This window comes from Phascolarctos cinereus, unplaced genomic scaffold (assembly GCF_003287225.1).
Source record: "Phascolarctos cinereus isolate Bilbo 61053 unplaced genomic scaffold, phaCin_HiC Scaffold_2;HRSCAF=192, whole genome shotgun sequence".
Classification (NCBI taxonomy): Eukaryota; Metazoa; Chordata; class Mammalia; order Diprotodontia; family Phascolarctidae; genus Phascolarctos; species Phascolarctos cinereus.
Window position 1 is genome coordinate 256891845 of NW_027555625.1, and position 144179 is coordinate 257036023.

Consider the following 144179-nt stretch of genomic DNA (forward strand, 5'->3'; position numbering starts at 1 on the left):
CCACTCCAGGCCTGCCAGTTGGCACTTAGATTGATTGACAGTCTTCAAGCCTCAATGTGTACGTCTAGTCAGTGGGCACAGTAATGTTTCACAAACACAAGGTGTCCCTGTCTCACTAAACACTAGAGACAATCAGAAGCTATGGATTTTGCAGCCTAAGTTGAGGAGGGAGATGAAAACTGGGGAGTGACCAAGGTGGGGAACCATGAAAGCACAGAGTATGGCTAGGTAACAGTTCACATGAAGAATACCAGGGAGTTGTGGTGGGCTTCAGGCTCCACATGAGCAGCAGCGTGTGATAGGAACCCAAAACACCAATCCCATCTTAACCTACATTCACTAAAATGTGGCATCTAAAATGGAGAAGGTTATAGTCCTACTCTACTCTTCCCTGGACAGACCACACCTGGTATATGCAGCTGTGGGCTCCATATTTTAGGAAACCAGTGGGCAAGCTGGAGCATATCTAAGGGTGGGGAGAAAGGTACATAGGATAGTGAATGGATGAGCACTCCTTGAAAGCAGGGACTATCTCATTTTTTTGTATTCCCAGCACCTTGCACAGTTTCTGACACTTACTCTGTACTTTTAAAATGCTTATTGGTTTTTGAGGGACAAGCTACATGATGACCAGGTGAAAAAATTAGGGATGCTTGTCATGGAGGAGAGATTTACCAGGAACATGATAGATGTTTCTAAGAACTTGGAAAATGAATTAGAACGTTAGAATTGTTCTACTTAGCCCTGGAGGGCAGGCCTAGTAGGAGCAAGTGAAAGTTACAGAAATATAGATTTCAACTCAATAAAAAGAAAAACTTCCTTATAATTAGAACTGTCCAAAAGCAGAACGGCCTGCCTCAGGAGGTGGTGAGTTCCCCATCGCTAGATGCGATGTTTTAAAGGGGATATCCTTTCCAATTCTGAGAGGAACAAGAGGTGTTTGTCTGCCACCATGTTGTGTGGTGAGTGGAGTCAGAAAGGAGTACAAAACCCAGACTAGGTATGAGCTGGAATCTTGGCACCTCAAACTATTGTCTACCTGGTCCTCTTGCCTCTTTTGGGAAAATTGACCCAAAAAGGCTAAGGTGATACCAGCTATCAGGACCAGCCTTAAATAGAAGTAACATAGGGGACCACCCACCCATGTGGTTTAAGATAAAAGGAAGGTCCTTTTCCAAAAAAAAAATCTCCTCTAAAGTCCTGCCACATGACCCTTCTTCCTATCTGACCCAGTGTTCCCACAATGAATATCTTCTTAGATATAGACCAAAAAAGAAAAGTCCCTAGAGCTATTATCTCCAGGACATCCCTGTTAAAATGCATAAGTGTTACTTCAGGTCAGCCCCTTAGTCCTCTCCTCTGTCACATATTGATTTATCAGTTTGTCCATTGGCCCCTGAATAAATGGAACATAGGATGAGGAAGGTCCAGTGGGAAGGAGGGATGGGGCAGAGAGTTAAACAGGGACAAGCTCTGGGTGGCCAGAAAGAAGTTCAAGAGGTAGCTTACAGGTCTCAGCCAGAGAGCAATAGAAGAGAGTGACAAGTGTCCTGTCGAAGCAAAGGTGCTGGAAATAAACTCTTCAGGTCTCCAACCCCCAATTTCCTGTCATGCTTGGAATCTGTCCCACATAATCGAACCTTTGAATATATGCTACAAGTATTATTAGAGCCAGAAGGCCCCACAGAAATCCCCTCATTTTATGGAGGAAGAAAGCGAAGCCAAGAAAAATAAAGTATACTCAACGTCACACAGCAAGTTAGCAGCAGAGCCAGGGTTCCAACCTAGCTCTCCTAATTCCCAGAATGACCCTTTATCTCATGTTCTATGCCCAGTAACTTTTAATTCCCAATCCCACTGGCCTGTCCCAGGATAATCCCTGCAAATCCTTCCTCAGATTGGCCACAGCTGGGTGGCAGCAGCCCAAAATTGATGTTTTCTCATTGAAGTCCTTCTAGGAGACTGGGGCTAGTGCCATAGGGCATGAAGGAATTGGGCTGGGTGCTGTGGGAAGCAAACCTCCTCCAGCATGGTCTTTCCTGGGATCTGAACTCATAACCTTCAACTTCCCAAGGAAAACTTGAGAATTGAGAACTACTTGCCTGGAATAGACAGCCATGGCCTTGAGCTTGTTTCCTCTCAGTCTCTTGCCCATACTCAGACCGTGGACTTCTTTACTCTTGGTAACTATTTGCCTGTTGCTGTGGGTTTCCTCCTGTGAAAGCAAGGTTCACAGGCATTGGTATATAGATATGTCCTGGGGTCCTGGTTTATTCATTCATTCAACAAACATTTATTAAATACCTAATATTATAAGGCATTAAGCTAAGTTGTGAGGATACAAAGAGATAGGAAATAGGATCTGTTTTCAAGAAGCTTGCAATCTAATAGAGAAGAAAGATATGCACATAGTAACTATAATATGAAGGGAAACATAAGTGCATGAGAAAAGTTGAAAGAAAACATCCTGAGTTATTTGAGAAAGGAGAAATCACTTTATTTGAGAAAGAACAGGAAGAAACAGAGAAAGCATTCTGGAGAGGGTGGCACCTGCGTTGAGCCTTGAAGGAAAGAAATGATTTTAACAGATGATGAAAGGAATAACAACATCACATTGTGGGCATGGAGGATGCAATGAGCCAAGGCATGGTGATGGGAAAGGGAAGGCTCAGGACAAAGGAGAAGAATAAACTAATTTTTCTGGAAAATGAAGTTCCTGAAGGGTAGTTACATCAAATAAGTGTCTGGATAAGTCACAGGGACCCAGATTGTATAGATTCTCGAATTCCAGACTTAGAAGTTTCTCTTTTATGGGGAGGCAGTGAAAGTTTTTGAAAAGAGGTCTAGAACTGTTAGAAAGATTCCATGAGTAGTGGTAGGGAAGAAGGATTGGAGGAAAAATAGAATGAAAACAGGAATACCCATGAGGCAGCTATTACGATAGTCTAGGCAAGAAAAAAGGCCTGATGGAGGTGGGAATTGACAAGAGGGTACTTCCTAACAATTAGAGGCACTTTGGAACTTATTAGATATATTGCTTCGGAAATTGTTTTATGGTCATTGAGATCATTTCTAACTCTGAAATGCTGAGATGCTGAGACCTGGGAGATACTGAGGAAGTGGAATCAGCAAAATTCTCCTCAGAGCAAACTAAAAGCAAGTTGGTATCAGGAAGTAGAAGGATCATTATCAAATTAATCAATTTATGGTTAGAATCCTAGAATCTTCATGCCAGAAGGGACCCCAGAAGTCATCCACTGAAATCCAGTCCCCTCCTTTTTCAGAGAAACTGAGGCTCTGAGAGGGAAGTGATTTACTCAAGGTTCTAAAAGCTCTTAATAGCAGATCCAAGACCAGAACTCACCCCTCCTGACTTTCAATTCAGCACTCTTTCTGCCCATGCTACACTGCCTCTCTGGGCTGAGAATCAGAAGGCTTGGTTGGGTTTGAGGCCTGACTCTGGCACTAAATCCTTATGTGACGTAGCAAAAACCCCCGACCACTTACCACTCCTTGATAGGAGTCTGATATTCCTGTGAGGTGTTTTATTTAAAGGGGAAGCTCATTAAGCAAAATAAAACCTTAATGACAAAAAGAAAGAAAGCTTCGGGGAAGAGGATGAAGGAATTGTTTACATAATGTTGAATGTCAGAGCTAAAGACACCTTAGAGATCATCTGGCCCACCCTTTAATTTTACATATGGAGAAACTGAGGCACAGGGAGAAGTGATTTGCTTCATAAAGCAATTTAATGGTGAAATCAAAACTGGGAGCCCATTATCATTACATCTGGCACTCTAATTCTGTATTCTCTGCACAGTAGGCACCTGATAAATTCAAGCTGCCTGAGAGAAACTCCCTCCCTCCCTCATATCCCTTCTCTGGATGACCCTTTTGACTGAATTATACTATTTCTATTAAGCACACTTCAGGCAGAACAGGTTTCAAAAATCCATTTTTCTGTGGTGGTGCTAGACCTAGCAGGCAGCCACAATTCATGAAACATTAAAGGTGGGTGAGGGAAGCATCATTAATTTCTCTGACATTGCAGGCTCTGGCTCCTACCTTTGGAGGAAGCAATGTTGGTCACACTTCACTAAATAGAATCCTTTCTTTCACCATTCATTTCTCTCACATTTCAGGATATGAGGGAGTTCTAAGTCCTTCTTCTATTATTATTTCAGAAGAAATCCCACAGGGTTGCCAGACGAATGAGATGACAGATGCATTCCTTGTCAAGAGTGACATTGGGCTCATGCAGTCTTATGTGATAGATGTTTGAGGAATTTGAATATTCCTCCCTCTTGTTGGGGAAGAGCTCCTAAAGAAATGTTTCCCAAAAAATCACTTATTTAACTTGTGGGTGAGCCAGATAATAGACAGCAAGCCAAAATGGTCTTCTGACTGTTCCTTCCATACAAGATTCCATCTCTCTGTGTTCTCCCAGATCATCCCCCATGCCTGTAATGCACGCCCACTTTACCTCTACTTCTTAGAAATCCTAGCTTCCTTCCCAGTGTACTTTAAGTTCCACCTCCTACACGAGGACTTTCCTGATTCCCACCCCCACAGACATACACAAAGCTGATAGCACCTTCTCCCGAAATTACCTTGTATTTTTATCTTGTATATATTCTGTCTGCTTGTATGATGTAAACATGTTGTCTCCCCCCTAAAATGTGAGCTCTTTGAGGGTAAAGGATTTTTGTTTTTGTCTTTGTATCCCCAGTGCCTGACATTTCCTGGTACATAGTCAGTCCTTAATAAATGTTTTTTGATCATTGATTAATTGATGTATTACGGAGCTCCCTCCTGTGCCAGAGTTGTATCATGTATTATGGGAGAGATAAGAAAAACAACTCAGTCTCTTATAAAGCATATAGTCTGGCTGGCAGGACTAGGTTGACACACATGGAATTGAATTATCTTTGTGCCAGAAGTGACCTTAACTGGAATCTCAGGACTGGAAGGGACCTCCAAGACCAGCTAGTCCAATACATCCCCAAAGCACAACAATGTCTCTGACAAGTGATCATCCAGCATGTGCTCAAAGCTCTCAGAGATGGCACTTATTGTGAGGGGGAACATTCCACTTTTTTTTTAATACTATCAATCTTTTCTTTTTTTAATAGTATTTTATTTTTTCCAATTACACATAAAGACAATTTTCAAAATTCATTTTTTTAAAGATTTTTCTTCCTCCCCCTGCTCCCCAAGATGGCAAGCAATCTGATATAGGCTATACATGTGCAATAACATAAAACACATTTCCATATTAGTCATGTTGTAAAAGAAAAAATAGAACAAAAGAAAACAAACATAAAAAACACAAACAAGTAAAAATAACATGCTTTGATCTACATTCAGACTCCATCAGTTTTCCCTAGATGTGGTTAGCATTTTACCTTATGAGGCTTTTGTAAATTGCCTTAGATCATTGTATTGCTGAGAAGAGCTAAGTCAATCACAGTTGATCATTGCACAGTGTTGCTGTTACTGTGTACAGCGTTCTCCTGGTTCTGCTCACTTCACGCAGCATCAGTCCATACAAGTCTTTCCAGGTTTTTCTGAATCTGCCTGCTCATCATTTCTTATAGCACAATAGTATTCCATTACATTCATATACCACAATGTGTTCAGCCATTCCTCAGTTGATGGGCATCCCCTCCGTTTCCAATTCTTTGCTGCCACAAAAAGAGCTGCTGTAAATATTTTTGCACATGTGGGTCTTTTTCCCTTTTATATGATCTCTTTGGGATATAAACCTAGTAGTGATATTGCTGGATCAAAAGGTCATCGTTTGTCACAGTTATGTCACAGTTCAATTGCCATTTGGAGATAGTTCCAAATTGCTCTCCAGAATGGTTAGATCAGTTCACAACTTCATCAACAGTGCAGTAGGGTCCCAAGTTTCCCACACCTTCTCCAACATTTATCATTTTCCTCTTCTGTCATATTAGCCAGTCTGACGGGTATGAGGGGGGTACCTCAGAGTTACTTTAATTTGCGATTCTCTAATCAATAGTGATTTTGAGCATTTTTATATGACTATCGGTAGCTTTGATTTCTTCCTCTGAAAGCTGCCGGCTCATATTCTTTGGCCATTTATCAATTAAGGAATGACATATTCTTATAAATTTGACTCAGTTCTCTACATATTTGAGAAATGAGGCCTTTATCAGAGACACTTGCTGTAAAGATTGTTTCCCAGCTTTCTGTTTCCTTCTAATACTTTGGTTTTATTTGTGCAAAAACTAAAAAGCTTAATATAATGAAAAGTATCCATTTTACATTTTGTAATGCTCTCTGTCTTTTATTTGGTCATAAATTCTTCCCTTCTCCATAGATCTGACAGGTAAACTACTCCTTGCTCTCCTAATCTGCTTGTGGTATAACCCTTTATATATAAATTAGGCACATTCCACTTTGGAATAACTCTAATTGTTGTATTTTTGCTGTGTCTTCAACCTCCCATTTAGTTACTCCAAGTTCTGGCCAATCCCGTTTCCGCATGACAGGTTTTCAAACACATAATGATGGCTATCATTTCCCACTATCCCTGAATCCCTCCTGCCCCAAGTCTTCTCTGCGCCAGAGGAACTCACCTAGTTCTTTCAACATGAGGTGATGTTGAGGTATTGCAGCAGCCTTGTCGCCCCCCTCTGGGCACACTCCAGTTTCTCAGTACCCTTCATGTAGCACCTTGACGCTACACACAGTACCAGCGCAAGCCGTGCCAGTGCCTGGAGAAGCTGCTACATTAAAATGTAGCGCTCAGATCATCCAGATCAACCCCTCGTTTTACAGATGAAGAATCAGGGTCCCAGGGAGAAGGAACAACCATTAGCAAACAATAAGATGAAGACCATTAACATAAAGTCAAGTAAGAAATTCATTTGTGTATATGCCATATCCCACCCCACCCCCATCCCCAGTATACCCAGCATATTTTAAACTCCTTGAGAGGAAGGATTATGTTGGTTTTCACACCTTTGTATCCCCAGCACAGGGCACAAAGTGCCAGAATTTTGGTCCAGAAAATCTAGCCTCAAATCCCCTTTCTGATCCTTACTAGCTGTGTGATTATGGGCAAATCATTTAATGTCTCTGAGCCTGAGAATCCTCATCTGTAAAATGGGAAGACTACTACCTTCACAAGGTCATCTTGGGGCTCAAACGGGATGATAAAGAAGGCCCCAAAAGTCTTAGTGCTGTGCTTAAGGTAAAGCTCAAACAAGCTTTAACAATCTAAAACTGCACTAAGACCTTCGGGACACCCTGTATATATAAATCATTGTGCAAACTTTAATGCTGTCCAGAAATGTCTATTATTATTATTATTACTATTATTATCCCTGCATGTAGTAGATGCTTAGTAAATGTTTGTTAAAATGAATAGTATTTTGTTTTACATTCCAACATGCTTGTCGTATAATGCTGTATATCATAGTTATGTTTTTGTGATGTCCTCCTATTAGACTGTAAGATTTTACCTGAATAGACACTTGGCTAAATTTTACATTTCCTCTGGCCCATAGCATAGGTCTCTGCACATAGTAGGTGGAAGACTTGTGGACTCTCCTGGATTTAGTTAGGAGAGACAGTTAGGGAGAGACTTGGGTGTGAATCCCACCTCTGATACTAGCTATATGACCTTAGACACATCACAACCACTCTGAGCTATAAAATAAGAGGTTGGACTAGAAGGCTTTGAAAGTTCTTTTCAGCTCTCAATCTATGATCTTTAATGAGATAATAGCAATAAGAACTGGGCTTATGATCTCACTGATACAGAGAATTCCCAGAGAAGGAAACTCCCTCCACCACTACAGGCTGATGTCTTCTCTGAGAACTGAGAGTCTCAAGAGAACTGAGAGGTTAGGAGATTTACCCAGGGTCACACAGCCCAGATATATCAGAGGTAGAAACTGAACCCAGGGCTTCTTGGTTCCCTATGAGTCTTATTCTCTATCCACTATACCAACCTGCCTTTCATAAATGACATAATAATATATGTAAATCCTCTTGCATATGTCAAGGTGCTATGTAAATGGCAGCTATAATAATTAATTGTGGCCACAGCTTGGCTCTTAAATATGGCCACAGAATGAGCTTTGACATTAGCCTCAGATTAAACCTTAATTCTATTCACCTTTCTCAGAAATGCTATTGGTCACAAGGGCCAGGAGGCCAGAGAGTATGGATGACTCCACAGAACCTTTCCTCACCACTGGAGACACAGTTCAAGATGCTCATCTTACAGCACACTTTAGCAGCATTGCTGTCTTGTGAAAACAAGACGGTTGTTCCCTGAACATTTCCTCTAGAAATCTGGCCACTATTGGCCAATTCTTGGCTAATTAATTCACTTCCTCATCATTTCACTAAAGGAGATTGTATTCTCTAGAGGTCTTCTATCATGGAGGTGAAGGACAGGTTCTGGAAAAACATTGAGTATAAGACCATTCCTGGTACTTCAGTATTCTGAGAGCATGGGGGAAAGGGGAGGAGGCACATAGTGAAGGAAGAATTTGACTTGATTGGTCAGAAAATATTCCAGCAACAGAGGCATTGTTCTCAACCTCTCATCTCTCTCTCCACTATGTCATCTGTCTCCCTCTCTTGTTATCTTCCATTTCCTCTTCTACTTCTCCCCTCTCCCTTTTCAGCTCTCTATATTGCCTCTTTCTTTCCCCTCCTTACATCTCTCCCTTTATTTTCCTCACTGTTTTCCTTTCCTTTCTTTCTCTTTTTCCTTTCTTTTTTAATCTTCTCTCTTCTCCCTATTTTTCTTCCTTCCTTTGCCTATGTCATTTAAGCTCATAATCTATTGCTTTCTTTGGTTTTCATTCTTTTATATATTGCCTTTCTTCTAACTCTTTCTCTTGTTCTATTCAAAAAACATTTAAGTGACTGATATGTGCTGGATGCTAGAGATACAGGGACAAAATACAATAATCTCTGCTTTGTCAAGGGGTTTACATTCTATTAGGATGATGGTCTCCAACCTTTTTTGATCATCCACCCATATAATTAATACATTTTGGGGTACCTTCTGTGCATATTAACTTATTTATAAATCACATGCATGTACCACAGTGCTAATAATTATATACATTATAAAACTTACACAAAAACAGAAATTTTAAAAAGGTGAGATAATGGTAAAAAAAAAAATTGGTCCTTGTGTCAATGGGAAACTACTAGAGTTTATTGAGTGGTGAAATGGCATTGTAAATCTTGCCCTTTGGAAATTCACTTTGTCAGCTAGGTAGAGGATGGATTGGAAAAAAAGAATGATTTGCATCAAGGAGACCAATTAGGAGACTATTGCCCTAGTCCAGGAGAGAGGTGATAAAGGCCTGAACTAGGGTGGTGGCTAAAAGAGTAGAGAGAAGAGAACAGAAATCAGATTGCAAGGACCATGAAAGTGTGTGAAAAGTGAAGAAATATAGATATTAAGTATAGACAATCTTTCTAGAAGTTTGATAAAGAAAGGAAGAAAAGATACAAAACAATAGCTTGAGGAGAGGTCAGGGTCATGTAAAATTTTGTCTCTGTGGTTGTGGTTGTGGTTGTTTTTAAATGATGGAGTGGGCTTACGTGTATTTGTAGAGGTGGGGGTAAGGACGTCACAGATAAGGTGATATCGAATCGGAGGAAAAGAGGAATGATCCAGGGGTCAAGCTCCTGGTGAAGAAGGTAAGGGATAAGATTGGTGAGGGTTAGGATTGGTGAAAAGAATCAGTTCAACAGAAACTGGAAAAAAGAATGAGAGAATAGAGGATGATAAAGCAGGGTTTTGAAGTATGGAATAGGGAAAATGTGGGAGCTTGACAGACAGCTTCTATTTTCTTAGTAAATTAGGTGAGGTACTTTGCTGAGAAGGAGGGGGAAGGACATGGTGTGGGAGGTTTAAGAGAAGATGAGAAAGTTTGGAATAGCCACAGCAGAAAATGTGGCAGAGGGTCAATCAGGGAGGAATTGAAGCATTGCCAAGCAGCAGCAAAGACCTAGTTTAGATTCAATAACAATTTTGTAGTTAACCCAGTGGGCACAGTTATGTGATTTCTTTCCAACAGCATTTCCAACAGCATATAAAAAGGAATGGAGATAGTAGATGGTGGGTAGAATCCATAGTTAGTATGCGATAAAGTGTGACTGACAATAGGAGGTCAGGGATTCAAGTGTAATTAACAGTGAATGGTTGAATTGGTCAACTATAAAGTCAAACCTGGAAAAGAAGATAAAGAGAAGGAAGGAAAAGGAAGGTGAAAGGAAGGAAAAGGAAGGGAAAGGAAAGGAAGAGAAGGGCAGGAAGGGAAGGGAGGCCAAAACATGAGTGATAAACTGAGTGAACAGGGCTGGGATGGGTGGAGGGATAGGAGGTCACAGTGAGGACAATAGAAAAGTTGGGGAGAAGGAGACAGAGAGAGAGAAAGAGAGAGAGAGAGAGAGGAAGGGAGGAAATTATGATTATAGAGGATTTCAGAGTATGCAATCATGAAGTCGTGGATGATAATGAGATCTGGGTTATGTGCACACCTGTAAATCTCTGAAATACAGTGAAAGTGTCAAGTACGCAAGATGAGGAGGTTGGCAAACTGGCAGGCCAGAGTCTTTAAGGCATTACCAACTTGTATATTGAAGTCCCCAAATACAAGGTCAGGAGTGTGGATCGAGAGAGACTGGAGCTACGTATTGCTCTCCTTCAGGAGGAAGGAAATTGTCCTAGGGCTGGTAGATTAGAGCAACAAGTATATTTCATTCCCTGAAATTCTACCATCCCTTTTAGAGAAAATTTTGCCTTCTCCAAAGTGATCTTTTAGAATGAAAATCCTGCCAGGCAGCTATTTATTCAAGCACATTGGCTTCTTTCTCCTCAGGCTTTAGAGTCTCAGTTTTGCTAAAGGCTGGTGCTAGAGGTACATAATCTCTGATTAAAGCTCTCTGATGAGAGCCATTGTTTAAAAAATAAAAATAAAAGTAAGTCTCCTTCAAGTACCAAATTAGGAATTAGATGAAAGGACAGATTTTCATATTTCACTTTGATGAAATAGCAAAAGCAAAATCAAGAGACAGAATAGGACTAACTACATTAAATATGTCAGTAACTAAGACTGTGAAACACACAAAGAAGTTGTGTTCCCTTTCCTTAAGAAGCTTGGGGAAACAATTCAGCAATGAAGCAATTTGTGTTGTAACAAATAATTAAATAATATGAGGTACTTTACAAACCTTTATGTGTTTTATAAATATTATCTATTATGATGAATGAAATTAATCATAATAGTGAATTAATTAAAATTAATCCAAAGTTATTTGAAAGTCTTAAAGCAATATATTAATGTTAGCTCTTATTATTAATGAAAATTATTTAAGACTATTATAATAGCTGGGCAAAATCGCACTACCTGTAATCCCAGCTATCACATAAGCTAAGGCTGGAGAATCTCTTGAGCTCAGGAGTTCTGAGCTGCAGTGGGCCAATCCCGACTAAGTTAAGCATCAGTATGGTGAGCTCCCAGGCTCAGGGGAGCCACTCAGTTGACAAAATGAGTCATTTGATCCAGTTCTATGCTGATCAGTAGTCACATTGGGCTGTAAAAGCCCCTGCACTTCCAACCTGGGCAAGATAGGGAGACTCAATATTTAAATATATAAATGAATAAATAAGTGAATGAATGAATAGTTAGATAAATGAATGAATGAGTGAATTAATGAAGAAAATAAATAGAATAAGCTATTAATTGTGTGGCCCACATCAAGGGGCTCAGAAAGGATATAACCATTCAATAAATAACCAGTTCACACAGGCAAATTCCTGTGGGAGAATCTGTGGGTAAGAAGAAGAGATAGGCCCTTTCTTTAGGAAGGTTGCAGCTTATAGTAGGTGGTATGGGGGTAGTAAGATATGTGCATAAATACCTATAATACAAGGCAGAATATGATAAGCATTTACAAGAGATATGCAAGGTGCTATGGGAGCCTGTAGAAGGGAGAGGTTGTATCCAGATGATGGGATTAGAAAAGCCTTCCTAGAGGGGGTGGTATTTAAATTGAGCTTTGAAAACTAAATAGAGTTTCAATAAGAAGAGAACTGGGGGAGTGAGGTGATAGTAGCACATTTCAGGTCAAAGACTCATAGGATCACAGATTTAAAGCTAGAAGGGATATTAGATGCCATAGAATTCAATCTCTCATTTTATAAATGAGGAAACAGGTCTGTATTCAGACATCATCATTTCTTTTTCTGGAGGTGGATAGCATTTTTCATCATGTGTCCTTTGGGATTGTCTTGGATCATTATATTGCTGAAAGTAACTAAGTCATTTATAGTTGATCATCATACAATATTTTTGTCACTGTGTAAAATGTTCTCCTGGTTCTCCTCACTTCACTCTGTATCAATTTATATAAGACTTTCTAGATTTTTCTGAAATCATCCTGCTTATTATTTCTTATAGACTTAGTACTTTTATTGCTGCGTCAAAGGGTATGCAGTTTTACACCCCTTTGAATATAGTTCCAAATTGTTCTCTATAAAGGTTGTACCAGTTCACAACTCTACCAACAGTGCATTAATGTACCTATTTTTCTATATCCCCTCCGGGATTTATCATTTCTCTTTTTTTCACGTTAGCCAATCTGATGGTGTGAAGTGGTACTTCAGAGTTATTTTAATTTACATTTCTCTAATCAATAGTGATTTAGAGCATTTTTTCATATGACTATAGATTACTTTGATTTCTTCATCTGAAAATTGCCTGTTCATATCCTTTGACCATTTATCAATTGCAGAATGACTCATATTCTCATAAATTTGACTCAGTTCTCTATATATTTAAGAGATGAGGACTTTATTAGAGAAACTTGCTGTAAATTTTTTTCCCAGTTTCCCCACTTTCCTCCTAATTTTGGCTCCATTGGTTTTGTTTGTTAAAAAAAAACACTTTTTAATTTTGTGTAATCAAAATTATCCATTTTACTTCCTGAGATCCTCTCTAGCTCTTCTTTGGTGATAACCTCTTCCCTTATCCATAAATCTGTCAGGAAAAATTTTCCACGCTCTCCTGATTTGTTCATGCTATCACCTTTGATGGCTAAATCATTTCCCCATTTTGACTTTATGCTGGTATATGGTGTGAGATGTTGGTCTGTGCCTAGTTTCTGCCAAACCACTTTCCAGTTTTCCCAGAAGTTTTTGTCAAATGGTGAGTGCTTGCCCCAAAAGCTTGGATCTTCGGTTTTATCAAACACTAGATTGCTATGGTCATTTCCTACCGCGTATTGTGTACCTAATCTATTCCACTGATCTGCCACTCTATTTCTTAACCAGTACTAGATGTTTTGATGATTACCACTTTGTAATATAGTTTAAAATTTGGTACTGTTAGGCCACCTTTCTTCACATTTTTTCATTGATTCCCTTGATATTCTTGACCTTTTGTTCTTCCAAATGAAATTTCTTATATTATTTTTTCTAGCTGTATAAATTAATTCTTTGGTAGTTTAATTAGTATGGCACTAAATAAGTAAATTAGTTTCAGCAGAATTGTCATTTTTTTTTATTATATTGATATGGCTTAGCCTACCCATGAGCAATTAGTATTTCTCTATTTGTTAAAATCTGTCTTTATTCTTGTGAAAAGTGTTTTGTAATTGTGTTCATATAGTCCCTGAGTTTGTCTTGGAATGTAGACTCTCAAATATTTCATATTATCTGCAGTTATTTGAAATGGAATTCCTCTTTCTAGCTTTTGCTGATGGGTTTGTTGGTAGGATTGTATACATCTACTGGGAGATGAATAATGAGTCTAGAAAAATAAGCTGAAACTCAAGAATGGAGGGGCTTGAATGCTAGGCTAAGGAATTTAGACTTGATTTGTTTAGATTCTAAAGAGTAAGGTTTGGGTGACATAACGAAAGTGGTGAATCTTTAAGAATGTATCTTTTGTGGTTATATACCTATACCAAAGTGGAATGGAAAGTGATGAATGCTAGTGATATTTCAAGGTAAAATCAACAGGTATCATGGATGACACCAATGGGACTAGCCTCTGGGGGAGAGGAGGTACAGGAGGGAGGAGGTATTGACAGAAACAGGGAAATTAATTGGAAGAACAGGTCTAGGGAGATAAGGGATGGCTTTGGTATTGGGCATATTGAGCTTAATTTAAGATGCCAGTTAAGCATCCAGACAAAGACACCCAGCAGTATTTAGAAGTGAAAGTCTAGAGATTAGAGATTAAGATATCGATCTAGGAGTCATCTAAATATAGTTGTGTAGAGAAGGAATAGAAATGGTTTTTATAAGGAAGAAGAGAAGGAAATGGAACTAGCAAAGGAGATAGAATGAATGGATCAGGAAGTAGGAACCTTTGTCACAAGAGCCAAGAAGCTGATGGTTACTAGTCAAAGGCTGAAAAGCAATGAGGGAGAATGGATATTGAGAAGAAACTTTGAATTTAGAGATGAGCAGATTAGGCACCTTTGAGACAGCAGTTCCATTGGTGTGGAAGGTTGCAGTCTAAATTACAAAAGACTGAAAAGTGAGTGGGTGGTGAGACAATGGAAGCATGTAATGTAGACAACTTTTTAGAAATTTGGTAGTAGAAGAGAGAATAGGGAGAGAAGAATTATTTTTTTTCAGTGCCAGAAAGTCTATTCCCCATTGAACATAGTATATATTTTGTGATAAATCAAGTTGCCTGATACAGTGAAGTTTTTTTTCTTTTTTTCTCCTTGATAATTAATTTATTTATTTTTAGTTTTCAACATTCACTTCCATAAGATCTTGACTTTTAAATTTTCTCTCTCTCCCACTCCTTTCCTCCCCCAAGATGGCACATACCTGACATAGGATCTATTTATACATTCATATTAAGTATATTTTCCCATTAGTCATGATGTAAAGAACAATTAGAACTAATAGGAGGAACCATGAGAATGAAGCAATAAAACAAAAGAACAAAGGAAAAGGAGAGCAAATAGTACACTTCCATTGCATTCAGACTCCATAGTTCTTTCTCTAGATGTGGATAGCAATTTCCATTGTGAGTGTTTTGGAGTTGTCTTAGATTCTTGCATTGCTGTGAAAAGCCTATCAAAGTCAGTCATTGCACAATATGGCTGTTACTGTATACAATGTTCTCCTGTTTTTGCTGATTTCACTCAGCATCAGTCCATGTAGGTCTTTCCAGGTTTTTTTGAAGACTGCCTGCTCAACATTTCTTATAGCACAATAGTATTCCATTACATTCATATACTACAACTTGTTCTGCCATTCCTCAGTTGATGGGCATCCCCTTAATTTCCAATTCTTTGCCACCACAAAAAGAGCTGCTATAAATATTTTTGTCCATGTGGCTCCTTTTTCCTTTTAATGATCTCTTTGGGATACAGACCTAGAAGTGGTATTTCTGGGTCAAAGGGTATGTACAATTTTATAGACCTTTGAGCAGAGTTCCAAACTGCTCTCCAAAGTGGTTGGATCATTTCACAACTCCACCAATAATGCATTAGTGTTCCAATTTTCCCCAATATTTATCTTCTCCAATATTTATCATTATCCTGTTTTGTCATGCTAGTCAATATGATAGATGTGATGTGGTACCTCAGAGTCATTTTTATTTGCATTTCTCTAATCAATAGTGATTTAGAAAATTTTTTCATATGATATAGATAGCTTTAGTGAGAGAGAAGAATTTAAAGAGCAGAAGATTCCAAGGAATGTTGGAGGGTTTTTGGATAAGGAAGACCTAAAAATGTTTGTGGGCCAAGGGGAAGAAGGTAAGGAGGAGTAATAAATTAAAAATTGAGGAGATGGAAGATTTACAGAGTAAGATCCTGGGAGAGAACAAGGGAATGTAGGATTGAAGTCAAAGTTAGAAAGGTCAGCTCTGGAAAAGAGAATTCTAATTCAGAGAGCCTGAGTTTGAATCCCATCTCTGCCAAATTATCCCTTGAGCAACCTTGGGCAAATAACATCCCCTCTCTGGTCCTCTGGTTCTCATCTATAAAATGAGGTTGGACCTAGATGAACTAAAGCCCTTCCATCACTAAATGCTTCCATCCTTTGAGCACTGCTTTATTTCCCCCTTCTGTGTGTGGATGAAGGTATAGAAATATTTGAAGGAAGGAAGATGAAGGAGCTCAGCTTTCCCAGTGAAATGGAAGATGAGGTCATCTTCCAAAGTAAGAAGGGATGGGGTTGGGTGCTGAAGCTGAGTGGAAAAGGTTGGAACAGCTACTCAGAGAAATCTGATGGGGGAGATAAGAGAGGCACTGGGGTGCCTGAGGGGAGTCACAAATAAGACTTTCCTAACTTTGTTCATCCTGGGAGTAGGGACTAAGTGATTGGGTGGGATTTTGGCAGAGCATTAGAAATTGATTTCTATCCTGCACTGTCTTCTAATTGCTTCATAATTAGGAACCCTGTCTCACAATGGAGATAGTGAATTCCCTCAGGAAAGGGACTGTATTTTCTGCTTCATTTGGTTTCCTCACAGTATCATGAGTGTAGAGATAGACACACAAGAGGCACTCAGTAAGTACACATTAAATTGAATTTTGAAATGACAGGTTTCATAGCCCTTTAACCCCTAATTTCTCCTTGCTGATTTAAAAGACCCAGCTGCTGTGGAAACCCCAGCTGAATTGTTGGATAATAAATTCCTGTCTGTATGACTTACTTTACATTAAATATGCTTTGGGGATCGATTAATTTTTCAAACACTTTTTTAAAAATTAAGTTGAGGAACTTCTAGGAGCTGAGATGGTGGAGTAAGCAGAAAATCATCATAACTCTCCCCTATTCAACTCTAAACAACCATAAAATAGCACCCCAAAACAAATCCTGGAATATCAGAACCAGAAAAAAGATGGGGTGAAACAATCTTTGAGCCTGAGAACTCTCTAAGGTCTGCAGGAAAGATCTGTCTCACTTGGGTAAAAGGGAAGCACAGTCCAGGACAGGAAGTATGCCAGCAAGCCAGTAGCAAGCCCCATCTCAGCAAATCAGTGGTAGATCCTGATCCCCAGTGCTGTGGAGAAGGCAAACACCAACACCAGGATCTCCCATGTGCCTCAGCATAGCTAGAAGACCAGGCAGACTTCAGCTCTGAGAACTGCCACATGCTTAAGCGTAACCCTGGGAAAACAGGCAACCTCCAGTGGCCAGACCTCTATGTGCTTCAGTGTATACCCAGGAAAACACAGAAACACCCCACCAGCCTCAGCACACCCCAGATATCAGCACTAGGACCCTGGCTCACTACCAGGTAAGCTGACACACCCCTATGGCCTCCAGCAGCACCAGCTACCCCCTGCCCCAACCCCTCAGCACAGCACCAGACATGAGGGTCTTCTGTGGGCCTCAGGGCAACATCAGTGTAGCACCAGGTAAACCGCCAGGGCTTGGAAAAAGAAAACAACTGTTTAAAAAGTACAATAGGCCAAATGGAAAAGGAGATACAAAAATCCACTGAAGAAACAACTCCTTAAAAAGTAGAATTGGCCAAATAGAAAAGAAAGTACAAAAGCTAATTGAGGAAAACAACTCTTTAAAAGTTAGAATTGGCTAACAACTCTATTAGACATCAAAAATCAATCAAACAAATTCAAAAGAATTAAAAAATAGAAGAAAATATAAAATATCTCATGGGAAAAGCAACTGATTTGGAAAACATATCTGAGACAATATTAGAATCATTGAACTACCTGAAAGCCATAATCAAAAGGAGGACCTAGACAGCATCTTTCAGGAAATTATCAAGGAAAATTGCCCTGATATCCTAGAACCAGAGGGCAAAATAGACATTGAAAGAATCCATCTATCTCCTCTGGAAAGAGATCCCAAAATAAAAACTCCAAGGAACGTTATAGTCAAATTTAAGAATTATCAGGTCAAGGAAAAATACTGCAAGTGGTCAGAAAGAGACAATTCATATATTGGGAGCCACAATCAGGATTACAGGGAACTGAGCAGCTGCAATGTTAAAGGATCAGAGATCATGGAACATGATATTCTGGAAGGCAATGGAACTAGGACAACAACCAAAAATCACTTACCTGGCAAAATTAAGCATAATACATCAAGGAGGGGAAATGGCTATTCAATGAAATAGAAGGATTTCATGCTTTTATAATGAGAAGACCAGAATTAAACTAAAAATTTTATCTCCAATATCAATACCTAAGAGAAGCATAAACAGATAAAAAGGGGGGAGGAAACATAAGGGATTCAATAGAACTAAACTGTTTACAACCCTACGTGGGAAGATGATATTTGTCATTCTTAAAAATTGTATCACTATTAGTACAACTAGAAGGAATATACACAGAGGGTACAGTTATAAGGTGAATGTGAGGGAATGATATAAAAAATTAATTAAGGGATGAGAAAGAGGAGTACATAGGGTATGGAAGGAAGGGAGAGGCAAATTAGGGTAAATTATTTCACATGAAGAGGCATGAAAAACCTATACAGTGGAGGGGAAGATGGGAGGGTGGGCGATGGGCATTGCTTGAACCTTACTCTTATCAGTTTTAGCTCAAAGAGAGAATAATATACACAAACAGTTGAATATAGAAATCTATCTTCTGGGGGGGGGGGGGAACTGACAGAAGGGAGGGCAGATTAGGGAAAGTGGTAGACACAAGCAAAACACTGTCAAATAGGGAAAGGGTGAAAGGAGAGAGAGCCCAAAAAACAGAAAAATAGAATGTAGGGAAATAGACAGTAATCATAACTGTGAATGTGAATGGGATGAACTCTCCCACAAAATGGAAGCAGACAGCAGAGTGAATCAAAAAATAGAATCCAACAATATGTTGTTTACAAGAAACACACATGAAGCAGAGAGACATGCACAGAATGAAGGTAAGGGGGCTAGAGCAAACTGTATTGTGCTTCAACTGAAGTATAAGAAAAGCAGGGGTAGCAATCCTGATCTCAGACAAAGTAAAATCAAAACTAGACCTAATTAAAAGAGATAAAGAAAGGTACCATAGATAATGAAACAATATCAATATTAAATATATATGCACCAAGTAGCATAGCATGCAAATTCTTAAAGGAGAAGCCAAGTGAGTTATAAGCATTATGAAATATAAAATAGTTAATTTTTATTATATGAAAATAAAAAGCTTTTGTACAAACAAAACCAATGAAAACAAGATTAGAAGGAAAGCAGAAAGCTGGGAAGCAATCTTTATAGCAAATATCTCTGATAAAGGCCTCATTTCTCAAATATATAGAGAACTGGGTCAAATCTATAAGAATACAAGCCATTCCCTAATTGATAAATGGTCAAAGGATATGAACAGGCAGTTTGCAGATAAAGAAATCAAAGCTATTTATAGGCATATGAAGAAGTGCTTCAAACCATTTTTGATCAAAGTAATGCAAATTAAAACAACTCCGAGGTACCATCTAACACCTATTAGATTGGTTAATATGACAAAAAAGGAAAATGGTAAATGTTGGAGAGGATGTGGGAAAATTGGGACACTGATGCACTACTGGTGGAGTTGTGAACTGATCCAACCATTCTGGAGAGCAACTTGGAACTATGCCCAAAGGGCTATGAAACTGTGCATACTCTTTGATCTACCAATTCCACTGCTAGGTCTGTATCCCAAAGAGACCATAAAAAAGGATAAAGTGCCTACATGTGCAAAAATATTTATAACAGCTCTTTCCATGGTAGCAAAATATTGGAAATTGAGGTTATGCCCATCAATTAAGGAATGGCTGAACAAGCTGTGGTATATGAATGTAATGGAATATTATTGTGCAATAAGAAATGATGAACAGGCAGATTTCAGAAAAAACATGGATAGACTTGTATGAACTGATGCAAAGTGAAATGAGCAGAACCAGGAAAACACTGTACAGTATCAGCAACATTGACTATGAGTGACTCAGCTCTTCTCAGCAACACAGTGATACAAGACAAGTACAAAGGACTCACGAAGGAAAATGCTATCCACATCCAGATAAAGAACTGATGGACTCTGAATGCTGATCAAAACATATCTTTTCACTTATTTTATTCTTTTTCATGTTTTTTTCCCTTTTAATATGTTTCTTCTTTCACAACTGTGACTAATATGGAAATATGTTTTACATCATAGTACATGTATTACCTACATCAAATTGCCTACCATTTTCAGAAGAGGGGAGGGGAGAGAGGGAAGGAGGGAGAGTGAATAATTTGGAACTCAAAATCTTGTAAAAAAATGAATACTAAAAATTATCTTGACATGTAATTGGGAAAATAATAAAATACTATTTTAAAAAAGTCAAATTGAGGCAGTGAGTGAGCTTCCAGAGTTTGTCATTATTGAGGGTGAGTGAGATGGCATTTACCTCTATAATCAATTAGTGTCTCCCAATTATAGTTGTAAGGTAAGGAAGAACCCATGAGGATTTTATTTCTTGGCCACTGTTTCTTCAAAGTTAGGCACAACCAAGGGGCTAGGAGTCACTGGTGCAGGGGGTGCCAGTCCTGTGTTCACAGTGACTTCCCTCAAGCATTTCCTATCTCTTTTTTACAAGTTTGAGTGCCTTTTTTCAACTGACTTTTATATCTGCTTACAAGATTGAATGCAAAATGGCAGGCACATAGTTCAAGTTTGAGAGATTTTGGATGAATGTCTCCTGCAAGGGCAGGACAAACAGTCACCCTCTTATTTTTCCCTCCAAAGCAGAGTGAGCCTTTTCCATGCAAAAATATCTCACCTCCTCCACACACACATACATGTATCCCTCTACTTCCACCTTCAATTTCACCCCCACAGCAAATAACAGCCAGTGCAATAGTGAATATTGGCATTTAATGTGACCCTAGAGTGGCCTCTTAATGGATTCTCCAGTTTCAAGATTCTAGTGACAGGGAAGAGGTTGTGGAGATAAATTAATCTGGTATGTTTTATTGGTTTTCTCTAAGGCTTGTTTATCAAGTATATCCTGGGAAAATGGGACCATGGTTTGGAAATAAACTGGCTTTAGCTGAGCTATTACCATTTCTCCCATGAGGATATCTACTAAATTTATAGGACATAAAGTGATAGATTAGAAGGGACCATAAGAGATCATAGAGTCTAGCTATCCCTCCTCGTTTTATCAATGACAATGAGACTCCAAGGTACAAGCCAGGCCCTAAAGCTTCTTTTTCTCTTGTTTTTTTTTTTCTTTTTCCTGCAGGGTACAAGTAGAGTTCTATGTCAATGAGAATACCTTCAAAGAGAGACTCAAGCTGTTCTTCATAAAAAACCAAAGATCCAGTAAGTGACACAACTGGCATGGATAGGGAGTGTGGGGGCCAGAGTATCTGGAAATACAAACTCTGAATGAGGAAAAAGGGGAGATACAAAGGAATGAGAATGATGACTCCACCAGCAGCACACACACACACACACACACACACACACACACGTGTGTGTGTGCATGCACATACCACCCACCCACCTTTACCCACTGAAAAATATTAACACATATTCATCTAACTCTCTAGATAAGAAAAGAGCAGAAAGGGAAAGGTGGGAAGGGAATGAGAGATGAAAAGGTTAGTGGGGAAAAAAAGAGGAAAGGATAGGAAAGAAATATATCTAAACTCATTTCCACAAACATTAATTGCCTACTACGTACAAAGTGCTGGACTAGGTGATAGGTACCCAAAAACAAAAATGAAAAATAGACTCTGTCCTGAAAGAGTTTTTATTTTACTGGGGAATAGAACATGCAAACAGATTAGTAAGTGAATTTAAGGTAGTTTGAGGAGGAAGAGAGAGTTAACAGCTAGAGAAATCAGGAAAGACTTCCTGAAGGAGGTGATATCAATGAGTTAATCTTCAAAGGAAGCTAATGATTCTAAGATGTGGAAATGAGTACTGCATTCCAAGCACAGGTGTCTAAACACAGAGGTGAGAGATAGAATGCTATGTTTTAGAAAGAATTAGACCACCTTGGCTGGAATGTAGTGTGTGAAAGGAAATAATGGAAAATACATCTGGAAAGAAGGATTGGAACCAGATTTTGAAAGATTTTAAATATCTAGCTGAATTTATATTTTATTCTAGAGATAAGGAACTAATAGAGATTTTTGAGTAGCACAGTCATATGGTCACATTTATACTTTAGGAAGAGAATGTTGACAGTTGTGTAGGTCATGAGTTTAAGAAATGAAAGACCAGAAGCAAAGAAACCAAATCATAGACTATTACAATAATCTAAGCTGGAGACGCTGAAAGCCTGAACAAAGATGGTAGGCATGTGAATGGAGAGGAAGGCAGAGATGTAAGATATGTAGGAAGGTTGACTTGACAAGCTTTGGCAACTGACTGGAAACAGAGAACTCCAAGGTTTTAAAGGTAGGTAACTAGAAGAATGGTGGTACAGACAGAAAAAGAACAATGAGATGATGAAAGGACTAGAAAATACAGAATATGAATACCAGTTTGTAGTTGAAAAAGCACTGTTTCTGGAGTGAGAGGACCTGGGCTCAGAACCCCAGGCCTACTGGGGATTCCAAACTGACATCCAAAGAGGATGTCAGTTTTCTCATCTGTAAAACAAGATGGTTGGACTAGATAACCTCTGATGCCCCTTCCAGGTCTAAATCTATGTGAGATCTGTGAGGAGGAAAGGGCCATAGGATAAATGGTCTTCAAGACCAATTACTGCCCCTCCCCCCCTGCACTTACTTTATAAGGTGAAGAAACCGAAGCCCAGAAAGCCAAAGTGATTCAAATTCTGACTCCAAATCCATTTTTATTAAACCACCTAGGCTTCTTGTTGTTGTTGTTGTTAAATCCCAGCTCAGATTTGAAAGACCAAACAGTTTCTAATTACTTGATTCTTAAAACCACTGACCCTGCCATTCCCTCAAGCTAGATAGGAGCAGTTAGGTGGATTAGTGGATTTGGAGTCAGGAAGAGTCAAGCTGAAATCCTGCCTCAGACATTTACTAACTGCATAACACAGAGTTACCTCTCTGCGCCTAAGTTTCTCCATCTGTAAAATGAGAATAATAATAATAATGATAATAATAATAATAATAATAGCACTTACCTCACAGGGTTGTTGTGAGGGTCAAATGAGTTAACATATGTAACTTTGTAAAACTTAAAGTACTATATAAATGCTAGCTATTATTATGAGTTATCATACTGTATTTCTTCTCTCCTTCACAGACTAACTTCTAGAAAGAGTTATCTAAACTCAGGTGCCTCCATTTCCTTGTCTCCCATTCATTTCCTAATCCCTTGCAATCTGGCTTCTTACTCTATTTGATGAGAAATTCTTGACTCTAAAGTTGCCAATGTTCTCAAGGGGTAAAGTCAATGGTCTTTTCTTGGTCATATCCTCCTTGACCTTTCTGCAGCTTTTGACACGTTAATCATCCCTCCTTTTGGATATTTTATCCTTCCTTGTCTTTCCAGCTTCCTATTGGTTCTCCTACCTATCCAACCTTTCCTTTTCAGTCTTTTTTTGCTAGGCCATTATAATTATAATCCTCTTGCCGGCTACATGCGAGCATCCCCCTTTGGTGATATCAACTTCTATAGATTCAATCATCACCTCTATATAAACTATATAGATTCCCAAATCTATATATCTAGAACCCTAATTTTTCTCCTGAATTCCAGCCCCCCATTATCACATTACTGCCTGCTGGGTGTCTCCACCTGGTTGTCCCTGGATAGGCATCTCAAACACATTCTATTCTCCCAAAAGACTCATTCCTCCTATTAACTTCTTTATTTCCATTGAGGGCATCATCATCCTTCCAAAAACCCAGGTTTTCAATCTTGAATTCATCCTTAACCTTTCTCTCTATTGCTACCACTATATCCAGCTGGAGTTTCAAGTCTTGTTAATTCACAGGAGATGCAACTTGATTTAATGTAAATGGCTAAGTGTAGCCATGGGACACAGCTCTAAGCCTCCATCTTGTCTGTGATGGGCAGGAGCCACTATGGTTGAAAACTGTTTGCACTGACTTTCTTTGATCATTCCACTCTAGGACTTTTCCAATGGTGTTTACCTTAAAGTATAAGCAAGTACACTGTCAAATTAGGTAGACTTTCCCCTAAATAAATAAAGTTTTTAGTATGTTAAGGAAAATCAAAATCATCTGTGCAAGAAGGCATCCAACCACATATGCTTTTAATGGATAAATATCTGAACACCCAAACAATGAAATATCACATATGGAAGAGATGGAGCTTAGTACTTATCTAGGCCATTCCCATAATTTTACATGTAACAAAAGTAAAGCCCAGGGAGAGTAAGTGACTTGCCTAAAGTCACGCAGCAAAGCAGCAGAAGAGCCAGAACTACAACCCAATTAACCTATTTGCAGAATGACAATGACTTAGACAAAAGTTCATTAAGGGAAGGTTTCCAAAATCTTATTGAAGGATTTGTGGTTCTATGCCTTACACTGCCTACCCCTGCCACATCGGACAGCATTTCCCGGAACCAGAACTATGTTGTGAACATGATTGATCAGCTACTAATGTTTGTTCCAACTGTAAAAAGCCTCATTACTGTGTGATCCATAGAACTAATTAATAGCACCTTATTAAGATGCATGGGCTATGTGTTTTAACCAATGTGCCATAGCCTTAATTAATCACTGCATCAATATTCCCTGCCTCTTAGTAAGGGTTATAGAATATTTACAAAGCACAATGTAGACACTCTGTAAACAGGGCTTGTCTTTGTTGTTGTTAATGAAGTCTCTCAATAATAGCCAAACAACCAATTCAAAAGGCCTTTTATAAACAATAAATGAAACAGCCCTGCCCTCTGCTGGTTAGTGTTGGGCAGGTCAAAATACTTACTTGGAAATCTATTTTAAAGAGAAAGAAAAAGGAAGGAAGGAAGGAAGGAAGGAAGGAAGGAAGGAAGGAAGGAAGGAAGGAAGGAAGGAAGGAAGGAAGGAAGGAAGGAAGGAAGGAAGGAAGGAAGGAAGGAAGGAAGGAAGGAAGGAAGGAAGGAAGGAAGGGTCAAAATACTTAGAAATCTATTTTCAAGAAGAAAGAAAAAGGAAGGAAGGAAGAGAGGGAGGGAGGGAGGGAGAATCTTTGCAACAACTATGGATAGTTGGGGGCAGAGCTAAGACGGTGGAGTAAAAGCAATGACTTGCTTGAGCTCTCCCCTAAACACCTCCAAATACCTGTAAAAAACGGCTCTAAACAAATTCTAGAGCAGCAGAACCCACAAAAAGACAGAGTGAAACAAATTTCCAGCCCAACACAACCTGGATGGTTGATTAGAAAGGTCTATTGTGATGGGCTGGGAGAGGAGCACAATTCAGCATGGGGACACAGGCAAAGACTAGGCCTTAGCAAACCTGGAGCTGGCCTCAGGGGACTGAATCAGGGACAGCTGTGGTGGTTTCCAGACTTCTCAACCCACAAGTTCCAAAGGCAACTTAGAAGGTCAGTAGGAAAGGTCTGCTGACCATGGTGAGAAAAGAGCTCAATCCCAGCCCCAGTCCCAGCACAACCCCAGGGTAGCAGCTGCTTCCAGAGCTCTCAGCCCACAGATGGGGGAAGAATCGAGTGGCTGATCAGAGGGGTTTGCAAGGATCTCTTTGCTGGTGCGGAGGCAGGAATCCCTTGCTTTGCCTATGCTAGGATCTGAGTCACAGTTCTGGTGGTGGTCCTGGGGCAAGGAGGAGTGCTGGCATGGTGAAGTTTGTAGTGGTGGTGCAGAGAGAATTCTCCTCACAGTTCCAAGGCAGAAAAAGAGTGCTTGTGGTCACTCAGAGACCAGAGTACAGGCCAGGAACATCTCGCCCTGGATCCTACCACCTAGGAAGAACTGAAAATGTATAGGTCCCTAGAAGTATCTCTGAAAACATCTGCACAAAACCCCCAAAACTTGGGCCAGTACATTCCCCACACTGGAAGCAGACCCGTACCTTAACAAAGAGTTTAAAACTCAAGTAACTGGCTGGGAGCATGAGCCAACAAAGGCACAAAAAAAGTCAGACCACAAAATCTTTTGTTTGGTGACATAGAAGATCAAACTATACAACCAGAAGAAGACAACAAAGTCAAAGCTCCTACATCCAAAGCCTCCAAGAAAAATATGAATCAGTCCCAGGCCTTGGAAGAGCTCAAAAGGGATCTTGAGAAGCAAGTAAGGGAAGTAGAGGAAAACTGGGAAGAGAAATGAGAGTGATGCAAGAAAATCATGAAAAACAAGTCAACAGCTTGCTAAAGGAGACCCAAAAAAATACTGAAGAAAATAACACCTTAAAAAATAGCCTAACCCAAATGGCAAAAGAGGTCCAAAAAGCCAATGAGGAGGAGAATGTCTTCAAAAGCAGAATTGGCCAAATAGAAAAGGGAGTCCAAAAGCTCACTGAATAAAATACTTCCTTAAAAATTAGAATGGAACAAATGGAAGCTAGTGAGTTCATGAGGAATCAAGACATTGTTAAAAAAAAAAAGAATGAACAAATAGAAGACAATGTAAAATTTCTCATTGGAAAAATAACTGACCTGGAAAATAGATCCAGGAGAGAGAACTTAAAAATTATTGGACCATCTGAAAGCCATGATCAAAAAAAGAGCCTAGACATCATCTTTCAAGAAATTATCAAGGAAAACTGCCCTGATATTCTAGAACCCCAGAAGGTAAAATAGAAATGTAAAGAATGCACCAATCACCTCCTGAAAGAAATCCTCACAGGAAAACTCCTAGGAATATTGCAGCCAAATTCCATGGTTCCCAGGTCAAGAAGAAAATATTGCAAGCAGCCAGAAAGAAACAATTCAAGTGTTGTGGAAACACAATCAGGATAGCACAAAATTTAGCAGCTTCTACATTAGGGACTGCAGGGTTTAGAATATAATATTCCAGAGGTCAAAGGAGATAGTATTGCAGCCAAGAATCACCTACCCAGCAAAACTGAGTATAATCCTTCAGGGGAGGAAAATGGACCTTCAGTGATATAAAGGACTTTCAAGCATTCTTGATGAAAAGACCAGAGATGAATAGAAAATTTGACTTTCAAATACAAGACTCAAGAGAAGCATGAAGAGGTAAACAGGAAAGAGAAATCATAAGGGACTTATTAAGGTTGAACTGTTTGCATTCCTGCATGGAAAGATGATATTTGTAACTCATGAGACCTTTGTCAGTATTAGGGTAGTTGGAGGGAAAAAATTATATGGATAGATAGATAGATAGATAGATAGATAGATAGATAGATAGATAGATAGATAGACAGAGGGCACAGGGTGAGTTGAAGATGAAGGGGTGATATCTGGAGAATAAAATTAAGGGATGAGAGAGGATTATACTGGGAGAAAGAGAAAGAGAGAGGTAGAATGGGGTAAATTATCTCACATACAACAGACAAGAAAAGGCTTTCACAGTGGAGGGGAAATGGGGGAAGGTAAGAGGAAATGATTGAATCTTATTCTCATTGGATTTGGCTTAAGGAGGGAATAACATACACACTCAATTGGGTATGGAAATCTATCTTACCCTACGGGAAAATAGGAGGGAAGGGGATAAGAGAACAGGGAGATGATAAAGGGGGAAGCAGATTGGAGGAGGGGGTAATCAGAAGCAAACACTTCTGAGGAGGGACAGTGTTGAAAGAGATAATAGAATAAACAGGGGGGTTGGATAGGATGAAGGGAAATATAGTTAGCTTTTTACAACATGACTACTATGGAAGTATTTTGCATGACTACACATGTATAAACTGTATTGAGTTGCTTGCCTTCTCAATGAGGGTGGGTGGAAAGGGAGGAAGGGAGAAAATTTGGAACCCAAAGTTTTTAAAAACAAATGTTAAAAATTGTTTTCACATGCAACTGGGAAATAAGATATGCAGGCAATGGGGTATAGAAATGTATCCTGCCCTACAGGAAAATAAAAGGGGAAGGGGATGAGAGAAGGGCAGGGGTGGGGAGATAGAAGGGAGGGCAGATTAGAAGAAGGGCTATTCAGAATGCATGCCATCTTGGGGTAGGAGGAGGGATGAGATGGGAAGAAAATCTGGAACTCAAAATCTTGTTGAAGTGAATATTGAAAGCTAAACATAAATAAATTAATTAAAACAAAAAAACCAAATATGGTTAGTTAAGCAAAACAAATTCTGTCATTGGCCATATCCAAAAAGGTATATATTTCACATCCTGAATACATCAGTTCCATCCAAGGGTGAGTAGAATGCTTCACCATTGAACCTCTGGAATCATGGATAGTCATGCAGTCCTACCACCTGCTTTTTAAGCAGTTAAGGGTAGAATCATAGACATTTGAGCAAATGATTACAGCATTTAGAACTTGAAGAGACTGTGGAGATCCTCTCATTATAATATTCTCATTTTACCTATTAGGAAATAAGAGACATAGGACTAGAGCAGGGATAATCTTATTGTACTTTCTTCTCTGGTGGACCACCTCTGGGATGTTGTGCTAAACTCTGGGTCCCACATTTTAAGGAAGTGGACTGATAAATTGAACAGCATATAGGAGATAGTGAGGGTAGTGAAGGACCTTAAGCTCGTGACAAATGAGGACTGATAGAAGTTGGGATAGTTTGCCTGAGAGAGAACATTTCACAGGGATATGGTAGCTGTCTTCAAATATTCTAAGGGTTCCCATTTAAATGGGGAAGGAGGATCAGACCTGTCTAAATTAGTGTCAGAGGAAAAACTAGGAGCAATGCATGAAAGTTGCTGAGCAGCAACCTTGGATTTGGCATAAAGAAAAGCTTCCTAACAATTAGAGCTGTCAAAAAAATGGAAGACGCTGCCTGGGCACTTATTGGATCCTCCCTCCGTGGACATTTGGAAGCAAAAGTTAAATAACCACCGAACGCCTATGTTATAAAGGGAGTAGCAAGGCAGCTCAATGGTAAATCGTTGAACCTGGAGTCTGGAAAATCTAGCCTTAGCCATTTACTAGCTGTATGACTCTGGGCAAGCCACTTAACCACTGTTTGCCTCAGTTCCCTTATCTATAAAGTGGAAGCCCTCACTCCCAGAGTGAGATAATATTTTTAAAGCGCTGTGCACACCTTAACATGCTATATAGATGCTGACTATTGGAGGGAATTCTTGCTCGGGTAGGAGTTGGACTGGATGATTCCCGAGGTCCCTCACAACTCTTGAGATCACATAATCATAGACTTAGAATTGGAAGAGACTTTATAGAGGTCATCTAGTCCGACACCCTTATTTTACAGATGGGGAAACTGAGGCCCACAGAAATGAATTATCTTGTCCAAGATTACACAGGGTTGAGGTGTAGAGAGGAGAATTGTCTTGCTCATCAATCAATCAACAAGCATTTATTAAATGTCTATTATGTGCTTAGTACTGTTCTAGGCACTGGTCTCTTCTATTTTGGAGATACCTGTCACTGCCTCTGCTGAATAACACATAATGCCTGAGTGAGGCCTAATACCTGACATTATCTGACAGAGGTCCCACCACTATTAGTGGTTTCTTTTCTGAGTCAAAAAATAAGAGGAGTGTTTTAGAAAAGGGAACTGGCTCCAGCTTTTTCTCTGAAAGGTTCATATAAGGAAGAACTTCCTAACAAAGCCTTTACAAAATGAACTGAGGGAATGAGCTCCCTGTCCCTAGAAGTGTTCAAGCAGAAGATGGACAACCTTGTCAAGGATACTGCCGATATAACTCCTGCATGGAGTGACACATACAAGTAGTAAGTCAGTGACAGAACTAGGACTTGAATCCAGGACACCAGACTCCAAATCCAGTATCTTTCCACTGAACCAGGTTGCCTTGATTCTTAGGAGAAAGGAGATGTGAGTTTATGTCCTGGCTTTGTGACTGACTTGGTCATCTTGATCAAGTTTCTAAAATATCTTTCAATACTGAAATTCTAAGAGTCACCAATACCCATCTCTGAAAAATGAAGGGTTAAATCTGAACAAACTTTTAGCTCTGACATAATCTATGCTTTGTTCTAAGATCCCTTTCAGCTCTATGGTTGCTATATTTTTTTAGTAGACTGCTCCTTAGACACTTAAACTCATCAGAAGTGCCTTTGTGGGGACACGATCATTCACGGCCTCTGCTGCTGTCCCTTGAGTGAGATGCCAAGGGTCATTTTGGGATAGACCACACGTGTATTCTGGTTGCCAAAAAGTGTTTTTCTCTGTTCGGGCAGGGCCTGGCTATGCTGCCCTGATCCCCAGGATGCATCAGGCCAATCTACCCTAGTTTGAAGCCAGGGACATGGTCAAACACTCTCAGCTCCCTCTGGGGACTTGCCATGGTCTGTCAGCCTGAGATTCATAGGACCATAGATTTAGAACTGGAAGGGACCTCAGAGGACATCAAGTCCAATCCCTGCATTTTACAGGTGAGGAACTGCAAGACCAGAGAGGCCATGTAACTTGTCCAGGCCCACTAACAAGTATCTGTGGAGGGACCCAAACCCAGGGCCTCCTGACTCCAAATGTGGCACACTATGTACTCTATCCTTCTGTAATTCACTAAAGCCTAGCATCTAAGTCCCCACTGTCACTCCCCACCCCTCACTGCAGCTGTTCAAGGAGGAAACTGTTTTAGCCCTTCTGTGCTTCTCAGAGGAAGGAAGGAAAAATTCATTTCCAGTATGTGTGTGTTGGAGGGAGAGAGAGAGGGGAGGGATAGGTATTGCGAAGAAGGCACTCTTCTAGTTCTCAGTAAGGGCAGAGCCGACAGCTTTCCCAGTGAACAGATTTGGTCTTAGAATTAGCATAGAAATGTTTGTTCCAAGTCAAAAGCCAAGGCTACTCCCTAGAGCCTTCAGGGACACCTGTCAGAGGCTGCACTCAAAAACCTGGAGGCCTGACATAGCATCTTGGAAACTGCCCAGCCTTTCTTTAATTAATCTTAGAATTCTAGAACCAGGACAGCCCACAAAGACCATTCACAAACCTCCCATCAGTTCTGTGGCATCCCTCACAGGATCACCCAGTCCCTGCTTGAATACTCCTTGTGAGTGAGCGCTCACTCCCTTAGGGGGCAGCCTGGATCATTTGGTAGCAGCTTTGTTTGTTAGGATGTTCTTCCTTGTATCAGCATTTCTTGAAAGCTCCTCCTTGAGCAGAAGGAAGCTCAGGAGGGAACACAGACAAGCAGGGTAGAATGGTGTGGAGGGGGGACGTTAGGGTACAAGGCTAAATTCAATATACACTTTAAAGAAAACAAACTGTATCTAATAGATCACAGTTCCACCTACAATTCACTTGTATTTGTACATTGAAATATTCATATTTGTGGGTATTTATTAAATTTATATAAGGCAGCTAGGTAACAGTGGATAGCGTGCTGGGCCTGGAGTCAGGAAGACTCATCTTTGTGAGTTCAAATCTGGCCTCAGACAGACTACCTGCGTGACCCTGGGCAAATCACTTAACCCTGTTTGCCTCAGATCCTCATCTTAAAATGAGCTGGAGAAGGAAATGACAAACCATTCCAGTATCTTTGCCAAGAAAACTTCAAAGGGTGTCATGAAAAATCGGACGGCACTGAAATGACTAACAACAACAAATTAAATTCAAAATGAAAGAAGAAAAATAGTTAAATGATACTAAAAAGAAGAAAAATTCTTCTCGGAGCAGTCTAATGTTATTTCTAAAACATTCCTCACATTTTCTGCCTTAGGAGATCAAAATAAAAGCTAGTAGCAGTGGAGCCTCCACCAACAAATCCCAAGCATCCTGCCTCCCTCTGCTTGGACATTAGGTAGCCCTCAGCAAAGCCAATGCCAGATGAGGCTCTGGAGTAAAAAGAAGGGGGTGTGCCAAGACTGCTTAGAATCATTTGCATCCTGTGTCAGACCCAGGAAGATGAGCAGGCTGGAAAATAATTGATAATAATACTAGCTAGCAGTTTCATAGCACTTTAAGATTTGCAAAGCACTTTTACATATATTTTTATATGTCCAATATATTGTCTCACTCGATCCTCATTAACAACTCTAGAAGTCAGGTGCTATCATTATCCCCATTCTACAGGGAAAAGTGGGTCACCTGGGGACGTAGTAAAACACTCACAACTCCCTCCAAGTACCTACCTAAACATCTGCCGGCCTGAGATTCATTAGACCTGGAAGGGACCTCAGAGGCCATCAAGTGCAGTCCCTTCACTTTGTAGGTGAGGGTAAAGCCCAGGGACTGCAAGTGAGTTGCCCTGGGTCACCTAGTTAGGAAGGGTCTGAAGAAGAATTTGAACTTGGGTCTTTCTGACTCTGAATCCAGCACTCTACCCATTGTGCTATTGAGCTGCCCTAAAGGGAGAGGAAGGACCAGTGGTGATGCCTCACACAGCTCTGATCTATAAACTGGAGAAAGTGAATTTGCTCCCACTGAAGTCATTGTCAGCCCTGGAGAATTCGAGCTGGTGCTGGAACCCGGAGCCTTGGTCTGAAACCACGCATGTATGTCTGCTGACACCACTTTCATTCCTCCCTAATATGCTTCTTTCCTCTTGCAGGCCTGAGGATCAGGTTGTTCAACTTTTCTCTAAAGCTGCTCACCTGTCTCTTGTACATTGTACGAGTCCTTCTCGATGACCCAGTCCAGGGGATTGGATGGTGAGTTGTCGAGGCGACCATCTTGGTCTGCAAGAGATTCTCATTTGTGTAATGAGGATCCATTCTGGAAATTCCCTGGTTTGTAGTGAGGATCTATTCATTTGTGACAAGGATCTATTATGGATCCCCTCAGGGGGATCTGTTAACTTTGTGATCATAGGATCATACATTTAGGGATAGTAGGGACCTTAGAAGTCATCAGGTCGAACTCCTTCATTTTACAGATGAGGAAATAGAGGTCCAAAAAGATAAAATTGATTGCCTAGGATCACAATTATATTAACAGTATCTGAGGGGGGATTCAAACCAAGCACTCTCTGCATGACACCCTAACTACTTCTCTAATAATGGTTTGCTATGGAGATACACTAGTTTATAAAATAGATAGATAGATAGATCAGTAGATCAATAGACAGACATATATGTGTATATAAATACAATTTATGAATTAGGATTGGAACTGATATATACACATATGTATATGTATATATCCACATATATGTATATATGTGTTGATAAACAGAGAGATATACATATATGTATGTATAATTATAATTGATGAATTGGGGTTAAAAATATATATGTGTGTCTACATATATGTATATGTGTGAATAGATAAGCAGATAGATACACATATACATTTTTTATAAAAACACAATTCTAAATAAATATATGTGTGTGTGTGTGTGTATCAGTTCCAATTCCAACTCACCAAATATATATATATGGGTATTGTATGTATATATGCATATATGTGATCAAAGTATCTGGTGGGTCTGAGTGGTTTGTGGTTGGGGTGGTGACTTCCTAGGACACTATAACTTTATTAGTTGTTTCTCTTCTCCCATTCCTTCCCTCACTTCTGATTTTGAAGTCCAATATCTCAGCCCTCCTTCCAGCAGCCAGACTTCAGACTGACCTGTCAGGTGCTGTACCTCAGAGTGACACTCATCTCCTTTCTGCAGATGCTCTCAGACACTGTTTTTTTGCAGCTACAGCTGCTGACAGTGATTCCTCAAGGATTAGATTTGGGAGGAACATTGTGTCATCTCCCAAAGCTGCACAGAAGTGCACATTCTAGAGCCAACTCATCAATTAATTTGACCTTGGGCAAGTCACTCAACCTTTTTGGATTCAGTGTTCTCACCAGTAAATGGACATAATAAAATCTACTTGTACCTACCCTCAAAGAATTTTGCAAAGGCAAAATATTGTGTGCTGCTAGAACTTTGAAAAGTTCAAACCAGGGGGCAGCTAAGTGTCACAGTAGATAGAGCATTGGCCTTGGAGTCGGGAAAACCTGAGTTCAAATCCAGCCTCAGACCAAACACTTGACACTTACTAGCTGTGTGACCCTGGGCAAGTCACTTAACCCCAATTGCCTAAAAAAAATTTTTTTTAAAAGTTCAAACCACTCTAGAATTTTATTTTTTTGCTGTTTTCTTTTAGGGGAGACAGGATGGTATAGTGGATAGAAAGTTGGTCTGGGAGCCAGGAGACCCGGGTTTGAGTCCCACCTCTCACACATATTGACTGTGAGACCCAGGATAAATCAGTGTTCTAGGTCTAAACCACTCTTTACAACTGTAAGTTGCAGTACTTGTACTGGTAGCAATTTCCTCACCAGATATTTGCCTATACTAGTTAAATCCCATGTCTAGTCCCTCACACTACATTTTTAGAATAGCACTTTGATTGAGTTGCCTAAATCCAAATATTTGTTGGGGAAGGGAGGAGGGAAAGAATTGCTTCTAATGAGGGTCTGCTCTCAGTCTGCCCCTGGAAGGGCTATATATCACAGTCACAAAAAAATGCTAATGGCTCCCTATTGCCTGCGATGCCCTCCCTACTCACCTCTGCTGGCTTCCTACCTTCTGAGCTCTTAAATGAGCCCTTTTTTGAGCCTCTCCCCAGTCCCAGGGGCCTCATGCAGAAAATCACCTTTGTATTCACTTTGTTTCTATTTTGTATCTAATTTTGTTGTATCTAATTATGTTGTATCTAATTAATTATTTTGTTTCCCTGGATAAAATGTAAGCAGCTTGAGGCTGGGTATTATTTTGTTCTAGTCTGTCTCCTGGCAGCTCGGCCTGGTGGTCTAGTAGGTGCTTAATAATTATGGCTTGATAGATTCCCCCTGTAGGTCAAGGGTGCATGCTTTCATCTGCCTGGAAGCCCATGGGTCTTTGGGCCAGAAATCTTCTTGGAGGGGAAGGTGGTAGAGGTTGGAGAAAAAAAGGGAGCAGAAGTCACAGCCTAGAAAAAAAGATGGGTAATGGGATCTATTATTGCTCTAGATCTGAAAGGGACCTCAGATGCCATCTGGTCAAACCCCTTCATTTTACAGATGAGGAAACTGAGGATCAAAGAAGCTAAGTAAGCAAAAGGGGTGGGGGGGACTTGAACCTAGATCTTCTGACTCCTGAGCAAGTATCTATGACATCTTTGCAGGTTTCTCCAAGGGTGGTACTGGTGTGATGGAATATGTGTGGGACAGAGACCACCCACTCAAAATCAAAACAAAGACTTAGATACCTTGAAAGCAGAAAGGAGTTTATTGCTTTCTCATGAGAAAGGGTACTGCCCCTGGTCGCCATTGCCAGCCAGGAGAATACAAGTTGGGAGGCACACCCTCCCACTCTCTTACCCCTTTCTCCTTTGACTGGGTACTCAGGGCGTACATTGTAAACACTAATACCCAATAGAAGCAAACATGCCCATGTTTGGACTAGATGCATATGTGTACTAGGAAGTAGGAGCGACCAGGCAACCGAGCTCCCCCACCCATGCTGACATGGTGCTGGAGAAATAGAAACTTATCAGGGGAAATGGAAACTTAACTCAAGGCTTTCTGAAGGAACAAAACTTAGGTCTGTGGGAGCTGCACTGCAGGCCCATCTCTCACACTCAGGCAGAGTGTAGGAGAGAGATAGGAGCATAGCAGGGAGGTAAGAGTGTAGCAGGAAGATACTAATGAGGGAACTTCACTGTGAGCCATCCCTCACAGAATAGGAGTTGGAATAACTGAATTTGAGTCCTTCTCAGCTACTGACCCACTGTGTGACCTTAGGCCAACCTCTTCCTCTCTCTAAGCCTGTTTCCTTATCAATAAAATATTGATCTCTGAGTTCCCTTCCAGATTTTAAAAAATATTTTAAATCTAATTCTATGAATGTATGATCATAAAAGATTTAATAATAATGGGATTCCATGAAATTTTCAGTGAAGAAAGATTATAGTTAAATGCAAACATTTTATGTTTAAATAATTTTATTATAAATTTAATTACTGCCAAAAATATTAATAAAAATAATAAAAAAGAAAATGTGAAACCACAAACTCTAAATAATTTATTTTGTTGTAAACATGTAAAATTTACAAAATAATCTGTTTTTGCATCTCTATGATGGCTTTTTCTTCTGAGTTTGTATATTTTGCCAGGGCTTTTTTATTTTTGTGAAATAATTATAATATAGTTAGCATTTATATAGAGCTTTGCTGTTTGCAAAGCATGTTACACATATTATCTACTTTGATACCCAAAAGAACCCTATGAGATTGGTGTTATTATCCTCATTTTATAGACAAGGAAACTGAGGCTGGGAGAGGTTAAGTGACTCACTCAGGGTCATACAGCTAGTAAGTGGCTGAAACAAGATTTGAATTCAAGTTTTCTTGCCTCCAAGTCCAGCATTCTATCCACTGTAACTCCTTTGTCACCTTCTCCTTTGAATGTTTTGGACTCCGCATAAGTTTCTTCACTACATCTAAGTTTTTTCCATATTTGTTTGCATACCTCAACACAGAATTTTTTTTACCTCCTAAATACTCTTAACAAATGATTTTGATCTAGTTTGCTTCATTTTAATGGTCTCTCTCTTTTCTTACATGGCTTTCCACAGCTGGGGCTGCCCCAAGCAGAACTACACCATATTCAACCAGTCATCACCAGAGATCAATTGGTAAGTGGATGATTAGGCTTAAAATAACAATCCCATCCCTCCCTCCACCCCTGAAGAAAAGGGTGGAGGATGTCAAGCAATGAGCTTGTGTGTTAGAGAAGGTTGCCCAAATTGGAACCTAAGATTCCCTAATTATCACCAACTCTCTTGATGGGGAATGTGAAATTCTTCTAAATAAATGAACTAATTAATGTGGCAATTCAGTTTACTTTGCTTGATTACAAAGGATTTGTTTTGTTTTGTTTTTCCAATGGAGAGAGGTAAGAGACAAAAATAACAAATGCTTCTTAACTGAAAAAATATAAAATAAAATTTCAAAAATTCGCAATAAATAAATTGATCAAGTAAGCAATTAACTCATATTCAAGGCTTTGTGATTTTTTTTTTCAGTGTGGGTTCTCTCACTGATGCAGATCATATCTCTCTGTGCCTTAGCTCATGTTCTTCCAGTATTGCTATGGCCAAAAAAAAAGCCTCATCCTCAGTGATAAATGTAAACTCTTTCAGAGCTAGGACTAGATCGTCTTTTGTCTTAACATCCACCAGTACCTTGTTTTCAATAAATGTTTGATGTCTGATTGGTTGATGACCCTCTCCCAACCTTAATTAGGCTGACCTTCAGACAGCTGCTGTACATTCTGTTGGCAGCCCCATACTCAAACCCTTCCAGCTCAATAGGACCTTAGAACCTGCAGGAGCTTGCACCCTTCTGTAACAGCTTTTGGGAAGCCAGCTTCACCTCTGACATACAACAATATATCAAAGCCAACTTTAATAGAATAATTAATTTAACTTGTGCTGCCTTATTATTAATGTTCCCCCTTTTTCCATCAAGATCTTTTACCACCAAACATAGGAATGGAAATTATGCAGGGATTTTATTCCTTGGGCCCTTGGAAACGCTGTACTATGTGTTCTTCAAGCACATAGCTGAACCAACAACCTCAGGTTACATCAGACCCTCTGAAGGCTTGGTGAGATTACATGAAGTATAAATTCCACAGTTAATTCCCAGTTTAAAATATACATATATATATATATATATATATATATATATATATATATATATATATATATATATATATATATATATATATATATATATATATATATATATATATATGTGTGTGTGTGTGTGTGTGCGTGTGTATATATATATACACACGCACACACACATATATGTATGTATATACACATATATATGTATGTACATACACACACACATATACATATATATATGTATATGTGTGTGTATGTACATACATATATGTATGTATATACACATATATATGTATGTACATACACACACACACATATACATATATATATATATATATACATACACATACACACACACACACACATATACATATATATATATATATATACATACACATACACACACACACACACACATATATATACATATACGGCTTCATTCGGAAAGAGTTCCCAAACTTTAGAAATTCAGGAATGCTCCTAATTAAGTTTCATGAGGAGAAAATTTCATCTCAGAAACAAGTGGGCAGAACATGTGAGTTAATAACAATACATATAAAGGGGTATGTCTACGTAGGTATTCTTGGAATCCCTAGGTGATGATTCCACTAGGACTGCTATTCCTGGGATGCTGATGCTTTGGCTTCAGTGCTTTCAGGCCCAAATTTGTTAGCTAAGCAGTACTTGGAGAAGGGCTGGGTGCACAGGGATTAATGGGATGACCGATCCCAGCTCCAGAGGATAAAGCACGCCTCCCACCTCCTAGCAGAGAGACAGTGAATTAGAGGGGGAGCATCAGACGTACATTTTTAGCCTGGTTCAATAAAACACAAATGTGTTCTACTTGATTGTACTTATTTGTTATGAAGGAGGACTTTGGTGCCAGGGATCAGGGAAGAGAACTGGGGGTAAAGTGGGAGGGAGTAATAATGGAAGAAAAAAAAGAAAAGGAGGAAAAGAGCATCATCAAAACATTTCTTAAAATGCACAGAAGAGATCAGAAGGAAGTTTAAGAGGAGGTACAGAGAAGCAAGGCAACGCTGGTACTACCATGTTAAATTTAATATATAAAATCATATGTAGTTTATGAAATAAGTTGTATTGGTTGATTCAAGGTTTCACATGAAGTCCTCTTTTCTAACCTCATTTCTACATGGAAATGTAAATATTTTCTAGTCTGTAATTTTAAAATGCTGATTTTAAAAAAAAAGTAGGTACACAGTGTCACGGTTAGTTGCAAAACAGCTGAGGAGAAAGAGAAAGGGGGGGCATTCCACCAGCTCGAACAAAGCACTCCAAGCTGGAGCCTTCCAAGATCAAGGCTGAGTATCAGAGAGCCAAGCCCTCCAAGTTCACAAGCAGAGGCAAGCCAGCAGGAGCTTTATACCTCTACACCCACATTACTTCTCTCTCTCCCTCAGTCTTGTCCATTCCTCAGTTTACACTTGGTAGTACACACCTGCCTCTTCTGTCATTTCTGCCCAACCAACTTGTCTAGGCCATGCTGTCTTTGAAGCCATAAGAGAAATGTTCCCATTAATATGGCCATTGGATGACTGATTTAGAACTGAAAGGACCTTGGATGTTATCAAGTTCAACCCCCTGGTTTTATAAATGAAGAAATGGAAATCCATACAGTTTAAGAAGCCTGTTTAAGATCACACTGAGAGTAAGTGATAAAGATGGGGTTTGAACCCCATTCTCTAACTCTAAAGGTCTTTCCACTTAACACTCTGCTACTGGGCAAAACATCAGCCAGATAGGGAAGGTGGCACATGTTATCAGACTTGATCAATGAGTGAACTGATTTTGCAGAACTGTTTTGCTCTTTCCTCCTCTCCCCTCCCCTCCCCTTCTCTTTCTCTGTCTCTTTTTCTTTCTTCTCTCTCTCTCTCTCTCTCTCTCTCTCTCTCTCTCTCTCTCTCTCTCTCTCTCTCTCAATCTTTGTTGCAAGAGATTTACTGGGGAGGGATATATTCAGAAATGGGCAGCTTGGTGGCTCAGTGTATAGAGTACTGGGCCTAGAGTCAGGAAGGCCTTAGTTCAAACATTTACTACCTGTTAATAACTACCACTGCATGTAAAATGAGAGGACTCTGAGGTCCTACTCAGTTTTTATATCGATAATACTAGGATCCTATCTATCTGTGAACTATCACTCCGATGCTCAAGGGCCATATTTCAACCAACATGCTGCCTATATGTGTATTTTTAAATTCTCTAACATAATATCTATAGAAGAAGGAGAAAAGATGCCCAGAAATTAAATGAAAGGTTATTGCAACTTCCATAAGACCAGGAATTAATGGTCTCAGAGACTGCAATTCAGTGACTCAACTTTTCCATTTCCCATCGAGAAACCCCTTGTTCTCTGGCATAATGCAGCCTTTCTATCCTTGAACAGATTAATCCTGATAGCCAGCTCTCTCTGACAGCCCACTTCACTGGATAAATGAGGGAGGTAATTATCTGCCAAGAGGTTAGAGATTTTAAAATGTTCAAGGCTACTCTGCCAGATCTGAACACTTGCCCTATTCTGCTGGCTGCAGGCCTCGTGAGGAGTTTATTTTGTTTTGTTTTTAAGTTGGGCTTGCTTTAGATTTCACTTTGCCATCCATGGCTCTGCTGTCAAACCTATCAAATATTTCTCAGCTCAGGCCTCATAGACCTCGGTCATCAGACTTTCCTTCCTTGTCAGCCTTCCCTCCAGGAAACATCAAATTGCCCTTTACTGCTACTTGCCCATCTTCCTGGGGTTACAGAAGGCTACCAACATAGAAAAGCTCCTGAACACACTGCCCTGCAAGGTTGGACAGTCCTGAGGGTCAGAGATGATCTGTTCCAACCCATTATCACTGAGCAGAAACTGGAATCAACCCAAAAAAAAACACTTATTAAGCACCTACTATGTGCAAGTTTCTGAGAATGTGGAGACAAAAATGAAACTATCTCTGACTGAAAGAGCTTATCTTCTACTGGAATTCCCTCAACATGAGCAAAAAACTCACTACACCCTGAGAGAGCTCATTCCAACTTTTGGTCAATTAGGAAACTTGGGATTGTTGGGAAGTTTTCCATTGTATTAAGCAAAATCTTCCTCTGGAAAGATTGACCCAATGTATTCAATACTGATCTTCCTGGGAAACTCTTCCTTCCTGGATAGTGCAAAGGTAATCTGCCATAAGGAGTGGAAATATACTCTGAAGTTATAAAATCTTAATTGATGACGCTTGATAGTGTGTGGCAGACCACAGAGATAATGATTCTGGAAACTTGCACATTACAGGTGCTTAATAAATGTTTGTTGAGTTGAATACAAATGAGTGAATGAAAAAGCATTTATTGTAGTGCTTACAATGTGCAAAGCATTGAGGATACAAATAAAAGTGTAAGACAGTCCTTGTTCTCAAGGAGCTCTCATTCTTTTTTTTTTTTTTGATTTTTGATTTATTTTAAATTTTTTTCTTCTTTTTCTAATTTATTAATTTATTTATTTTTAGTTTTTAACATTCACTTCCATAAGATTTTGAGTTCCAAATTTTCTCCCCATCTTGTCCCTCCCCTCACTCCAAGACAGCATGCATTCTGAATACCCCTTCCCCTAATCTGCCCTCCCTTCTATCTCCCACCACTCCCCTTCTCTTATCTCCTTCCCCTTTTATTTTCCTGTAGGGCAGGATACATTTCTATACACCGTTGCCTGTATGTCTTAATTTCCCAGTTGCATGTGAAAACAATTTTTAACATTTGTTTTTAAAACTTTGGATTCCAAATTTTCTCCCTTCCTCCCTTTCCACCCACCCTCATTGAGAAGGCAAGCAACTCAATACAGGTTATACATGTGTAGTCATGCAAAACACTTCCATAGTAGTCATGTTGTGAAAAACTAACTATATTTTCCTTCATCCTATCCCACCCCCCTGTTTATTCCATTCTCTCTTTTGACCTTGTCCCTCCTCAGAAGTGTTTGCTTCTGATTACCTCCTGCCTCAAGCTGCCCTCCCCTCTATCTCGCCCTGCTTTCTTATCCCCGTACCCCTTATTTTCCTGTAGGTTAAAATAGATTTCCATACCCAATTGAGTGCATATGTTATTCCCTCCTTAAGCCAAATCCAATGAGAATAAGATTCACTCATTCCTTCTCACCTTCCCCCACTTCCCCTCCACTATAAAAGCCTTTTCTTGTCTGTTGTATGTGAGATAATTTACCTCATTCTACCTCTCCCTTTTTCCTTCTCCCAGTATAATCCTCTCTCATCCCTTAATTTTATTATCCAGATATCACCCCTTCATCTTCAACTCACTCTCTGCCCTCTATCTATCTGTCTATCTATCTATCTATCTATCTATACATACATACATACATACATACATACATACATACATACATACATTTTTCCCTCCAACTACCCTAATACTGACAAAGGTCTCATGAGCTAGAAATATCATCTTTCCATGCAGAAAAGTAAACAGTTCAACCTTAACAAGTCACTTATGATTTCTCTTTCCTGTTTACCTTTTCATGCTTCTCTTGAGTCTTGTATTTGAAAGTCAAATTTTCTATTCATCTCTGGTCTTTTCAACAAGAATGCTTGAAAGTCCTCTATTCACTGAATGTCAATTTCTCTCCCTGAAGGATTATACTCAGTTTTGCTGGGTAGGTGATTCTTGGCTGTAATCCTATCTTCTTTGCCCTCCAGAATATTATATTGCAAGCCCTCTGATCCCTTAATGTAGAAGCTGCTAAGTCTTGTGTTATCCTGATTGTGTTTCCACAATACTTGAATTGTTTCTTTCTGGCTGCTTGCAATATTTTCTCCTTGACCTGGGAACCACGGAATTTGGCTGCAATATTCCTAGGAGTTTTCCTGTGAGGATTTCTTTCAGGAGGTGATTGGTGCATTCTTTACATTTCTATTTTACCTTCTGGGGTTCTAGAATATCAGGGCAGTTTTCCTTGATAATTTCTTGAAAGATGATGTCTAGGCTCTTTTTTTGATCATGGCTTTAAGATAGTCCAATAATTTTTAAATTCTCTCTCCTGGATCTATTTTCCAGGTCAGTTATTTTTCCAATGAGAAATTTCACATTGTCTTCTATTTTTTTTGGTTTTGTTTTACAATGTCTGGATTCCTCAATAAAGTCACTAGCTTCCATTTGCTCCATTCTAATTTTTAGGGAAGTATTTTCTTCAGTGAGCTTTTGGGACTCACTTTTCCACTTGGCCAATTCTGCTTTTGAAGGCATTCTTCTCCTCATTGGTTTTTTGGACCTCTTTTGCCATTTGGGTTAGGCTATTTTTTAAGGTGTTATTTTCTTCAGTATTTTTTTGAGTCTCCTTTAGCCAAGCTGTTGTCTTGTTTTTTAATGATTTTCTTGCATCACTCTCATTTCTCTTCCCAGTTTTCCTCTACTTCTCTTACTTGCTTCTCAAAATCCTTTTTGAGCTCTTCCATGGACTGGAACTGATTCATATTTTTCTTGGAGGCTTTGGATATAGGAGCTTTGACTTTGTTGTCTTCTTCTGGTTGTATATTTTGATTTTCTATGTCATCAAAGAAAGATTCCATGATCTGACTTTTTTTGTTCCTTTGTTGGCACATACTCCCAGGCAATTACTTGAGTTTTAAACTCTTTGTTAAGGTAGGGATCTGCTTCCAGTGTGGGGAATGTGCTGTCCCAAGCTTTGGGGAGTTTTGTGCAGTGTTTTCAGAGATACTTCTAGAGACCTGCAAATTTTCAGTTTTTCCAAGGTGGTAGGATCAAGTGAGAGGTATTTATTCCTTTCCTGGCCTGTACTCTGGTCTCTGAGTGACCACAAGCACTCTTTTCTGCCTTGGAACTGTGAGGAGGATTTTCTCTTTACCACCACTTCAAGCTTCACCAGAACTGTGACCCAGATCCAAGCATGGGCAAAGCAGGAGAATTCTGCCTCAGTGCCCGTAGAGAAATCCCTACAATCCCCCTTTGATCAGCCACTAGATTCCCCCTTCATCTGTGGGCTGAGAGCTCAGGAAGCAGCTGCCACCCCAGGGCTACCCTAGGACTGGGGCTGGAACCAAGCTTCTCTATCACCACAGTCACAGACTTTTCCTACTGACCTTCTAAGTTGTCTTTGGTGTTTGTGATTTGAGAAGTCTGGAAACCACTACAGCTGCCCCTGATTCAGTCCCCTGAGGCCTGCTCAAGGTTCGCTGAGGCCTGGTCTTTTGGGCCACACAGAACCACGTTCCTCTCCCAGCCCAGTGCAATAGACCTTTCAAATCAACCATCCTGGTTGTCTTGGGCTGGAAATTTGTTTCATTCTGTCTTTTTGTGGGTTCTGCTGCTCTAGAATTTGTTTAGAGTGATTTTTTTACATGTATTTGGAGGGCTTTGGAGGAGAGCTCAAGCAAGTTGTTGCTTTTATTCTGCCATCTTGGCTCTGCCCTGAGGAGCTCTCATTCTAACAGGGAGACAATATTCCTAGGTTTTAGCTGCTAGTCAGATGGAAAGGTGTTATACTCCTTAGTGCAGTGACAAAGTGATGGTAATGAATCATCTTTAATGTCATTTTCCAAAAATGATTTCAGTTTCTGATATTGAACCATTTGACAGTGCTACAGATTTTTCTGGCGAGAACTGTCTCCTCTGGGTCTTCAGGAGCTAGGGGTCTAGTAACTGAAGAAGCAGGTGCCAGGCCATATCTCCATGAGGGTTGCTTCCCAGGAGGGTGGCTTTCCAGGGCTGGGCTGAAAGCAGAACCAGAGGTCCTGGAGTACCAGTACTCCTAAGCTCTTGAACTTACCTGCCTGTCTATGGCAGATGATCAGCAATTGGTGTTGGTGGTTGCAAGAAAGGTAAAATAAAAAGAATACAATAATATTTGGATTTTTACCTGTCTTACAGTTGTTTTTTAATTCCCTCTCTCTCCAGGGCCCCAATCTTGTGGGTAGAGAGAAACATGACTCTCTGGGCACTTCAGGTGAGTGATTATAATTTGACAGGTAATTCAGAAGTCATCTGCAAAGGTTCTTTGCCTAAGATTTCAGGAAGTTCCTCTAGATAATTTCTCTGAACTTGCCAAGTTGAAGAATACCCATAGAAACTAGTGTTGCTTTTGATGACACCCTATTTCTGTACAGACACTCAAAAAGTTTTTGATATTATAGTAATGATTAATTTATGAGGTAGCAGGAAAACCCATCCCCAAACTCCAAATATCTCCTAATAATGTTCCATGGTACCTAAAATTCTTTGGGCATATGAAGACCTTTCAATCTCACAGTGTCTCCTATTAAACTTGCTATAACTAATCTGGCCCTAGGACTCCATCAATACCTGCCTTTTCCAGTAGGAAGGACCAGGCATGGAGTATCTGCTCTGTCACATACCACTTTCTTCTGTATCCCTTCCTCCACCTTCCATTTATTTCCCAGGAGCTGGTAATCAAATCAACATTTCTTTTGCTACTGTGAAGAGTGTGGCACTCAAATTTTCTATGCATCTTAGTTGTAGGATACCCAGGCAGAAGCTATTTTCCCTGCCCATTACTCCTTGGGGCTCCCTCCTAACTGTCTCATTAGCCCCATCCCCTTGATATTCCTATCCCACTCTTTCTCAGCTTTTCATTGTACCCTCTGGAATTCCTGCTCTATTATTAACAAATTGTCCTTTATATTAAACTTGTATGCCCTCCTTCCTTCCCCCATACTTTGAATATATTTTATATTTATAGTTACAAGTATATTTGGTTTTTTCCCACCAATAGACTGTAAGCTTCCAGAAGGCAGGAATTGTTTTGGTTTTTCTTTGTAAATATCTACCCTCTATGCATACACACAAACACCGCCTAGCACACTGCCCAGTGGTTAATAAATGCTTATTGAACGGAATGGAATGGAATTAAAGTGCAAACATCCCCAAAAAGGATGACACCTTAAGCCCCTATCAAGTAATAGCCCTGGTTTAGTTAGGGCTGTGCAAAAGACACAGAGGATAAGAGAGAGAACAATCCTAAGGCAAGGTCATCCAAGAGCCTCAGGAAGGACTCAGAAGGGTAAAAGGCAGAGCAACAAAGGGAAACTTCCCTGACTTTAGAACTTGGCCTAGGATCATGCTATTGTGTCACTACCTCTTTTGGGGGATTTCTGGGTCAAGAGCTACCCCCCAGATATTCTGGCCTATGTTCTTTTCCTTCCCTGAGCCCTGTCCCTCTTCTTCCAAGTTTTGGCTAGTGAAGTAACCCTGGAAAAATCCCTTGGTTCCACCACAGTTTTTCTTCATGTTCTCCAAGAGGTTCAATGTCTATCCTTCATTCTTTTCTAGGTCATTATAGCATTAATAGGTTTTCTTGAGACAATGCTCCTCATCTATCTCAGCTACAAGGTAAGCTCTCTTCTGATCTCCTTGGAAGTCTAGAAGAGGGAGGAGTAGTCCAATACTACTTGTTTATGTCCTTCCTTCTCTCCCTGGATTGTGTTTCTTTTTTTTCCCTTTCCCAGAAGGAAAGTAGGAATGTAGTCCAGCAATTGGAGAAGAAATGTCCTTTGACAAAGAACATAGGACCTACTGGTCACATTGGAACACTTGAAAGAAACTCTGAACTTCACAGCCATAGCTAATGCTTATACAATACATTACAGTACCTAACTTTTAGAGCAGGAAGGGTTCTCAGAGGTCATCAAATGCAACTCCCTCATTTTACAGATGAGGAAACTGAGTTTGAAATAGTTAAAGTGACTTGTCCATGGTCACACAGCTGCACAGAGGAAGAATTTGAACTCAGGTTTCACTGACTGAAAGTATAGTCAGTGCCCTATCCACTTCACTGCCTCTCCCTTATTTTTGTTTTTACTTTTTAACATTTTGTGTTCTTGGAGTTCCAATTTCTTTGCATTCCATGTTATTATCTTGATTCTTTCTCTCTCTTGGGGAGGGAAAATGATGTTCGTACTGAGGATGATTTGTTGATTTCTAATGTCCTAATTCCCCAGGCCGGACCCAGCCACAAAGTCAGCTTCCTAAGTCAGATTTCTGAAAACCCTGAGCTCTCCTTAAGGCTACTGCTCTTGTTTACATGCTAAAGCCTGGTGAGAAGAAATATGCACAGAGGTTCATTTCCTGACAATTCCAACAGAAGATATTTTGAAAAAAAAACTTAAACTAGGCTCCCTTTAATAATCTGAAAGATTTTTTTCCCCATGTTTATTTAAAACCAAAATTCTCTACCTAAGAACAAGCCTATAGGATGCTTTAGGATAAATAGTATTTCTACTGTATTATCTTTTTCCCTTCTCCCGTCTCTCTTTCCTTCCCTCTCTCCTCTTTCTTTTTGCCCTCCCCTGTTCCTTTCTCCATCTCTTTGCACCTTTTTTCTCTCTTTCCCCTCTATTCTCTTTCTCCTATTCTCTTCCTTCCCACTTCTTTCTCCCTTCCTTTTTAGAGAAGAACCAAGGTCACAGTCTAATCTATGAACAGGAATGTCTGAGGGACTAGTTCCCAAACAGATGCCCTGTGCTCATGGTCTTTGGGGAGATCCTTTGATCCTTTGTTCTGTCATTCCAGACTCCTGGCTCTAAACCAGGAGATGCTGGCCTTTCTCCCTGTCATTAAGCTGTCCCTGAAGTGAGCTTGGGGATTTGGGCCAATCCCCATCCTGGTTCCTGGCTCTGCACAAATGTCCCTTCTTTCACATAGAAGTGGGAGCCAGGGATCCTCAGGAAAGGCTGATGATAATCTATTTATTCAGAAGTGGAAATCAACTCCAGGGTTAACAGCTGCCAATTAAAAGACCCCACTCAAAACAGAAGATGTCGTAGGGAGGAAAGTGCAGCTAAGTGTATGCCTCTTCCTCTTTTGCCTCTGCCAAGATGGTCACTAATGACAAGACTGGCCCTGACAGAAGACTATAGAAAGCTACTCCATTCTTTCCTTGGAGTTAATAATAATCCATTGGGCACCAGGAGAAGGGAAGGGTTAAGAAATGGAATTTGGTTTGGTTTTACTGTTTCTACCATCTCTATAATGACTATGTTAATACAATTATATGTGTTAAATAGTAATTTCTCCAAGTCCCTCCCTCTTCCTTCTATTCTCCCAGTTTCTCTCACCCCTTATTTCTCCCACTTCAGTGAATCTCTTCCCTTTCTTCCTTCCCTCTCCCTCTTTCTGTCTTCCTCTCCCTCATTATGAGTCTATTTCTCTCTTTTACCCCTTCCCAAGCTCTTTTATCATCTCTTCCCCACTATTCCTGCTTCTCTCTCCCCCTTATCTTTCTCCTTTCTTTCTCCCTCACCCATCCTCATGTCTTTCTCCCTTTCATCTTCTTCCATTGTCTATTACCTTTCTCTCTGTCTTCATTTCTTCTTCTCCATATCTCTCTCCTCACATCTCTCTCTTTTTTCCTTATTTTATTCCCATCTTCCCTTCTCTTCTCCTCCTCTTATATCCCCCTCTTGTCTCCAGACTGCTCCATCTTCTCTCCTTTTACCATCCCTCTCAATGCCCACCTTTCCTTCCCCATGCTTCACTCCCTACTTTTTCTCTCTTCATCTTTCCCTCACTCCCTCTCTGGAATTTTCTCTAAGCTATTTTGCTATTTTGCTCCACAGGGAAACATTTGGGAACAGATCTTCCGGGTTTCTTTCATCTTGGAAATGATCAACACAGTACCATTTATCATCACGGTAAATAAGCATTAGATCACCCATTCTATAGAGGAGGGATTACTGATCTAGGTATCCATCTTCTGGGGAATTATCCCCAGAGAGCTTCATCCCAAATGCTGCTGTCTACTGTTCCTTAGATTTTCTGGCCTCCCCTGCGGAATTTATTCATCCCAGTTTTTCTGAACTGCTGGCTGGCTAAGTATGCCTTGGAGAACATGATTGTAAGTAACTAGAAACTGAATGGATTGTGGGTTTGGGTTATAGCAAACCTGGTAGCCCATCTGTCTCCCTTCTACTGTTAGCATAGATTGTTCTGTGTGTGTGTGTGTGTGTGTGTGTGTGTGTGTGTGTGATTTTTTTCTCCCCCAAAGATATCTTTGGGCAAAGCTAAGCATATGCCATGAAGTCTCAGCTATCCACAGTATAGCTTATTTGCATCAAATCTTACTTTGACTAATATTGCTATCTATTCAACATATAATCAAGTCCTTTGTTGGGTCTTACTTTACTCCAGCCCAGTAAAAACTGGTAGGGAAGGCCTTTAAGCTGAAACACTTAATTGCCTCCCAGGGGAACTGTAAAAGCCAGTCAGTTTAGAGAGGCCCCCTCCGCTATATGTTGGTGTTTTGCAGTCAGCAAGGCAATGCTATCCACCTCTGACAGGGAGTTCAGAATCCACAGAGACTTCTCAATTGGAAGGGGCTGGCAGGACAGGAACAAAAATGATAAATCTCCTCAGTACCTCCTGAGTCGGGTTCTCACATGTCCAGAACACACTTCCTTCTGATCTCTACCTATTAGAACTTCTGTTTCCTTCAAAACCATGTGCAGGTACCACTTTCTACAGGAAGTCTTTTGATTCTTAGTTGCCAGTACCTTTTCCATAAAAGAAATTCATATTGTGTTTTACATATAGTTATTTATGTATATATTGTCTCCCCCGATATATTGAAAATTATCTGAAAGGAGGGGCCTTTCATTTCTGCCTTTGCATCTAGCTTTTTGCCTGACACATTGCAAGCACTTGATAAATTCTTGCTGGTTGATTGATAAATAGAAGTCTAGAGTCCAGAAAAAAAGGAAGTCAGTACTGCTGTCCTCTGCCTGAGTCATATCCTATCTAAAATATTGTGTTCAGTTCTGGGCACATTTTATGAGGAAAATTAAGTCCAGAAGAAGATAACCAAGATAGGGCCAGAGTGAGAGAGGGGAGGGGGAGAAAGAGAAGACTCAAAACTTTATCAAAGGAGAATCAATGATTGAAGCTGTGTGCATTTAAACTAGTGAGGAAAAGAATTTGGGGGAGCGTGATAACTGGCTTCTAGTCTTTGAAAGGCTATCATGGGCTTTTCCTAATTGCATCCAGAGGACAGCAGTAGGACCAGTTGGTAGGAATTACAGGGAGGTAGAAATCTGCTCTCTATAAGTAAGAACTTTCTAATTAATTGAGTTATCCAGAAATGAGACATGCTACCTCATTACATAGTGATCTCCCTGTCACTGGAAGTGTTCAAGGAGGCTACAGAGAAGATTCTTACACTGTGCTGGTAGTTACATCAAATGAACTCTGAGCTTCCTTTCAACACTGACATGATATGACTCTAGGTTAAGTAACTAAACGACAATTCCCAGTATTTATTTAGTTTACAAAGCATTTTACATGATTGTCTCATTTGAGCAAGCTAACTGATTAGTTTGAGGCCTCGTTTCAAATCACAGGCATAACTAAGCAATGAAACCCCCATGGATGGACACCCAACCAACAAAAGCGATTCTGCTGCTACCTCCTCCTCCCTCCCCTAGAGGCCATGGGAAAGATGTGGAGTGTAATGGCTGATTAAACCACAGAAACAGAAGCTGTGTCTGCCCTCCCTAACTGGTCTGTGGGTGAGGAAAGTGAATTCCATTAAACAGACAATCGTTTCATAAACAACAGATGATCCCTAAGCTCTCTTCCAGCTAGAGCAGTCTGTGAATCTGAATTCAGTAGAACGATTGGATATTTTAAAATGACTAACTGAACCCATTCAAATAACCAGTTATTTGTGAAACAGAAAGTTGAATGCAGTCAGTCAGCTTGCTAATCAATGGTTCATAGCCCTAGCCAGTTATTAGTAATCATTTGTTTTTGAAGTAGCCAGTTGTTGTGTTCCAACTTTATGTGTCTGAATGTGCGTCTTTCTCTGAAAGCCTGTTTGTGCCATTGTGTAGCTTCCTTTGGGTTGGTGGGGTCATGGGGATCTTAAAGAATTGCGGGTCTGCCTATACCTGTATGATTCTCTGCATGTGTGTGTATGTGTGTGGCTGAGGGTGTGAGTGCCATCCTATCTGGAATACCCTTGTCATAGATCCAAATCCTCCCCATTTTAGGGTCCGGTTCAAGGATATCCTTCTCCAAGAAGCCTTTAACAGTCCCTGTGGTCCTGTAGCACGTGTTGCACGTCCTGTGCTTTGGGGGCACCTAATTAGGTTAGATCAGTCCAGCACTTAATTCCACTCTGCTTTATTTATATTGTTATCTAAGTGGCTTGTCGCTAAGTCTCGTCCATCAAACCAAACAGTGAATTCCCCAAGGACAGAGACAGTGCTCTTCTCCCTACTCTCTACCCACAGTTCCTGACTGTGTGCTAGGCACACTGCACTCAATACATGCAAGTTAAACCAGACTGAGCTAGGCCATGTTCCTTTTTTCTACCTCGTTCTCATGGCAGCAATATCTTTCTACAGAATGACTTCCACAGGGCCATCCTACGGACCCAATCTGCCATGTTTAACCAAGTGCTGATCCTCTTCTGTACACTCTTGTGCCTTCTTTTTACTGGGTAAGTATCTTCTGAGGTTTGAGCCCTGGTTGAATCCTTTGCAGCTCTGAGGCCTCCTATTACTCACCTGTGGGTTTGTGAATTGTCCTAGACCAGGGGTGGGGACCTGTGGCATCAAGGCCCACCCCTGTACCTTCTATCTACATGAAAACCTCTTCTGGGGGGCAGCTAGGTGGCGCAGTGGATAGAGCACCAGTCCTGAAGTTCAAATCTGACCTCAGACCAAACACTCAACACTTACTAGCTGTGTGACCCTGGCCAAGTCACTTAACCCCAAATGCCTGTTTAAAAAAAAAAACCTTCTGTGTATCAGGTGCAAAGTATTAGATTGGAGAAGATGGAAGGGGAGAAGGGAGGAAATTCCTAAGCTGTTGACATTAGAGTCTGATACATCAATGATCGATTTTAGATCATTAGATCGATTTAGACTGAGATAGCATAGTATTTTAGAATCCTACTTGCTAGCTGTATGACCTTAGGCAAATCATTTAGCCTCTCTGGGCTCAGTTTCCTCATCTGTAAAATTAAGGGGCAAGGGGAAGGAGGCAGAAAAGGCTAATGGCAAGGAGTATAGAGCATACATCCAGCCATTTACAGTACCCTCAGTTTCCGTTTTCACAGACCATGAATCTTTCTTACCGTATCTGACATAAGCAAGATCACAGTAGTCACAGGATATAGAGTTGGATTGGACCTCAGATATTATTTAGTCTACTCCTTCCCTATTTTGTAGATGAAAAAACTGGGACCCAGTTTGGGGCAAGCATGAGAGGAAGTTACATGCCCAAGATTCCTGAGATAATAAGAGTTAGATTCATGATTCAAACTCATGCTGTCTGACTGCCAATCCATGTTCTTTACCTTTAGCTACTTTCTCCAAACCTTTTCTGTTTTCAAGCCCAGTTCAGACTGGTCGCTTACTAGGCTTAATTCTTATTGCACCTTTTAACTGGAAAGAGATAGCTGTACCACTCTCCTAAACAGATCTGATTTGTTTAAGAGTAACAGCCAAGAAATCCTTTTCAGGTAGCAGGAAAAATGCTTTAGTTATAAACAGTGTATATGAACTGCATATGTGTTCATTATAAAAGACTCTGATCTTTTCCTTCAAGTGCTTAAAAGTTTCTGAAAAGCACAGAGCTCTGTTCTTCCTGACCTCTGTTAGCCTTGTACCTCTAAAATTAACATGAACTGATGCATTTTTCCAGTGGTTTCCTTTGCTTACAGTATGCTTCTCACTACTTGTGTGACCTTGGACAAGTCATTTAACATCTCAGGTATTTAGTTTCCTCATCTGTAAAAAGAGGTAGCTGGACAACATGACTTCCAGATTTCATTCCAGCTCTAAATGCCATGGTCTCTATAAGTATTCTTTGGAACCCAGAGGGCAGGCAGGGACTTGTTCAGGGTGATTCCTACCGGTGGTCAGATGCAAGAATTCATCCCTTGGTTCCACTATCTTCCTAAGTCTATTTTTCATCCTCTATTTAATCCTTATAGGACCTGTGGTATTCAGCACCTAGAGAGAGCGGGAGACAACCTCTCTCTCCTCAAGTCTTTTTATTTCTGCATTGTCACCTTCTCCACTGTGGGCTACGGAGATGTAACCCCCAAAATCTGGCCCTCTCAGCTCCTGGTGGTCATCATGATCTGCGTGGCCCTCGTTGTCCTTCCACTCCAGGTAAGTTCCCCACCCTTTAATCAAATCAACAAACATTTATTAAGCACCTGCTATGGTGCAATGGCTAAAGTGCTGGGCCTAAGTCAGGAAGACGCATCTTCCCGAGTTCAAATCTGGCCTCAGACACTTACTAGCTGTGTGACCCTGGGCAAGTCACTTAACTCTGTTTGCCTCAATTTCCTCATCTGTAAAATGAGCTGAAGAAGGAAATGGTAAACCACTCCAGTATCTTTGCCAAGAAAACCCCCAATGGGGTCATGAGAGTCGGAAACAACTGAAAAATGACTGAACAACCAGAACAAAAATTATGCCAGGCACTGTACTAACCTTTAAGGACACAAAGAAAGACAAAAAACAGTCCCTTCTCTCAAGGATTTCACAGTCTAATAGGGGAAACAACAATTGAAGAACAACTAGGTACAAACAAGCCATATTCAGGATAAATTGGATATAATGAAGGAAAAACACTAATAGTAAGGGGGAACAGGATAAGTTCACTTTGGAAAGTGGAATTCTAGCTGTGATGTCAAGGAAGCCAGTGAAACGAGGAGACAGAAATGAAAAGGAAGAAAATCCCAGGCATAAGGGACAGCCCATGAACATGCTTGGATTTGAGACATGGAATGTCTTGAACAAGAAACAAGGAGGCCAGTGTCACTGGATTACAGAGTACGTGAAGAACAGCAAAGTGTAAGAAGACTGGAAAGGTAAGGGAGGGAGGAAGGTTATGAAGAGCTTTAAAAGTCAAACAGATGGTTATACATTTGATCCTGGAGGTAATAAGGAACCATTAGAGTTTATTGAATGGGAGGGGAAAGTTGGGAGGGGATAACATAGTCAGACCTATGCTTTTAGAAAGATCAATTTGACAACTGAGTGGAAGATAGGTTGGAGTGGGGAAAGACTTGAGGCAGGGAGACCAGCCATCAGGATATTGCAAGTGTCCAAGAATGAGATGAGGAGGACGTACAGCAGGCTGGTGACAGTGTCAGACTGGCAGCAAATGTCACAGAGAAGAGGATGTGTATGAGAGAGGTTGTGGAGGTGGAATGGACTAGACTTGTAAACAGAATGAATGGGGGGGGGTGAGGCATCAAGGATGAAACCAGCCTGGGTGATGGGAAGATGGTGGTGCCCTCCACAGCAACAGGAAAGTTAGGAAGAGGGAAGGGCTTGAAGAAGAAAGACCACGAGTTCAGTTTTGAACGTGATGAGTTTAAGATGTCTACTAAACACACTTTATCCATAGGCTAGCTAGCATGAAAGAGCACTGAACTTGGAGTCAGACTTCATCACGGACATCATGATAATCTGCAGGACCAGAAACATAGAACTAGGTTGAGTCCCAGCTCTATCAATTGCTAGTTATGTGACCTTGGGCAACCCACTTCAAGTCTCTGTGCCTCAATTTCTTCTTCTGCAAAATGAGGAGTTTGGACCATATGTTCTATAAGGTCTCTCCCAACTCTAACATTCTGTGATTCTCTGACTGAGTCAATCAGGAGACTTGGTTTTTCATCTTGGCTCTGCCATTTAATCCTTGTACAAGCTTGGACCCTTTATCTCTCTCAGCCTTGCTTTCCTTATCTTTAAAATGGGGATAGTAATACCTGGCCTGCCCTCCTCCTGACTTCCCTGGCTTTCTCCAATTTCTAGCTAAAATCCCAGCTTTTACAGGAAGCCTTTCTCAATCTCTCTTAATTATAGTGTTGTTCATTCCTTAATTATCTCCAATATAGCCTATACATAGACTGTACATAATCATTTTCATGTTGTCTCCTCCCCTAGACTGAGCTTCTTGAGAGTAGGGACTGTCTTTTGCCTTTCTTTGTATCCTAGCATTCAGCACAATGCCTGGCACATAGTAGATAATTAATAAATGTTTGTTGACTGACTGACTGCCTTCACACTATCTTAAGATAATCAGTTGAAACTATGAAATGCTACATTAATATGATGGATGGAACACACCTTCTCTAGGCTTAGACTTCAGCTAAGGCTTTCTCCAAATGAAACTGTTATCTCAGTATATCATATTAACAGAATAGCAGAATCTCAGAATTGGAAGGAAACTCACAGTAACCTAGTCCAACCAATAATTGGCCCAAAGTCCTTTCTACAATTTCTCCAATAAGTGGTCATCCATTCGAATTCTTATTCCCTCTCCCTTTTTTAGTACACTGTATGTTTTAGGCAGCTGCTTGTGGTAAATGAAAATTAAAGACCTAATTGGTCTTCTTACCAAATTTCATGTGTGTCCTCTTCATTCTTCCCCCAACACTTGTCCTCACACTATTCTTTCCTCAATTCAATTCAGTTCAATAAACATTGAATAAGCACCAATGTGCAAAGCATTGGGTTAGACGACAAGGCTACGAAAACAAAAGTGAAATATCCCAGCTATGTGTCTGCTTCTTGAGGGCAGGGGACAACTGGGCCACAGGCATGAAGATGGAAGATGTAGTGTCAGGTTTGAGGAACAGCTGGTGCGGACGGAAGATAGAATCCATGAAAGTGTGTAACATAAAGTAAGTTAGGAAAGGTTGGTTTAGGAAATGTTGGTGGGAGCCAAATAGAAGAGGCCTTAACGGCCTGAATGAGTTTATAATTTATTCTAGAGGCAATAGGAAACCACTTAAGGTTTTTAAGCGGAGTAGTGACCTGTATCTTAAAAATACTGATTTGGCTGCTGTATGGAGGATGGATTGGAGTAGGGACAGCCTGGGAACCAAAGGCCAACTAGAAGATTATCGCTATTGTCCAGTTATGAAACAAGAAGGGCCTCAACTAGGGCAGTAGCTGTCTAAGTGAACAAAAAAAAAATGACAGATTTGAGAGTTGTGGAGGTAAGGGTGAGACCAATTTCAGTCAACAAGCAGTTATTTAGTACCTACTGTATACCACCCACTGCATTAGCCAATAAGGATACAAAGACAGAATCACAATTCCTTTCCACAAAAAGTTTATGTTCTCCTGACATTTGCTCATTCTCTACCTATTAAATCCTATCACTGTCCAAGACCCAATCCAAGCACCAGCCTCCCCAATTCAGCCTTGTACATTAAGCATCAGGTCTTTCTGGCATTCAGACCACTTCATTTCCTTGTAGTTTGAGGAGCTTGTCTACCTCTGGATGGAGCGACAAAAGTCGGGGGGTAATTACAGCCGCCACCGAGCCCAGACAGAGAAACATGTTGTCCTTTGTGTCAGCTCGCTCAAGATTGACCTTCTCATGGACTTCCTGAATGAGTTCTATGCTCACCCTCGGCTCCAGGTAATGGCCGGCCTTGTGCAGGGCCTTTGTCTGTGTCCTGGGCAGGATTGGAGACAGGTTGGTGTAGCTCCTGGGGACCTGAAGGGGACCATCACAAGGGTCCTACAGACTCGGGATGAGAACACGGCTGCTCTCTATCCTACCTTGCTCCAGTTCTAATAGCATGAGACCCTATGGCCTCTGTTAGGGCCTCAGTTTCTGTATCCACCCAATGAATATAATGCCATAATTTTCCCACTTAACTTCACCTAAGGCAGAGAGATGGCTGTAAGTATCAAGTACCTATGTAACCTTGGGCAAGTCACCTAACTCTCTCTGTGGGCCCTCATTTTTTCAACTGTTAAAAATGAGGAATTGGACAAGTTGGGCTCTAAGTTCTGTTCCAGTTTTCAGTCTATGATCCTACAATGGTGCATTTTCCAAAGCTCTCTAAGAATACAAAGTCATGCCATTATTTACATATTGCTCCCTCTGCATGAATAAAGGACCCAGATGGATTTCCTGTTGCAGGACTATTATGTGGTGATCCTTTGCCCAACGGAGATGGACATTCAGGTGCGCCGGGTTCTCCAGATCCCTCTATGGTCTCAGAGGGTGATCTATCTCCAGGGCTCAGCTCTAAAGGATCAAGACCTCATGAGAGCCAAGTGAGTACAGAAGCAGGTCTGTGGGAAGAAAGGAAGTCTCTTGGAGTGGGGGCAAGAAGACATTTGCCTCCTCCTACTTTCTAACGCCAGAAGAAAGAGACAAATTAAAATGGGTTAATTTAGGGCTTTTTAACCATTGAAGGCCAGGTATATTCATTTCACCCTCGATGATCTGTGCTAGCTAAAGGTAAAAACAGCACAGATAATCCCAAAGGTGTCTTTTTTTTTAGCTTGATAAATGTTCTGCTGTGTTTTGGCGGCACTTTTTTTTTCTTTCTAATGGTGAGAATGTGGGGAAAAAAATAATATTAATTCCCTACTCATTAACTAACAAGAAGGTTGAGGCACATGGCCTACTTGGGAGCTAGAAAGAAGCCAAAAGAAACCAAAAATTTCTCATGGGTAGTCCATACATAGGTAACCTAAAATTGGCTTTATCTTATAGTCCTTGCCATTTCCTGGGCATACACGAAGGTCTTAATTTACCATACATAAGCATCCTCTTCTACACAGGCTCTATAGGACATCAAAAGTGCACTGTTAGTCATGACCATGAGTGATCTCATTATAATCCCAGTCTCTGCAAGGCACATTTCTCATGAGAGAACTCTCTTTTAGGAGAAATGAATGATTCATAAATGAAATCTACTGTGGCCAGCTGAGTGAGATACGTAAAGTAAGCAGAGGAAAATTAAACAATAAACAGACCATATTTCTGGCTTCTGTTGAAAATCTAATGGGCGGATCAATCAGTGAGAGCTACATCAGTATGTTTTCTTTTTAGGGGTCAGCCACAGACTGCCAACTGGCCATGGCCAACCATTAAACTGGACTTCAGCCATAGTGACCTCCTAATTATAAGCACAGACTGGCCCCCTAACCCTAGTGACAGATTAATCTTTAACTCTGGTCACAGACTAAGCCAGACCCCATTCAACTATCTCATAAATGCTTTAATCAGCAGGTGAACTAGATGAGAGTGCAAATAATTCAAAGTACGTACTTGCCCTCAAAAAGGCAGCTAAGCAGCACAGTGGTTACAGTGCCAGGCCTGGAGTCCAGAAGACTCATCTTCATGAGAGTTCGAATCTGGCCTCAGACACATACCAGCTGTGTGACTGGGCAAGTCACTTAACATTATTTGTCTCAGTTTCCTCATCTGTAAAATGAGTTGGAGAAGGAAATGACAAACTACTCCAGTACCTTTGCCAAGAAAACCCAAAAAAGGGGACACACAGAATTGGAAATGACTAAACAACAGCAGCTTCCTCTCACAGAGACAGAACTTAGTGTGTGAGTTAGTTCAAACAATTCAATCTCAATCCTAGGTTACTAGGATAAGTCTAAAGTGTTGTCTAGGGCCTTCAGAAAAGCAAAAACCCCTGAAGAGGGAAATTGAGTTGTTTTGACTATTTGTAAACTAGCTAGTTCTTTGAATTTTAAGTTGTCTGTCATGTAAAACAAAGCCTCTCTATATTTGATATGTTGTTAGCCAAGTATTTGCATGAGGGCTAAGGGATTCTTCTCTTTTATCTCTGCAAAAAACAAAACATGAGCTAAATATTTTCCAGGGAAACGCTGGTTAGGGGCAAGATCAGCCAAACTGGGATTGTTGGATTGTTGGAAGATTGTTGGAAATTGTTGGAATGTAGGATGGTTGAAAATCCCCCCAATGTTGTACCAGGTCCAAGCAAACCCAGAGATTTGATTCTGGGCCACAAGTTACATACGTTAGATGGAATTAAAGCAGTAAAAACATGGGAAAGTGGAAAAAGGATGCTCTGCCTTTGTAACATACTTGAGTGATTACCCTGAAAGTAAATGGAGGCTAAGAGAAAGGACTTCTATGCCTCTGAATAATGAAGTGACATTGTTCTTGAAGGAGAGAAAAACATTATGCTATGAATTTATGCTCTTTGTTAACATAACCAACAGGTATGTAGCTGGCAATTAGCAGTTCTTAAATTATTTAGTAGAGACACCTCCTCTGAGAAGTCTTCCCTTCCCATTCCTCACTTTGAAAAGGTCACTTGGTCTACTCCAGTATTTCATTTCTCCCACACTACAGCAGAATGTTTGCCTTAACACATCTCTAATTCAGGCATGTACATCCTGAAGGCAGGGCAGTGCAATGGAAAGGGAGCCGTGAGGTTTTGGAATGGATGGTGACTTGTTGGGAATATTACAGAGAAGATTCCTTTTTAAGTATGGGTTGGATGAGGTCCCTCCCATCAAACTCTGAAATTCTGTGATTCTGTAGACCCATTACTCCCACCAACTCACTGCATGACTTTAGGCAAGTTACTTACCTAAAGGACCCTCTCTAGGCCTCAGTTTCACCCCACAAAACAAGAGTTGGATGATATCTAAAGTCTTTTGAAGCCAGACATGCTATGTTCTGCAAGTCTGTTATAGCCCACAAGGAGCTTTCTTCTATCTGTGAGCTTGTAATATGCTTACAATCTATACTATATGTTATGTTCTGCATTGTCTCATTTTATCATTCTTCCACATGTGTGAACTCTGTTTCCCCAACCAGACTGTCAGCTCCTTGAAGGCAGGGACTATGTCTTCTCCTTGTTCTCCCACTAGCCTATTACAGGGCCAGATACAAGGTAGTTGCTTGGGGGGTGCCTGATGACTTGAGGTGCCATGGATTGAAAGCTAATAGATCATTTTTTCCAGGATGGACAATGGTGAGGCCTGCTTCATCCTCAGCAGCAGGAATGAGGTAGACCGAACAGCAGCGGTAAGCACCCCAATTCCATGGTAGCTGGCATCAACAATGCTTCCTGGAAATAGGGCTGGGCTGGGCTGGGCTTAGGCAAGGCTGGATGTGCTCTCTAGGAGGGGACACAGGTGGTTGGGAAGTTAAACAGCATTCTCTCCCCTAGGACCACCAGACCATCCTGAGAGCCTGGGCGGTGAAGGATTTTGCTCCCAATTGTCCCCTCTATGTTCAGATTTTGAAACCAGAGAATAAGTTTCATGTCAAATTTGCTGGTAAGTTTTGGTTTCTAGTTGAAAGGTTGAATGTATCAGTCAGTTAATAAATGTTCATTAAGCACCTATGCTGGGCACTATGCTAAACACTGGGGAACAGATAATCGCTGCCCTCAAGAAGTTCACAGTCTAATGGGAGAGACAGCATACAAACAATAATGTACAAACAAGCTTCATACAGGATAAATTGTGTGTGTCATCATGAATGTCCTGGAGCATCTCTGTTAAGAAAGAGGTGTCAACACTCACATGGCAGTCTAGTGCCATGGCAATGGAGAAAGTGTGGATTAGGACTTAGAAGACCAGAGCTCTCGCCCTAGCTTCGCCACTAATTTGCCATGTGACTTTGGTTAATTCCCTTCTCCTCTCTGGGCCTTAGTTTCCTTCTGTATAAAGCTAGGACTACAACACCTTGGCTCATCCCACCTGAAAAGGTTGTTATGAGGTTCACAGAGAAAATAGATGAAAGTGTTTTTTAAAGGCAGAATTCACTGTGCAAATCCCTTGAGTTGGGGCTTTAAGCAATCAATTGTGTAAATACAAATTGGGAAAAGTTTATGTGGGGAAAAAAAAGCCCAGATACTTCAGTGGATTATGTGATCAGTAGGAATCAATAGTCAAGAAATCTAATGGGATTCTCAATATTTCAGCCCAGATAGATTCTGTAAGCCCTCCATCTATTGTCACAGATTGCTATCTCTTTACAATTTGAGTAGAAGGTCTTAGGGAATGGCTGTGGCTGAAAAATCCATCATTCTTCAGTGAACCTGGAGATGAACCCCTTTGCACATAGCCCAAGCTCATCAGTCAATCTACAAACAAGTCTTAAATGCTTTCTATGTGCCAAGCACCATACTAAGTGCTGGTGATACAAAGAAAGGCAAAAAACATGGACCCTGCACTCAAGGAGCTTCTACCCTAGTGGAGATGACATAAACACGGATAGGGACACACAAAATACATGCAGAATAGAAATAAGATAACCTTAGAAGGGAAGTCAAGAATAGCTGGGGGGCCAGCTGGGAATGGACTTCTGCAAAAGGAGACATCTGAGGCACAATAGAAAATCTTGCAGTCTCTCACTGGGCCTGTACATAAAGTCTTTCCAGCTTGGAAGAACATAACACAGCTTACCCTCTGCTAGTATATCCTTCAAGAACCCAGGTCACCTCCATGCCACAATGTGATGATGAAGGTGATGATGGTGATGATGATAGCATTTAGATGCCTCATAAGTAAAATGGGGTTAGGGTACTTTCACTACCTCTCACCTGGGTTGTTGTGAGTAAAGTACTTTGTACACCTGAAAGTACTCTAGAAATGATAGCTTTGATTGGGTTAGGGCATCTCTAAAGTGCTGGTCTTGGGGTCCCATGCCCTGAAACTGCAGTTATGAGATACCATTTTGTGTAGGTATGTTGGTCCTTTAGTGACTAGCATTTTGGGGACAGGACAAAGATAGACTCTTGTGGCATAGTGCATGGAGTATTGTGCCTGGAGTGGGGAAGACTTATCTTCCTGAGTTAAAATCTGGCCTCAGATACTTACTAGCTACGTGACTCTGGGCAAGTCACTTGATTCTGTTTGCCTCAGTTCCTCTTCTGCAAAATCAGCTGGAGAATAAAATGGCAAACTACTCCAGTATCTTTGCCAAGAAAAACTCAAATGGGGTCATGAAGAGTCAGACATGACTGAAACAACTGAACAACAACAAAGTGAGGTCCTGGTTAGAGAAAGGAGAAAAGTAAAAGTCTTGTTTGTCTTTGAAAAGATATCTGTTCCATCAACTGTAGGATGGTTAAACAATAGTGGTACATGAAAGTGATGGGATATTACTGTACTGTAAGAAATGAGGAATATGAAGAGTTCAAAGAAGTATGGGAAGGCATATGGATTGATGCAAATTAAAGTAAGAAGACACAGGGAAACAGTAAACACAATGACTACAATAACACAAATAGAAACAACAACAGCTGAACACTGTATAATGATTATGATCAATCTTGATCCAAAAACAGAAAGGAGAAAATACTCCTCCTTTTCTTTGCAGATATGAGAAGCTGTGGATGTAGAACATTGCAAATACTATCAAACATGATTGACATATTGGTTAGTTTTGTGGAACTGCTTTTTTTTCTTTCTTTTTCTATGCTTTGCTACAGGGATAACTTTCCGAGCATGGGAATGAGAGACATATTTAGGAGTGAAAGTGATCTAAAAACAAGACATCAATAAAAATTAAAAACAAAAGCAAGAGCCATCATGGGATTCAGATGAATATTTCTTCTTTTAAAAATACTTATTGATGTATTTTGTTTTTACATCACTTCCAGTTCTGAATATATACCTCCCTTTCCTCTACCCAGCAAGTCATCTCTTTCAACAAAAAGAAAAAAGAAAAAAAGCAATCCATAAAAACAAACCAACATGTCAATTGTGTCTGACAGTATACAAAATATTCCACACCCATAGTCAGCCACTTCTTCAAGAAATGGAAGGAGATGCATTTTTTCAATATTTTTCCAGGGCCAAATTTGACCATTCTACTTATATATGATTCAGTTTGGTTCTTCATATTTATCTTGATGATCAACATAGTTGGTGTTTAATAAAATACTTGAATGATTGGATTATTTGATGTACATGTTGCTTTTCTGGTCCTGCTTACTTCATTCTGTATCAGTTCAATAAGTCTTAGAAAGAAACTGAGCAACAATGGGAATGCTCACAGAATGAGTCAATCATAAAGCTGCAAATAAAATACAAGTGTCCAATTATGCAACCCAGTTTCCATCCAAGCTGTGTGAGGAAGGGTTACTGTCCATGCTGAATAAAAGCGAACCATGCTCACTAACATTTAATTCAACATACTTATTTTAACTGTCCACTTTGTTTAGGGACTTGAGCTAGGTATCAGGAAAGACACAAAATTTATTGAGCTAGGACATCATTTCCTGCCCTTATGGAGCTTATAGTCTAGTAAGAACAGAAGGCATGCAGAAATATCAATAATATATTTAATACACGATAAGCGCATTAGAAAGGACAAGTGCTATGTGAATTCCTTGAGGGGAAATTATTACTATTTTGAGATTTTTATTGGGCACATAATAATTACTCTGAGATTTCTATACCCTAAAGGGAAATACTCAATTATAGGTATACAAATCTGTATATTTGTTCAAATGCGTATTTCTAAGAGGGCAAAGAGATAACAGAACTAGCTAGTAGTTGTCATCTTAGATTCCTGGAACCATACAACTAAAGCATCTTAGAGTCACAGAACATAGAATGTCAGCACTGGAAGGGATCTTAGATATTAGAATTTTGGAGCTAAAGAGGACTTTAGAGATCATCTAGTTCCAATTCCCTTATTTTACTGCTAGGAGAACTTAGGCCCAGAGAGTAGAGGTGGTTTTGTCCACTATCACATCCTTCCAACTGAGAGTGGTTTGTTAAGGAAGCATTCAAATTGCTTGTCTTCCCCATGGTGTAGATAGTTCAAGAAAGTCTCTACTTTCCTCTCCCCTCCTTCATCACCATATACTAATTTGTCTAATAGAATCATAGAATTTCATAGTATATTAAAGGACCATTGACATTGTATAGTCCAACTCCTTCATTTTGTAGATGAGGAAAATGAGGTACAAAGCTTAAGTGACTTATCCATGATCACATGGCTCACTAATGAACTTACGATCTTATTAGAGAGACTAGACACACTCCCACAAGTCTTCTGAGGGCACTTTAGAGAGGTTAAAGGCCTTGGCCCTGAAGATAAAAAGCCAAAAGCTGTTCCTCCATTAATCCCAAACATGCCCTGGCCTCTCAGAAGAAAAAGCAACTTAGAATAGAGGACTAGGAGTGAGGAGGACCTGCATTCAAATCTCATCTCAAACAATTAATAGCTATGTGACTCTTTGCAAGTCATTTAACCTCCCAGTTCCTTGTCTGCAAAATCAGAGTTAGACTCAATGGTCTCTTTATTTCTAGCTACAAGTTATTTCCAAAGAGTTCCCCTAGTAGGAAAATGGCCCATTTAAAAAGTGGCTACATCCAGTCAGCAGTGCTCCAAGGGAAGATGTTGGCCCAATCAATATTTGGTCCTCTTTATGAAAGGAAAGAAAACAAAGTTTTGGGGTGTGAAGAGTACAGGGGGAGAAACAAAAGGCAAGAAAAAGGAAGGTATAATGGAAAAATAATATGGGTTGCCTCCTGGAATATGGGTATCTCCCTACCCCTGGAGGTATATGTGTCAGATAACCATTTGTCCAAGATACTATGGTTATATACATCGGTAGATACTAAAAGATACTGTAGATGTAGCCATAGAAGGGTGTATTGCAGCAGATAGGATATTGGACAAGATGATTTAGAAGGACTTCTCTTGTTTGGAGAGTCTGAGATTCAATATCTGGATGAGATGTTCTTCCAGCAGGTGGGGCAAGGCCTTTTCTGCTGACCATTTCCCCCTCTCTGACACAGACCATGTGGTGTGTGAAGAAGAGTGTAAATATGCCATGCTGGCCTTAAATTGCATCTGCCCAGCCACCTCCACGCTCATCACCCTGCTGGTCCACACCTCCCGGGGACAGTGAGTATCCAGGTTTGCCTTCAGCTCAATCTTAATCAAAGAGTTTCCTTCAAGGAGGGTGTTTACAAAGACTATCCCCAAAAAGTATAACCTTCATCAAAAGAACCAGAGCCAATGCCAGGAGCACAATGCATGTCTCTGGTCAGCTAAAATGACCCAGGATTTGGAGGGGGGGGTGGAGCAACATATGAGAACTGACTGATGAGATAAGACCTCTTTGGTCTGTCTTGACAAACAGAATGATCCTCCAATGGTGGAAATGAGGCAGTGAGACTACCGAGATATTTGGGAGTGGGTAGGCTTTGCCAATGCCCCTCAAATCATGCTGTTCATGGAGTAAGATCAGTCCTAGAGGTGTGGGTATCTGCTCAGGTGGAATATGCCTCCATTCCTAACTCCCATCTATTGTAGGCTTTGTCTGTGTGTCCCTCCTCCATGCATCTGTTCCTGTCCCAAGCATCTTGGGGCAGCTTTAATGGGCAGGCCTGGTCTCTGGCTTTGTCATTAGGGAAGGTCAGGATTCACCAGAGCAATGGCAGCGGATGTACGGCCGATGCTCAGGGAATGAAGTTTATCACATCCGAATGGGAGACAGCAAGTTCTTCATGGAGTATGAAGGCAAGAGCTTCACCTATGCAGCCTTCCACGCCCACAAAAAGTGAGAGGAGAGGCAGGGTCCCCTGGGGGTTGGGGGGTAAGTAAGGGAAAATGGAAGTTGCCACCAGTTCCATGGGGTTGAGGCCAGGGGCAGTGCTTGAAAGAGTTTCATGGGTGGGGTGTGTGTGTGTGTGTGTGTGTGTGTGTGTGTGTGTGTGTGTGTGTGTGTGTGTGTGTGTTAGGAATAGGAAGGGTATCTACCCTATTTCTTAGGCTAAATACCCTCTCCTCTCCCTCATTCTTGCTTTTTTTCTTACTCATCCCCTCCACTTTCCCAGCACTGAAACAGTGCCGATAAGTGGGGAAGGGGAAGGGAAGCAAAGTCCAGCCCATGGAATCATAGGATCATAGGTGAAAAAAAAATCTAGAGGTCCTCTAGTCCAGCCACCTTGCTTTATAGGTGAGGAAACTGAGGCCCAGAAGGTTAAGTGACTTGTCCAAGGTCATACAGATAGTGGGCAGCAGAACCAGTAATGGAACCCAGGTCCCCTGGCACCAAATATAATTCTTTTCCCCAAGATTATATCTTGGATCCTGGAATCTTAGAATGTCAGAAATGGAAGGCACTGAAGGGGCTGTCTTGTCCAACCTAATCTTCACAGTAGAAAACTGAAGGTCAGAGAAAATACATGGCTTTGCTCCAGGTCATATGGGAATTTAGTGGCAGAGCAAAGACCAGAAATTTGATCTCCTGACCTCTGTCCCATGTTTGCTCTGCATTACCTGACACTTTCCCATCCACTTCAAGCCCCAGGGCCCTTCTGCCATCAGGAGAAGAGCCCTCGATTTACAGTCCAGGTACCCAGGGCTGAATCCCAGCACTGACATTTACAAACCTTAAAGCACTATATGGATGCTCTACTGCTCTTGTCGTAATCATTGCTTCGCTATTATTTCTATTATCTGGAAAATCCAGTCCTTCAGCTTTGACTAGAAAAAGCATAAGTGACTCATGGGCATGCAGCATAAAGAAAAGGACTGTTTTCCTTTAAATGAGAATCTCAGAAAGAAAGAAAAGCTCCCTAGGGTTTTTGTCTGTCCCTCAATTAGGACAATGAGTGCCAGAGATCGAGTTTTTAAGTCGCATTGTGAGCCCTGTGGTGGAGAGGGGAGTGGGGACGGGAAAGCAAGTGCCCTCTTTATGAGGCTGGCCTTGAGTGCCTGCTATTGTATCTGCCCTAGATATGGTGTGTGCCTGATCGGGCTGAAGCGGGAGGAGAATAAAAGCATCTTGCTGAACCCAGGCCCACGGCACATCATGGCTGCTTCTGACACCTGCTTCTATATCAACATCACCAAGGAGGAGAACTCAGCCTTCATCTTCAAACAGGAAGAAAAGCAGAAGAGGCAGGGCTTCTCAGGGCGAGGCCTCTATGACGGACCCTCCCGGCTGCCAGTCCATAGCATCATTGCTTCCATGGGTGAGGGGACCCCCCCCCCACTCCCAGAAGGATCTCCCTGAAGTCAGGAGGAGAAAGGGGCAGAACCTATCCTAAACTGGGCAAAACAGGCAGTTACATGCATGATGTGAGGCACAGGGCATTAAGAAGGCCCCTGGGTTCCCAATTTACTCTCCCACCCAGTCTTCCACACTGTCTAAAACTTCACCATTAAGGATTTATTCCTTTGGCATAGCCAGTCTCTTGTTAAAATACAAAGACCTCTGAGAAATCTCACAAATTGACTTTGTGTGACTGAGGGCAATTCCTACAGCTCAGTGCAATGGAAAAAAATTCTATACTTGGAGTCAGAGATCTTGGCTCTACTACCTACTAGTTATGTGACCGTGGACAAGTCCCTTCACCTCCACACCTCTTGACCCTCAGTTTTGTCAGCTATAAAAGTGACAATAATGATGGTACTACTTAACATCACAAGGTTGCTATGAGGAAAACATTATTTAGACGTGAGCTATTATTATCATTAATGTACTGTCAACAGCCATTGGCATGAATGAATAGAAAGATTATTTCTACCTAAGTATGGCTTTATACAAGAGGAAACCCACAATAGGTAAGTTTTGATGGGTGAATGAGGGGCAGGAGGGAAGCAGCCAGAGCAGGAGATCTTGCTGGAGAGGGCATACAATAGTTGGGAGCCCTGAGCAGGCAGAGTAAGTGTTCTTGGAGAGAAAGAAGAGAGATAAAGTAAAGTGAGAGGGCATGGAAGACATAACCAATTTTATACTTTTACTGAGAGTTTAACAAGCGGAATTCAATTTCAATTTCTTCTCACCTCTTTATCTCCATGGGTCTCCATGTGCCATCCAGTCCCCCAAAGGCCTTTGTGATGCCAACCACCATCCAGAAAAAAACTTCCTTTCCTTCCATTAAATCATAGGCATCCATCCCCACAGAGCTACAGGTCCATCTGACTGCCATGATTAGGGCAGATAAACCACAGCAAGGGAATGGCCAGAGAAGGGCAACTAATGTGATCTCAAGATCTAGGAAAGGCCATGCAAGAACAGAGGAACTAAAGTTTACAGAGACACAGGTTGGGAAAGGGCAAAATGAACATCTACAAAACAGCAAAAGGCACTGAAGTGATTGGGAGGTGGGAGAATTGGGTTCCAGGACTGGCTTGACTAGCCAGACTGTGTGACTTTGGTCAAATCACTTCCCCTCTCTTTTTTCATCTTAAAGGAATGTAATGTACTTGTCTTTGAGGTCTCCTCTAAGTACCTGTAAAGTCTCTCTAAGTGTTTCTGGGAGTCTTTGATCATACAGGGAATAGAGAAGAAAGTTTGTCTTATTCTCCAAATCCTAACTTCCAGAACTGGAGCAAATGGGAAGCCTTCAATGCTGGAACTGGATGTTGAAGACCACATTCTGTTCTACTTCCATCTATAAGAAGTAAAACTTAGAGGGACTTTCTTAGTCCATGAATATTAAGAGGCTCCAAATGAGTTTAATTCAGTCCTAGAATTGGAAGCAGGGTGAGGGCAGGATTGAGAATGTCCCAGGTCATCCTTTGGAGGCCTCTGTCCTGGCCAGCAGAGTTCCAGCCTAGTCCATTGTAGGCTCATTCTCCATAGGATTTTGTTCACTGTTGATTTTGTCTAGTGGAAAGAGCACAGGACTTTGAGCATGGAATCTTCAGGTCTGGTCCTGACACTTCATAGCTGTGTGACCACAGGCAAGTCACTTCCCCTTTCTCTGAGCCTCAATTTTCTCATCTATAAAATGGGAGTGATAGTAACACTTGTGCTGGCTGTTCTGCAGAATTATAATGAATCAAGTGCCTCGGTGACTTTAAATTACTATGAATGTTCACCACTGCTATCACTTTTGTTCTAGGTTCTCCACTAAGATCCTATTTTGATGTTACATCATAGCATGGGAGTGATCCTCTGTTCTATGGGAATTTATTCTGGAAAAGCTCCATATAGGGGTCTGATGAGAGAGCCATGTGGCTGTCATCTGAGGCCCAGCCTGGCTAACCTGAGACCAGATTGGCCACGTAGCGATGAAGTTTTTTGGTCATAACAACTCCTAATGTCCTATGACACAGGAGACAGGTCACAGCTGGATCTGCATCACTGGAGGGAATATTACTACTAATAATGACAATAATAATAGCTAACATTTATATAGTCCTTTAGGATTTGCAGAGAGCTTTACCTATCTCACTGAATTCTCCCAATGTGAAAGAGGCCACATTTAACAAATGAGCCTTGTAAGGTTGACAGAGGTTGAATGACCTATTCAGAGCCTTAGTAAGTGTCTGGGGACGGGGGGGATAGGATTCAAACTCCAGTCTTCCTGACTCCAAGATAGCAAGTGATTGTAATATTGAAAGAAAAAAAAGTATTAATTGGGAGGAGGGGGCAGGCTGAATTCAATCCAGGTAGACTGCTGGATTCCTTCCTGCAAGCAACCAGCCATCTCAGTTCAGGTAGCCAGTCAGAGGATATCACATTCTTTGAAGATTGTTGTGGCCCACCATGTGTGCACAGTAAAGAGTAGAGAGGGGGCAGCTAGATGGCACAGTGGATAAAGCACCAGCCCTGGAGTCAGGAGGACCTGAGTTCAAATCCAGCCTCAGACCAAACACTTGACACTAGCTGTGTGATTTAGGGCAAGTCATTTAACCCCAATTGCCTCACCAAAAAAAAAAAAAAGAAAAGAAAAGAAAAATAAAAAATAGTATAGAGAATCTTTCTAAAGCCATCAAGTTGCATCCCTAGGGGAAAAAAAGAATTTAATGGAGGGGAAGAGCACCCATGCTTCAAAGAGCAGTTGCTATGAGGAATTACTCTTATTTCTAGTGCCAGGATTTTGGAGTGGCTTGTGCATCCATGTTTAAATCTTAACAGTTCTCCACATGAGGCCATAGCAATCATTTCATGAGTAGCAAGAACAATGTTGAAGTTGCCTGTGGAGTTTGGTTTTGACTGTAAGTAAATCTGGGCCCAATCTGCAAAGAGGAGTCTGTTCAAAAAAGAAAAAAAATCATCAGTAATTTTTTAATGAGGAAAAAATGGAAGGACAGAGATTTAGTTTGTTTTGTTTATTTTCAGCTTCAATCCAAATAGTTTTCCATAGCCATCAGAACAGAATCATAAAATATAAGAACTTAAAGGACCCTAGAGATCATCTCATGTTTGCACATGCACATATGCGCGCGCGTACACGCACACACACAGGTAAAGGAAACTGAGGTTTGGAGGAAAAATTACTTCCTTTGTTTACACAGTTCTTAGGTAATAGAACAGAGACTTCTAACCCTAAGTCAATGGTTCTTTCCCCTATACCCTATCAGTGCCAATGAGAATACCAGGCAATTCTTGCCATGACAGCAGAGAAGGGCTAAAGATTACTGAATGCTACAGATCATACAAAAATATCATCTTAACCATTAGCTTCTTTGTTCACTCCCTTACAAACCAAACTATTTCTGACAGAAAGTCAGAGCTGAAAGGGCTATGAGAAACCATGTAATCCAACCCTCCCATATTACAAATGGGGAAACTACAGCCCAGAAATGGAAAGTGACTTACTCAGTCACATAGCAAGTCAATACAACTAATAGAAGAAGCAGGTCCCTCTATTCCCAGCCCAATGTTCCTTCTACTATACCACCCTGGTTCTCTTGCAGACAATGAGAAGTCCACGAAGGCCTCTAAGTAGTAGAGTAACCAGATGAAACCTTGTTGGCCAAAGATTAGCTTGGTGATAGTGTTCAGGAATGGACTGGAATTTAGAGGGTAGAGTCTAGAGGCCACCAAGAAAGGTTTCACTTCCTTCTCCTTTTTTAGTACTTAGAAGAACATTGAGGGATAGAATTTCTTGTATTAGATGGGCTCCATGTGCCTCCTGTTACAAGCCTAGATCCATGCTTGCTATCTCACTGCCCTCTTCCCCTCTAACACTTTATGTGCTTGTCAATATGGCCTGGAGCCATCAGCCCATGGAACAGAGGCAGGAGGAAAGCAGCTGCCCCCATGTTCTGCCCAAATTAGGTGCATATTATACATAATTATACCTCTCATCAGGGAGCTTCCCAAATTGGCTTCTAAGAAATAGAAGTGTATCAGGCAGAGAGGGACAGATTCTTCCATGGCAAAGCTGGCCAGCAGCACCAGACCAGCTGTTTTCTGGGCTGAATGGACACAGCCTTGGGACTGACGACTGAGAAGCTGGCTCTCTGACTAGTTGAGTAGAATACGAGTCATTCTTTGGATAGATTGGATTGGAACAGTCACCTCCAGCCCTGTGCTATCTCCCCTCCCTCCCATGCTGTGGGCACTAGGCAGGAACTTACAGAGGCAGCAGGTGGTGTTTCCACCAGTAGGCTAAAGACCTGAGGCTCATAGATATTTCACAATGATTTCCTCCCTGCTACCAGCAAGGCAATGGCATGTGACTTGTGGTTCTTCCCTTCTATGCCCATCTCTTCTACCCCAGAATGCCAATTCTACACCTACAAGGCTTAGAGCAAGAAAGGCAAACAATTAGTTTGGGGCCATCATTGAATGGCTGAAGACACAGAGGTTCATCCAGCGAGGTTATGTTTATTGTCACCTGATCTCACCTTCATAAACATATTGGGGAGGGACGAATAGCCAGACTCTAATTACTCTGGATCTGTAACCTCAAGGGAGGTTCCTGGAGGGAAAATTAGATAAATCCATTGTTGCCAATGGGCTAATGAGAAAGGGCTGTGGGGCAGTCTTAGTTAGCATCTGCTTATCTGACCAAGGGGGACCTATCCCAACCCCAGGCTGCCACCTACAGGGTGAAAGAAAGAAAAGGATTATGGATTTAAGGAGTTTAAATGAACCATAAAACAAATTCCCTCCCTGAATCCATGGTAACACATAATTCTGAATCTGGTTGTGGGTATCCTATTCTTTCTTCCCACTCCCCTCTTTATGGTTACATAACCACAATATTAAGTGACAAAGGATTCTGTAATGAGGTCCTGTGGGTATTTCAGTAGTTCAGTCCCCTTGGCTGGGGTCTATAACAGATCCAGCTCTCGCTAAATTTTGCACCAGCAGAGAATGTTATAGTGATAATTCAGGAAATTTACAGTAAAAAGGAGAAAACTCTTCTTTCTTCTTTCTGGGAAATTCCCAGATCCTCGTTACGTTGTAATCTGTAGCCAGAGATAGAGAGGCCAGTGTGTGGCCAGGAAATGGCTCTTTTTATTTGGGTAAATGAAATCTGGAAAGAGTGAAGTAGTGGGGATTCCTGGGATAGGTGTGTCCCCCAGGGAGCAGGATCTGTGTACATTAATCTGAGAGTGTTGATGGATGGGACAAGGGGGTAGGGGTGAACAAGGAAACCCCTACTGAGACACTCGGTGGCCAATGGGTTAGTTTTTTTTACTTCTTTCCAGGTACAGTGGCCATGGATTTGCAGAGCACTGATTGCCGGCCCCCGAATAGCAGCAAACTCACACTGCCCACAGAAAATGGCTCTAGTAGCCGCAGACCTAGCATCGCCCCAGTCCTGGAGCTAGCGGACAGCTCTTCCCTCCTCCCTTGTGACCTCCTCAGCGACCAGTCAGAGGATGAGATGACGCCATCTGACGATGAGGGACTCACCGTGGTAGAGTAAGTGTGGCATTTACCCCAGAGGCCATCCACTGAAGTTCAGTCTACATCTGAAGACCTCCCTGTAATTAACTAGACTCTCCATTAAGCTCTGTATCATGTTATTAATTGAGCTGCCTCTGGTTTTGGTTCTGTAAACACACAGCCACTAATGAAAGTCCCAGTCATTCCCCCAGTAGGGAATAAAGGAGAAAAAAATGGGTTAATTGTTAATTATGGATTTTTTCCTCCAAATTAATCTTGAACTTATTTGAGAGACAGTATCTTTTTTAAAGTGTCTTTGAGCCATAGGAACTATAGGCAAAGAGGAAAGACAATCGTAAGCAATGTAAGTTTAAAATTGGGGGAGGTAGGGGAGAATTGAGATGAGGAATGGAGAAAAACATAAAACGTCTGAGCCATGGAAGAGGCATTTAAGATTTTATGAGGCTGACTGCCACTCAGGTTTCAACTGTGTTGCAGTTTATCTCAGAGGAAAAAAGTTCTTCATTCCAAGGGTATTAGAGAGTGAGTGATTAAATGGTTGTAAGAAATTTAAAGCTGAGACTTTGTTGTTTTTCAGTCATGTCTGATTCTTTTTGACCCCATTTGGGGTTTTCTTGGCAAAAATACTGGAATGGTTTCTCATTGCCTTCTCCAGCTCATGTTACACAGCAAACAAGGTTAAGTGACTTGCCCAGGGTCACACACAGCCAGTAAATGTCTAAGACCAGATTTGAACTCAGGAAGAGGAGTTTTCCTGACTCTATCCTAGAGTCTGGGGCACTACCGGCTGCACTCCAAGCTCCCCTGGAAGAGACTTTGAGAATCATCTATTCCAACTCTCATTTTACAGATGATGAAACTGAGGCCCAGAAATGATTTGCCTAAAATCATATAGACAATGAGTAACAAGATCAGGACTTGAACCCAAGGTCCTCTGATTCCAAATTCAGTGCTTTTTTCTATGCATTAAGAAACACCAGAATGAATGAGTGAATGAATGAATACTGTTGTAGATAAGTTCATCTTGTTAGTGCTCCAGAGAGGTGCTCATTATCTAATAAAAGTGGCTATTCTAGATAACCTGTCATTCTAGAGAACAATCTTAATCTTGGTTTTTACTCTAAGAAGATTGCTAATGATTTAAGTAAACGGTTATAGAAATAAGAACAGGACCTGTGCTTCATTGGTCTAGGGCACTCCCAAGTAAAGAAATTCCCTCTACCATTGCAGGGCCACACTTTCTCTGCAGCTCATAGTCTCAGAGAATTGCCTAGAGCCCTGGGAGGTCAGGTCAGTAACCTGTCCAGGGTTCCTCAGCCAGTCTGTGTCAAAGATGGGATCACTCACATCTTTCTGGCTTCTAGGCTTGTCCTCGATCTGCTACACCTGTGATATCAAACTCAAATCGAAACAGGGCCACTAAACCATGCAGAAGGATCCCTGTGGGCCACATACTGATTTAGAAAACCACATATAAATATCATCCATGTTCTATTGTATTTTTATTTTGTTAAATATTTCCCAATTGCATTTTAATCTGGTTCTGATGCACTGGGGAGTATTGTGGGCCACATGTGTGTCTCATATGTCTATTCTACACCTTGGCTACCTGGGGCTTGCTCTAGATTAATTTTTTTTTCTAGGTAACTTGTCACCCTCCTTTCTTTAGTTGTATAAACAGGAACATTTTGTGTCTGTTATGCTATCCTCCCTTCCTTTAACATGATCTCTTAAATCTGTATAGGGTTTTATGTTTCTCAAAATACTCTTACACTAATGAACTCATTTGACTCAGAATCCAATGCTGATCTTATAGAAATGGAAAAATGGGAACTGAAGGAGCCAAATGACTTGCCAAGTCCAAGGGCAAACTGCAGAGCCAAGACTCAAATTCGGATCCATTGATTCTAAGTCTAGCAGCCTTGCCCAGTGCTGCGGAAATGACTCACTATTTAGGACCACCAGGTTTTAGGACTGGAAGGGACCTTAGGGACCAGCTACTCATCCCTCTCATTTTACAGATGTGGAAATTGAGGCATAAGAGGGAAATTGCTTTTCTCAAGGTCACACAGGCAGGAAGTATCAGAGCCATGATTCTATCCCAATTTTTCTGATTCTAGGATCCATTGCTAGAGCACTGAGCCTAGAGTCAGTAAGACCTGAGTTCAGATCCAGCCTCAGAAACTTACTAGCTGTGTGACCCTGGACAAGTCACTTAACCTTGTTTGCCTTAATTTCCCCATCTGTAAAATAAGCTGGAGAAGGAAATGGCAAACCATTCAAATATCTTTGTCAAGTAAACCCCAAGTGGGGTCAAAAAGAATCGGAGATGACTGAAACAACTAAACAACAACAATGATCTGCTGCTTTCTCACTCTCTCTTAAAGTTGTATCCCTTCTGGAAAATAAAATACATTTGTGAGTTCCCCAAACACATGTCCATTTTGCTAATGTTCACAGAAGGGAAAAGAGTTAATAAATTCATGATGTGGGGTGAGGAGAGAGGAGAAGGCCATGTTTACACTTCTCTTTATGATGAAAAATTATCATTTGTTAGTGTAAGTAAGACTCTGTGTTTTGATTATAAGAGTCAGCAAAAAGAAAGTGCTGGCTGAGTCAGGGTTCCTGCTGGAAAATGCAAGATGTAAGAAATTCAAACACATCTTCATTGACTCATGGTCACACCACAGGTGTTCCTGCTTAAAACAAACAAATTATTAGCCTCACCATCAGAATTGTATCTGGGACCTTTATTCATGAATTTGTTCTTGTCTTTCCCTGCCAGGAAAATGATAACTCTGTCATTAGTTGAAAAATATTTGTGACTTATATTTCTGAAAAATATTTGTAAGCTGTAAAGAAAGCTAAGCTTTCTAAAAGATGGAAGTGATGTGGAAGTATTTTCAGGTATGAGGTAGCCTGTGCAAAGATACAGAAGTGAGAGGTGGCATGTCAAGTTTAGGGGAACAGCAAATGCTATGTTTGTCTGGAACAGAGTGTGGGCAGGACAGTAATGTGAAATAAGTCTGAAAAGGTAGGCTGAAGCTAGACAGTGAAGATCTTTCAATACCAAAATGAAGAGTTTAAATGAAGAGTTCATATTTTATCCTACAGGCAATGGGGAGCCACTGAAGATTCTCCAGGAGGAGAGTAACATGGCCAGACCTATCCTTAAGAAAGATTATTTGGGCAGCTATTTATAATGACCACAAACTTTCACTTTTGTTATATTTATTCTAATTTAATTAACAAGCAATTGTGGAGTATCTGATACATGCCCAGCCTTATACCATTACTTAGGAAGACAAAACAGAAGATGTTATTCCTGCCCACAAAGAATTCCTTGTCTAGTGGAAATTTGGCATAGTAGAAAGAGTTCCCAATTTGGATTCAGAAAAATCTCATGAGGACACCATGGAGCCATTTCATCACTCCCCATCTTTAAAATGGGGATAATATTACTTGTGATGCTGACTTAGCAAGATTTCTGGGAGGAAAGCATTTAAAGGCCTTAAACTACAGCCAAAATGTGAATCATTGCTATTGCTATGGCTATAGAGACAAGAGAACCATCTAGTTCAATCCCTTCATTTGACAGAAAAATAAACTGAGACCCAAGGAGAGGCAGTAACTTGGGCAAGACCTCCCAGATGGGCAGCCACAGAGTCATAATGTAACAAGGACAAGAGTAAGTGGGAGGGACAGGTAGAGTTAAGTGTACTTGTTGACTAGAGGATTTCAGAAAATTGAGAGATCAGTATGGGCTTGAGGAGCTAAGGCCAATTTCAGGAAAGGTGTGGGACTGGAGCTACTGCCTAAAGGAAGGAAGAGTTTAGCTAGATGGATATACAAGAATCCACTTTCCTTTGTGTTCCATTCAAATGCATCAGTCTTCACTGAGCCTCAGGTGCACCCACTGGTGCTGTGGGAGAGATAAGGTCCCAGCCTTCAAGAGCTTCTCTTGAGTTCACTCACATCTGTGCCCCTTCCTGCACTGGTCTACTGAATTTTTAAAGGTTAAACAAGGGTTTGCCAGCCAGCCATCCCTTTTCCAATTCCCTCTAGTCCCCCAGCCAACTCCCAACCAAAGAAAGAATAGAAAAGAGTGTTCCCCCTGTTCCCACTAGATTGAGTCAGACACCAGAAAAGTGGGGAATTCTGCTTCCTTCCTCCCCCTCCTCTTTGCATCATTACTTAGCATCCATTTAAAAAAAAAAAAAAAGAACCACCTTTGATTTTCCCAGCAGTCTCTACCAGGGACCAAAGCTGTTCTATGATGTTGGCATGCCCTCTTGTGGCTACTTGGGCCCACAGTTTGGTTTTAGATGTGCAAAGTGAGCCAAGTCCTTTTCGATTCTTGCCCTGCCTTCCAGCTCCCAGGCATGGGTCCCTGGAAGCCTTATTTTCTGCCACTCTCCAGCATAAACCCTCCACTACTGTCAGGTCTGCTTGTCCCCATTCCACCAAACACAGGCCATATGAGATCCCATCTTTCTTCTTGAAATGAATGCCCTGTCTTCTCTACTTCTTTAAATCTGCCCCTCTTTCGAGCCCACCTCAATTCCTTCAGAAAGAATCAAGCCTTCCCTGCCTACTCCATAATCATTTCTAACCTTCTCAGAATTCCTGCAGCACTTATAGAATAAGAGTCTTGGGGCTGAGAAGAATCAAAGAGTCCATTCCCTCCAACCCCCTAATTTTATAGATGAGGAAACTGAGGCCCAGAGAGGTTATGTAACTCTTTGTCTGAAATACATAGTCTTATACTGGATTTGCTACTTTGTAATATCCTTTCATTGTTTTACAGATCATGGGTCTTCTAAACTACATCAAATGATCTCTGGGGTCTCTTCTGACTCTCAAATTCCAAATATCTCTGAATCTATTAGAACCAATTCTCCTTGAGAGCAGGGACAATGTCATATCAATCAGCCAATCAGCAGGCATTTAGAAGATGCCTGTTATGTGACAGGTACTGGGGATATAATACAAAAATAAAATAGGCATATTTCTTGGACTAAATATGCCCAGGTCCTGGCCTCAGGGAGTTTACAGGCTAACGGGAGAAATAACATGTACATGTATAAATATATAAAATAATTTTGAGAGGACATGCCTTAACAGTTGGGAGGAATCAGGAAAGATTTACTGTAGAATGTGGTGCTTGAACTAAATCTTGAGGGGTGCCAGAAATTCCAAGAAGTGGACATGAGAAGGGGATGCATGGCAGCCATAGCATACAACCAGTCAAAGCAACAGAATGGAAATGGAGTGTAACATGGGCAGAACCATGTGGCTGACTCGCAGAGTTCACGGATGGCCATAGTGTATAAGAAAACCGTAAAGGTAGGAAGGGACCAACCAATATGGGGCTGGCCAGGCACATAGTTGCTCAATAAACAGCTGACATCCAATCTCTGAGTAATGTAATAGAGTAAGAAAATAATATATTTGATACCTGAAACTGGACTTCCTCTGTTCCAGGTATGTAAAAGGCTACCCTCCCAACTCACCATATATTGGAAGCTCTCCTACTCTGTGCCATCTGCTCCCTGTGAAAGCCCCTTTCTGCTGCCTGAGATTAGATAAGGTAAGAGGGCATCAGGTAAGACTCCTTCAGTCCAAGGCTCAAGAGGACCTAATAATATCACCTGTTGACACTATCTGACGTCTCTAACACTCTCCATGGCCAGTCACTCAGCAGGAGGTAATTAAAACAAACATATTTCATTAACTCCCTAAGCCCGCAAAAGGTTGGATTACAAGTAAGTACACGCCCAATCTGTTTCCTTCCTGTAAGAAGATAAAAGATGTGACCCACTAATATTGGCTAAAGCCTTATGGCTTTATGGCAGGATTGAGCTGGTTAGTCTTCATTTTACATTATATAAGATCACTTTCTGCCCCAGGGTCATGCATTCAGTTAGTTACCCAACTCTATGGAGTCGGCACCCACTGTGTTTCTATTCTCTGTTCTGAAGGTGATATTGTTTGTCCTTGTTATAAAAGTGACAGCCAGGGAGAATTTTGCACATAATTCAGGATACCTTCTTTGATAGGTCTTCAGAATGGGGCTTTGTTTGTTTGCCTTAAGTGTTGTGAATTCCCAGGATGTCATACGTGTACATTATTTGGGTGCATAGTCTAAAGCCAAGTACATAAGTACATGTGCATAAGATAGTGCATGCAACCTCCCCTATAGTCCCAGCCCATTGCCTCATCATGGTATGGAAGGGGCCCCTCAAAGGCCATGCCAGTGCAGCACAGGGTTTGGCAGGTGCAACTAAACTTAGAAGATTGTGAGCATGAGCCCAATGACAGATATCTGTCATCCAAGGACCAATCTTGCTAAGTTCAGAGAAGCTCATACCCAGATTGGCCACAGAATTAGCTATCACATCTACTAAGTTGTAGAGGGCTTGTGATCTGTGTCAGTGGAGAAATGTCCACACGGACAAAAACAGAGATCTTGAAATACTGAAGGAATGTACATAAGGAACTTCATAAACCTTCAGGTACAAAAGCACACGTGTGAGTTAATATTGTTGTTGTTATATAGAATTACAGAGTTTAAAAGTTAGAAAGGACCTCAGAGACCATACAGTCAGTTAATGGACATTTATTAAGTTCCAGGCACTGTGCTAAGCCCTGGAGATACAAAAAGAGGCAAAGAGTCTGTCCTCTCAAGAAGCTTAAAATCTAATGGAGGGGCTCACCAGCCAATGAAAATCTACATGAAAGGAATCCCCACTTTAACATACCTGACACATATTTAGCCTTGTTTGAAGACTTCCAAGCAAATTCCCCCAAGGAGGGGGAACCCATCACCTCTAAGGGTAACCCATTGGTAGAAAGTTTTTTTCCTGACACCAACCTTCAATTTGCCACTTTACAGTTTCCACCCACTGCTGCTGTTTCTGCCCACCGGAGTCAAAAAGAACAAAGCTAATCCCTCTTCCACATGACAGTTCTTCAACTGCTTTTGACAGCTATCATCACCTCACAGTCTTCTCCAGGCCAGCTCATTCTCATATCCCATGTACTCAAGACCCTTTGCCAGCCCATGTATTTTGTTTTCTTCAATAGAATGGTCTCTACTCCACAGTAACACACACATACACACACACACAATCCCTTTTAGAAAGCCAGTACTAGTCCAAAGGTTTGCGTTTTTCCCAAAATGGGCAATGATCTAGACAAAGATCTGTTTCTTTTCTAGAATGTAACATGGCATCCCATAATAGAAAAGTGAATGAAACTTTGAGCACCTCTGTCTGTTCTCCAGATGTTATCACCACATAAGTTACAAATAGAACATTGACTGTCTATATATTAATTCCCAGGGTGCTATTTTTGTGCAGGACAGTAGCCAACATGTTGACTGACTCTATCTGTCCTCTGGCATAGAGGCATAACAGAAACTCTGATTGACAGGATCTGTTCTCTGGATCTTATCTCCATCCCAGGGCTGCAAGCACAACAGTTATGAAGACGCTAAGGCCTATGGCTTTAAGAACAAATTGATCATAGTTTCTGCAGAGACTGCTGGAAATGGGCTGTATAATTTCATTGTTCCACTCCGGGCCTATTACAGATCTAGGAAAGAGCTAAATCCAATAGTTTTGCTTCTGGACAACAAGTAAGTCCCCTGACAAGCTGTTCCTTTTGTGTAACGAGCCAAAAAAGGAAGGACCCACTAATACTGGCTGGGCTTTTCTGGCTTTGACTAAGGCAGGATTGAGTTTGGTTGATCTACCCCAGGTAAAATGGAGTGGCCCAGCACTATGAATTCAGCCCTCCCCCTCCCCGGCCATGTCAGCAGAGCTAAGACATTTTGTCATTGGCGATTATCTCCCATTGCCTACACATGTCCTACACTCCCATCCCCTCAATACAACTTAAATTGAACTCCTCTCCCTTTTTCTGACTTTTGAAATACTAATCATTCTTCAACAATTCTAGAAAAAGCCTTCTGACAATGTTATAATGGGATGATTTATTAATATAGCATTCTTGACTCTCCCTATCTGCCTTTTCATCAACAGGGCATAAGCTCTGGATTGGGTTTCCAGAGGTGGAATGGGGATGGATCAAGCCATGCCAGGCCTTCCTAAACCTTGTTTTAACTAGATAGGCTAGTTAGGGGGTCAGTTCTACGGCCAGGGAATAAAGCAAAGATAATAGGCCTAGAAATGGTTCATTTGGAGATGGAAAAGCAGCTAGTCTAGGGGATAGTGAGCTCCTTGTCACTGCAAATGTTGAAAAGGCTAGTAGAAGATGAATATAAAACATTGTGAAGGTACTAAGTGTCAGGGATGCTAGAGCTCAAGATGATCTGAGATAGTTGTGAACCACAGAGATCCAGACTAGAGCTAAGATCTCATTGATAGAGGAAACTCTCAGCTAAACTCCTGCCAATGCAGGTCAGTCCTTTCTCCACAACTTTTGGTCTTAGAGAGTTGCCTAGAGCTTTAAGAGGTTAAGTGGCTTGCCTGGGGTCACCCATATGACCAGAAAGAAGACTTGAACCGGATTCTTCCTTTCTTTGAGGCCAGGTCTCTATCCATTATGCCATACTGCCTCTCAGTGAAGACTAAGGACCACAAAAGGGGCTTTTCAAGAAAACTACATTGTGGGGGAGACAGAGGGAGGTTCCAAAAAGGAGTACGATTGCTCAGGATATGTGAGAAACTGATAATCAACACTGGAGAGAAAGCAAAACTAATCAACCTTTTTCTTTTGCTTCTGTTTTCCCTGCCAAAGAGAATGATCTTGGCCTTGGGAAGGACAGAGCAAAAATAGCTGACAGGGAGACGAAACCCATAAAGAGATAGTGAGGAAACAGATATAGGCCCTGTACTACAGACCTCCCTTCAGGCTGACACGGAGACATTCAAGGCTCCTTTGGGGGCCAGTCATTCAGCCACCTGAGAATCCATTCTACTACATGCTGTCTTCTAGCTCTCACCTTCAAGAGTAGTCTTGATGAGTTCAAGTCACCAGGCTTGAATGAGCCAAGGCACTGAAAGAAACAGTGGATGTGATGGCCCCACAACTGTCAGTGATGGTGGTGACATTAATACCATGCTTGAAGGGTTGCTAAGTGCTTTATATACAAATAGATAACACAGTGGATAGAGCACTGGGCCTGGAGTCAGGAAGACCTGAGTTCAAATCTGGATTCAGACACTTACTAGCTGTGTGACCATGGGCAAGTCATGGAACCTGTCTGCCCCAGTTTCTCCACCTGTAAAATTGGAGGTAATAATGAAATGTAGATAATAATAGTACCTACAACAGGGGTGTTGTGAAGATCAAATAAAATAATATTTACAAATGAGATGATATGTATAAAGTGTCTGGCACATACTAGTTAATATTATACAGTGGCTGGTATATATATTAGGTGCTTAATAAATGCTTATTTCCTTTCTTCCTTCTTTGTCTTATTTGATCCTCACAACAATCCCATGAGGTGAGGATTCTAGGTATTTTTATGCACATTTTACAAATGAAGAAACTGCAACCCAGACAGTTAAAATGACGTGCTCACAGCTACACAGCTAGCAAATTTTAGATACAAAATTTGAACCCTAATGCTCAGTCTAGCACCTTTTCACTTCACCATGATGTCCTCCAAGCTCCAAAAGGCTGTGGATAATAGCAGAGGGACATAGAAAGGCAAATGTTATCCCAATTTTTTTTAAACAGGGAAGAGGGTAGAATCCACAAACTATAAGCAGGTGACTTTAACTTCGATTCTTAGTCAGATTTTAGAATTTATTATTAAAAGTAGCGTTTATGAGCATTTGGTAGGAGAAGAAATTAGTTGCTAGGAACCAGAATGACTTCATCTAGCAAAAGTCCAGTACAGTATGTCAGTTGGTTCTACTTTGTCCTTATTATAATGGAATGCTCACAGGGAAGGGGGGGAGATCCTGGTCAAAGAGAGTATATGTAGAAATTACTGTGATGTCAAAACAAAAGGTACCAAGAAATTTATTTTAAAATAGACGAAACTAATTTCCTTCATAATGAGAGTTATTATACTGGTAGATCAGGAGAAAATGTGGAAGTCATTTAATAATATTCAGCAAAGTCTCTTCCTGTTATTATCTTACATACGATGGAGAGATGAAGACAAGATGAGTCCAGCTAGGTAGATTCTCAATGGGTTGAATAATTGGAGCCCAAAAATAGCCTGTAATTGCTCAATGTCAACTAGAAAGCAGGCTTCTCGTGTAGTGCCTCAGGAATCTGTCCTTAGCGCTTTACTGCTTAACATTTTTATCTACAGCATAGATGAAAGCATCGATGGCAGGTTTGTCAAATTTGTAGATGACACAATGCTGAAACAGCTACTTTGTGGAATGATAAAATCAAGATCCAAAAAGATCTCAATAGGCAAAACAATAAGCCAAATCTAATTAGGTAAAAGTCCACAAAGACAAATGCAAAATCCTACACTCAGGTTCAAAAAATCAACCTTATAAGTACAAGATCAGGGAGGTATAGCTAGAGAGCCATTCCTGTTAAAAGAAAAGAAAAAAAAAAGAAACAACGGCATTTTAGTGGACTCATTTTCAGTCAACAGTACGATATGGGAGCAAGAAACAAAACCACAAAACAACCCTAATGTGGACCACATTGAGAGGTTTGGTATCTAGAACAAGGGCAGTGTTCTGCTGTCTTCTATCCTATTCTAACCACATATTGAGAGTTATTTTTAGTTCTGGGTGGCATACTTTAGGAAGCTAGAGACCAATCAGCTGAATGTGACCAGGTTAGTGAGGGGACTAAAGACCATACCATTCAAGGATCAGCTGAAGAAATTAGAATACTTTACTTGGAGAAGAAAGGACCTGAGACAGAACTCAACGCTGGCCTTTGAGTTTTTGAACGACTGTTGTGTGGAAGAGGAATTCAACTCATTCTACGTGGTGCCAGAAGGCAGAGCTAGAAACTGGCTAGACCAGAGGTGGGGAACCTGTGGCCTTGAGGCCACATGTGACCTTCTAGGTCCTTGAGTGAGGCCTTTTGACTGAGTCCAAGTTTTACAAAACAAATCCTTTTATTAAGGGAGGTTGTTCTGTGAAGTTTGGATTCAGTCAAAGGGCTACACTTGAGGACCTAGAAGGGCCTCAAGGTTGCAGGTTCCCCACCCTGGGTTAGACATTGCTGAGATGCAGGTTTAGTCTTTGTGTAAAGAAAATCATCCTGATATTAGAACTATCCAAAAGTGGAATGGACTGCTTTGGACAGCAGTGGTCCCTTCACCCCACCTCTACCCTTTAAACCAAGAGGAGTCTTTAAACAAAGGCTACATGAGCACCTGTCTGAGACTTGGCTCAGGAATGAGCTATATGACCTCTGACTAACTAGATAACCTCATTTAACTCAGAAATTCTACAGTACTATGGTTCAAAGCCAGTACTGTCTCCACAAGTGTACATTGCCTTTATTCTTTCCTTCCCAAACAGAATAGTTACCCCCAGGGGATCTTGGCCAGTCTTCAAAGGTGAATTTACATGTCCCTAGAATATAATTCACTAAGTCTGAGTGACCAATTGGGATGATTGTAGATTATGTCTAATTATGGCAGCTCCTGCCTAAGTTAGGCATATTTGGGGATAAGACAGAAGGGAAAGTCCAAGGAATAGTCCAGCTCCCTTTAGATGTTGGCTACCATAGCCTCCTTCTCTCCCTGGTGCCACTTAAGCCAAGATCACCCAGAGTTGCACATTAGATAAAAATGTCCAGGACCAGAGAAACCTTGGGGCCAATAACTGCACCAGGCTTAGCTTTAGGACTTTGAGCTTATTTCCTCCCTGACCTTTGGTGTTTGTGTCCCCACAGGCCAGATCACCACTTCCTTGAAGCCATCTGCTGTTTCCCTATGGTCTACTATATGGAAGGCTCAGTTGACAAGTAAGAGTCAGTTCAAGGGTCAAACTGTTTTGTGTTAGGTAGAGAAAAGAGAAGGGCTTCATAGTGGGGAGTGGAAGTGAGCCACCATGCCTTCTCTAGCCCCATGCCAGAATATCTTAGAAATAACCAAGAATTACAGGATTAAACTCCTCCCTAGTTACTTTCCCTTTCCTCCTGTCCTCCTAATTTCACTTCTTCTTTGCTTCTTCTATTTCCTCTTATCCACTTTTTATTCCCTTGGCTTTTATCCCATAGGGAAGTCAATCAGATGCTAATTAGGGCTAATGTTGAGGGTTGTGGTAGATTGGAGGAAAGAGAAGCAATTCAAACCCAAACTTTCCCTCCTCCTTACTTGCCCCTAGAAGCCATGGGAGAAAATGTGGATCATATCCAAACTTCCCATAGCCACATAGGAACATCTCCCATGGATGGAAAAGGAAATAGGATGGTGGCTGAATTCTCAGGCTTCAAAATTTTCTGAGAAAGAGGTCTGAAAGGTGCCTTCTCTCAAGTTTTGTGGCATGATATGTTGGTGTGTGGTAGATCCCTCCCCTGAGCTCACCCATCAGTCCCTGTCCAGCCCATATCCTCTCAGGCTTTCTTCACAACTCCTGTTCTCTTCAAGCTTCTCAGCTTCCATCCAGCCCTTCAGTATCTCTCCTCAGTGTGCATTCCAGCCTAGTTCCCACCAGGGTCTCAGTCTTTTCTGGTCTCATTTCTCCAACACTCTCTCTATGTGATATATTGGGTCTCTCTTAGCCTGGATAGCCTACTACAATGTGGTATCATATACGCCGATAACCTGGTGGTCGTGGACAAGGAGAGCACCATGAGTGCCGAGGAGGATTACATGGCAGATGCCAAGACCATCGTAAATGTGCAGACTATGTTCCGGTGAGTATGGGGAGAAGATGAGACACTATTTATTCACTGTCTGGAGAGGACATATTGTGATCCTAGTACTGCCCTCCCTGGTCTGGAGCCATCATGTCTTCCTCTCCTCCACTGAAACTTGCCAAGATCTCATTCTTGCAGTGCTCTGTTCCCTCTAAAATGACAAGTGGCTAACCTGATAAATCCATCTATGTTAATGGGATTTGGTAGAAGAATATGTCCAAGATTACATTGATAGATGGATAGACAACTAGAGGAACCTTAGAGATCATCTAGTATAGTGGTGTCAAACTTAAACAGAAAAAATGGAAGCAACATAACCATACAAAAGGACTCCTGTAAGCCACATGTTGACTTAGAAAAACACATATTAAGATTATCTATGTGTTACTGTATTTTTATTTATTATGTTACATATTTCCCAATTATATTTTAGTTTGGTTTGTGCCATGCTCAAGAGTATTGTGGGCCATATCTGGCTTATGGGCCATGTGTGTGACCTCTCTGATCTAGTTTCATTATTTACATTACCATTATTTACAAACAGGAAAAATTGACTTTCCCAAGGTCACATACGTAATACCCTAACAAAGCCAGGATTTATACCAAGATCCCATGACTCAATCTAATGTTCTTTCTGTTGTCCTCCACCCTGATTGGATTACATCAAGATTTTATAGATTGTTGAGCTAGAGAAGAGACCATCTTGTCCAACCTTCAGTCTTACTTTCATTTTCACATGCCACATTTCAAGGGGGACACAAAACATGAGACAAGTTAATTTCCCTTTCTGGGTGTCTTTTAGTCTGAACACCTGAAAAATGAGAATATTATACTAAATGATATCTATTCCCTTCCAGTTCTAAAACTCTATAAGCCAAGTTTCTACTCCTGCCTGCAGGTTGGACCTCCCTTTCTAAGGCAGCTATATATTGGGGAAACCTTCCTCTTATCTCCAGGCCTTGACAACTCTCCTTCCTAACAGTTATCCTCCCTTCTTGTCTCTCTTTTTTCTCTAGGTTGTTCCCAAGTCTCAGTATCATAACTGAATTGACTCACCCATCAAATATGAGGTTCATGCAGTTCCGGGCCAAAGACAGCTATTCATTGGCTCTTTCCAAACTGGAAAAGGTACGGTTTGTGCTGGCCAGGCCCCTGGGTTTTAATCTCAAGTTTCTGTGAAAAGCCCAATTTGTTCTATATCCTGCTATTGTCAGTTCCATCTTGGAAGCTAGGAAGAACCTTAAGAAAGACAAGATGGGATTATCAGGAGATTAGATCTTTCAGAGGATTCTTGAAGGAGTCCAGGAAAAATTTAATGAACAACTTAATTATTGCCATCAAGTGTGTGGGCTTTTTCCTAGAAGATTTCCCTTTGGTGTAACCAAACCTTGGTGTTTCATGGGGACCCCACTGCTATGATTTTCTGATTCTTTCCCTCTAAATAATGCCTAAACTTTATGTTCTGTTCTTTGCTACAGAGGGAGAGAGAGAATGGCTCCAATCTGGCATTCATGTTTCGCCTTCCATTTGCAGCAGGCAGAGTTTTCAGTATTAGCATGCTGGATACCTTGCTCTATCAGGTGAGGCACTGGTGAGATTTGCACCCAGACAAAGTGGATGACTCAAAGCGCTTCTCCTGGATAAGAGAGGGATTCTGTGTGTTTGTGCATTCTGTGTGTTGTGTGTGAACTAAGGGAAGGAAGGGGTACACTGCAGAAAGTCTGTGTATGTCTGTCCATGCATACAACAGTATGTATATTCAATGGTGGCTAAGTACGTATGTGTCCAAATGTGACAGTCTCTTGATATGTGTTTTGGGGATGAGGTAGACTCCGTGCATAGATGTTAATGTAGGAATGAATGAAATGAAGTGCAATGAAATGAAATGAAATAAAAAAGCATTTATTAAGTGATTATTATGTGCCAAGGACTGTAGTTAACACAGAAGATACAAAACTAGATGATCCCTGCTCTAACTGGGGGAGATAATCCATATAAAAGAATTCAGTGAATAGGTTAGATAAAAAGACCCAAAAGTCCTAATGGCAGTAGTCTTTAGGGCAGGTCAGCTAGGGGTCTGGAACTCATATCAACAGGGCTAATAGAAAGTCTTAGAAAACTTTAGGATGTAGAAGGAGGGCAGATGGTAAAGCTGGTGGTACTTTGTCTCTCTGAAAGATTAGTAGTTGGTGATTTCCAGCTCATCCAAGCGGTATGAACAGCCATGTTGTTATTCCCAACTGGCCACCCTGTGGGGTCTAGTCTCAGGTCAAGGGAGGACTAAAGGAAAGGCAAAAAAGAAGGACTCCCCTTGCTGGCAGTTCATCATAACTCTGCTGCCCCATGAGGTCTGGGCAGCCATGAACAGTCAGTAGAAGAGCAAAGAGAAAGCAAAGGGAAAGAGTTTTGCCTTGTGGGATTTGTCTGGGTGGGGGGAAATCTCGTGTGTGTGTGTGTGTGTGTGTGTGTGTGTTATGTATGTCCTTTTATAAAAAAAGTTACTGACACCTTCTGTCTTTACATTGCATTCATTTTCAAGTGTATCATTTCCCCCCATCCCATAAGCCATCTATTGTGACTAAAAAAAAGTTAAAAGGAAGGGTGGGAGGAAGCAGTATAAAACACCAACCAACATCAACTGCATCTGACAATATATCCAAAATTTCACCTGCAAAGGCTCCCACTTCTGCAAAAAAGGGAGAAGCGCATTTTCTCAACTCTTCTCTGGGGCCAAGCTCAGATCATTATCATTCCTATGGATGTTCATGTGTGTATGTGTGTATGTTCACATATGCAACAGTCTGTTGGATGACAGGCCTTACAGATGACAGTCTAGATATATGTGTTTGATGGGAAGGGTATCTGTATACATAGTTATCTGTGCCATTTTACTCAATTCTTGCTTTCTCTCTATCCTTTCCTCATCTTCTCCTAGTCATTTGTGAAGGACTACATGATCTCAATTACAAGATTATTGCTGGGTCTTGACACAACCCCAGGATCAGGATATCTCTGTGCTGTAAGTGATAGTTTCTTCTATATTTCCATTGACCTCCTAGATACTCCACTTAGAGGTCCTGGAACAATGCTTCAAATTCAAGAGGTCCAAAACCAACCTCATTGTCTCCTCCCCTACTAAAATCTGCCCTCCCAACCTCTAACCTCTATATCTGGTAATAGCATTTCCATCCTCCTACTCACTCAGGCTCTTGACATTGGCATCATCTTTGATTCTCAGAGAGGCAGCATGATAGTACAATGGAAAAAGCATTCATTGAATTTGGAGTCAGAGAACCTGGATTCAAATCCCATCTGTTGCCTTTACCACCTGTATGACCATGGGTGAATCACCTGGACTTCAGTATCATCTGTAAAATGAGGGGGTTGGACTATGGGATAACATAGCCTCTGAGGTCCCTTCAGCTCTAGATCATGGGTTCTTGACCCTTTTTATGAGTTGGACCTTTTTGGCAGTCTGGTGAAGCCATCAGACCCCACCTCAGAATTATGTTTTTAAATGTATAAAATACATCAATCAGGAAGCTATCGCCACAGTCTAAATTCAAGGTGATAAGAGACTGAACTAGAGTAGGATCAGAAGATGTAGAAAGGAAGGGGTAGATGTGAGAGACTTGAAAGGAGAATCAACAGGATTCAGCAATTAATTAGGTGTAGGAGGTGGGGGTACAGGAGGATTCCAAGATGTCAAACCAGAGTGACTGACAGGTTGGTTGTGTCATCAACAGAAATAGGCAAGCTGGGAGAAAAAACCCAGATGGGGGGAAAAGGGGTGCAGATGATGAATTGGGTTTTAGGTTTGTTGAGTTTGAGGTACAAAATAGATGTTAAGGCAATTCTACTTTAGAAATATCTCCATCATCTGGTCCCCTTCCATTCCTACAGTAGCCACCCTAGTTCAAGCCCCCATCTATGGTCTACTGTGATGGCAAAATTACAGAATCAAAGAGTATGAGAGTTGACAGAGACTTCAGCAGTCTCCTGGTCTAACCTATACGCAAAAGGAATCCCTACTATGGCCTATCCAACAAGTGATCATCCAGCCACTGAGTGACGCTCTTCAGTGAAGAGTACCCTGCCTGAATGGTCTTCCAGTCTCCAGTTTATCTCTTCTCCAGTGTCTTCACACTGCTGCCCAAGTAATCTTCCTAGAATCCTGCCACTGCTTTGCTTAAAAAATCTTCACTGGCTCCCCATCGCCTTTGAAATAACACAAAAAAATGTCTAGCTTATTTCAGACTACTCTCCTTCCAGCCACTCTACCTTGCAACCAAACTAGATCATACTATATCCCCCTCCTCTAGTGTGCTATACCCATGCCATTTTTATATGATCCCACTCACCTGGAATGGATTACCTTCCCCAATTTACCACCACAATGCACCTCTCAAATTTCCATTTGTCGAAGTCCTTCCCTTTCTTTAAGATCTAACTTGTGCCATCACCTTGCCTTTCCTAACAACCATTGGCCCAAATTAAAGTGATCTCTTCCCATCCCTCAAATTTCATAGCACTTTGCCTGGACCTCTCCCTTGTACCTCAATCATTTGTGTATATGTCTTTTGCTCCTAATTTTTTTAAGTTAAAAACTTCTTAATAAAATAAATAATTAGAAGGAATTTGTAAAAAAAAAAAAAAAAGAATGTAAGCTTCTTAGGAGTAAGGTCTAGATTGTATCTAGCACCCCTAGCACCAAGCATAGTACCTTGCACATCCAAGGTATTTAACCAATGTTTGAATTAGAATGTAATTTGGCCTGAGCATTGAATGAGATGTTGGATTTGAAGATGGTGGCAATCTAGGGATAGGGAATAATGTAAGAAAAAGGTATATAGGAAGAAAAGCACAGGATATGTTTGGGGAATACCAAATAATCAAGGTTAGGCTCTAATAAAGGGTGTAATGTGCACTAAGATGAGAAAAGTAGATTACATCTAAACTGTGAACAAGGACTTTGAGGAACAGACTAAAAAGTTCGCATGTTATTCGATTTTTTAAGAGCTCCTTAAAGGCTTGCCAGTCTCAGTGCTCAGTCCCTTCCTAAAAGACTTTTTCTTGCCCCAGATGAAGATCACAGATGATGACCTCTGGATTCGGACTTACGGCCGCCTCTTTCAGAAGCTCTGCTCATCCAGTGCTGAGATCCCCATTGGCATCTATAGGACAGAGTCTCACATGTTTTCCACATCAGAGGTAGGGAATGGAACCAAGCCCTGCAGTTTACTAATGGGCCACCGCCAGAATTTGTCAACTCACATGACTCACTCTCATAATGTCCCAGGGGAGGAGCCTTCCCATCAGTGCTGCTGGGAATTTCACTGTTGAGAAATTCAGTTTAGTTCTTATGGGTACCTACGATATCAGAACTGGAAATAACCTCAGAGACCATCTAATCCAATGTATTTAACAGATGGCTGAGCTGAGGCTTAGACTGTAGAAGGAGTTTGCCCAGGGAAACCCAAAAAGTTAGTCGCAAATCCAAGGATATAATCCAAGTCCCTCGCTTCCGGTTTGTAACTCTTTCCACAACCCTTGGGAACTACAAAGCCACAAGCATCTCTGCATTTGCCAGCTCTACTCTTCTGTTCTTTGGCTTTTCTCTTTTAATTTACCCGTGGGTTTTTTTCTTTAATCCCTGGTGTGCCATCCTGCTGTGAACACAGTATTTAGATGCTAATTTGCTACAGCATCAAGAGCCAGTGTGCCCCTGGTGATACACAGTAGAACAGCTAAGAAATATGGCGCCACACAGCAGGTGAAAGAGGCATTCCTTTTAGAGAATGCCAAGCTGATCCCCTGAGATCTTGGATCAACTTCAGCGCGCAATGGGCTTGCACCGAGAGTCTGGTTCTAAGCCCCTGTGTTGCCAGCTGGTGTAATTATCAGAGAAATCAGATTATCTGATTCTAAGGATTTTCTATAGTGTTCAGTTCAGAGGGTGTGAGCCCCTGCTTTCTTGTGGACCGTGGCCTAAGACTTAGGGCCTAGCCGGGGGGCAAGCAGAGTCTGGAAGACTGGTGATACATTCTGAATTAACCCAAACTGCATGTAATTTTCTTTTGTACAGCCTCATGACCTCAGAGCCCAGGTGAGTAATATTTGCCCTTAAAACGTTAACTGAATTTTTTAAAAAGCCAATTTGGTACCTCACAATCATTATAGAAAATCCTACCTGAGCCATAAAGTCCCAGGTTGCATGAACTGATACAGATAAAGATGCTATGCTTTGGCACAGATCCTTTGGGCTCTGGCTCAGGCTGGGGCAGCAGGGAGGACAAAAGATGTTCTTAGAGATTTGCTACATGAAGTGGTGTGGCCAAAGAACCGGGTGTCTTGCTTCTTTTTAACTCTATTCTGCTTTCTTACTGCAATGAAAGAACAAAATTCCAGTCATTCAAAGTCCACTCAAGTACTTACTGAGCTCCCCACAGCCCCGTCCCTGGGTTAGAGGCACAGTGGGGACAGTAAGAGGAAGGATCACGTTCTCTGCCTATGGTGTACTTGGGACAACGAGGTGAAGAAGACAGAGAGCAAATGAAACCAATTTCTTAGAGGACAGTTTACAATAATGTGCTGAATTAAATATATTTCTCTATCATTCTGTGGCACAAATACTAAATGTTATGTACAAGTGTTTCTCTAGTTATCCAACATCTGCCATTAACCCTAATTCAAACATCTGTGATTTCATCGGTGTAGGTAGCCCCTCCCCCTCCCTATTAACACAGGACATCAACGTTTTGGGAGAGTTACTATTGTCAAAATATTCAATACCCTGCCTTCAACTTGATGGTGATTTAGCTCAGCTAGTCCTCCAACATCAGGCATAGTTTGGAAATAGATCATATTCAAAAAAGTAGACTATTCAAGCTGCAAATGTTGCTCTCAGAATAGGGCCACTAAGAAGAAGAGTAGAGAAATGACTCACGGCATAGCGCCAGAGCTGGGATGAGAGCCCAGATCTTCAAGCTCCTACTTCCGTGTTTTTTTCCTACTTTGTCCTGCTGCCTCTCCCCCTTACCTTACCAATTTTCATTGGTTTCTCCAGTCCCAAATCTCCGTTAATGTGGAGGACTGTGAGGACACCAAGGATGTAAAGGAGCCCTGGGGTAGTAGGTCCGGGAGTGGAACCAGCCACCACCGCCCTCACCGCAACTCCTGCGCCAGCGACCAGTCCGATCACCCCCTCCTCCGGCGTAAGAGCATGCAGTGGGCCCGCCGCCTCAGTCGCAAAGGTCACAAGAACACAAGCAAGACAGCTGAGTGGATCAACCAGCAGCGCCTTAGCCTCTATAGGCGTTCAGAACGGCAGGAGCTGTCTGAGCTCGTCAAAAACCGAATGAAACACCTCGGACTCCCCACCACAGGCTATGGTAAGTGGAAGGTGAGAAAGGAGACGTCTGACCACATTCCGTTAAGCACCCTGGGCCTTGAGGAGTTAACGCGTCTCCAGGATCTGGGGAGAATCTCCTCATTTTATAGCAGCTGGGGAGAAGGAGAGTATCTGTGACTTAGCACACGTGTGGTCTTAACCAAGGAACATTTTTCCACAGCTGTGCTAGAGATGCGCCCCCCCCAACCCACCCCACCCCATGAGCCTCCTTCCCCTCCCCTCCTGTATGATGAGGGTATATCTCTGGGCAGGGTGGGGAGGTCTCTGTTTTGGAGTTAGACCTTAGGGTTCAGACAAGTATAAGTCCCAGGGTGCACAGTGTCAAGCCAGGAATCCATCCTGAATTTGGCCTGAAGTCCACCTCTAAGTTGTGCTGAAGTCCCTAGTCCTTGATTTTCTTGCATTTTTCTTTTTAAAGACACGCATCCTGCTATTTATGTGTTTCCACAGCTGCTCACCTTAGAGACCATCTAACCTGCCCTCCTCATTTAACAGATGATGAAACTGAGGTCAAGAGAAGGTCAAAGAGTAAGTTAGTGGCAGATCCAGGAGAAGGAAACCAACCTCCCGGTTCCCAGTCTGGTCCTGCATCACCCTCTGCTCTGTCCCAGAGAGCAGTGAACTGTGATGTGGAGGCCAAGTTGAGTGGGATGTCTAGGGGAAAGCACAGGAGACCAAAGTGAAGGGTGTGAGTTGGGGAAAAGGGGTAGATAAGCTCAAATAGTTTGGGTGGGATCATGTTACATCAATCTGAGGGGCCTGAATGGGCCACTTGGGAGCTCGAGTCTTTCATTTCGTGTGTGTGTGTGTGTGTGTGTGTGTGTGTGTGTGTGTGTGTGTGTCTGTCTGTCTGCCATGAGGCTGATCTTCAGAGCAGGAAACCACAAGGTCACATCTCTGCAGCCTTTAAAGACCAAAATTATCAGGAACAGACCTCCACTTGGAAGTTAGGGTGGGGCAGCAGAAGCATGAACTCATCCTCCCAGCTCCTCTCTCCTCTCTTCTGTTGTTGCTTTTTGGTTGGGTTTTTTTTAAACATAATTGCCTCTGCATTATCCTCAGAAAATCTCATGGTCAAGTTCTTAAGGGTGAGCATAATTCTTTGAGCAAGTACATGAGGATGACACCACTCCCCATCTAACCCATGTAGATACAAGGCCCAGCAAGACACTTTAAAAACCAGAACCCTTACTAGCCCCCAACTCAAGGACCACATTGCAGCAAGTGGAGAAAGAGAAAGGCCAGGACTAGCATCGCTGACAATCATTTAATAATAGCTTACATTTATATAGCACCTACTATGTGGGAGACATTGAGCTAAGCACTTTACAAATATTAATCTCATTTGATCCTCAAAACAACCCTGAGAGGTAGATGTTTTTATTATCCCAATTTTACTTAAAGGGGAAACTGAGGCAAACAGAGGTTAAGTGACTTGCCCCAGGGTCATACAGCCGATAAGTGTCTGAGGTCAAATTTAAACTCAGGTCTTCCTGACTCCAAGCCAGGCACTCTATCCACTGTGCCACCTAGCTGCCCTAGATGGTAATGTCTGCCTCTCATATGAAATAAGAAGAAACAATGAGTAAGGAGCAGGTGGATAGAATGAGGAAAGCAGAGAGCTTTTCAGTTTTTCTCAAGGCTGGTTTTCACAATATAACTTTAACGTTTACCTTAAATGGTATGGTATCCCCAGAGTATCATATGTGCACATATTAAAATACAAAGACCTATTCATGAGATCATAAGATCATGGAATGTAGAAATGGAAGAGATTATGGAGATCATAAATTTCAAGACCCTGATTTTACAGATGAGAAAACTGGGAACAGGGGAAGTGATGTGATTTACCATAGGTCACACAGGTATCATGAGGGGTAGGAGGAAAAGAGGAAGGAAGGGAAGGGGAATAAGCATTTATTAAACTCCTATTATGTACTGGGAACTCTGTTAAGCACTTTACAAATATTATCCCATTTGGTCCTCACAACAACCCTGAGAGGTAGGTGTTATTATTATCCCCATTTTACAGTTGAGGAAACTTAGGCAGACAGAGGTTAAGTGACTTACCCAGGACCACACAGCTAGTAAGTTTCTAAGGCTATCTTGGAACTGAGGTCTTTTTGACTCCAGGCCCAACGTTCTATTCACTGTAACATTAGCTGCTTCTGTAGTAGACAGCATAGAATTTGAATACAGATCCTCTGATTCCCAATCCACTCTTTTTTCCCCTGCACTATGCTGCCTTTCAAAGGTAACTAAAATGATTTTTTGATCCAGTATTGTGGTCTAACTACTTCTCTATTCCCTTTTCCACCAATGGCAAATAATTGAAAATTTTTGGTTTGTAATTGTGTGTATTATTATTTGTATCTCTTGGGTCGTTAAATATGAGCCTCCATACTCTATTATATTACTATATTTCATACTATATTATAGAACATACTATGAATCTTGAATCCTGGAATCTCTGCTACCTCCAAAGCCAATTCAGAATAAGAATTTTTAGAAACAAATCACAATCACATTTGAGTGAGCAGGGGAAAGTTTTGGGGAGAAGGAGAAAGGAACCCTACCTACAGAGCCAGAACTTTCACACTACTCCTAAATAATATTCTTTCTGTCACACATACACACACACACACACACACACACACACACACACACTTCATGGAAAATAAAGACTTGAATCCAGCTTTATGCATGTTCATGGAACCCAAACTCTCAGAGCCAACACAAGGTCCTTGATTACACTCTTCAGCTACTCACCTCCAAATAAAAACACCATACCTCAAAGACCATCTAGTCCAACCCATTTTACAGATGAGGAAACTGAGTCTTAGAAAGGTTGAGCTAAACCCATGGTCACACAGCTGGTTAAGTGTCAGAAGCAGGATTTGAATCCAGGTCATCCTGACTCTACCTCCAGCCCTATAATCATTGTGCAAGAGTGCCCCTAGTACTTAAGGTATTTTCTGCTATTAAATGTTACCTCTGGGAAAGGTAATGAGATTGAGCTATTATCAATCACTCATACATTAGTGTGAATTAGCTCACTGGACATTTTCCAAGAGACCTGGGGGATGGAATTTAATGGAGGACAGGGGAAAGGGGCAATGAGAGATAGAATTTCAAAGGTAACCTTGACCAATGGCCCAGCTCAGCCACAGGCCAGCTCTGCAGTATGGGAACCTGCATGAGAAATCCAGTTTGGCTCCCTTCACAATGAAAGCAGCCCCAAGCGTGAAGGTCTTAAATGGCAGTAGGTTCTTAGGAAGGAACAAGAAGTACTTGGACGTCATCCTTTAACTCCCGCGTGTTAGCGCCCTTGGAATCTTGTTCCGGTGGGCTATCCTCTCCTGGCTGCGTTCTCATTCTCAGGCTGCTGGGGCATCTGGGGCATCTGATACACCCAGCAACCTGGGCGCGCGCATTGGTCTGCCTTCTAGCCTTGTTATTTTTTTTCTCCTCTACTTCCTTTCCCCCTCCACGCGCTGGTCCAAGCTGCGGAGCCTTCCTCCGTCTCTGATACTTGCCCAATCGCCGCTTGCTGATCTTTCTCTTTCTCTCTTTGTTTATGTCTGTACCTCTTTCTGTGTGTTCTGTAGAGGATGTAGCAAATTTAACAGCCAGTGATGTGATGAATCGTGTAAACCTTGGATATTTGCAAGGTAATTCTGCTCCCCACAGAGAGTCGAGCCCGACTCAGAGCACACAAGCATGTTAGGAACATGCCAGCTCCCTCCACTGACTGGTGCCTCCCCAACCAGCCCCTCCCTTTCTGGTTGGGTTGGGCTACAGCAGAAGAGGATAGAGATATTTGGGACCCTGAACTAAAGGGTACCCCTGAAAAGAAAATAATATTCAAATAAAGACCAGGGACTGAGATTGATACTCAAATCAGTGCTCTGGAAAGCAGGGGTTACTATCCCCATTTCATAGTAAGGAAACTGAGGTACACAGAAAAGCGACTTACTCAGTGTCTTACAGCTAGTTCAAAGGGCTAAGGCAAAATCAGAACTGGAACCCAGGTCTGCCAACTCTCATTCCAGGGTTGTTTAAGTTTTTCCCCTAAACCAAACTCCCTTAAAGGGCTCCTTTTCCAAAGATAACTGTAAAAATAAAAAAAAAAAAGCCCAGATGTTAACACTGTGGTCCTTGGGCATTAATAATAATGACGCTCGAGCCCCACTCAATACTTTTGATACAGCAGTGAGGGGCATTCTCTTACCCTAGACTTACACCAGACAGAAGAGCATACTCACTCACTTTGCACTAAGACCAGATCAGGGAAGGAACAATCAATGAAAATTCTCTTTGAAGAATGTTGGCCAATACAGGCCCATGCTTGACCTTTTATAACCAATCAGCAATTTGCGTATCAATTGTTGCTTTGGAAATGGGGGCTTCTGGTAGAAACTAGAACCCTGGACATGGAGTTGAGAGCCTGGGTTCCAATCCCAGCCCTGATACTTAATAGCTAAGTGAACAAGGGCAAGACCATTTACACCTCTCAGCCTCAGTTTCCTCTATAAAATGATAATCTCCCTTTCTATGATAATTTCCATCTATAAAATAATAAGAATACTTATACTACCAACATCACAGGATTGTTATGAGAAAAGCACTGTAGAAATCTGAAAGTGCCATAGCAATGTGACCTATTATTTTCGTTACCTGAAATCAACTTTTATATCCTGTATCATTTTTGCTATTCATTTATTTAAACAAATTTGCCATAGTTAGTAGCAGGGAAATTTCAGCCCAGCCTCCTCCAGAATTGTGCTATGTTCAAAATTCATATCTGAGTTGGTTAAGCTTTCTGTTCTAGATTGGGGCTTTCCCCCTTTTTTGTATGTCCTGGATCCCTCTGACAGTCTGGTGAAGTCTATGGACTCCTTCACAGAATAATATTTTTAATTGAAAATTTATATAATTACAAATATAATTAAATACAGCTACCAAAAAGATTTTTTTGTAAAGTTCATGTATTCCAGGTTAAGAATCCCTGTTAGATGTAATTCATTAATGTTGAGCTTGGAATTCTAATCAGAAGGCTCCATCAATTCCAGCATCCCTTTAACAAGAGTAACATTAGGCTTAGAAGAGGCTGAGAGTTGAAAGCCTTCTACTCATTTTCAGCTACCAGTCCTTCTATTTGGGGTAACTCAAGGGGAGAGGCTGCTCAGTAGAATCTTTCCCCCCAGCAGTCACTACCTTCCTTTGCCACTAAAACAAAGGCCCCTGAAACTACCACATGCCTGATACACCCCTGAGCATTTCCAGATGAGAGGACTTGGCCTTAAGACTTATCCAGAGCCAGAGTTTTAAGCTAAGTTTAAGTATTTCTCCTAGAACTGGAGGGAAATCCACTGCCCAGTAGTGCTTAGAAATACCCTAAACCAGGAGTTCTAAAACTTTTTTGTGTCCTGGACCCTTCTGGAAATCTGGTAAAAACTATAAACCTATTCTCAGAATAGTGTTTTTAATGCATAAAATGAAATACATAGGATTGCAAATGAAATTGGTTATATTGAAATAAAGTTATTGGAATATTTTTTAAGATAAATTCATGGGCTCCAGGTTAAGAACTGCTGTCCTAGACTGAAAGGCAGTAAGGTTCTGGGAATGTATATATCAGGCCTCTAGAGGTAGGGAGATCAGGATGGCCACTCTAACCTCTTACAGTTTGAGGGAATTTAATGTGCTTGGGTTTATGGGTTCTAGCCCTGGCTAGAACGCAGTGGATGGGAAAAGTTGGCATTTTCTTACGATCGTGTGCTTTTCTTTTGTGCCCCCACCTCCCTGCAAAGACCTGGTTCCAGGAATGATTTTCATGGAAGGCCCATGCCTTTATAGTATACTGCTACTTCCTGGATGGTGCTGGCCAAAGCTGAGATTCACTGTTTATCCATTTCCCCCTCAAGCCAACTTCTAAAAGTGCTTGACTTGGGCACACCAATTCCTAAGGCTCAGGAGTCTCTCCTTTTGTGGGTTGCTTCTCCATAGCCAATGATGAAGTCTGCCCTGGAAATGGTATCATTGGTACCCTACACTGATCTGTCCTAAGGCCATACAGCCCCAGGACAGTGGCAGTATAATGCATGGGTGAACGCTTGTATACAGTGCATGATGCCATTTGACAAACGGCTTCTCCGTGAAATGGGGAGCCTCGCCCACAGTGCCCCATACACCACCCCCTCCCTATCATGCCACTGGCTGCACCCTGAGGATGACTGAGATTGAACAGGTCTGTTTGTCCTTCATCCCACCCTCCTGGTTTTCTGCTCCTCTTTCCCCGTTCCTTCCTTACTGTAAGGCTCCTGGGCAGGATACTAGCCGTGCTGACGGGCAAACACATCTCCATCCCTGTGACATTCTTATGGACAGGGCAGGAACGTATGGTCAAGCCATGAGGAAAACTTGATTTTATACCTACAGTGCACTTGTTATCATCCCTCAGAGGATTCGCTGGAAATATCCCAGAGATTATTAATATCAAGTAACAAATTCAATTAAGTATTTCAATCTAATAAAACTTGGTTAAGTGTCCATTGTGGGCAAGGCCCTGGGCCTAACACTAGGCCTAAAAAGATAGACAAATATCCTGTTTTCAATGATCTCATAATCTAATTGCAGGGAAGACATTTCACAGATCAATATGAAAGAAGAGTGAGATACATACACTATAAAATGATTATAGCAAATATTTATTATGCACCTACTCTGCATTTGACCTTTTAGGGAAGACAAAAATAAATAAGGCATAGTCCCTACCTTCAGAGCTCAAAGTTCAGAGACACAAGGTATGTGTACATAAAAAGAGAAATCAATGTAATCTGTACCCAAAGAGTAGAACATAGTGTTTTAGGAGTTCAAGAAGAGTCACTGGGCTGAAGGGTTCAGGACAGATCGCACGAAAGGGTGAAATTTGAGGGGGACCTTGATGGATAGGGTAGATTTAGACAGGAAAGAGGAAAAAGCAGATTACTCGGTAAACCAATAGTTCTCAAATTTTTTGGTCTTGGGACTCCTTTATGCTCTTAAAAATTATTGAGGACCCCAAAGAGCTTTTGTTTACATGGGAGAAATTTAAAATGACGGATCTTTAAAGAGTTATTAAATCATTTAAAATAATAGCAAACCCATTACATGTTAACATAAATAACATATTAGTATAAAAAACAATTATTTTCTAAAACCAAAAAATGGCCAGAAGAATGACATTATTTTACATATTTTTGCAAATCTCTCTAAGGTCTGGCTTATTAGAAGACAGATTCTCCCATCTGCTTCTGCATTCAATGTGTTATATATGATATATTGTTTTGATTGAAGTATAGGAAGAAAATCTGTCTTCACACAGATATACATTGGAAAAGGGAGGAATATTTAATAGGCAAATAACATCTTAATAGTATTATGGAAATAGTTTCAACTTTGAGTACCCCCTGAAATAGTCTTAGAAACCCCCAGAGGTCCTTGAACCTTGAGAACTGCTTCCAGAAAAAAGGCATTTGAGGTGAGAATATACCTGGTATATTCAGGGGGAGGTGAATTTAGTACCATAGTTCTATGAATGAGATCATCCTTAGTCAGTAGAGAGATAATTAAACCAAGGAACAGAGCTCTGATCCTCCCCAGCCTTTTCCACCCAATCTTCCAACACAACAAAAACCCACACCTTGTATAATCAAGTGTCAGAAATCAGGGCTGATTTTAGTTTGCCTACAAGGAAAAATGCCTTCCTTTGCACAGGGAGATGGCCTTACACAGGTCTGTGTCACTCTTTTATGCTGTGTCTTTAAATGGATCATGTGTCCAAGTAGAGCAATAGAAACATTTAGAAAGATGGATTGAAACAAAGAGAATTTAAAAGGAAAAAGGAAAAAGTGTTGGAGGAGAAGAAATTGATAAGTAAGATCACCTTCACAAAACTGGGCCTTGCCAGATCTCATTTACAAGTTGCTAGGCACACTGGAGGTATTTAGCAAAGATGTGCTAAATTTAATTATACTTTTTTATTTTATTTAAAAGAACCTAATCCAAATACTGATTTCCAGTTTCTCAGTTTCCAAGCTTAACACCAAACAAAGGTTAGTTAGAAGAAAGCAGTTTATAGTCTGGTGCCCTTCCTTCCTGTCCCCCAATGCTGGGTACTAGGGTTCCCGCTAAGAAGCCTTGCAGAACATGACGATTCCCTGTCCTTCCCCACTCCTACTTGGCCTCACCTCTCCATCTATCCCTCCATCCTGTCCCTGATGCACCTTGCCCACAACTGTCTCAAGCATTAGGAAAGCCATGTTGATGCATTTCTCCATGCAATCTAAGTTCTCCAGCTCCATGACCTGCTGACATATATACCCTTGCTGGCTGCTCTGTAACTCATAGCTGAACGATGGCATAAGCCACCCCCAAAATCCACGTTTCTCTCCCCCACAGTTCAGGTGTTCTGCTATTGAGGTCAGTTGCGTCCATGTTGGTGGTTGTACTGGTGGCTTAAAATAAAGTGGCCCAGTGGAGAAAGTGAATTTTCTCCAATGGGTTAGCAAGAAAGAGGAAAAAAATACAAGCATGGTTTTAATTATATCAACTTAGATTTGTTTACAGTTTATAAAGCTTTACAGGTTATAAAATGTTTTACATTCACCTCTTACAATAGCCATCTGAAGAGCAGGGCAGGGATTGTTATCCCTGCTTTGAAGAGAAGGAAAATGGGAATGCAGAGAGATGAAGAAACATGCTTCAAGTCACACGGTTAGTTAGGAGTAGTGTTTGGGTCTTTCTACCCTTCTATATAGCCTGGAAGAACATCTTGCTCATTCACTAAGTAAAAATTCTGACTAGATTGCTTACTTTTAGCTGGGAACATTCCTTAGTTAGCTGCTGCCTTATGAGAACCCTAGGCTTTATTCAACCTCTGGATTCTCTATTTTGAAGAAACACAGCCATCGTTAAAATGGGAGAATCTGAGATTTGGCTGTTTTATTTGACTTGGCAAGGTTTGGGGGTTTTTTTTTGTTCGTTTGTTTTTTGTTTTCTCTCTTTTATTGTATATAGCTTTTTTGCCACTGAAGTAAATGCTGATGTGATTGTTTTCTCAAGGGCAAGGTAAGACTCTGGCTATAGATATGAAGAATAAACAATCTGAGTGAAAGAATAAGGTTGGTCATAGCTATTAAGTTACTGAGTGCCTCCTAGGGCAAGGGGCTGTCCAATACTTTGTGCCTACATTACCAAGTTTTGCCAGGATTGTTTTCAGTCAAAAATCAGCAACTTCCAGTAGGAGAAAGTTCATGATCAATTTCATTTTCAGATAGTTCTGACTGTTACGAAGTTTTCCTTTATTTGAAACATATATTTGACATCACAAGGACATCTTCAGTGAGAACAAGAGGCAAACCAGCCATGTAGTGAGAACAAGTAACCCACATTGTGCCAACATCCCTAAAGACCTGGGGCAGGCCTGCACAACCTGCAGGCTGCTGGCCACTTACAGCCCGCGGTCTGCTTGTGGCACACCAAAGGATTGTGGGCAGCTGAGAAAAATGTAGAGGAAAACATCCTTTGTAAAGAGAGTAAATCCTTTGGCATGCTTATAAGCAGCCCTTGGGCTGTAAGCAGCCAGCAAACCACAGGTTGTGTAGGCCTGACCTAGGAAAGACTTCCAGAGCATTGACTGAATCCTATTTAGAGGATTTATAGGAAAGCATGGACAAGAACCACACAGAATTTAAAAATGTAGGTGGATATGACTCCATACTGAGGAGAAAGTATCAACACAAATGAGATCAAATTATTGAAGCATTTAATACATGCCACTGCCACTGACTCTTTCTTACAAACATATTAAATTACAGGACTTTGAGGAGTTGAGGAGACTACAAATGTTTAGCCTGGAAAAAAACTTTACATACATATAAATACCATTTTCAAACATCTGTCATGTAGAAAAAGGAAGAAACTGAGCTCTCCAAGGTATTGACTAAATGTGGCCATGACTAGGAAAAGTAGCTGGGTCTTCTTTTCTTTGTAACTGGCAAGGGATTCCTGGGTTCCAATGAGGTGAGATGAAGGGGCAAGGAAGTGGGTGGAGAGGAGAAAGGAATAGAAGCTAACTGTACTTTTTCAAATTTTTGCTCCATCCATTCATGACAAACTGGCTCCCTGCCCTCTCCACCTTCCAGATAAGAGTGAATTTACTTGAAAAACACTTCCTGAGCTCAGCCCTGAGCTAGGTGATGTGATAGATGGAGAGAAGGTAATACCCCTTTGCCTTTGAGGAACATACTTCTGGTTATGGAGAACAAGACTGATACATATGGAAAGCTAAACAATATAAGAACTAACACTATGCAGCCTATGCCAAGGTGGGAAGGGAGGGAAGGAATAAGCATTTATTAAGCACCTCCTATGTGCCAAGCATTGCACTAAGCACTTTACAAACATCTCATTTGATAAGGTATCCAATGAGTTGTACAGATAGTAAGCAGGAGGCCAGAAGAAAGAGCAACTGTGCTGGTCTGGGGTAGTCAAAGAAAGCTCCATGAAGGAAGACAGACTCCAGCTTGAAGGCTTGGAAGGCTGATAAAAGAGGACATACACTTGGAAAAAGGATAGCAGACCCTGAAAACAAGTATAGAACTCTAGGATCCTAGAAGTCTTCATGATCCTTCAAAAGATTCCCTCTGCCATAAATGCTTCAATACTTCAATGAAGCCAATATAAATATTCCATCACTGATACAGACAGCAGCCCCTCCATACCTACTCATCCTTGTCCATGTCTTTCTATAAATGCTATGAGAGATTTCATCCAATGTAGTGGAAGCCTTTCTCCATGACCTTTCAAATTTCCTAGATGTCAGAGCACCACTCAAATTTTCTATCAAGCTCCCTCCCTGTTATTGTATAACTAATCCATCTTGTTTTCCAGTCATGCATGTCCTTGATGATGCATTTTGCAGTCATCACAGATAATAAGCAGCACCCAACTCACATTCAACCATGGATCTTTCCACTGCTCTTTGAGTCACCTGAGATTTTGATTCTTCTGAGATCATGGTATCCTATGATTTCAGCAATAGAACATAGCTGAGAGAATGTTGGCATTAGAAATCTGGGCTTTTATGGCAAGGCGCAACCTGTGACCATTGAAAATGCTGCATATTTTTCCCATGATAATCCAGCTTCATTTCCCCTTATTTAACTTTATCCAGCGCATTATCCACGGACTAACACAAAGGGCTGCTCATCTATCTCCATGTTATAATCTGGCAATATGCATTCTTCTTCAAACTTGAGCCATTTTGTATTTTTATCATGGCTCACCATGGCCAAGATAAAGAAAAAAGATTGATCCCCTACTGGGCAACCCACTGGTGATGAGCTCTTCTATACAAAATGAGGCTGGTCCTTAAATAGCAGACATAGGCCTGTACCTGAAGCCTTTTCATCTTTGTAGAAACAGCCAAAACTTAGGCTCCACTGACATAATCTTCAAGAACATGGGGCCACCCTTGCACTAGGATGAAACCTCAGAGGATTTTTGTGCAGGTCCTCTGTGATCACATTTATAAAAATAAAGGAAGAAGTTCCTTCTTCTAACCTACCCAAGCAGCAGCCCCTAGGTGAGAAAAGTGACACTGTTGGCTCTGTTCCCTTTTCAGATGAAATGAATGACCACCAGAATACACTATCCTATGTCCTCATCAACCCTCCACCAGACACAAGGCTGGAATTGAATGACATTGTGTGAGTACAACAGAGTCTTGCTCATGAGAAGAGGGATTGCCTGGGGAGAGAAGTGGGGGATGGGGAGAGAAAGGGCTGTAATTGCCTGTTGACTTATCATTGTAACCCATTCTCCCAAATCAGAATGAGGAATTTGTGTTCCCAGAATAAGTTCCTAAAATGACATTATGGACACAGAATTACATCAACAGGCAGAGCACCTAATAGGTGCAAGGGCCCTTGTTTGGCACTGTGGGAAATGTAAAAATGAAGAGACGGTCTCTGCCCTTTGAGGGACTTATAGGCTAGTAAGGATACATTCTTCATTACTGAAAGAATGTGTGATATCATCAGTGTGAGCCCTCACACGACCAGTGCAGTTTGCATATCCTTCCTTTTATGCCTTCATCATTTAACAAATTGATATAGTGCCCAAAAATCACCCACCTGATGACCAACCTTCTAATGGTTATTGTTGTTTAGTCATTTTCAGTCACGTCCAACTCTTTGTGACCCCATTTAGGGCTTTCTTGGAAAAGATATTAGAGTGGTTTGCCATTTCCTCCTCTAACTCATTTTATATATAAGAAAACTGAGGCAAACAGGGTTAAGTGACTTGCCCAGGGTCACACAGCTAGTAAGTGTCTGACGCCATATTTGAACTCAGAAAGATGAGTCTTCCTGACTCCAGGACTGACACTCTATCCACTGCACCACCTAGCTGCCCCTCTCCAAACTTAGCTAGGCTGATTCTTGGACAATATATATATGTGTATATATATATATATATATATATATATATATATATATATATACAGTCTATAACTAGACCCATTCTCAAAACCTCTCCATTTGGTAGGCCCTGACAAGATTTCTTCTTTCACGTAGCCTTCAAAAACTCAAGGTAAAAGAGGTAGAGGACCACATGAACAAAATGTTGCAGAGGCTGTTACATGAGACTCTTTTGTGTATCAGTTTTGCTTAACAGTTTTTCTTTATTACAGGGGAGTATTCAATTGGGAGAGGGGAAATATCAGAAAATAATAACTGTGGTATAAGAAACACAAGGCATTGATAAAGCATTAAAATTTTTGTTTTGAGAATTCACGGTTATTTTATATCATATCACGTTGTCAGAGGAAGAACACAGAAAGCACAAGTCAGTGTGGTATCAATGAATGATGGATAGATTAAGACCTTGGAGATGAGTTAATTCTTAATAATGATAAAGTGTGAGATATAGTCACATCAGTGGCTGAAGTAAAATGAAAAATGAGTTATTGAAGGTGAAGAGCTGGAGGAAGATTGAGGTCAAAGGGAAAGGATTTTTTTTTTGGCCAGGCAGTAGGGTTAAATAACTTGCCCAGGGTCACACAAGGTAGTAAGTGTTAAGTGTCTGAGGCCAGATTTGAACTCATGTCCTCCTGACTCCAGGGCCGGTGCTCTATCCACTGCACCACCTAGCTGCCCCAGAGGGAAAGGATTTGAAACATGAAATTGTTAAAGATTGTGGCAGGAGACAGCAAATCTAGGAGCCAGGTACCAAAATCAGTGAGAAAAGTCTGAGAGTGGCCTAGAGGTTGGTAGTCAACATCAACAAGGATAGGAGAGAGTGATAGTCACAGGCAGCATAAACTGAAAAGAAAGGTTAGTTCCAGAAGAAGCCATGGAAGGTTAGAGCACAGTAACCCTTTCTGGCCATCATAAACCAGGGAAATGGAAGAAGAAACAACTTAACTTTGCAAAAGATTGCAAGAATGTGCTGATATTAGGGAGATCTAGGTTTGCATTTGGATAAGATGGTGGAAAGAGTGGTTGATTCTATTCAGTTTAATTCACTGGACATTTAAGAGCCCACTATATGCAAAGCATTGTGCACAATACTAGATGTGCAAAAAATAAAAATGACATAGAACCAGCTGTTAGGAATCTTCCAGTTTAGGTATGAGTATGGCATCATCTACACAAATAAGCATAATACAAAGGAAAGCCACATCCAGACAAAGTACTTTCAGAAAATTTGAAGGAGAGATCAAAGATGTATTGAACACCTACTATGGGTGTATCATTGTGGTAGGCACTATGAGGGAGAAGTAAAGGAGTAAAAGATACCCTGCCCTCAAGGACCTTACATTCTATGGGAAACAGGGCATGAGAAACAATTGGGAACAGCACAAGAAGGCAATGCGTAGTCATGCACCATGCTATATGACATCGACCCTGAATACTGCAGAAGTTCAGAGAATTTGGAGATCAAGGGTAAGTTGGAATGGTTCAGGGAAATTATTTAAGTTGGACCCAGAAGGATTGGTTAGACTTAGCTAGAAGGAGAGGGGAAGGAAGCAGCATGAACTAGGTTCACCATAGGCACTTGAATGCTTGCAAACTTGAATGAAAGGTGAGAGGAGAGACCATTATTATTACCCCAGGATTGAAAGTGGACAGTTGTTCCTTCTCTGCCTCTTTCCTCTCTAGGTATTTAATCCGATCAGACCCCTTAGCCCACGTAACCAATGACACACACAGTCAGAAAAGCAGTTGCAGTAATAAGTTGGAGCCATGCCACCCTGAGACACGAGATGAGACACAGCTCTGAGGTCTACATTGGCTGCTGCCGCCACCACTAACGCATGGAACTTCCCATCATCCGGATTTGCCTTTGGTTTGACTTTCTGGAGACAGCAGAAACAGGCAAGGGGTGGAATGGAACCATGGTGACCCATGGAATCTATGGAGTGCTGAGCTGCTTGCCTGACTGAGGACTCCAGAGCTAACCTCTGTGGAGGAAAAAACCATACTGCAGCCATTGTGGGGGAACCCCTCAGAAAGGAAGTTCCTTCACCTTCAAACCTATAGGGTGAGACCTCACCTGCCTGGAACAGCCAGGAGCTGTTGAAGTTATTGTTTTTAACGTTTTTTAACTTTTAAACATATATAATACATATATATCTACACATGTGTACCGCAACTAGTGAAACTATCCTTGCTGGAACAGAAGGGAGTGCCTCAGAAGGATAACCTAGAGACAGCAAAATGTGCAAAGCACAGTTTGTTCAAAGAACCAACTAAAGATCTATGCATAGGGTGAACCTCAGGGAGAGAGAAAGGGAGGTTATATCAGATGAGAAGAAATTGAAGTTGTGGTCTTGGAACCATTCACACTGTCCTGATATGCCACCTGTCTCTGGCACAAGAAAGTGAGAGTTGAGGGGTTGGGCAGGGAAGGGTGGGAAAAGAGTCAGATATTAGAAAACAAGCACCTTGAAGTATAGTTCTGATTGACATTGGCCAGGGAAAATGCTGGGTCTGTCCTAAAAACACAGGAAAGGAAAGACTCAAGATGGGGTCACAACAGGCTAAAAGATAGAATCCAAGTGAGTACAATAGGTCTGGTTCAAAAACTGCTGGACACTGGGGGGCTCAGTGGTCAAGGGTCAAGACTTTTAAGACCTAGGGGAAGCTGGGTTGGATTCTATCATTCTCTCCTATTCCTGCCCTCTAAAGTTACAACCAATTTCTCACCTCTGACTCCTCAGCCCTAAGGAAGTGATTCTATCTTCCCACAGTATATGGGACAGACTTGTTAAAGATGGAGCAGCGATCGTAAGAAGAACAGGAACTGATCGTAATAAGAACAGGGTAGCGTCACTAAAGTCCTAGAAGGCCTCATCTCTTCTCTCTCCTCTTTCTAACTGATTCAATCAGTCAGTACTTAATGAGCACTTACTTAGTATAAGATCCTGTGCTAGATGTAGAGCTGAGTAAGATACGTTCCCTGCCCTCAGGAAGTACACAGTCTAATTAGGGAGTCAAGTCAAAATCCTTTTCTCCTACCTTCACGGAATATCAGAGCAGGCAGGGACTTGACAAACCAATTAGTCTTATCCAAACCTGATCAAGAATCCCTTCTACCACATTCCCAGCCAATCAACCTCCAGCCATCACTTGAAGATTTCTCATGAGGTCCTCTCAAAGCATCTCACTCCTCTTGTGTAGGCCTCTATGTTCCTTTCTTTTTTTCCTCCCCATCCCCTGTTTCCCTAGTCCTGTCAATGGCCTCCCTCAAACCTACCTCCATTCTATTTCAAACTAACAAAGTTAGTGCCACCTAGCATACATATTTATGGAGGAAGTGCAAAATCTTTTGAATCTGGATTAAGAGGAAAAGGATGTAGGCATCTGTGGAAGGCATTATATTCTGATGGCACTGGGGAGATACCCCCAGCATATCAGGATAGAGAACAAAACCCTCCCCTTCTTTGGGAGGAATTTGATTCAACAGACCCAGGAATTTATCATACTTTTGACCTCTCTGTTGTGAGAGGTGGCAAGTTGTAGCCAATTGTACATATTTTCAATATGGAAAGCAGGGTAAAATTCTGAGTATCGACCTTCTAGAGAGATGAAGCAAATAGGAAGGAGGAACTAGCCCTTAAAGGGCCTTCTAGTTCTCAGATTATAGGAGGAAGCATGATGACTGACACTGAGGGTTAGCTGGGTCGATGTCATTTCATGGTAAAAGAAACCAAAGTTACATATTTTGTGTGACTGTTAAACATTCTGGATTTTTAAGGTCTTGAGTGTTTCTTAGGATGCCCAGAAGCCAGATGGACAGGTGAGATGAATTCAAACTCTATATTAAAACAAAGAAAAAGAGGGAAAAAATAGTATAAAGCACAATTTTCACCCCAGAGTTCCTTGATGATTTAAAACTGTTGAGAAAACTTTCCATTTAAACATGAGAGGACTGGGATTCTGACTGACTATTCATTTTCAGGAATTTCTGAGATCCATACAGGGAATAAATGTTTCATTAGGCATGTTGCTGGTTTTAAGGTTAGTGTTAGATGCCTTCCATTACATTGATGTATACTATTAACTTACTTGTGTTAAGCTACATTCCAGTTCTTCAAAGTAAACTTTTAGTCCTGGAACAAGGTAATTCTTGGAGAGCTGGTCACAAGCATTCCTTGAGAGACTCACATTTCCGGACTTCTTTGACCACCATCCTCATGGTACCTCAACCCCATCCCAAACATAAGGTTGTTTGCTGTTTTCCTCGACAAGGAATTGTACTGGTGCTGGTGTTTACCTTAGGCTGGGTCAGGGTCATTTCCCTGGGTCGTGTTTCAGGATGTGCTCTTCTGAGTCTGGGGTGGTGGCTGGAGGAGCAGGCTCATGAAGACATGTGAAGACACTGCTCATATACTGACCAGGCCAATTGCAAGCATAGGAACTTGGGTCAGGTCGTGATGAAATACAATTCCAGGTCCCTTGAGCTGGTTCAGAGTGGCTATGGCTATCTCGTGTAAATTTCCTCTCCTCCAATTTCCCACTGCTGCCTAGTTCTGATTCTGATCCTGTGGATTCTTAAGAATAAAAAGTATATATTTTATACATATTTATGTATATATCAGACATAGATAAGTTTTGCTGCTAAGTGGACCTCCTGCATCAGGAGTCCTCAGGAGGGGAGCCTCGAGGCAAAAATTAAGACTCAGATTTGTAAGAAAATGGTCATACCCACAAGTAGCTGCCTTTCTGGAGTATAGATGTCTCTAAATACTTACCAAAAAATCCTAAAGTGAAAACTGGCTCCTCTCTATTATAATTGTCAATTTCCCATGTTCGTAGTCAAAATTAGGGGTTGCCCATCCCTTATTTCCGTTATCACCTGTGTGGGCCAGTTAATCTCTCATATACTCTGAAGGGCGGGACAGCATAGTCCTGGGTAGTAGTAACAGTCAGCAAGCTGGAGAAAAGTGGATTCAGTCCCTATGGGACTTACCGGGAGGTTATAGAAGTAGCAGCCTTATCACTGGGAGACCCCCAAGGTCTTTACTGGTGGTCCTTCTAGCATTCTTTATTCTCCCATGCACTTTCATCATCTCAGTCAACAATCTTTTTAGCACCTAAGAACCATGTGATTCCAAGCACCATGGGGAAGCACAAGCATAAGACATGGAGCCTATTTAGGGTCTGGACCTGTGATTTCAGTGGAATAAGGAACTCCCAGATGAGGACAATCCTTCTACCAATATAAGTCACCACCTTCCTTGAAAATGAATAATCTTATTAAAGAGCTGTCTAGAGCACTGAGAAGTTGTAATTTGCCAGGGTCTTACAGTTCCAGAGGCGTCCATGACTTGCATCAGGGAAATGCATAAGCAGAGAACAACAAGAAATGTGTTCATAGTAAAGAAAAGATAACCAACAAAGCCAAGAAGTATAGAATTGCTCCCAAAGGAGGAGTTCAAAGAGTGAGTGCCAAGGAGTTCAGAAGGGAAGGGGAGGCTGAAGCCATGGCAGAAAGGCTTCACAAAGGTGAGACTTGACCTGGATCTTTGAAAGACACAGGATTTGATGGGTGGAAAGAAGGAGGAAGAGCCTCTTCAGCTGGATTTTAGAAAGATGTGTATGATTCAGACTGTTGGAGAGAAAGGAGAACGAAAGGAACAAAGGCTTAGAAGCAGAGAGGAGCCTGGATGAACTGGAGTATTCCTGTTGGAGGGCAGTAATGTGTCTGGAATTCTGGGGACCTTTAAGATGATGAATACTTTCTTTTTTAATAGTTGTTGGAAGGCCTGCTCTTTAGGCTACTGGAATAAGCCACAGATTGTACATCTGCTTTTCTCCCAGATTATCTCCTTCTGTATTATTTCCCTTGGGCATTTCCAGGTCTTCCCCTTGCCAAATCATCCACCTGTATGCAGGACCTAAAGAGTAAAAGATCCTTGCCTATTACACTCACCAGCACATGCTAAGTTCACTATTTCTCATTGCCTCCCCTTCCCGCTTTCCTTCTTCAGAAAGGGAATGATGGTGGTTAGTTTTTCCCCAGTAGGTAGGAGGACTAATTCTGCTCTCCCAATTCCCCGACTCCAAATAAACACTTGAAAACAGACCGTTTGATTATCTGGAATAGAGAGAGTATCTTCTTTAGGGCAGAGGCAACCAGCTTACTTCCCTCCCTCCAAATGTGGGAACCAAGCTATTCCCACCTTAAAGCCAATATGATGCTTTGTGGTTGAGCCATAGGTCACTGCACAAAGACTAAACTGGAATTCTTTTCAAAGGTATGTTCATACCTCAAAACATTTCAGAGCAGGTGTAAAGCTATGGAAAGGCCTTCCTGAAAGCCAAGCCACAGGAGTTTCTCAAGAGTACCTGGATTTCACCAGGGTGCATCCCATATAAAAGGTAAATGGATTGCTTACTTCCTGGCAATGCTGCCCCAAGAGTGAGGAGATCTCTGTCTCTAAGTGCCACTCAGTGTCACCCCATTTGGCCCCTTAGGAAACTATTCTTACAAAGAGCATTTTACATTTTCAGATCCCTGGAGAGGTGTCATTATTAAGTGCCTGAAATTACTGCCAAGGTTATACTTGTGAGTTTGATTATTTTCAGGACCCCTTCTTCTCCACACTCAGAGTCATAATTCCTTAGGGCCTTAGTTTCCTCATCCATAAAATAATAAGTGTCCAGCTTGATGATCAATGAGGAATATTAGCTCTAAATCTTATGATCAGATGAACCACACTCTCCCTTGCTCACACGAAGAAGGAAATTAAAACCCTTCTCTTGCCCATTCCCTGTGTTTCCAAGGAAGTGGCGTCTGATCAAGAAACTGGTCTGATCAAGGTGGGTTTTTTTGTTAGGTTTGTCCATTTTAAAAAGCTGAATTCATTCTGCCAGTCCAGGAGGAAGGGATGTGAGGGGACGAGGACTACGCAAAATGATATCCAAACGTCCAGATTGCCGGCCTTCTTCCTGTAGACGTGGTGCTTCTTGTAGGATGGGGCTGAGAGAGATTCGTTTAGTTCAGTTTGGAGCCATTAAAGGAAAATCAAACAAACTGGATTGGAACCAGGTCAAAATATAATTTCACTTCAAAAATAAAAGGGGAGGGAGGTTGGGAGAGTGGGCAAGGAGAGACTACAGTGGCTCATGACACCAAACTCATTTCATTCTCCTGCGATCATGACCATGACTGAAGCCCCACCCCAGAATGCATCCTGAGTTATTATCCAAATAGACTCTGCCACACTGAGAGGAATCTCCAAAAATAAAGTTTAGCCAAAAGATGCTGTAGGAAAAGCTAATGAAATGTTTGCATTTGGATGGAAAAAGCCAACAAGGCCAATAAAGCTGCATGCAGCACAACCTGACAAGACAGCCTTCTGTGCCTCCTTTCACCATTGTTTCCTTGATCTGTGTGTATGTTTATTGTGTGTATATGTATGTGTGTACATGTATGTGCATTATGGATGTGGATGTGGATATGTGTGTATGTGGATGTGTATATGTATTGTGGATGTATGCATGTGTCGGTGTATGTGTGTACATGGCTGTGTGGCTGTGTATATATGTACTGTGTATATGTGTATGTGTATATATGTGTGTCTGTGTTTATATCTGTGTAGGGGGCAGGGTAGGAAGGCAAGGACCATGCATCAGACATGGGACATAAGCCTTTGTGGGGAGGGAGTCAGGGTTTGAAGTGTGGTCTAAGTATTAATGCATTGGTTTTCTCCGTATAGTAAAAAAAAAAAAAACCTCAGAATTTTGGAGTGGTTGGGAAAATATGAATCATAGGATATCTTTAAGAAAATTTTAATCCTTTAAAACAAAAACTGTAAATTGAGCCAATGTTTAACATAGTTCATTGATTTAGAGCTGAAAGGGACCTTCCTTGGTGATTGTCTAATCCAGCTCCCTTTTACATATGAGGAAACGGAGGTTATTGAAGTTAAGAGTTGGTACAAAGTAAATTTGTTGTTGTTCAGTCATGTCCAACTCTTCGTGACCCCATTTGGGGTTTTCTTGACAAAGATACTGGAGTGGTTTCCATTTCCTTTTCCAGCTCATTTTACAGATGAGGAAACTGAGGCAGAGTTAAGTGACTTGCCCAGGGTCACACAGCTCATAAGTGTCTGAAGGCAGATTTGAACTCAGGAAGATGAGTCTTCCTGACTCCAGGCCAACACTCTAGCCACTGAGACACCTAGCTGTTCCCTTTACAAAGTAAAGAATATGTTTTGCTGAATAGAGGAGACATGTTAGTAATGAACGTGTTGGTTGTTGTATGCAGATTTCTACCCACCGAATTGCCCAACAATGGAAACTGTTTTATTATAGGGGAATCATGGGTAACATGCCAGGAATGATAGAAAGTATGGATAAATGGATGAGACTACAGAAGATCTCTTCCACATCCACAATCTGTGATTTTATTGCTAAAAAGCCTGAATACCTGATTTTTTGAAACTGTACCCCTGAAATTTCTTTTTTGGTCTAGATCTGCGATTATACCGGTATTAGCTCCCTTCCTCCCTTACAGAAAATTTTTACTCATAAAGATCTACAACCATTATGCAACTTGGTGTTGGAGAGTTCCTGGGCCAATGAGAGATTAAATGACTTTGTCTAGGGTTATATAGTAGACATTAAAAATGAAACCTGAACCCAAGTATTTTTCTTGCTCCCAAGGCTGGTTCTCTATCCAATACACCACTCAGCCTCAAAGAAATCTATTTTACTATAAGCAAATTCTTTTTTCAAAGCCAGAGGCCTAATATGGTAGGGAAAGCACTGTACTTGGAGTCAGGGAACCTAAGTCCAAGGCCCTGCTTTAATATTTACTAGTCTTGTGACCTTGGGCAAGTCACTTAACTCCTTTGAGTCTTGGTTTCCTTCCAAGTAAAATAGAAATAATATATGTCCTACATGGCTCACTGGAGAGAGTACTTTGTAAATCTTAAAATGCTAGGGAAACATAAGATGTTGTTATTAACTCGAGCATGATCAAATTACCCAGGTTAGAGAGTCTGAAGTTGAAAGAGGCCTGTTTGTTTTTCACTGGATTCATGGAAAATGAGTTTACCACATATTTATAAAGTGCTATCAAAAATGGTTTTCAAGACCACTTCCCATCAAATTTCTTGTTTAATGAAGATAATTTTGCATTTGTCTCTCTAGTGCCTTACACAGAAAAAGTACTTAATAAATGTTTGTTGATTGATTGATATTCAACTGAAGGTTTGAGAGTAAGTTTGAGGGAGGTGTGTCCAAAAACCTCATTTCTATCCTTAAACTGTATAGGTTTAGCCAATAGTTTATTTTTTTATATAGTATTTTCCTTAATTACATGTAAAAAAAATTTTACATTCATTTTTAAAAACTTTTGAGTTACAAATTTTCACCCTCCCTCCCTCAACACCCCCTTCCCTAAGATGGTAAGCAATTTTATATGTTATATATGTACAATCATGTAAAACATATTTCCATATTATTCACATTGGAAAGAAGAAACAAACCAAAAAAAAAAAGCACAAAAAAATAAAGAAGATGAAAAATACTATACTTTGATCTGCCTTCAGACTCCATCAGTTCTTTCTCTGGATGTGGATAGTATTTTTTCATCAGGAGTCCTTTGAAATTGTCTTGGATCATTGTATTGCTGAGAATAGCTAAATCATTCATAGCTGATCATTGTACAATATTGCTGTCACTGTGTACAATGTTCTTCTGGTTCTGTTCACTTCACTTTGCATCGGTTCATATAAGTCTTTCAAAGTTTTTTTCTGGAATCTGCCTGCTCATCATTTCTTATACCACAATAGTATTCCATTACATTCATATACCACAATTTGCTCAGCCATTCGCCAGTTGATGAGCATCTCCTCAATTTCCAATTCTCTGCCACCACAAAAAGAGCTGCTATGAATATTTTAGTACAGGGGTCCTTTCCCCTTTTTTAATGATCTCTTTGAGATACAGGCCTAGTAGTGGTATTGTTGGACTAAAGGGTATGCATAGTTTCATTGCCCTTTGGGTATAGTTCCAAATTGCTCTCCAGAATGGTTGTATCAGTTCACAACTCCACCAACAATGCATTGGTGTTCCATTTTCCCACATCCTCTCCAACATATATCATTTTCCTTCTCTGTCAATCTGATTGGTGTGAGATGGTACTTCAGAGTTGTTTTAATTTGTATTTCTCTAATCAATAGTGATTTAGAGCATTTTCATGACTATAGATACCCTTGATTTCTTCATCTGAAACTGCCTGTTAATATCCTTTGATCATTTATGAATTGATGAATGAAATATTCTTATAAATTTGACTCCATTCTCTATATATTTGAGAAATGAGACCTTTATCAGAGACATGTCCTGTGAAAATTGTTTCAGCTTTCTGCTTTCCTTCTAATCTTGGCTGCATTTGGTTTTGTTTGTGCAAAAAAAAATGTTTCCATTTAATCTAGTCAAAATTATCTGTTTTATATCTTGTAATGCCCTTTATCTCTTGCTTGTCATAATTTCTTCCCTTCTCCATAGATCTGACAGGTAAACTAATCCTTGCTCTCCTAATTTGCTTATGTTATCACCTTTTATGTTTAAATCATGTACCCATTTTGACCTTATCTTGGTATGCGGTGTAAGATGTTGGTCTATACCTAGTTTCTGCCATACTATTTTCCAGTTTTCCCAGCAGTTTTTGTCAGATAGTAAGATCTTGTCCCAGAAGCTGGGGTGTTTGGGTTTTTCAGACACTAGAATACTATGGTCATTTAGTACTGTCTTGTATAACTAATCTATTTCACTGACCCACCACTATTTCTTAGACAGTACCAGATAATTTTGATGATTATTGCTTTATAATATAGTTTGAGATCTAGTATGGCTACGCCACCTTCCTTCACATTTTTTTCATCAATTCCCTTCATATGCTTGACCTTTTGTTCTTCCAGATGAATTTTGTTATGTTTTTCTAACTCTATAAAATAATTTTGGTAGTTTGATTGGAACGGCGCTGAATAAGTAAATTAATTTAGTTAGAATTGTCATTTTTATTATATTAGCTTGATCTACCCACAAGCAATTGATATTTTCAAATTATTTAAACTGTGTGAAAAGCATTTTGTAATTGTGTTCATATAGTTCTTCGGTTTGTCTTAACAGATAGATTCTCAAGTATTGCATATTGTCTACGTTTACTTTAAACAGAATTTCTCTTTCTATCTCTTACTGCTGGGCTTTGTTGGTAATATATAGAAATGCTGATGATTTGTGTGGGTTTATTTTATATGCAACTTTACTGAAGTTGCTAATTAAAATTGATTCTCTAGGATTATTTAAGTATACCATCTTATCATCTGCAAAGAGTGATCGTTTTGTTTCCTCATTCCCTATTCTAATTCTTCAATTTCTTTTTTCTATTGCTATAGCTAACATATCTAGTGCAATATTGAATAATAGTAGTGATAATGAGCATTCTTGCTTCCCCTCTGATCTTATTGGGAAAGTTTCTAGCTTAGTCCCACTACAGATAATATTTGCTGATATTTTTAGATAGATACCATTTATTATTTAGTGTTACTTAATAGGCATGAATGTTATATTTGTCAAAAGTGCTTTTTTTGCACTTATTAAGATAATCATATGATTTCTGTTAGTTTTGTTATTGATATGGTCAATTATGCTGATAGTTTTCCTAATACTGAACCAGCCCTGCATTCCTGGTATAAATCCCACCTAGTCACAGTTTATGATTTTTGTGACATATTGTTGTAATCTCCTTGCTAGTATTCTATTTTAAATTTTTGCATCAATATTCATTAGGAAAATGGGTCTACAGTTTTCTTTCTCTGTTTTAGCTCTTCCTGGTTTAGGTATCAGCACCATATTTATCTTATAAGAGGAATTTGGTAGGACTCCTTCTTCACCTATTTTTCCAAATAATTTCCCTAACATTGGAATTAATTGTTCTTTAAAGGTTGGTAAAATTCACTTGTGAATCCATCTGGCCCTGGGGATTTTTTCTTAGGGAGTTCATTGATGGCTTCTTCAATTTCTTTTTCTAAAATGGGGTTAAGTATTTTATTTCCTCTTCTGTTAATCTTGGCAACTTATATTTTTGTAAATATTCATCAATTTCACTGAGGTTGCCAGATATATTGGCAATTGGGCAAAACAGTTCCTAATAATTGCTTTAATTTCCTCTTCATTGATGGTGAATTCACTTTTTTTCATTTTTGATACTGGTAATTTGGTTTTCTCTTTTTAATCAAATTAACCGATGGTTTGTCTATTTTATCGGGTTTTTTTATAAAACCAGTTCCTAGTTTTATTTATTAATTCAATAGTTTTCTTGCTTTCAATTTTACTAATCTCTCCTTTGGTTTTTCAGGATTTCCATTCTGCAGTGTTTAATTGGGGATTTTCAATTTGTCCTTTTTCTAGTTATTTTTAGTTGTGTGCCCAATTAATTGATCTGCTCTTTCTCTATTTTATTGACATAATAGTTTAGAGATATAAATTTTCCCTTATGTATCACTTTGGCTGCATCTCATAAATTTTGGCATGTTGACTCATTGTTGTCATTCTCTTTAATGAAATTATTTTTTCTATGATTTGTCCTTTGGTTCATTCTTTAGGAATAGATTAGTTTCCAATTAATTTTTAATCTATCTTTCCACTATCCTTTATTGAATGTAATTTTATTCCATTATGATCCGAAAAGGATGCATTTAACATGTCTGCCTTTCTATATGAGGTTTTTATGCCCTTATAGTCAATTTTTATGTAAGTATCATGTGCCGCTGAGAAAAAGTATATTCTTTTCTATCCCTATTGAATTTTCTCTAGAGGTCTATGTAACTTTGCTAAAATTCTATTCACCTCCTTAACCTCTTTCTTGTTTATGCTGTGATTAGGTTTATCTAGTTCTGATAGGGGAAAGTTTAGGTCCCCCACTACTATAGTTTTACTATTTCCTTCTATAATTCATTTAACTTCTCCTTTAAGAGTTTGGATGTTATACCATTTGGTGCATGTTGGTGTATAGTTTTCTTTCTCTGTTTAGCTCTTCCTGGTTCAGGTATCCACACCATATTTCTGTTGTAAAAGGAATTTGGTAGGACTCCTCTGCCTATTTTTCCAAATAGTTTATGTAGTATTAGAATTAATTGTTCTTTATATGTTTGGTAGAATTCACCTGTGAACTCATGTTTAGTATTGATATTACTTCATTGTCTATGGTGCCTTTTAGCAAAATGTGGTTTCCTTCCTTGCCTCTTTTAATTAGATGTATTTTTGCTTTTGCTTTATCTGAGATCATGATTGCTACTCCTGCTTTTTTTTTTTACTTCAGCTGAAGCATAAGAGATTTTGCTCCAGTCCCTTGCCTTTATTCTTTTTTTTTTTTTTTGCAATTGGGGTCAAGTGACTTGCCTAAGGTCACACAGCTAGTAAGTGTCAAGTGTTTGATCTGAGGCCAGATTTGAGCTCAGCTCATCCTGACTTCAGGGCTGGTGCTCTATCCACTGTGCCATCTACCTGCCCCTTTTACCTTTATTCTTTATGTATCTTTTTGCTTCAGGTTTATATCTTGTAAACAACATATTGTAGAATTCTGGTTTTTAATCCACTCTTGTTATCCACTTCCATTTTATGAGTGAGTTTATCTCATTCACATCCACAGTTATGATTACTCTGTATTTCCCTCCATCCTATTTTGCCTCCTGTTTATCCTTCTCTCTCTGTCCTTTCACCCTGTGCCTCCTTACTAGTGTTTTGCTTCTGACCACCACCTTCTCCAATACGCCCTCCCTTCTGTCCCCTATTTCTTAACCCTTTCCCTCCTACTTTCCTATAGTGTAATATAGATCTCTATACCCTACTGTTTGTGTATGGTATCCCCTCTTTGAGCCAATTCATATGAGAGAAGGTTGAAGCAATGCCCATTGGCCCCCCTTTCCCTCCACTGTAATAGGTCTTTTATGCCTCTTTATGTGAGATAATTTACTCCATTTGACTTCTCCTTTCCCTCTGCTCCCAGTGTAATCCTCTTTTTCATCCCTTAATTTTTTTTACATCATCCAATCAAAGTTGCCTTATAGCAGCACCCTCTATGTATACTCCTAATTGCCCTAATAATGATACAGTTCTCATGAGTTACAAAATTCATTTTGAGGTGTTCCCAAGTAGCAATGTAAACAGTTTAATGTTATTGAATCTCTTGGTTTTTTTGTCTTTCCTGTTTACCTTTCTACACTTCTCCTGAGTCTTGTATTTGAAAATCAAATTTTTTGCTCAGCTCTGGTCTTTTTATCAGGAATGTTTGAAAGTCCTCTGTTTCATTGAATGACCATTTTTCCCCTGAGGGATATATTCAGTTTTGCTGGATAGGTGATTCTTGGTTGTAATTCTAGCTCCTTTGCCTTCCAGATTATCACATTCCAAGCCCTCCAAGCCTTTAACATAGAAGCTGCTAAATCCTGTGTAATTCTGACTATGACTCCAAGATATTTGAATTGTTTCTTTCTGACTGCTTGCAATATTCTCTCCTTGACCTGGAGTTCTGGAAATTGCCTTTCAGGAGGTGATCAGTGGATTCTTTCAATATCTATGTTACTCTCTGGTTCTAGGATATCAGGGTAGTTTTCCTTAATAATTTTTTTTGAAACATGATGTCCAGGTTCTTTTTTTGATCTTGGTTTTCAGGCAGTCCAATACTCTCTCCTGTATCTGTTTTTCATTTCAGTTGTTTTTCCAATAAGATGTTACTCATTTTCTTCTTTTTCTTCATTCTTTTGATTTTCTTTGATTGATTCTTGATGTCTCATGGAGTCATTAGCTTCTACTTGTCCAATTCTAATTTTTAAGGAGGTATTTTCTTCAGTTAGATTGTTTACCTCCTTAGATTGTTTACCTCCTTTTCCATTTGGCCAGTTCTACTTTTTAAGGAGTTATTTCTTCAGTGAATTTTTGTTCATCTTTTTCCATTTTTTGTGCTTCCTTTACTAATCTGTTGTGTCTTTTTTCATTATTCTCTTGCATCACTCTCATTTCTTTTCCCATTTTTTTCTTCTACCTCTCTTATTTGATTTTTAAAATCTTTTTTGAGCTCTTCCAGGAGTTCTTGTTGGGCTTGAGAACAATTGACATTTTTCTTTGAGGCTTTGCATGTAGGTGTTTTCATATTGTTGTCCTCTTCTGAGTCTGTATCTTGATCTTCCCTGTCACCATAGCAACTTTCTATGGTCAGGTTCTTTTTGTTTTTTGCTTATTTTTCCACTCTGTTTTGTGACTTTTAAAGTTGAGCTCTGCTCCTGGGGTAAAGGGGGCACTGTCCCAAGCTTCTTGTGCCATAGTTCTGGGCCCTGGCCACTTGCCTGGTGCTGTGCTAGGGCTGCAGGGGTCTTGGTGCTGCAGAGGTGTTGCAGGGGGCCTGGCAACTCACTTACTGTTGTATCAGGGCCGAGGAGCTTCAGTCACTGACTTGTGCTCGGCTCAGGGACTCCCAAAGTCTTATCAGTGTGGCCTGCTGCTGGCTTGCCCAGACACAGCCTGCCCTGCACTCCCCTTTTACTTGAGTGAGACAGACCTTTCCTGCCAATCTTCTAAGTTGTCTTGGACTGGAAAATTTTTTCACCCAATTTTTTGGTTGGTTCTGCCACTCCAGAATTCATTTTGAGGTGTTATTTTATATTTGTTCAGAGGCAAAGCTGTGAGAGTTCAGGTGATTACCTGCCTTATTCCACCATCTTGGCTCTCAGAAGAAGAGTTTATTTTGATAAATAAGAATGCATTGATGGGGGGCAGCTAGGTGGTGCAGTGGATAGAGAACTGGCCCTGGAGTCAGGAGGACCTGAGTTCAAATCTGGCCTCAGACACATATCACTCACTAGCTGTGTGACCCTGGGCAAGTCACTTAACCCCACTGCCTCGCCAAAAAAAAAAAAAAAGAGTGTATTGATGGCTTAAAGCTGTCCACCTTAACAGGAAGAAGAGCCCCTTCTAAATTTATAGTCAACAACACTGTAAAGGAAAACAGCTTTAAAGATTTAAGACCTCTGATAAATGCCATGACAACTTCAGACAGCTGATGATGAAGTATGCATCCCACCTCTCGACAAAGAGGTGATGGACTAGAGGTGGAGAACGAGACAAGCATGACCAGTGGGTAGATCTGGATTTTACTCTATGTATTGATTATGAGGGAGGGCTTTAAATGGGAGTAGAAGAAGAGGAATTAGGGCAAGAAAGGGGGTTGGGTGGTGATAGTGATACAAACAGAAAAGAGCATTCATTAAACATTTTTTAAAAATATAACAGAGCAGAAGGGAGTTTAAGAGGAACACTGAGAAGAAGGACATGGGTTATTATGTTAAATATATATATATATATATATGTATATTTAAAATGTATAATAGAGATTCACAGTTTCATATAGAATGCTCTTTTTCTGTTCTTCGTGTATGGAAATGTTTGTGCTGTTTGTTGAGTTTAATTTTTTTAAAAAGAAGAATTTAATAATAAAATCTAAAATAGACATTTCTTTAAAGTTACAGTCACAATTGATTCTGCATTAATGGTCATTTCCTTCTGAAGAGAGCTTTCAACTGGTGCCACGTGTGATGGGAGAAGAGCCCTGTGCTTTGTCCAGACTAGGTCTTGTTTTTGCCCCAGTCTGAGCCACAAGGATGGAGATGGGGATAGGACAATAGTGAAGGCTGGAAAAAATGCTCAGATCTATGACTTCAGAAATGGGTTGCTCCAAATCCAGAAACATATTAGACATTTCCTTTCTTAGAAGTTGCTTATTGTAGAGGGCCTGCAAACAGCCCACTTTTCCCTGATATAGGTGAGTTAAAGCTGTGAGTCTGAATTCTTCTCTCTGAAATGGGGAGAGCCTGGTTTGCCCCTCCCCCAAACAGCCCCTCTGTGGGGAGCGTGAAGACAGAATCCAGAGAATCACTGTGGATTGAGCATATAGGATCTTGGGTCCCTTGCTCACTGGGATGGCTGCTTGCCTTGTCCAGTTTTTGAGCTCCTAAGGGGAGGTCTGAGCCAAGCTCAGGTCCCTGTTTGCAGAGAGGACTAGGGAAGCCGTGGAGTGGAGCCTTCAGAGCCAGGTACTCATCTTCTTGCACACCCCACAGCAAACATTCATTGTTAGCATGAGCTCTCAATTCTGTGGCTCTGTAATCCCCCATTATACCCAGGACACCTTACTAAAATAGACCCAATTTCCACCATGACCAGCATTATTCATCACGTTAATAGCAATCCTTTGAATCTGTGCAGCATTTGTTAAAGCTCTTTCACAGGTGTTGTCAATTCACTATTCAAAAACAAACCTGTGAAGTGGGTGAAGTTACAATTATTATTCTCATTTAACAAATGAGGAAATTGGGGCCAAAAGAAACTAAATGACTTTCCCAAAGTCACAAGGAGGGTTAGTGGCAGAATCACAGTCTGGATTCATTTAAAGAGATCTTTCTAGTTGATTCTATTTAAGCTGGAAATATTTAAACTGGTTTGTAAGAAAATCTTCCTGAATGATCATATCTTTAGAACTGGGAGGTACTTCAAAGGCCACACTGCCTCGAAAATGAGGCTCAAAAAAAATGTATCCAGGTCACACAGGTAGTTAGGTTCAGAGGAAGAATTTCAATTCAGGTCCTTTGACTCTGCATTCAGTACCCTTTCTACTGACTCTAACATGGTTCTTCTCTAAGGCTTATCATTGGGTTAAAGTCTAGACCCTATATTTCCAGAAGGGTCATAGAAAAACTACTTGTAATAAAGATGTTGTTGGGTTCTTATAAGGGTGTTTAGGAGGCTCTGGGTTGTTGTTTTTTTTTTCCTCCATGAAATGGGCCAAGTTTGTTCCTTTTTCCCCTCACAAGTATCTAGCACCCAGGCTAAGTTGCTCCTAAACACCATACCTTATTCCCCTTTCCCTAAACCACCCTCCATCAAAACTTACTTATTACCAAAGGGAATGCTAGGTGACAGTGAATTAATCTGTACCAATAAGTTACCATGTTACCCTTCCCAATCACATGTCAACAGTGACCTTCAACCTTAAAATGGGAGTTTCAGGCTCCTTTAGGCAGGCCAAAGGATATTTTATGGTATGGTGGTATTTATGTACCCTCATCACACCATGTGTCTAAAAGCAGATCACAAACTCATCTTGCTTACCTCCCAACTCTGAGTTTGGAATAACAATAACTTAATTGGATAACACTCACTCAAATAACACTAAAAACATATATTTTAAAATAGCTTAGAAACATCTGCTAATTTGGGTATAGGGTGGGAAGATAAAGAGGATGGGCCAACATAATCAATATCTTTTTATTTCAGTCACTACTTTGTACCCAGTCACCTTCAGGGAGACAGAATATTTCCTCTGTATTTTCTTTCTCTGAAAGAACAAGTTAGAAACATTCACTGTGAACCAGTCATTACCTTGAAGGAAAGCCTCGTGAAAGGCAGACTCCAAGAAGCCTTCCTTATCTAAGGGTTGACTGGTTCCCAACAGGCCCACATCCTCAATTTCATCAGTTCTTGCCTGACAGATGGGAATGGGCAGTGGTCTTCACAACAATTTGCAAGGTTTTTCCAGAGCTTCTCCTTGACCATGTTCTTACCAGAAAGAGTGGTATCTTCTCAATGGTTCTGGTCCTAGCTCTTTTATATCTCTTACAGTTCTTCTTCTCTAGTGTATTAGTATTAGCATCACCCAGAGCAGAGAAAGAGCCATCTTTCTCCTCATGGATGGTAGAATTCCAAGCCTCAGCATCTCCACATTCAATGGTTCCCATTGCCTCCATGTCTCAAGACCCCCAACCCTCCCATATTTCCAGCCAATTATTCTGTATGGTCAGATTTTGGGGGCTGGGGCTTGGCTTCTATCCAATCCTCAACAACCTTGAAAGTGTTATCTTGATCTTGTTTTGATAAGGAATCTTCACCTTGTTTGCAACCATCTTCCCATTGCTTCTTGGCTGTCCCATTTCTTCCAATGCCCTCCTGAGTGTTGGGTAGCCCAGACTGGGGATAGATATTAAAGTGAAAGTCACTCCATGTGTTTCTTCTCTAGTGAGTGTCAAAACTGATTTTGTCTCCAGTATTCTTAAAGGGGTAGGTTGCATGTGCCAAAGGAGTTGAGGTATCAGTTCAGGATTATCATGAAGTAAAAAGGGCCTTCTCTTTCCATTGGGTCTCAAAGTAGTTCACTGACCATTGAACACAGAAGGGCTTATTTGTGCCCATTTTACAGATAGGGAACACTTTCATTGTAGCAGCATATATTACATGCTTAGAGCTCTGGGGCCCAAGATGGTAAAACAGTGTATTAGAAAGAACTCTAGGAGTCTGCTAGGTGGTGCAGTAAATAGAGTACCAGCCCTGGAGTCAGGAGGACTTGAGTTCAAATCCGGCTTCAGACACTTGACACTTACTAGCTGTGTGACCCTGGGCAAGTCACTTACCTCCATTGCCTAACAAAAAACAAAACAAAACAGAAAGAACTCTAGACAAGGGATGGAAAAAACTGAGTTAGCATCCCAATTCTACCACTTATTTGCTGTGTATCCTTCAGAAACAGAATATTTGGAGTTTGGAGCGAACCTCCACAGAGAATCACAGTGGTATAGTAGAAGGAGCATTGGATTTGAAACCATAAGACCAGGTTTCAAATCAAAGTCATTTACTGATTTGTGCGACCCAAAACAAGTCACATTTGTTTGTGTCCCAGTTTCCTTATCTGTACATAACAGGGAATGGACCTCTAAGGTTCCTTTCAGCTCTAAAGTTGATAAACAAGAATAATCTCTCTAACATCCCCCTCATGGAGTTATTCAGCCTCCGATTCAATTGGAGATTTCCAGTTTTGGGGAACTCACTACTTTCCGAGGAACTCACTACTTTCTGAAAGCAAATCATTTTACTTTTTGACAGCTCTAATTATTAGGAAGTTTTTTTCTTTACATCCAGCCTAATTTTCTCTCTCTTCTTCTCCTCATTGCTCATCAGGCTGCCCTCTTGGACCAAACAGAAAATCTAATCCATCTGTTATATGACACCTCTTCATCTATTTGAATATGGTGATAATGCCCTTCCTGCAACTCTCTAGGCTAAATAACCCTAGATCTTCCAACAAATCCTGGTACAATGTGGCCTCCAGCCCCCTTCCCATCCTGATCACCCTTCTCTGGACACATTAAAAATTGTCAGTTTCTTCCCTTAAAAGCAGCGCCCATAAATGAACACAAAACTCCAGAGTCTGACCACAGCAAAGAACAACAAGATTTGAGTAGATCACTCAATGTCTTTGAACCTCCATTTCCTCATAAGTAAAACAGGAAAAAAAATGTATTTATTGTTAGTTGGGTCAAAGGAAACAGTGCTTTGTTGACATTATTGTAACTTGTTAAAGCCTAGCCTAGAGTTTTAACTAGACCCTACCGCCTAAGGCCCAGGGAAATTAGGAAAGCAATGAGACAGCAGATACTTACTATTTTTGGCCTCTTCTCACATTCTTTTATTTTGGTTTCCATGGGAGATCCAGTCACAGTATATACTACATATAGGCAGAGATCTGATTCAATTCATAGGATCATAGGATTTGCAGTTGGAAGGGACCTTAGAAATCATCTTTTCCAATCCCTCTCATTTTATGTATGAGGAATCTGAGACCCAAAGACAGTAAACAAATTGCCCAATATCAGTAAGTGACAGAACTGAAACTTATACCCAGGTTTGCTAACAGTCCAGTGCTCCTCTCCCTCTCTCACTTTCAAAGGCTTTATTTCATGATGTTTTAAATTCAAAGAATGTGTCTTCTTCCTTTTACATGTTCAAAAGACTAAATGGGTTTTCATGGGATAGCCTGGGAATCTAGCAACCATCTATGTCATCTATTACATTTTTTTCCATGGAAAAATGTGCATGTTCTGGATACCCTTTCTAAGCCCTACTTGTATCTAAGTATAAGTTGTTTATTTTTTTTTCCTAAAAAGCTTCTAAGGACAGAGAAAAGTAAAACATTTAAGAAACCATCTTTTGGGCTAAGCAATGTGGTGTGTGTGTGTATGTGTATACATACATACATATATACACATACATACACACACACAGTCTCTGCTACCGGAGAAACTAAGGCTGAGGCTAGTGAATTACTTGACTTCCAGGAGTGTTAAACTACAGTAGGGTATGGCTGATCAGGAGTCCACACTAAGTCTATCACCTATATAGTGAACCCCTCCAAGTGTGGGGACCCTAGGCTGCCTGAGGAGGAGCAAATCAGTCCAGCTTCGGGAAAAAAAAGTGGAGATTACAGCTTCCAAGCCAACAAGTACTAGGATCCCCAATCTGGTCATAAGATGGAAACCCAGTCTCAAAACGAAACATATTTTGCCTTTGAATTTACCCGGCTCCCCAAACTCAGAATCTTGTTTCCCTTGAGTGAGACCCTTCTGCCCCCAGTCTCTTTTAAGGAGTCCCTCCTTGGGGCCAGAACAAGAGGCAGGCACTATTTGACATCTTAGTAGTATCATGGGACTCTTCCCAAGTCTTTTGGGCTGGGGACCCAGATCCAGATAGGAATCCAGGCTTTCCCTACTTAGATGTCTTTCTTTGAATATGGGATAGAAGATGCTCAAAAGGGGGATGATGGCTGTTAACTCCTCTGGCCCCACATCCCATTTTCCCCCAGACCTGGTAGGTTGGGGTTGCTGTCTATTAGAGGGAGTGCTTTCCTACTCTTCAGGGGAGGAGCTCACTCTCAGGTGCTGGCCCAGAACATTGAAGAATAAGCCAGAACTAGAGTGAAGCATGGTTTCTCATCACCCTTTGGCAGGTGACCTACTGAATCTTGGCTGTCATCCACAGGGTTGATTACTCAACTATGTTTCCAGTGTTTTGCAGCCTAACAAGTAATTGGGCATAGGAACAGAGTGACTGACAGGCCACCTGTGGGCAAAAGAGAAGGGCATTTGAGGACAAGGGAACAATAAACAGCAAGGTCCAGTGGTGAAAGCCCTGAGCTGGGAGTGAGAACACCTGGTATTCCTCCTGGTATTGCCCCTGTCATGGGACTGTAAGCAAGTCTCCTAATTAAACAATCAGTAAGCATTTACTAAATTCTCATCATGCCGCTAAGTGCTGTGCTAAGCACTGGCTATACAAAGATTGAATGGAAAGTGTTCCTTCCCTAAAGGAGATTACATTCTAATGAGGCAGATAATTTGTGTACAAATACATATATAAACTTCCACACACACAATCAACAGATAATCAACAAAACAGTAAAATCCTGACTTAGAGCCATCTGTTCATTTCCAAGGTGTAAATGCTCACACTGAAATCTAATAATTGGCTCTTAAAAACCAGTTCAAGGTGGCTCAGGCTAAACTCTGTATAACTCTGTGTGTATGTATACACACAACATACATACAAATGTGTGTTGTATATATGTGTGTGTGTGTGTGTATAATATACATATGCTTACTTTGTATATATACATGTAGTATGTATATACATACAATGTGTATATATGCATATACATATACACACACACATGCATACATGCATGCATAGATACAAAACCTATGTACAGCGGATACAAGGTAACCATGAGAGGGGAAAGCATAAGCAGCCAGGGGGACCAAAAAAGGCTTCCTGCACAATGAGGTCCTTGAGCCGTCTTGCAAACAAAAACAAAAAACCAGGGAGTCCAGAAGGCAGAAATGTAGACGGAGAACATTCCAGGCATGGGGAACTGCCAGTGCAAAGGCTTGGAAGGGATCAAATAAATATAGTGGGTATGAAAGCACTTTGGGAGAACATACCACTGTCTTAGATTTGTAATTTTAACTTTTGAAATGCACATCCAATGATGTTCAGTCCATTCTCTCCCCACTAGAAACTGTGAACACTAGTAGGTATTGTGCTTTCTACATTTCAAAGGTCTTTCCTACCTGTTATCCTGATCCTAACAAGACCCTGTGAAGATCCACAAAAGGAAAGAATAGTTCCAGGAAAAAAAGACCTCAATCCTCATCAACCTATGGGGCCCACAGAATTACAGAATTTAAAGCTAAATGGGACCATAGAGATCATAGTCCATGGGGCTTTTAAACTTTTTTTAAAAAGTCATGGACCCCTGTCATGGATCCCTTTGACAAGCTGGTGAAATCTACGGACCCCTTTCTAGAATCATATTTTCAAGAAACTGAGAGAAATGCTAGATTTCTGTTATAGGTTAGTGAAGATAAAGATGTATGGGGTAGCTAGGTGATACAGTGGATAGAGCTCTGGCCTTGGAGTCAGGAGGACTGAGTTCAAATCTGGCTTCAGACACTTGACACTTACTAGCTGTGCGACCCTGGGCAAGTTACTTAACCCTGACTGCCACACCAAAAAGCAAAAAAAAAAAAAGTATTCCTTTTTTCCTTTCAAAGTTTACAGACATCTTTATCTATGGACCCCAAGTTAAGAACTTCTGATCTAGTCTAATTAGTTTGGTTTTTTTCATAATGCAGGAAATTGAGGCTAAGAAAAGAAAAATTACTTGCCCAAGAATACGCAGCTAACAAAGACAGAAATAGAACCCAGCTTCTCTGACTCATGGTGTAACAAGATCTTCTCTGTAGCAAAGGGCAGGTTGAGTAAGACTGAGGGAAAAAAATTATCAGCATCAATCTGTCAGTTTAGCCCTCAGAGCTGGGCCTGTGGCTTGCTTCTGGTCTCTTTAATGAGAAGGATTGGGATTCTCTGAGAATTATACTGGGAATTGGCTAAATTTCCAGGGACAGGATAAAGTCTTACACATAAGGTCTACGATGGATCTTAAAATTCTCCTGCTTATGTAATAAAAGAGATAACCACAGCAATGGACTTGAATTCTGGAAGACCTAAGTTCAAATCCTGCCTGTATCTTTATCACTATTCTTATCATCCTATTCCAAAAGAAGCCCTATCTTGTGATAAGTATAGCCAAGCAAAACAAATCAACATACTGGCCATGTCAGAAAATGTATCTCTAGTACCTCACTTCTCTGACAAGGTGATTCATCAAGTCTTCTGAAATCACAATTGGCTATTGTATCAGTCTGAGTTTGGCAGTTTTCTACTTGTCCTCCTTTGCATCATGTAGTCATTCTGTAAGTCATTCTTTTAGTTCTGTTCATTTCACTCGCTTTAATTCACACAAGTCTTTAGATCTCTCCAAATCCATCACATAACTTACAGCATAATATTCCATTACATTCACATACCACACTTCATTTGGCTCTTCTCTACTTCATTTTTAACTAGTTGCTACAACAAACAGAGCTGTAGTATTTGTCCTTTCTACATGTGGGGTATCAATTTAGAGCTGGAAGGAACCTTACAGATCTTGAAGTGTAATCCTCTCATTTTACTGGGGCTTAGAAAAGCTAATTGACTTGCCCAGATCTAGAGCTGGAAGGAACCTTACAGGATCTAGTATCAGCTGGAATTTGAATCCAGTTCTGGTATCCCACCCATTACATATGCAGCCTTTCCCCCTGTATTGGACCTCTTTGGAAAGTATGTGCCTTGCAGTGGTATCATTGGGTCAAAGCTTAGTAACGTAGCAGGTATAGTTCCAAATTGCTCTCTAGAATGGTTGTACACAAAAGTATATTAGTGTGCCTGTGCTCCCAACAGTTGTTCAAACAATTGCCATTTTTTTCTTTTGTCAGGCTTTGTCAATCTGAGTCATTTCAATTGGCATTTCTATTATTAGTGATTTGGAGCATTTTTCCACCTACATAGCTTGCATTTCTTTATGTAAAAACTGATGATTAGCATCCATTGACCACTTACCTACAGAGGGAATGCTCTTATTCTTACATTTTTTTTTTTGGTAACAATACCCTATATTTCTTAGCTACTAGATAGACTTTTGACCAGTTAACTGTTTCCCATCTAATTCTGCCTTGCTTTTTGTCTACAAAAACCTTTTCAATTGTAAGTTGTCCATTTTATCTAATATTATCTCTAACCCTTGTTAAAAATTCTCTCCCTCTTCTGGGAAAAGAACTCACTATTTGACACAAACCATTAAGGAAACTGGAAAAGAGTACGGCAGAAACAAGGCATGGACCAAATCTCACACCATATACCAAAATAAGGTCAAAATGGGTTCATGATTTAAATATAAAGGCTGATACTATCAGCAAACTGGGAGGGCAAGGAATAGTTCACCTGTCATATTTATGGAGAACAGAAGAATTCATGACAAAACAAGAGATAGAGAACATTACGAAAAGCAAAATGGATAATTTTGATTATATTAAATTGAAAAGTTTTTGCACAAAGCCAATGCAACCAAGATTAGAAGGAAAGTAGAAAATTGGGAAAGAATTTTTACAACCAGTGTCTCTGATAACGGCCTTATTTCTAAAATATATAGAGAATTAAGTCAAATTTATAAGAATATAAGTCATTCCCCAATTGATAAATGGTCAAAGGATATGAACAGGTAGCTCTCAGATGAAGAAATTAAAGCCATATAGTCATATGAAAAAATGTTCTAAATCACTACTGATTAGAGAAATGCATATTAAAACAACTCTGAGGTACCATATCACACCTTATCAGACTGGCCAACACAACAAAACAGTTAAATGATAAATGTTGGAGAAGATGTGGGAAAATTGGAACACTAATGCATTGTTGGTGGAGTTATGAAATGATCCAACCATTCTGGAGAGCAATTTGGAACTACACTCAAAGAACTATAACTATGTTCATACCCTTTGACCCAGCAATAGCACTTCCAGGGCTGTATCCCAAAGAGATCATACAAATGGGAAAAGGACCCACATGTACAATAATATTTATAGCAGCTCTTTTTGTGGTGGCAAAGAATTGGAAATTGAGAGGGTGCCCATCAATTGGGGAATGGCTGAGCAAGTTGCGGTATATGAAGGTAATGGAATATTATTGTGCTACAAGAAATGACAAGCAAGTGGACTTCAGAAAAACCTGGAAAGACTTGTATGTACTGATGCTGAGTGAAGTGAACAGAACCAGGAGAATGTTGCACACAGTAACAGCCACGTTGTGCAATGACTAATGTTGATAGACTTAGCCCTTTTCAGCAATGCAAGGATCTAAGACCTAAGACCAAAGGTCTCATGATGGAAAATGCTATCCATATCCAAAGAAAGAACTACAGAGTTTGAATGCAGATTGAAGCATACCATTTGCTATTTTTTTCTTCTGTTTTGTTTTGTTTCCTCTTTCTGGTGGTTCCTCCTATTCGTTCTAATTCTTCACTACAACATCTCTAATATGAAAATATGTTTAATAGGAATGTATATGTATAGCCTATATCAGATTGTGCACCATCTTGGGGAGAGAAGGGAGGAGGGAGGAGGAGAAAAATTTTAAACTCAAAAGCTTATGGAAGTGATTGTTGATAAATCAAAATAAATTAATTTTTAAAAAAATTCACTCCCTCACCATAGTTACAAAAGGTATCACCTTCCCCTCTACTTTATTTATGGTTATGATCTTTTTATATTTAGGCCTTGAATTTAATCGGAACATATTGTTATATTATGGTATATGTTGTAAGACATTAGTCTAAACCTAATTTGGCAGGATGTTTTCCGGTTTTCCCAAAAGTGCTTGTTGAATAGAAAGTCCTTAGTACAACAGTGTCTTTGGTTTTATGGAACAGTCCAGGTTTTTTTTTAATCTAATTTGCTCCACTGATCACTTTTTCTATTTTTAACCAATACCAAATAGTTTTGAAGAATACTTTTTTAGGATATAGTCTGAGGGCTAGTTAATGTTAAATTCTACTCAGTCCTACTTGTCAGACCTTTGCCACTTTTGGCAGACCACTTAATCTCTCTGGGTTTCATCTTCCTCACCTGTAAAAAATGACGAAGTTATACTAGATCTCTAAGGTCCCTTCCCAGCTTTAAATTCTATGATCCTATGAGGTAGCACAGACAGAAAAGATAAACTTGAAACATTATCATTCGTGATCATTATCAAATACAATTTATTCATTCAACATATGCTTATTAAGCCCTTTTGGTATGCCCCAAAGCATATTCTTAAGAGCTCCCTCTTCAATCTACTAGTAGAGCCCAGTACAGTGTGGTGACCTGAGAAGCTGAAGCTATGAGGTATTGGGGGAGGGGGGATGGGAGAGGGGAAGGAGATGCAAGCAAGACCCAAGCAGGTGGCTGGATTCTGGGAGAGGAATATTTGAGTTTGAACCCTGCCTGAGGCACTTAAAACCCAGTGAAAGTAATTTGATTTTTCTCAGCTTCAGTTGCCTCATTCATAAAGTGGGGATAATAATTATATACCTATCTCACAGGGTTGTGAGGATCAAATGAGAGGACAGAGTACTTTAGATACTTTAAAGGACTTAATTATTACTATTCCCACATGGAATAAAAGGGTAGATAGCAACAATCTGTGTGAGGAGGGTTGGAGAAGGTGGTGGATCCCTCAACACAGGGAAATTCCTTTTATATACCCCACTGCCATTTTATGGACTAGCAGCCCAGTTTCCAGTGTAAAGGAGAGTCTCTGGACTGGCCAGGGCCACTATTCAATGGGTTGGAAGTGCAGCCACTGCCCGGGCCAGCTCCAGCTCAGAATACTTCTACCACTCCCTGCTGCCCCACCTCTCCTCTTTTCCAGTTTGGTTATCTCTAATAATCACAAGGGGAATCCTTTCCCCAAGAACTTCTCCCTTCTTCTTTTAATAGCTATATATCCCCACCTCCTTCCCCTTTTGTAGCCTTTCTTAGCCCCACTAGATTATACTCACTTTCCAAGAGCATTGCTTTTCCCAACTGGCTTCTTTCTAGTACTGTTCACTTAGTCTAGATACCATGGACTATCTTAACTTCTCAGAGGTAGTTCCCCTTTTTTTACTTCCTTCCCCTTTTGTACTGCTCCTTAGACTCCCTGTATTAACCTCATTTCACATTTATCTCTCCTTCTCCACTTCTGGGAAATTTTCTTTGCTCATTTTTGTTAGAAACTTCACTTCTCATTTTTCCTCTTGCATTTATTTCTCCTACTGGTTCTTTCACAAACCAGGAGCAGGAATGACATTTCCATCACCTTGATAGCTTATGTGCCCCCAGGAATCCCATCCTTCAACACGGCTCTTTTCTTTTTTTTTCAGGCCAGAATAAATGTTTATTGTCTTTCAGTTCCCCAGACTGTCCTATTTACCTATGACCATTTCAGACCCAATGGCTGAAACCTCCTCACTGTTCCAATACTCCTTTGGCCTCCACTTGGGACTTCCAGAGACCCGAACAGTTGTTTCCAGGGCTCTGATCTCAGTAAGAATAAAACAGCATGGCCATTTCAGCTGAGCCTTGTCATCCAAAAGAGCCTTCTCCCTACAAGATAGGCATACTCTCCTTCATCTGAGAAAACCAGAAAATTCTTCCTGGACTGGATGAACCTTCTAGCTTCAGGTCCTAAGTATCAGCTTAGTGACAATATAAGATATCTTTGTAATATTAAACCTTTCTTTTCCTTTTTCCTTTGGGAAGTAGATTTAAAGATTAAAGTAAGCCTCAGTATGAGGTAGTCATCTACCAAAAGTACTTCATATTTCTCCTACTTGATAATTTCTAGTGCTATGCATGCTTAAAACCCTCATTTGTGTCTACATTTTTTTATAAACTTAAAAGTCTGACAACACTTAGATAATCATTGTGCCAGGATTCCTGAGAAGCAAGGAAAACTGCTGGGGCATCGACATCTGTTAAGTAAGAGGAGAGCAGAATATCCTTCTCACTGTCCTGCCATTTTGTGAGCTACACTTGTGGGTGCTAGCATTAGCATGGCTGCTTATACAGATAACGTGAGATTCAGTCTACAGATCCTGACAACAACACCTCTCTCACGTAGAAAACCTCTAAGAAACCACAGAGGCTGAGTTCTTACTTCGCACATTTCATTGAGTTCCTGTATCTTTCAATAAATTTCACTAACCCTTTTCATTTCTCTGGCTTGTCTGGCTTCTGAAAATTAGACTCCTGAATTGAAAACAACTGCAAAGAACAGAACAAACGTGCCTAAAAAGGATTTGATACCCAAAATTAGTAAGGCGATAAAATGTAATGAGATGCTTCAGGAGGCAGTGGATTTACCCTCATTGAAAGCTTTCAAACAAAGGCTGGACGGATGACCACTTGTCAAATATGTCATAGAAGGGATTCTACCTTGTTTCATATTTTACTGAAAAAATTAAGGTCATTTAAGGAGAACAACCTCTTCTCCCCTGATTTTCATCTACAATTACCTAGCTTCCTTCTGCCACAATTTCCTCCTTTGTCACTGTTTCACAGGAAGAGGTGGCCCTTCTCACTGCCAAGGCAATATATCCTCTATCTGCATAGTCACTTCATTCCATCTCATCTTTCAGTAGATTGCCCCCTTTCTCATCCCCACTCTCTCACTAATGTTTAATATCTCTTTCTATCTACCACCTATAAACATGCCTATGTCTTCTCTATACTTAAAAAACATACTTGATTTCTATTTCCCTTTTCCTATAATATGTCTTCTCTCTTCTGTGGCTAAAGCCCTTGAGAAGGTTCTACTTCTTTTACTCTTGCTCTCTTCTTAATTCTCTAGAGTCTGGCTTCCCTCATTATTCAATCAAAACTCCTCTTTCCAAAGTTACTAAAGATCTCTTAAATTTCCACATCCAGTGTCCTTTTCTCAATCCTCATTCTTTCTGACCTCTCTGTAGCCTCTGATACTGCTGATCACCCTCTACTCCTTGAATTCTCAGGTTGTCAGGATTCTACACTCTACTGGTTCTCTTCTCCAACTGCTCCTTCTCAGACTCCTTTCCTAGATCCTCAACCAGGTTGAGGATCCACACCCTTTAATCATAGGTATGCTAATAAGATATTAAAGTAATCATAAGGACTAAGAAATAATCAGTCTGCTTCTTTAAAAATATTCTGAAAGGCCAAATTTATTTGTTCTGGCAAGGTTTTAATGTGTGCACAAAAAGCACAGTGTATTTACTCATTGACATTTAAATATGTGTGTATATAAATATATATATATATATATATATATATATATGCAGTAACTACATTTTTAACTTTAGCATTGTTTCCTGTAACAAATACTGTTATATCTCCAATACAAAATCCATCTGAAAAGAACTTTTGAAAAAGAACTTTTAAAATAACTTTTGACCAAGAAGCTAAAGGTTTATATAGTTAGTTGTGTCGATAATATTTATTAAGAGCCGTGTAAATGGGTTTAAATTCAGAGAAAATAGCCCAGGTAAAGAGCATAATAATCTGCCAGGAAGTTGTCATGTTACTAATAAATGGGATTCTCAAGGTAAAGAGTAAGAATGAAGAATTCACTTATAAAGATAACTCACTACTGCATTGTAGCATTGGTATAAAGGTAAGCTTCAGTTTCCATTCCTGAAAACCTATAAAAACTGACATTCCTAATAAGTTTGAGTCAATGGATAAGCACTATGGAACCTATTAATACTCACTCTGAAATAAAATTCTTCCCTTTCGATCCTGCTAGGAAAAGTAATATTTAGGGGGAAGAAAAGATTCTGGTATTTTAGTAATGGTAAATAATAATAAAACCAAAAGAAACAGGAAAGGAAAGATACTCTTCTTAAGTGTGCTTAGTTATATACTGCAAATTATTATTTGCCTGACATTTTTATCTTAAATCTCTAAAGATGACATACCAGTTAATACACAGAAAGACAGCAAATATAAGTGAACGGTGGGATATAGTAGAATTGCCAGCCTACAATTATACAATCAAAAGCAGAATTTACCAAATGTGTAACAAACCAACATTAGAATAGTAACTTACTGTTCATCCTCAGATGTGAAGTGCTTTTTGCTGTTAAAACTGTAGTCCTTCTTGATTGGAGTGCTTGAGTGAGCCCCAGAGTATTTATGCTTTGACCAGAGATGTGGTCTCTGATTCAATCATCCATGTTGAAGGGAGCATTACTAATTAACAAGGTGAAAAACAGGTCTAAAGAAACAATCTACCAAGCCAAAAAAATAAAATTAAATTTTAAAAATCCTCTAAAGCTTGACTAACCTCCAGGAATCCTAACACATGTAGACTCTATAGTGCTTGAGTTCAGCACAAGTGATTTTGCTTTTCCTAAGCACATGCCTGTCTCTTCTGCCTTACAAATGACCTTAACAAAAGAGATCTCCAGAGATCCTGATAACAATTTCACCAAAATCAGAAGAAAAAAAATTAGTTTGATACTTATAGACTCAGAGATCCCTTAGTACTAGAAGGGACTTGAGAAGTCACCTAATGAAGTCCCCAAAATCAATGCAAGAATCCCTCCCAGAAGGTTCACCAGCCTTTACACTTTCCAGAGGAAGTTCAGAAACTTACTTGAAATAGCTATTTGCTAACAGGAATATCTTTAAAATGAATATGTAAACAGTACTTTAAGCTTCAATCTGTCTTTATTCAAATATTCTTACAGAGAAAAGCAATTTCCTAACATGCTACATCAAACTTTTAAAAGGCTTTAAACAATGAATAGTATATATTTTCACAACCAAATCTAGTATCTGAACCTGCTGCTTAGTGTCTAGATCTCTGTAAGTAGTGCAATGCTTTTTAAAATGCATTTGAATATGCCTTGAATACCCATATGCTCTATCCCACTTCCACCCTTTAAAATTACTACTAGGGATGAGATTGTCACTATAGAACAAACAAAATAACTTTTGACCAAGAAGGCTTATGTAGTCGAGTCAATAATATTTACTAAGTGCAGAGTAAATGGGTTTAAATTCAGAGAAAATAAGCCAGGCAAAGAGCATAATAAGTTTGTATGCTAGGACATTTGGGTCAACGTTTAAGTCAAAAATGAGGAAAGGGAGAGAAGAGAGTCAGTGTACAGCAGAGTTCATCCTCTACATCAGAGACCAGTTCAGTACTGGAAAAAAAAAGCCACACTATTCTACATTAGCTTAGTTGCTGAGATTTCTCTAATCTACCTTATCAAGGAAGAAGGAGGTGGAAGAAGATGTTGACTCTTCAATTATCCATCAACTCCTCTTGGTTGATGAGTTTGCTTCCAATGCTTCCAAGTCCATCTACCATGGTTCTCCACCACCTCATGAAGTAGGTCACAGCCAAGGGCCTGGCTCTTATCAAAGGACTGAGTATTCTCCAGTGAGGATGCAGGGGAGACTTCTGGTATTAGAGACAAAGGGGCTGAGGCTCCATCCTGCCCCACCTTCCCCTGACTGTGGGTAAGCTATCTTCTTCTCTGGTACCCACCCAGTTGGGCTAACTTCTGGGTGAGTCTTGGTTTGGAAGTTCTCTTAAACAGAGGCTTGGGATTCTCTTGCATGTGTAGATCACCTTGTAGGTACTCATGTATTTCAGCATTCTGAGAGTCCTTAGCAGGGACTGAGGGGATGTTTGTCCTCAGGCTTTGTTCCTTGATCCACATACCACTTTCCTGTGGCCATGTCTGGCTCCTCTTCAAAGGAAACTTTGCACAGTTCTATGGGGCTTGGTACTGGGGCAACTTGACTTCTTTATAGATACCGTGAAATATTCCAGGGTCTCAGTGTTCTCAACCCTAGCACCACCTCTTTCTATGCCACTCATTTCTAATGCACTCAGATTCTGGTTTACAGGCTCAGACATACAACATGTACCTTTACATGAAAATTCCACACTGGGCCAAGGGACTGGGGCATTGAGCTTCTTGCTGTGTTGGTGAAAGTTATTAAGGGAACCTGAATCCCCACCAGGAAGCTCTAATTGGGGGGTTTGCCCAGTCTGTTCAGAGGGCCCCAAGTTCCCTCCTGAATGTTCTGAACTTGACTAACTTGCCAAGGCTGATCTTGAAGGTTGTTCAACTGTTGTAATCTGTGAAGCCATTTCTTTGATGGTGACTTGTCTCTTCCTATTAGGATGCCCGCTGCTCTTCTGGGGTCTTATGAACTCTTTTCTACAGGTACCGACAGCTATTCCTTTACCTAGCTGCCAACGTACTCTGTTGTGTTTCATCTTCCAAAGCACCAGAAGCAGCCAAAGGAGCACAAGTAACACTGTAAAGACATTAACCAGAAATGGTTCTAAAGTATTTAAGGCTAACCATTTTTATAAGTAATAATTAATGCACTGTGTTAGTAACGCTGGGCAGCTAGATGGCACAGTAGAAAGAGCACTGGGCCTAGAGTCAGGAAGACCTGAGTTCAAATCCAGTCTCAGATACTTACTAGCTATGTGACCCCAGGCAAGTCACTTAACCCTGTTTGCCTCGGTTTCCTTATCTGTAAAAATGAAGTGGAGAAGGAAATGGCAAACCACTCCAGTACCCTTGCCAAGAAAACTCCAAATAGGGTCATGAAGAGTCTGACACAATTGAAATGATTGAACAAATTAGTAATGTTGATATTGATATCTTACACTGACAGAATGCTTTTTAACTTTGCAAAATGTTTTTTCATATCCTGTTTTGTCCTAATAGTTCTAGGAGAGAGGACAGGGTATATATTAACCCCTCTTTACAGATGAGGAAACTTAGCCCCAGAAAGATTAAGTTGTTTGCCCATAGTCACAAAGCTATTAAGTACCACAAAAGGGCTGTGACTTTATATGTCCTACCTCTAAGTCCAATGGGTGTCACTAAACCATAGAGAAGGATACCTGCAGGAGCATACTAACTTAGAAACCTACACAGTAACATTATCTTTGTTCTATTGTACTTTTATTTATATTGTTACACATTTCCCAATCACATTTTAATCTGGTTCTAGCTGTCCTGGGACTCTCTGGAGCCCATGTAGTATGTTTTAACACCTCTGCTTTAAATCATGCTTTGTCTAATGTCACAGAATGCTTTAGGAATGCTGCTAGACATAAAACCAAGGTCTTCTAACCTCTCAGCACAGTACTATTTCAGCTAGAGCATGCTGCCAAATATTACAAGATTAAAATAACTGGGAAAGTTTTAGCCTATACAAATAGAATAACAAGCTATTAAAGCATATTATCTTCTGTAAAAATAAATACCTCATTTTCCCTAAATCTTCCACAACCTGTTCATTCACTCCTTTACACAAACTTGAGTATGTCTGTAGCTGATATATATCATATAAATATCAATATACATATATCTAGATAGGTGTGTGCATATTATAATATATATGTATATGTGTGTGTGTTTGTATGTACAGGCAATTAGGTAGCACAGGGGATGGAGCACCAGCCTTGGAGTCAGGAAGACCTAGGTTCAAATTTTGCCTCAGACACTTACTAGCTGTGTGACTCTGGGCAAGTCATTTAACCTCAGTTTCCTCATCTGTAAAAATGAGCTGGAGAAGAAACTAGCAAACCACTCCAATATCTTTGCTAAGAAAACCCCAAATGGGGTCATGAAGAGTTGGACACAACTGAAGCAACTGAATTTGTATTTACATATGTGTGTACAAATAGTGTATATATTAAAATATATACATATGTATGTATGTGTGTATGTGTGTGTGTATGTGTGTGTGTGTGTGTACAGATAGATTAGATAGATATCTTTTAAAATCCTCCAGTAAATTCTGATGGAGAATAAGGTGTGAAGGCTAAGGGAATCATTCAAATCAGTTGTTCTACTTTGGGTAGACAAAAAAATTAGCTGGTTAAATTATTAAGTTCAAGTAGTAAGTAAGCCTGGCTGGCATCATTTGACCCAGCTTATCTCTGATAGCGTACACTGAGGATAATTTATGGGTATAAATGTCATGGGACGGTTGCAATCAACAAGTATTTATTAAATGTTTACTACATGCCAGACACTGTGCTGAGTAGTTGAAATTTAAAGAAAAAGCAAAAATAAAAATAGTTCCTGACTTCAAGTAGTTTATATTCTAATGGAAGTATTCATTATTTTGTATACATAAAATATTGCTCTGTGTGTGTGTGTGTGTGTGTGTGTGTGTGTGTGTGTGTGTAACTGCTAGTCTTATATTAGCTTTGGGGTCTTTTTTTTCCCTGAATAAAAAAAGATTTCTCATACAAGGAGAACTTAAGAGACCTGGTTCTAGCCTCAGTCCTGCTAACTGGCTCTTTATGAACTTGGTCAAGTTACACCATGCCCCTGGAATTCAGCTTCCCAATCTGGAAAAAGAAGGGATTGACCTCAATCAGCAGTTCTTGACCTTTTTTGTGTCACAGACTCTCCTGGCAATCTGGTGAAGCCTATGGATCCTTTTTAGGAAGAACGTTTTTAAGTGCGTGAGACAAAATACATAATGACTTCACAGGAAATCAATTTATATTGAAATACAGTTATCAAACTTTTTTTTTAAGTTCATGGTCCCTAGGTTAAGAAACTCCAGGTCAGATGATCTCTCTAGCACTAAAACTTGTATATTTACAATAAGAAATGCCGGGTTGGATTGTTCTCAGAGCAGCATAAAGCCTGAGGTGCAGGTAAATAAACAGCACATTAGAAAAATATATCATAGATATAAATCAGGAATTTTTTTGCTGATCTCTACGGGCAGTCTTAGTATCCCCCAACCTCTCTCTCTCTGGTGACACTTTGATATTGAGAGTCAGCATTTAGTAATTAGGCTTGGGAAAAATATATTCTGAGTTTTATGAAATGTAATTCAGTAATTCATAAAAGATATATAGGAAGAAGGGCCATAATGATCATGGCTTCATAGACATACAAATGTGAAAAGTATAAACAATAGATAAGGCAAATTGGATATTTTAAATGCAAAAAAGCTGGGTCTCATGGGATTTAATAAGAATGGGATATAATTAATGACTGGAATATGGCAATACTTTATTCAAAAGGTACAAATTACATAGTCCATAAAAATGCATAAGCAAGGGATAAAAATCATGGTGGAGAACATTTGGATGAGGATCAATGGTGGGGAAAACAGTCAATATAGTGGGTGAATATAGACTACAGACTGGCCTTAAGGAGGAAAAGAAGTCTTCAAGTGGAAGCTGGATTGACTACTTGTCATGGATTTGTAGAGAAGATTCCTGAATAGATAAAAAAATTAAACTAGATGATCTCAAATCCTTTCTAACTCTGAAATTCTATGATTCTACATAAAGTGGTAATATTTTTTAGACCAAGTTCATTTCTAAAATGTCTTACTGATCTACACTAGAACTTTCTTTAATACTTTAGAGCAGAGATTCCCAAACTTATTTGGCCTACCAACCTCTTTAAAAAAAAAACAACCTCATCATCACCCTGAAAATCTTTAACCCTTTAATGTTTTTTTTAAATTTGCATCATTTCAAAAAAATGTAAAATATATTTTTTAGATGACACATCTTAAATTTAATAATTTATTGTAAAGTTGTGGGGTTTTTCCTACATTGAAAATTTGATGACACAATGTTGCATCATATAACCATATAGTATTATATTGTAAACAAGTCATTACATACACATATTCCTGCCAATGCTTTCTGGACTACCCAACAATGTGTGACCCACTTGCCTGCCAATGCTTGCTTGTTAAGACCTGTCAGCAGACTTGACCACCAATTGGTTATAACTTGTATTTTGTGCGTTATTTGGAAAACAGCGTAATCACTACAATTTTAATTCTGTTACACAAAAGATAAAACATGTAAGAAAGGTTTTTCAAAATTTTCTTCTTTCTTTATGCTCCCTTATTTTTCTTCAAGACCCCACAATTGCACCCCAAGCTACTACCACCCACTTTGGGAACCTCTGTAAGTTTAGAGCCAAACTCAGTTGTAGCAGACTAAACCAGTCCTACCACTGGAGCAAGTCTAAGGAGGATGCAGTTAGCATAACTATGACTTACCTACAGAGACTAAAGTTACTGGGACCACTGTTTTATCCAGTACATTTCCCAGAGTTGCTGGCAAGAAGGTAGGCTGACAGCCAAAGTCTGAGATGTTCCACACAGGAAATCCCTTTAGGGTTACTGGACTATGGCAAGTGACAGATGAAGCATCTTCTAACAGGGAAGCAATGAGAAGCTCTGGAAAAAAATAGCAAGTTTACTATAATCATACAAGAGCAAATTTGTACCATAATCACACAGATCAAAATTAGAACATATATCTAGCCTGCTGCTAGTTAAATTTTTACCCAACAACCTCAGTGACTAAAAGGAAAACTAGAGCTTACATGTTCATTTATGAAATATGTATATATATTCAAGGATGTACTAGACATGCAAATAAAAGGAAATAGTCTAAATGTTACTCAGTTCTCTTTCAAAGTCCAATAGTTACACATATAATAACATATCAAGAGAAGGAGGGAGACATGCACTTGTTATAAGAAAAGACTTTTTGTAAACCTTAATTACTGAAACGCCAATTTATATACAGTGAAATATGCATGAAACCCTGATTAGTTCATAAAAGCAGGGGTCCCCTTTCTGTGTTCTTTCAACTTATATACAAGAACATTTTTTTAACAATCTTTGTTATTTTTTACCACTATAATTCCAAATTATTAAATATCCAATGAGCTTATGAAATTTCTAAGTTAAAAATAATATGTCTCATCATAATTCAAGAGTTATAAAATAATTATATCCTTTAAACAAATAACCTCTCTACTTGCAAATAGGCACTAAAAATATCATCAAACACTTAATTGCTTCAAAGACCCATAATTTCATCACTGGGCACTCTTTCTACTAACCAAGATTGCAACTCTTCTACAGTGTAGTAGATGATTTTTTAATTAAAATAAAATTTAATTGATATATTTTGTTCCTACATCACTTATATTTACCAATGTATCCCTCCCACCTTCCCTTCCCAAACAGCCATCCTCCTCATCAAAGAAAAAGAGGGGGAAAAAGTCCAATATGATATGCAGTGTTCCCCAGTGAGTCCCTGACCTTGGAGAAGAAGAGGAAGTACCTTCTTATGTCTCTTCTTCGGGTCAAGCTTGAACATTTTATTTCAAAGCCTTCAGTTTTGTTTTGTTGTTATTGTTCTTTCATTTACATGAAAGTCATCGTGTATCCTGTTTTCCTGGTTCTACTTACTGTATTCTGTAGCAAATTCAATTAAGTCTTCCCATGCTTCTCCACATTAATAATAGACATCATTTCTAACAGCATAACATTTCATTACATTCATGTTTAGCAATTTCTCAATGGAGGAACAACTTTGTTTCTAGTACTTCACTACTACAAAAAAGTACCACTACCAATGTTTCTGCATAAATGCACTGAATTTTGCCATCTGTGCCAATTTACTGCATGTCTGGTGAAATCTCTTAACTACTTTGATTTATATTTCTTTTATTAGTAGTAATTTGTAGCATTCTTACATATAGTTGTCAATAGTCCACAGTATCTTGAGAAATACTTGAGGCAGCTAGTTGGCACAGTGGATAGAGCACCAGCCCTGGATTCAGGAGGACTGGAGTTCAAATCCAGCTTCAGACACATAACACTTACTAGCTGTGTGACCCTGGCCAAGTCACTTTAACCCCATTCGTTTTTGACCATTTATGCTTTGGAGAATGCCTTTTGGTTTTAACTATTTCTCTTGTCTATGTGTCTTAGAGAAATATAAAACCCTTGTAATTTCACATAAATAAAAATTGCCTGCTTTATCTTTTGTAATTACCTCTAGTCCTTATTCAGTTAAAAACAACACCCTCTTACCATAGCTATAAAAGGTACTTGATCTGATTCTCCTCTAATTGTTTTTTGGTTTGATCTTTAATATTTAGGTCCATTTTTAGTTTACTATGATCTATTTTGAAAGGTCTAAATCTAATTCCTACCAGACCACTTTCCAGTTTTCCTAGCAGTTGTTATCAAACAAAGGCTTTACAGTTTTCCCAAGAGTTGTCAAATAAAGAATTCTTTCACAGGTAGTTTATATTTTGGGTTTTATAGAACACTGGGTTACTAAGTTCAACACTCTTCCTTATCCAGTTACATTGATCAACTTGTCTGGTTTTGGGGTTTGTTTTTTCAGCCAGTACCAAATAGCTTTTTATATCCCCTTAAAAATACTACCTCTTTTCATTATTCCCTTCAGTGTTCAATATCTTTTGTTACATCAAATTAATTGTTATTTTATCTAGCTCTATAAAGCATCCTCTTGATAGCTTGACTGCTACAGTATTAAATTTATAAATTGATTTGGGTAGTATTACCACTTTAATTATATTAACATAATAAGCCATGAACAACGAACTAGTTTTTTTTAATTTTTTTAAGAAGTGTTTTGTGATTGTACCTATAAAATATTCAATGTGTTTCAGTAGGTTGATTTCTAAACACTTCATGCATTTTGTAGTTATTTAGAATGAGACCTGCCTTTTTATTATTCCCTCCTGGATTTTGTTAAGGCCAAATAGAAATGCTGTTGATTTTTGTGGGTATATTTTATACATGGTACTTTGCTGAGGCTTTTAATTTTC

At 40.4% G+C, this 144179-nt stretch overlaps 1 protein-coding gene across 1 annotated transcript; it reads left to right on the forward strand.

Annotated features, from left to right (window-relative positions):
• The first annotated feature begins 17136 nt into the window (after positions 1 to 17136).
• KCNT1 (potassium sodium-activated channel subfamily T member 1) lies at positions 17137 to 112071 on the forward strand. Its single transcript, XM_078149167.1, has 30 exons — positions 17137 to 17282; positions 21212 to 21291; positions 32497 to 32596; positions 36499 to 36558; positions 44473 to 44521; positions 45865 to 45924; positions 48150 to 48224; positions 48344 to 48427; positions 50934 to 51028; positions 52529 to 52709; positions 55819 to 55983; positions 56494 to 56630; positions 59316 to 59379; positions 59525 to 59633; positions 64119 to 64227; positions 64736 to 64885; positions 66067 to 66305; positions 71731 to 71947; positions 77417 to 77522; positions 79399 to 79571; positions 83789 to 83860; positions 84620 to 84754; positions 85774 to 85885; positions 86236 to 86337; positions 87693 to 87776; positions 89840 to 89968; positions 90843 to 90863; positions 91824 to 92148; positions 103837 to 103921; positions 106376 to 112071. The coding sequence occupies exons 1-30, from the start codon at positions 17137 to 17139 to the stop codon at positions 106494 to 106496; spliced, it is 3585 nt and encodes a 1194-aa protein (XP_078005293.1). The 3' UTR covers positions 106497 to 112071.
• The last annotated feature ends 32108 nt before the right edge of the window (positions 112072 to 144179 follow it).

Coding starts and splice junctions, on each gene's coding strand:
- KCNT1 (XM_078149167.1), top strand. CDS start 17,137: ATGCTTAAGCGTAACCCTGGGAAAACAGGCAACCTCCAGTGGCCAGAC. Junction 89,969..90,842: donor ACATGTTTTCCACATCAGAG/GTAGGGAATGGA, acceptor TCTTTTGTACAG/CCTCATGACCTCAGAGCCCA. Junction 103,922..106,375: donor CTGGAATTGAATGACATTGT/GTGAGTACAACA, acceptor TTTCCTCTCTAG/GTATTTAATCCGATCAGACC.